This window comes from Balaenoptera musculus, chromosome 7, assembly GCF_009873245.2.
Source record: "Balaenoptera musculus isolate JJ_BM4_2016_0621 chromosome 7, mBalMus1.pri.v3, whole genome shotgun sequence".
Taxonomy (NCBI): Eukaryota; Metazoa; Chordata; class Mammalia; order Artiodactyla; family Balaenopteridae; genus Balaenoptera; species Balaenoptera musculus.
In genome coordinates, this window is record NC_045791.1 from 97,438,734 (window position 1) to 97,582,912 (window position 144,179).

The following is a 144,179-nucleotide window of genomic DNA, read 5'->3' on the forward strand; positions in this document are numbered from 1 at the left end:
TAGGTTGCTGAAGGGCTGGGAAGTTGACTGAAAATGCAATAGCTTACCACAGCAGTCCCACTTCTGGAAATCCATCCTGCAGAAGCAAAAGTGCCAACATGGAAAGAGATACAAATAGAGAGAGAGACAGGGACAGAGATAGAGATATATAAATAAATTTACCCCAGCATATTTACTAGCAGAAAAAATCTGAATGTTGGTCCTTCCATCAGAAAACGGTGTAATGAATTAAGACAGATCCACCCTCTGCAGCATTATGTAGCAACACAAAAAAAATAAAGCACAGTAATGTGCAAAAAGCAAAATAAAAACAACTCCATATGTGCAAATATAGGTTTATGTATTTGTATAAGCATAAAGAATAAGCGGAGAGATACTGTTAATTTGGGGAGTTGGAGGGAGATACACAGATTCTTAACTTTTTATATATGTGCCTCATTCTAGTTTGGTTATAAAAAGTATAGAATTTTATATACATATACTAATAAAGGATCATAAGGAGAAAAAATACATGGGTTTTGCCCCGCATCCATTTTCTCTGGATCCTTTGCCCTAGAATCTGATTTTTTGAACCAACCTTTAGGCCTCTGAAAATGACAAAGAAAATGGGGAGAGGGTGTCTGAGTAGGTAAAGGAAACTGAAGTTGCAGAATATCTGGATGATCAATGTTTCAGCATGAATAAATATAAAGTGCAAAGGTCCTGAGGTAATGGGTGCTTGGAGTGCTAAGAAACAGCAAGGAAGCCAGTGTGGTTAGGGCTGAATAAACAAGAGGATTACAACAAAGGAAGCTGTAAAGCGATCCAGGAGCCAGATTATAAAATAGGTTTGCAATTTTTTTTTTGCTGCAACTCAAAGTAAGAAAAACACTTTTGCATCACAAACCAGCACATGCTTGCATACATGTACACACACAGAGACAGACAGATCACAAACCACAGTTGAAAAACATTGATTGAATTTTATTCTAGGTGTGAGAAAACATCACTAGAAGATCTGATCTACATTTAAAATAATCACTGTGGTTGCTGCATGGAAAACAGACTTGGGTGGGGTGGTAAGAGTGGAAACAAAGATCACATTTGGAGAGTACTGAGGTAGTGGTCTAGGTATTGAGAGAGAGCAATGACTACATTAAATTGTTAGCAACAGAAATATTAAGAGGTGAGTGGATGTGAGATATATTTTTAAAGCTACTACAATGTGCTGATAATTTGGATGTGCAGCATGAAAGAAAAAGAAGAGTCAAAATGACTCCCAATTTGGGGGCAGGATCAACTGGGTGATCTTACTGGGTGCAACTGGGTGCAACTTACTGAGATGAGGAGCAGCATGATTGAATCAGACTGTGACAGAAGGGGAATGAGGAGTTCTACTTGGGATACGTTAAGTTTGAAGTGAGAAGGACCATGTGGTTTGCTTTGGCTAATGAAATATGAGCAGAAGTGAAGTGTGTCAGTCTGTTGAATATGTAAACTTGGGTGGCATCACAACCTAGACGGCTAGCTAGTAAACAAAACGAAACAAAAGGAAGACTTTGAGGGCTGGATTTTTCAAACTGTTAATCCTGACCATGAAATTAATGTAGGGATCAAGACCAGAATTATTTTCATGAACTGGAATAAAATGAAATTAATAGAATAGGACAGGACAGGATAAAACAAGATAGAGCTGAATCGAACCACATAGGATAGGATAGGTTAGGCTAGAATAGATCAAAAGACACCACATGTACACTTGGCAAAAAACTGTAGCTATTGTGATGAGCAGTGTAAAAGAGACAGATTGTAAGAAAAATGTAATGAATGCTTGTATCAGAAAACAGTGTTTTATCTTTTGCTCACCTGCATCTCATTTAACTTGCCAGTAGGTAATGATTTACCATAACAGGATAGTTAACATTGTACCTATTTTCAGTTAGGGCATAGGAAGTCAATAGAGAAAATCCTGAGGTCATAACCTAATGCTAGACCTTCCCTCACTGACCCTTTTCCGCCTTGTTCTCTTTCTTTATAGCAGTTTATAAATTATATGAGATACATAATATTAAAAGGACTGAAGGGACCTGTCACGACCACCCCTTCCATGGTTATTTTTTTGTGTACTCAAGGATCTTGATGATGGTGTCATTTTGCGTGTTAATGTCCAAACCTCTATTTGTACTTGTGTGTCTTGGAAATTTAAAGTCTTAAAATTAATAAATCGCAGTTTCCTTTCTGTTCTTAAAAATTCAGGTTTTATACGATAGAATAGAGAAAAAAATGAGAGAATCTCCATGGCATCTACACTTTTGAGTGCTTACTAACTGTTACCTACTATTATAGTAAGATTCAGTACGAATAATCCCTTAAATTCAAGTTCAATGACTTGTAACACTCACCCACAAATTTTTATTGAAAGGCCATTAGGTTACAGGAAAATTACCCCATTTATTTCTCATGACAGTGCCGTAAGGGATGCGTTAATATCTCCATTTCATAGCTGAGAAAACCAAGACTTATGAGGCTTGATGAGTTGCCTATTCAGCTAATCAGTGGGATTTAGGATTACAAACCAGATCTTTCCGAAGCCAAGCCAGGTTGGTTCTTATTACACTACACCACAGCAGCTTCATCGAAGTGTGCTGTTGGCATTGCTGTCAAAGGAGGAGATTGGAAACACCCTACCATCAAAAAGGAAGTGGTTAAGTAAAGTATGGTACATACAGCAATGGCCACTAATGCAGGAGAGCTATATGATATATAGAGAAAGGTTTTTTAAAATATATTATGTAGAAATAATCCAACAACCAAGAATAAAAGACAGAATAGTGTTTATTGAATATTCTTATTTGCGTACCAAAAAAGGGATGTATGCATACATCCATATACACACCACATATATTTTCATGTGAAGAGAAAACTTGGAGCATGATATACCAGAGCCTGTTAGTAGTGGAGAGGCTGGAGAGAAGGATTGGGAATCTAGGGTAAGAAACGGAATTACTTTTCATCATTTACCAAGTGTGCTATTAACCCACATAGTCATCACAAGAGCTCTAGTTAGAATAATTCTAGATCTCTTTCTAAGCACAAGGTGGGAATGCATATCCTCCACCTTTTTTGAGGTTAAGCTGTGTGGCTTGCTTTGGTCAATAAAATGTGAGCAGATATAAAATATGTCTCATCTGGGCAGAAGTTTTAAGAGCCAATGTTCAACTCATCTATTCCCTTCTCCTGTCCCAGCCTTGCTGAAAGCATGTGCAAAGATAAAATCTCCGTCAGCCAGGGTTCCTGAGTGACCACGATGAGCAGAGCTCATTGGACATGTAGAGAAAGTTAGAAATAAATCTTCATTGTCTTAAGCCACTAAGATTTGAGGCTGTTTGTTATGGCAGTGTTGCCCAGCTTATCCTGGCTGACACAATATCAAAAGAAATGCTGATGTAAAGAAAAACATAAACCTAGTAATTACAATAGAACTTCTTAGTATTTTTAGATGTTTAAGAGGAAAAAAAAAGATGTGTTTTAAAATATAAGTCAGTTCATTCATTAAATTAGGCAAATATTTATTGAGGACCAAATATATCCCAAGCTATTATAGGCACAGGAGAAGTACCATTAAGTAGGACAGACAAGATCCCTTCTGTCACAATTAACACAAATAAGTGAGCAAGAAAATATCAGGTAACGATGTGCCCTCTGATGAAAATAAACTGCATAATGTTATTGAGAGGGAACGGTTGACTAGTTTGAGAGGTCTGAGAGGCCTCTGGGAAGAAATCACTTCAGCTGATGGTTGCCATTGTGATGATAGTTCTAAAACCACAAGGAAGTTTTCTTTTAAACTTCTTTGTAGTCTCCAGATTTTCTCTATATTTCATTTCAAATCAGAATAACACCATAAAATAAATAAATAACAGTGAATAAAAGGATGGGGTGATAGAGCCCTCAGTTAGAAAACCCAGGAAGTCCAGCCTTCCTTGGGAAAGTGAAGGACCATATTCAGTTACACCTGCAGATGGAACTGATAGAGTCCTAAGTGGATGCAGAAGCCAATGTTGGCACCTCTCTAAGTGGAGGAGGCCACCAATTGAAAATTTATCCCATAAAACATCAATCAAGATAGCAGTAAAAGGGATGAAATGTGTACACACGTAAAAACAATTGAAAACATATTTGCCTAATTATATAGACAAAGATATCAAGATGAGTGCTGAAAGGGGATGAAAACCTAGGAGATGCAGAATCGCTGCTCTGATGGTACCCAACTCCAGGGCTAGTAACATGGCCTCAGGGACAAATGCTACCAATTACAAAAACATTAAAGAGTTAATAAAGCCTGTGAAGTGTTTCCAAAGAAAGGAGGATCTGAAAGAAGGAAGCCACAATTCCGCTTTTGTCAGCAATTACTCTTTCATATTTTTGTATCAAGCTAACTTTATTAAATCATTCTGCAAAGGTCAAGTGGGATGTGTCTTTCCTGAACTATTTTCATATTTCATGACACAGACTGAGTAACTGGATAATATACACTGTATTTCCAAAGACTGAAAGACATTTATGCCCAAGTGCTGATTTCCTGTGGTGTGATATTGGTCACTTAGACAATGGGGTTTTATATGATGCTGTGTGTGTGTAGTAACTCAGCGAATTCCTTTTTTGTGCATGAAAATCTTCCAGTTACCAGCTGTCAGAAATACAATTTAACTGCTTATCATTAGAATAATGAATTAATTCCAATTCATCTCTTCAGCAATAGGGCATCATATCCTCAGGTTGCCACTTCTTCTGAAATGAAATAAATTACTTGCAAGGCATAAAATCCATTTAGCTGCTAGGATAAAAATTTATGAAATACCAAAGTTACCTTCCTCAAGATGTCTTCTTTTCCCTAGTATTGGGGAAAAGCTTGAGGCTCTGAAACGCTGATCAGCCCAAAAGAGGACCCCAATATTTAAATCTTTACAATCATTTTGAAAGTGACAATGAAACAACAGTGCACTATATTTATATAGTACCTTTTGTCCAAAATTTTTTAAACTTTTCAAAAATACCTTGTCTATCTTTCAGCACTGCTAACAAGTAGACATTGTCTGCTGTGTTATCCTCAGTGCAAAGAGGCTAAGAAAACCAAAATATTACCCGTGGTTATGTTCGGGTTGTGTCTCTTTAGATGAGTTTTTGTTTGTTTTAATCTTTCTAGTTTTCTATGGTTTCTAATTTTTCTTTAATGGACCTTTAGTATTTTTACAATGAAAACAGAATTTTTAATGTTGTGAAGTAAATACTAACAGACATCACTACCCTTATAATAGACCCCATAGGGCAAGGATTAACATCTTTTCTCTGTCTTACTTTCACCAACCCATTGGCCTCTATGCAGCACACACGTCTTCATTAAGAAGTAGAGTATCAGGGCTTCCCTGGTGGCGCAGTGGTTAAGAATCCACCTGCCAATGCAGGGGACACAGCTTCGAGCCCTGGTCCGGGAAGATCCCACATGCCGCGCAGCAACTAACCCATTACATGCGCCACAGCTACTGAGCCTGTGCTCTAGAGCCCACAAGCCACAGCTACTGAGCCCGTGCACCACAACTACTGAAGCCTGCGCGCCTAGAGCCTGTGATCCACAACAAAAGAAGCCACTGCAATGAGAAGCCCGCGCACCGCAACGAAGAGTAGCCCCCACTCGCGGCAACTAGACAAAGCCAGCGCGCGACAATGAAGACCCAACACAGCCAAAAATAAAAAAATAAATTCTTTTTAATTTCAAAAAAAAATAAAAGAAGTAGAGTATCAGGTCCTTTATCTACTCCCAGTGGGGAGGGAAAGAAAAATTAATGTTTCCTGAAGTTCACAATAGACACCAAACCTGTGTTAAGACACATAAAATTAACTCAGTTAATCTCACCACTCTATGAATTATTACTCACTTAATTTTGAAAATGGCAGCTCAGAGAAACTACTGCCTGGAGAGCATAAGTAAATAATCATAGGCGATTGAATGAGGATCCAAATCCACATCTGAGTGATTCCACAGCCATCCTCTTTCCAGGACGACACACGCAGGTCAAGTCTCATCATGTTACTGCCCAGGATTTCCAGTCCTGTCTCCCTCCAACACAACCTTCATGGAGGAAGGTTGACTTTCTGCTTGAAAGTCCTCAGTCACTTCTCCTTGCATAGAGAGTCAAGTCCAAGCTCCTTACTGTGGCCTACAGGGGACCGGGCATGACCCAGCCCAGACCAGCCTCATCTTATGCCATAGTCCGCCTCTGCAAACCAGATGCAAGGACCTAATTTCAGTACCTCAAACAAGCAAAGCTCTTTCTCAAATCCAGGCCATCACACATTCTATTCCCTCTGTTTAGAAAACTTCTCTGTTCACTTTCCAAGACCCATTTTTTCTCATTCCCTGCCAGACCTTCCCTAAAGACTCAGTCTAGGTAGGTCCCATTAATCTCTCTTTGCATCTCATTCTGTTCCTTCCCAACATTCAGCACTATTTCTAATTATACGTTTGCTTCTTTACTCATGTAGATCTATCTTCCCTACATGAGCTTCCAAAGTCAGGAACCAAGTCTATTCGTTGAACAAAACATCAAAGACACTAAAACAATTTCTGGCTAGCAGAAGATTCTCAAAAAGGTGTTTACCAAATAAATGAATAAAAGGGTTAGAACTCAGTTCTCAATGACCCCCAGTTCACATTCTAATTGTTAGCAAAATATTGAGTATTTGCCTCACTCTCATCTTCAAGAGTGTGCTGGAACACAGTTTTGCCTTCCCTCCCCATCTACACCCTGGATTTCACTGGTTTCAACTGATCCGAGTACGTGACTGCAACAAAACTGAACAAAGTTGGGGCTCTTTCAGCAAAGAAGACATATAGGAATCACCATTTAGGTAGTCAAACACTAGACCACCTCCTGCCCTGGACCATGAGGTTAAAAGCCCCCGGACTTGTGCCTGCAAAAATCTACTCACACTTTCTCCCCCTACAAATACACATTTCTATAAAATCCAAACCAAAAAGAACTAGAAATGGTCCTCTCCAAAAAGTTCCTGATATCCCCAGTAACTGCTCCCCCAGTGCCGTCACACACTGTTAGGAATCAGTCTCGCAGTGAGACATTCCTCTGTGTGTCAGCACAGGGGGTGGGGTGTTGGAGACCACTGCCTCAGACTGACCCTCACTGTACCTCCTTTGCATCTTAGAAACATACCTGTTTCCATGACAAAAGTTGCCTTGATAAATAAGCCATCATCAGTAAGGATTCTTTGGAGCAGGGGTCAGGTTATTATTTTGTTTGTGACTTCAGTCCCATTATTTTGGGAACTCTCCGTGGTAAGAGAGAATCATTTAAAAACTATGACTATATATGGCAAAGAAAAAAAGAAACTATGAATACATCTGCTCAATAAATTATATTCACATAAAGCAGCTATTTTTTGACTTCTCCATTCATGGTCATTAGAAATAATTCCTCCATTATTTCAGTAACTGGGATAGGTTAATGTGCCAGTTTAAAAGCCCAGGAGCACGTTTTACAGTCTGCATATTATGACCAATGTGATTAAATAATAATATTAATAGCTAAAATTTGTTGATTGCCCACCTTTAGCCAGGCATATGCAAGATAACATTTAACCCTCAATAGAGTCCAATAAGGAAACCATCACCATTTTTCTTTCTTTACAGTATTTCAAATTAGTTTAGAGAAATTAGATGACTTATCAGGTAGCACAAATTTTTAAACTGCCCATGGAGAATTTAAAACCTAGGTCTAGAGTCCTTAAAATCTATAGCATTAGGCTACACTGCCTTCAGAAAATTACTTTCAGAGCAATACGTCATTCTTAAGGATGTGACGATGCAAAGGCATGGGAAGAGGGTTGTCTCAGAAGAATGTCCCCTACACTTTGTAACCCTGTCAAGTCCAGGAGACTGGGGTCCATTTTCAACGTCTCTCTGGAATCCCTAGGAAGAGATGATGTCCTCTCTTCTCTGGTGTGCAGTGAATCCCACCTCGGTTCTTGTTCCCGGCACCAAACAGCAGCTCTCCAAAATGATCTTTCCAACCATGTATGTCAGGTTGTGTTTCTCCCTCCTTTAAAACCTGAGTCTAGCAGCCTCATAGGTACTTAGGAGGAAACTCTTACAATGGCCTTCAAGGCCCTGCAAGACTCAGCCCCTTCCATCCTCTCCAGTAGCCTTTCCACCATTCACACCTAGCTGGCGATGCTGCAAATCCCCCCAAAAGAATCAATCCAGTCTCCAGCCCACTCAATCCCTTTGCGTGAGCCACGAAGCACAGCTAAAAGAGGTCATCCTGCCCTCTCCTGGGTGCTCAAGGCTGCTTCACATCCTCTCCGTGTCCCAAGACAGATCCCTCACTGCTCCAGTGAGGCCATTTTAAATGCTGGTCTCCTCCCATTGCGCTCAGCTTCAGAGAAAACAGAGGCAGCAGAGGTGAACTCCTGCAACTTCGTGGCCTCCTCACCCACCTGCCAATATGTCTATGTTCTTCCTTACTTCCCTTGCTTAAGTAGAAAATGTTTTAAAAGCTGCTCATTTTCCTGGATAAAGCCAGTCCCTCCAAATACATGCTTCATCTTATTCCCTTCCAACTACAATTCACACACCCTTCAGGTTGAGATCCTTCTTCAGAAGAGCACGTTAGGACAGTCTGAGTCGCTCTTCACTCATTTATTTATTCAACAGGCAGGCACTGAGTACTCATTTTGGGTCACACATGGGACTAGATACTTGGGTTACAATGGTCAGCAATACCAAAGAGTAGGTCTATGAAAAAGGCAGAACTAACTTATATCACCGGCATTTGGCAACAACCCTAAATCGAGTTCTTTATTCCTATCGTCTCATGTATCATCTAATACTGATTCCAGATCCATGCGTGCTTGTCCAGGGCTGAGGCTCGTCTCTAGATCTCTTTGCATAAATACTGCCACTTGTCACTCGTTCTGCTTCTTGATGTTTGACACCAGCTCTCCTTACCCATAAATGATGACACACCAAAACATCATTTACTCAGAATGGTTGAGGCCCTAGTCTTCATCCCCCAAATAGATTTCCTTCTACAGAGATCTCGGTTCTGCTTCCATGTGGCAATTATGTAGTTTGAGGAGGGATTCTTCCATGGCATGTCCACACAGAGGGCATTAACTAATCCATCCCTCGCCCATTTAAGTCTCTTTCTAAACTCACAACCATAAGCCAGTGACCTGGTCCGTTACACTGGTTCCATATGCCAATGCTAATGAAGATCCCTCCTAACATGGAATGGTCCCCCAAGTATCCAAGTGTGTGTGAAAATGCATTTCCAAACTGGGCTAGTTAAAATCCTAAATCAATAGGTTTGTTTCCATCACAGATGTAAAATATACCTATTTCTAGGAAAATTGCTGTCAAGGTATGACTCAGCAGCTGACATTCGTACATCCACTCTTTAATAATTTTAAGCTCTAATTTTCAGTTTTTACGTTTAACATTTTCAAATTAAATTCTATAAGTACACGAACAAAAGGGAAGCCCTTCACACACAATCAGGTTTGAACTCAGTTGAATGCCAAGAGTTCAAAGTCCTGAGGGCTGCCTGTTCCAGGGGATAAGAGTAGGGACCCCTACTAGGGTTAGGACTGGGGAAGTCAGATCCCCACTCCCCTGGAGATGGATTAGATACCCAAAAGAAAGTCAGGGGGAAAAACGACCTACAGAGAGTTTCAACATAAGAAATATGAGCAGAGCAACAGATCTCAGAGACAGGTAGAAATAAGAGAAGGGTATAAGGAAGTATATCAAAAAGAGGTATGAGCCACACATGGCAAGTTCTGAGATCAGGAGGGGAGGGAAAGTGATATGTAATATCAGTTTCTATTGAGTAATCCCACATCCTGGTAGCATTTCTCTCATGTGTTGAGAGTGAATGACTTTTCTTTTAAATGCCTGTTTTCAACTTGAGTTTGGCATGAGGACAGTTTGACATAATGAAGTGAGTACCGCAGGCAGGATTTGCAGAGGTAAAGTAATGAGTTCCACCATCAGGCTGAACAGAAGTCAAAGCCTGCTTCTGCTATTTCTGACAGGGTGTGACCTTGCCCAAACTAATGAACAATTCTGGACCTCAGTCTGTTTATCTGTAAATTGGGGCTAATAATGTCCAGCTCACAGGATTTTGTGAAGATTAAGCAAGATAACAAGAGTAAAAATTCAGTTAAGGATTACCTTCCTTTCCTCTTCTTATTTTTGGAATAGATAATTGTCAGAAAAGGGGCAACATATTTGACTAGAAGGATGAGTGTATTGCTAAAAAGACCTTAAGGCATTTAAAGAATTTGGACATTTTTATCTACTGCACTTCGAGTCCTTGGAGTTTTTAAAAGATGAGCTCAGGTGCTTTAGATCAGCGCTGAACAATAGAACTTTCCATGATGGTGGGAATGTTCTTTATCACTGCCCAATATGGTAGCTTCTGGCCACATGTGACCCTTGCACACTGGGGATGTGGCTAGTGCAACTAGGATCTGGCTTTTAAATTTTATTTACTTTCAATAACTTATTTAAGTAGCCATACATGACTAGTTGCTACAAATTAGACGGAACTCCTTTATTATAAGGTTCTCCCATACCAGTCTGGGAAAGCAGAGAGAGTTTAAGTTCATAGGCTCTGAAATTGGACCTCCTGGGTTCAAATCCCAGCTCTGCCGCTGGGTGATCTCACGTAAAAGAAGTATGCTAATGACATCACCTGCCTCATATAAGATGTTGGGAGGAATAAACAAGGTAATACAAGTAAGACCATCAAAGAGTATCATGATCATTTCCCCAATAAAGTGTCCTCATGCTTTACTGTAGCCATGTATTTGCTTCTCTGTCTTACCCACTACATTATAATCACCGCTGTAACACCAGGGCCAAGCACCATGCCTGGCACATTTAGACTCTCATTAAATAAGTGTTGAAGGAACAGAGGGAGGGAAAAGAAGAGGAAAGGGAGGAGAGAGGATGGAAGAAAAAGAGGAAGGGAGAGGCAGAAGAAGAATGAATAAAATAGGCAGTAATGCCTTTTCATGAAGTGTAAAGAAAGCTTCTAAAACAAAATAAATAACAAAATATGAGAGCTTTCAATAAAAACCTCAGTGGATATGACTGTTTGCGCTGAAGATGGAATTAAGTACTCTGAGGGAAAACACGCTTCCAAGTGACAATGAAGAGAGCTGATAGCTCTGAGAGAACCAGGGAGAGAGGAAGGTGGGCTTGAGGGGCTTTTCTAGATTCCACATCTATGAAAACAAAAACTTCAATCCTTAAATGTATGTTCAACCAAGCTTCTTCATGAGAACACAAGTGTGGGTTGTGTAACCTTATTCATCCATGTGATAGTCTAATCTAAAAAGCCAATAAAAATTAATTTTAAAAATATGTATATACAGTTGTGAGGCAAATTTTGTTATATTAATGAGTTATGCAGATGAACAAGGTGAACATGAGGTTGATTTGGTCATTGGAACATCCTGATAATTGGTGGATGAATTTTGAGATTGCCTTTCCTTCTTATTCCAGAATAACTTTTTGTGATAATGATAAAGTATATACCAATATTTGATGTAGAATTATTTCTAGGTAAAGAAATAAAAGAAATTTAATATTTAAAAAAATAAGTTAAAAAATAAAAGGCATCAGATTAGAAGTGAAGTATATATGCTTTGTTGGTTCCCCATTTCCAAGTTTTTATTAATACTGCATTCACCAGTTCCCCCCAAAAAGCAGTGTTGGGCAAGTTTTCATAACTGTTTATTCATTATAAATAGTAAATATTTACTGCACTTTTTACAGGAAAGACATTTTTACAACACATTGTTGTTGGCTGAGGCTGCAACACGAAGATAGCGCTTCTCTTGATCCATCACCCCCTAAGACCAACGTAGGAACTAAACTCAGTACTATGTCTAGTCTCACTAACTCACTACGTCATAGTTCTTAACTCTAAAAGGAATGTATTTGTGCCTACCTCGTTCATGGTTCCAAGAATAGAAAGAAATAAATAACACTGCATTCCCCCTTCCTGTTCCTCTTAACATCTCAAAAAACAAATTTATTGACATTCTAAAATGTCACCACACAAACGTATGTAAACCTCAGTTCCTATCATCTTTCAATTTCAGGTATTATTGTATAATTTAAAAGTACATGACAGCCACATGGACATTTCTGGTGTTGCCCTGCCTTTCATAGAAAAGAGAAGAATGTAAACGAAGTCATTTTAAAAGCATTATTCTCAAACATGGTCTCTAATCAAAAGGAGCAAGCCGGGTATTGGTTGTCCAGCAAATGGCAAACATCACTGCATTCTACCACAATGAATCATGGGCTGCGAAAATAAAGCACCTGCAAAAATATAGTTCTGATTCTGTTTCTATGGCCCTGGCCATTGCCAAAGCATCCATGAGGTACACAGTATTGCACACTGATAAGCAGCTGTGGGAATGCACATCACTTCTCCACCATGCCCTCCCCCCGCCCAGGTTGGCTTCCAAATGAAACTAAATTGGGCAAATGTCACACACCTCTCCCACACTGAGAAAGAAAACAAGCTTTTCTTCTGATTCCCCCATATCCTGTTAGCAAGACGTGTCCATCCAGGACATGTACTGACAACTGAGTTACAGATGAGGATAAGATAACAAATAATTTATTTGGGAGGTCCTTTACATCTAGTCTAACTTCCTAAAAATGGTGGCATTTATTTTTATATCCATTTCCAGTGTGTAAAAGCCAAGGATTCCTCCGTTCCCGCTTCATGGAGTGAGCAGTTTTAAGGTTGTAGAAGTGTCAGCATTGGACATCAAACTTGTTATACTTTATTCTCCGACTATATTTTCAGAACATTCTGCTTGCCCAAACCAGTCAAGATAAATCACACACACACACACACACACACAAATGGAATGTTTTAGCTCCTTCATCATCAGCACTAGAGAGCTGGGCTATTTGACATGTAGCCATGTTAAATCATTGCCTTAAAATGTTGCATTTGTCTTTTATTGTTCCGGATCTTCCTTTTCTCCACTGCTTTTGTCCAACACGTTCAAAAGAATTTGAAACCAACTACTGGAGAAAGAAAATCAATCATTCTTCTTTGTCTCCTGTCGAGACTGCCCCCCAAGAGGGTGATTTATTTTTTCTGAGAAGATTCTTCACGTCTAGGCTGTGGAGACCGGAAACAGGGCCAGTTTAAGCTCCAAGTGGACAGTTCACTTATGCGATATCTGGCTTGAGATAATGAAAGGCACCTGTAAGGAAACACATGCAGCTTTTCAGGTCAGGCTGGGACAATTCACAGCAAGGGGCAAAATCAGCTACAGGCTGACAATGTCATATTTAATACCGAGGTATCAAAGGATCGAGACGAATATTTTTATTCCTAAGACAAGTTTGACAGAACTCTGTGTCCTTGGGATTATACCCCATATGATCCTTGAGCTGACCTCATTAAGAACATGTGTTTCTAATGCCAGAGGTTATTTCATTTTGGCCAACCCTTGTGTTTTACCTAGTGGCAATCAGCTTTCACGTCTCAGCAATTAATAACCGCAAGATGTTGTTGACATTGGTTAAGAAAATAATTATACTGGGAAGCCCTTGCTGAAACAACCAGCTGGCTTTGCCACAAAATTGATACCAGGATGGAAGGCTTAATCATGCTGGCAGCTCCGCTTTCTCAAGGAAGAGTTAAAGTGTTTCACCCTTCCAGGAGTAATTACTCCCTAGAAAGTCCAAGGCTTACTTTGTCCATACTGCCCATATTGGTAGCCTGTGACAGGGTCCATACTGTAGCCCGTGGTGCTATAGGTGGGTGGGCAATAAGACTGCGAGGTTGGCAGACTGTCCAAGCTCTTCATATGGTCTAGTCTCTGACTGCAGCTGGCCGACACCGTCGTGGTAGGTTCCAGGCCCCCAGTGAGAGGCGAGAGCGCATAGTCAGTCTGGGGCTGATGGGGTACCCCACCGTGGTTGGTCAGGAGTCCCATTACCTAAAATAAACAGGCAGATTAGGAAGAAGTGAGAATGCAGGGAGGACCAGACCCTAGCCTGTAGCTGAAAGGATAACTGCAAAAGGCCAAGTTTTATTTCTTTGGAAATCTACTGTTAAAGAGCTGTCCCGAAGACGGTGACCTCCATTCAAAGTGGCAGAGATATTACATCATGCCCAGTGATAACATCTGACTGCAGTTTCAGAAAGAAGGAGAGGGCGGAAAGGGGAAGGAGGGTGGGGGAAGAAGGGAAGAGAAAAAGAAGAAAGGAGAGAGGGTGGGAGAGAGAGGACACCGTGCCCCTAGTGATAAAATCATACTGGAAATTCAAAGAAGGAGGGACACAGGGACAGAAGGTTGGAAGGAGGAAGAAATTATATCTGTTCATATTGAATAATGTTTAACCATGTATTACAACTGGGAGTTTCACATGTCATTTTAAACAGGCATTTGCTTATTTTTTTTTTAAGTTGAATCCAAATCAAATTCTTTTTGTGTATTTTGAGATCTCTGTGTCTTTTTTCATAGAGTTCCCTCTCACAAAAACTCCACTCCCCATCTTGGCCATCCTTCAGTAATTAGAAATTAGTACATCCTCCCTGATATTCCCTTGCGTTTTCCTCATCCCTCTTACTGTGTAATTAGTACTTGGTCACCTACTTTGAATTATGAGAGCTCTGAGGGGAGTAATCTACCGATTTTCATATCATCAGCACCTAACAGAGTGCTGGCACATATTAGGTACTGAATGAATGAATGAATGAATGGTAAATGATTCTCCAAATAACTGCCCCCATTACCTAAGCCTTTCATTTCTTCTCTAAACTAACATTTTCATAAGAAGTGTTAAAAAAAAAAGCCTGAAATGCAAACATGTTATAAAAAGTCTGCTCGGTTTTTTAAATAACGCTGGAGAGCAAGCGAACTTTTAAAAAAACAAAACTGTGATAACAGAACAACTTTCTGATTAGCACGGTGACAAGTTTCACAAACACAGGCTCGCTGACCCTTACAACACCTTGTGATGGAAGCAAGTAGATAATTAATTTTGCAGCTGGAAAACTGCCACCCAAGAGAGGAAGTGATTTTTCTCAACTTCATACAAGTCAGCGGCAAGACTCAAAAAGCAATCGCAGAAGAAATCGACTGCTGAGTGAAGAGCTTCCAGAAAATATCACCTGCTTACAAAGTATTTCAATGCGGGGACCCACCACTGCACAATATTTCCATCCTAGTTCTGTTGTATTTTAAGACGTTTGAAGCATATGGAGATTAAAGTGTACAAATAAGAGCAAGATGAGAGGGCAGTAATGAAACTCAACCCTGATTGTAGGTCTTGGGTTATCCACCAAGGTAATTCAGGCCACAGAATCCTGGATGGAGGGGTACCAGCAAGGCAGGAGGGAGGGATGAATCTCACATTCCAGAAAGCTTCCTAAATTAGATTCCAAAACCAGTGAGGCCACAATCCCCTTTGGGAAGGGTTTGCATAATCCTCATAGCTAAACAAAATCTTCTTGAAATAAAGCTTTAAACTGATCCATCTTCAATTAGCCCCAAAAGACCCAAAAAAAAAAGAAAAAGAGAAAACAAAAGAAAATCTGTTCACCACCTTCTATGGATTACCCTTTCTTCCTCCATTTCAACAAGCCATGATTCTCCTCACCATCCCACCCCGGCAAGTCTCTATTCTTCATTTCCTTGTCTCCCCTTCACTTGAGTTCTTCTATGCGTGAGCAGATGGGAAGGTGGGCTGGTGTGGGGAAAGCAACACAGTTTTACCCAAATTTTTAAAGACATTCCAAGGGATCAAAATTTTGAGCTTGAGATTTTTCAAAATCTCTAAAAATTACTTATATTCCAAAAAAACAAAAAATCGTATGTTTCAGAGCATAGTTTTGTTTTATTGGGGATTAGGGGAAAGTGAGAGTCACAGAGTAAAGTAAGAATAGGAGTCACAGCTAAAGGAGGATGAAAAGTCACCAGAACATGGGGCTCTCATGCACTGCTGATTACAGTAAGTTAATTACTTCATTTTCTCATTTAAAAAACCTGAACATAGCCCCAAATGCATTTATTTCCTGAATGTTCTTCCATCTATATAATTTTTTTCTTTTTTGCCTTTCTTTGAGTTCACATAGATGATTTTGCAGTATATACTTGGAAAATTCATAAATGTCAATTGATATACTAATTTATTAAATATTTTCTTTCAGCCCAAATTACGAACGTCTATTAGAAAAGAAGTCTTTAAAGTAGAGGTTGCTCAGGGCCAAACACACTCCTTTCCAATCAGGAGTACCTCTCTGTGTACTGGTCTAATGGGCAAGAATGGACAAGGAAAATTAAAATATTAAAAATGTGATATTTTTAATGAAAGGGGGATTATGGCACAGGGCACAAATATTTTACTGTGTAAATAATCTGTGCTAAGTTTTTTTAAAAAGCACTTAGAAAAAGCAACTTTGTAACTGTATAAATTCAAAGAAAAATATCCAGTGGTACTGGATAAAAAGGAAATATATTCTTAACAGTGTCCTTCATGAAGATACTTACTTGAAATTCTGTTAATGGTATACCTCTTTAAGGAAGAAATGGAATACTCTATACACAGTCACAGTTGAAGAGTAATAGAAGAATTTTATTCAAAACATGCACACTCTCCCATGAGCTATATGTACATTTTTGTGATAAACTTTTTTTAATCCTCTGCCATATATTTCCTGTTTGCATAACTTTGAAGGCTGCAATAATTCTGTCCATGGGAGGAAAAAAACATGAAGATCCTGAAAGAGAAGAAATGAGTCCTTCCTATAAGCAAAATTCAGCTTATGATGTTCACGTAGCAACTTTTTGCAGTTGTTGAATTAGAAAATACCTTAGGACAGGAAGACCTTGAAATATATTTGTTGGAGGATGGAGAACATACAGTACCATCTGCCAAGGCTATATTCTAGGGCAAGAGAAAGATAGCTCCTTAAAGGTGCCAGGGCACAGTGTCCTAAAGACATCCCAGCTCATGATCCAATCAGGAGGGATGGCTGCTGTGTGAATGGAATAAGAGGGATGCTTGATGGATCTTCCTTTCACTATTATGGCTGTCACACACCGGAAGCTAGTGACAGCTCCTGCTTTAGCAACTGCCCTTAGCTCAGCAGTCCAACACTTGTGGAAGCTAATGTGAGGAAATGAAGAGGACCAGAGACCCGTTATCTTGCTTAGAGACAGATATTCTCCCACGAGTTTTTCTTTCCACTGTGATGGTCACACATTGTAATCATGACTTCTTTCTCAAGAATTGGATGAGGATGGGAAAAGAGGCACTAATACTTCCCTACATTTGCTCTGAAATGGAAATTAATGAATAATGACAACTAACGCAACTTATTTCAATATTTCACACTGAGAAAACTTGAGAAATGTACATCGTTGTAACGGCTTCTTATTTAAAAATTAAAAAGGAAATATGTGTTGGAAAAGAAAAATAACTGTATCAATACAAAATGCATTACTTTCCCCTAACATAATTTAAAACCTCAAATCTCTATGGAAGGGTCCCATTACATTTTTATGTACATTTCTTTAAAAGCAATTTTGCTATTTAATGTGGTTCAAGGGAAGCTATGGAAATTTCTTTCTGCTGCACAAAGTTGGTAAACAGACTTCTTAGAACTCCCCCAATGTGGTCATGGAATGTCTTCCAGTCATATTTTCTTTTTAAGAATATTGTCAGGATCTCTTTCATATAAGCTTTTCCTACAGCAATTTGTAATTCAAAGCCTAAAATAAAATCTCCATTGGTTGCAAAGTGGGGGATTTTTCCTCATAAGCCATTAATAAGCTATTTCTATTACAGGGCTGGCATTTTTGCCTGATTTTATTTTATTTTTTAATTTGAGGTAGGAGAAACACAATTGCCTGGTTTTCACAAACAATTTCACAGGAAAAGAAATAGACTCAGGGCTAATCAGTTCTGTCTACTGAACATCAATCACATTCTTATTAAATGTCAGATGAGTCCAGGAACTGCAATGAACAGGAAAAGTTTTCCTTTTATAAAGATCTCTGTTCTGTCTCCTTGGGAAGGGAGGTGGGAGGAGGATTTTTTTTTTTTTTTTTTTTTTTTAACTTTTAGTTGAGTACAACTCTTAGGTGAGGCATCTGGAAAAAAATCTATTAAGCATATCAGTAAATTGTTACCTCCAAAACATTTCCCAGACACCGTTTCTAAATTGTTCTATGGATAACCTTTAAAAACAAATTCACGCCTTAGAATCGTGAAGTGGGACTTCTGCTGGTTCCTCAGTCATTCCCTTTATTAGAGACTTTGTTGAAGATCTTTTTAAGCTCATTCTCAAGTTTCAGAATTCCAAATAAGTTGTTTATATCTTGATTGGAAGATTATATGGTTCAGGAAAAACTAACTCTTTACAATTGCTTCATGCCATATTTCTCTTGAATTAATTTTCCTATTGTAAGATTAAATATAAAAGATAAAACACTATGAGTCAAGTTAAGATTTACATTTAAAACAATGTGTCTGGAAAATATCCGTCTTGGCTTAAGTGTTATGATTTTGCCATCAATTGAAAGTGCTCAGAGCTTATCAGAAATCTAAAATGATTTAGCAAATTATGGTGTACGTCTAGGTGCTTCTTTTTTTCCTTAGCAGGAACCCTGGTTCATGTCTTTATTTCCTTTTTTGCTCTTAAGTAATCAGATGCTTTTCTGATTTAACATTTAATAATACACATTTAGTTGCATTTTAGAAAACCATCGTGAATTACAGCTTTGTATGACATAAAGGGGTTTTTTTATAGCTTCTACACTTTTCTCAAAAGTCTAATGATTATAAACTTTTAAAATTTGGATATAATTTATTTCCACAACCAAACAAAAAATTCAAATGTTTATGCAAGTGTTTTTTTCCGATACGGGTACTACTGGAGTTATGTTATGCTTAGATATCAGTGACTGTATCTTTGAGGCTGTAACTAACCCTAAACTTGAACAGCAGAGATTTTCCTGAAAATGTTGTCTTCAGATTCAAACGCCTTAGGAATTATCCTGCAGTTGATTAGCATCTAAATAATTAGATTTTTTGGCCCTGTCTGTTTGAAAGCTGTAAGAGGGAAGTTGCCTGAAGGCAGAAGTTTCTAGCAAGGTAAGGATGGTGACCTTCTCACCCACCCAGAGTTACGGGAAGGGCATGGCTGACCTTTACCTAACCAGATAGAAAACCAGTGCATGTAAAATGTCCAGCTAAATACACACTTATTTTTCATTTTAATCCTTAGCTAACATTTTAAAGTAGCTACGTTTCACACATGATGAAAAAGTATGCGTGTCAGACAAGTGTGGTTCATATGGTGCATATATTTCCAAGTTTTATTTGTAAAGAGCACAGTGAGTACCTTCTCAGTTAAACTCTAAGTGTTATATGTGCTTTAGTCTCCAGCTCTGTGACAAGTTACAGAATGACTTTTACTTTATTGATTCTTTAGAATACCTATTTCTCAATAGACCTAAGCTGTCAAATGGATAGCAATATTCTTTAGAGACTGATGACTAAAATATCAATCTAGGCAAAAAAATTAGCATAGAAATGGCTTGCAAGAGACATATATACATATACACATACATACAGAGTTTACTTCTAGACAATGGTGAACAGTCATATCGTGTCCATCTATTATCAGTAAAATAAAGCCCATTAAGAAAAAGCTCATTCCACCTAAATGAAAAAGCATGGTTAATACAGTTGGTATTTGACTATGTTAGACCCACCATGGGCTGTAATAAAATTCTCATATGTTTTAATTCATTTACGCATGCCTGCATTTAATATGCTTTGTGACCATGTCTACAATTAATATGATTTATGAGAAAAGAACATGTGTGATATTGGGGGGGTAGAGTGTAGCATATATATTTTTTTCTTCTATGAATGAAAAATATAGCAAAACGGCTCAGGGAAAATTGTTGGCTGTTAGCATATTAAGATGGACTGACAGAGCCCTGAGTAAACTTGGGGGAGTTAATGATATCCTCTTATCTGACCCTGACACATTTGCAGCATGTAATTTACAGAAGCTCTGTCCAGGGAATCTTGACAAATGCTCCTAACGATGTCAGGGCAATGTTCCATTCTAATGTAAAACAGATGTGGGTCAGATACCCTCATTCATCACTTAACACAGAGAGTCTCAAACTCTTTCTGAGAGGAATGACATTACCTGCTGTTAACTCTTCTCATTTCAGGAAACAACAGCAGCCCTCTAAAGAGTAACCACTCAAACCTATCACCATTTCAAAAACATGACTGTAGAAAATTAAGCATATATCTTGGTTTAATTTCATGACTACTTCTGGACACGTTTGCTAAATATTAATTGACCTCTTGAGACCTAGGATTCCAAATATAGAAAGGGAAAAGCTCTACGCTTGGGCATCCCACAGTACTTCAGTGAGATGGTGTTTAAAACTTTATCTCTAATTGCCCATAAGCTAAGCCTGCGTTCAAGAAAATTCAGGGCTGATTCACCCTAATAACCATTCGTAAATGCACACCTTGCTGAATCTTAACTGCCCAGTTCTGTCTGAGATTCACGCAGAACTTTACAATAACCTAGGTGTCCACGTTACCTTTTAGAAAGAAGGACCTCCACACTGCCCCTCTGAAGCACAGGGGTGCTGGGCTACACTGTATCTTCATTCCCCCAAAACTTCCCCTTCCACCCAATACTACAACTGTGTGGAGGGCAGACGTTCCAGGCTACTGAGGGAGAAAAAAATTTGCTCGGCTCAACACTGGAATTTCTTCTTTCTTCCAGATCATGTGTGACGCAGGCAAATATTTCTGTGGCTGCCCAAAGTCCGTGTCATAAGACTCCATCTACTAAACGCCTGAAGATTACAGAAGAGCAACTTCCCTACACTTCTCTTCACGTGAAGGAAGATAAGTCCTCAGGACAGAGAAAAGAGCCCCAACTGAAAAGATCAAGTGACACTGATTTAACGAGTAGATATCAGGAAAATTGTTTCTATTAACTATGGGAAAGCAGTGCACAGCCTTGCAAAAGTCTGAGAATGAACTTACCCTTCAGGAAGTGCTTTCTGCCCTGTTTCACAGGTTTTGTGTTAAGGCAGAATAAGCCTTAAGATGCATGGAAATTTGTAACAACTCTATACATATGGGACAACATCTGAGAATACAGCCTTCTAAGAACCAGAAGCTACTATTCCAGTAAGCTAAAGTCCTACCTACTTTAATTCCCCCACCTTCCCGACTCCAGGGACACTGGACCAATAAAGATGTTGCAGTGCTTTTCCACGTGAAAACTTACTTGTGTTCTTGATCATAAATTGGGCAGTGGCTATGTCTCCTATTCCCAGGCAACTTGAAGTAGCTGGCAACATCCAGGGCCCACACTGAGGCCATGTACATAGTTCTTTGACCTACAGAAATTAAATCTGCTCCTACAGATCTTGACAAAATAGAGTCTTTGTAATTTAGTGATAAAAGGAATACTCCCCAATCAATTAAATCAAAATTACTTAGATTGCCCCTTACTTTCTAAAACCTTGCTATTGCACCTGTTGTTTTAGCTACCTTTCTCTTTTGCTGGTGAGAGAGAAGTATAGCGTTCATCAGATTCTCCTGCCTTTGAGGTATCTAGTATCATCAAAGCTAGACTCTAGATTTTTTAAAAATGAGTTCATGTCAATATTATATTTCAAGGGACTTCCCTCGTGGTACACTGATTAAGAATCCGCCTGCCAATGCAGGGGACATGGGTTCCAGCCCTAGTCCGGGAAGATCCCACATGCCGCGGAGCAACTAAGCCCATGCGCCACAACTACTGAAGCCTGTGCACCACACTACTGAAGCCTGTGCGCCTAGAGGCCATGCTCTGCAACAAGAGAAGCCACTGGAGTGAGAAGCCCGCGCACAGCAACGAAGAGTAGCCCCCGCTCACCACAACTAGAGAAAGCCTGCATGCAGCAACGAAGACCCAATGCAGCCAAAAATAAATAAATAAATAAATAAATAAATAAATAAATAAATTTTTAAAAATTACATTTCAATAAATCAAAACAAGAATAGGAAACAATAGGACAACCCTGTCCCCTCCCTACTCTTAGCCCCATGGAATGAAGGACAGTTGCCTCTTCTTTTCATTGTAGTGGGTTCTCATGTTATCGTGATCTGAATTACTCAAACAAAACCAATTTTTGTACATTGTATTTCTGGGGAGCATATTATCCCGGGAGCATTACAATGACTGCATTCTGAATGGACACCAATATGTGTCCTTAGGTCTTTAAAATGTCTGAGTAGAATACCTTAAAATATTCCAGTGCACCAAGAAACTGCTTTTCCTTTGATGGTATTCAGCTTCCACATTTGCCTTATTCATCAGGGACAAAGAAAAGTATGCTTTTTTGTCAGGGGCCTGCATGATATTTTTCAGCAAACAACAATGAGAGCTCTGTCGCAACAAGCAGTTTTATCACTTCATCAAAATGTATTTAGTCCTTTTAAGTGCTGTGCTTCTCAGCGTAGCTCTATAGGGTGATTCTTTTTCAATATCTCCCAAGTTTAACAGGAGGATGAAACAGAAGCTGAGATAGTTTAAGCAACTTGCCTGAAGACACACAGCTAGTGAGTGGCTGTTAAGTGCTGGAATCTAGTGCTTTTGACTTTGGGGTTCCTGCTTAGATCAATGAGTTACACCCACACGGCCGTCAGTTCACTAAACAGGAATTCTCTCTGTTTTTACTCCCTTTTTCTCCCTATCTAAACATTAATAAGCAGTTTATAGCTTCTTCTTTAAAATTACGCTTTTTCCTGCTAAGGTCGCTTGCAGAGGGTGACAGTGTATTGAAGCAGGAGATAACATCAGACATTAAATTGAAGAAACATTCACTAGTGAAAAAAAATTAAAGAACAATTCTAGAAATGGACAAATCATGAGCTGGGTCTCTACCCATTTTTTTCATTCAGCACTTCCTAGGAAATGTTCCTCAAAACTTGGTAGTCTGATACTCAACAAAAGGGATCCACAGTTAAATTAGAGAACACTGAGTTAAACAAACATGTTTCTATGCTGCAAGACTTGTCAGAGCCTTTAGTAGGCTAATGTGCACTGGGACTCTGAAAGATAAAGGGATATAATTTGAAATATTTACCAAATTGTTGACTCAAAATCCTTTTTCCCCAAACCACTATTCCAAAGAGCCCACTTTGGGGAACAAGCCTTTATTATGAGACACTGTTTGGTTTCTGGGTGTTCAAAGATGATTATGACCTAGTATCATGCCTCTAGAAGCTCATGGTCCAAAGGGGGATCGATATGTTATAATACAGTGTGATATGAATTTTAACAAGGTATAAACACACTAATGTGGCATCAACAGAGACTAAAACAAGAAATTCTGCCTACAAGTGTCATAGAAGGGTTCATACTGAACTAGAAACTTTCCCTTGGAATCTTATATATAGAGGGTCAGCTCTTTAGAGGGTTTTGACACTTGATCTTAGCCAAAAGGCCGAGAAGTGATATAGAGGGTTTTTTTAATCGGCAGCTGTTTAATTAGATTTTGTAAGGCAAGCTGCCCAAAATGAGACATCAGTATTTCGTGGAGGGGGAAAAGATGGTTATTTCTTCAAATAATGCCTGCATCCTTCATTAGTTCAGTGCTGAGGGCAGTCTGCCCAGTCATCTCACAGCTCAGAAATATTCCCTGCAAGGTAGAAACACAACCCTTTGAGTCTACAAAATGCACTATCTCACAGGGTCTCCCAATTTACCATCCTTTCCATTGATCAGTGGAGACAACGCGATCACTAATCTGAGAAACTCCAGTTTACTGAACTCTAGCTAAATGTCAAGAGGAATTTTTAAATATTACACTATACAGTGAAAAATATACACCTCTGATGAAACCCAGACTGTTTTGCAGAGACAGATTCTTTAAAAAAAAAAAAAAAAAAAAAATAGTATACAACTAATAACTGAATCCGGTCTTCTGTGTCTGCAGTACAAAGCACACATTCAGCCTCTAATTGAATAAATATGCAAGTATTGAGATTTCTATAGATATTGCCATTTTGCAAATGCAGTAATAAATTAAAAGCTTTACATTGCATTCCAACCACATATAAAGGGTTGATTCAGACCCTTGGCCTCACACTAGAATTCAGCACGGCTTTCCTATGTTTTACTGACGAAAAAGAAAAACTTTTTACTCCAGTAGCTTAGTTATAGACCAAGCAATCACACTCAATTTTTTTCTCTTCAGTGGCTAAAGGAATTCAAATGGGCCTAAAAACCTTGGGGTTGTTACAGTTTTCGTCCAATGTACAAGAGAAAGTAGCTGATGGAATTTCTACTTAAATCAATTTAATTCACACAAAAAATTTAATTCAGCAAGAAAGGTTTTCTGGTGGCTCATTTCAGTGACATGATGTAAGAGTCAGTCACTGGTGGTTACTGCTCCCTCCCTTTCTTTAAAAAAGAGATTCTGGCCAAGTACTTGTTTCTCTCACAATTCTCCAACGAACTCAAGAGGCTGTGGCTAGAGCTGACATAAACCAGGGCTCTCCTCATACTGTTTAAGGGTAGCAACCACAGCCTTCGGAGAAAAACCAAAGGCACCAGGTCAATTACAGCCCGCGCTACCACCGAGCAGAATAACTTGAAAACCTAATATGGCGGAATGGAAACATGCAAATGGCCAGTGGTTACTCTGGTGTAGCTGAAATGGGCTTATTTATGATCATAAACATCCTTGAGCCTTCATAAACATGCAAAAGGCTTCTGCAGCCCTGGTTTTGAGCTCATGAATTGCTTTAGAAATGAAACAGAAAGAGGCTGAAGCTTCGGAGAGGCTGCCACTTTTGTACGGAATGTCTCTCTGTCCAAGCTTTGTTTGACGCCCAATCAATCTCTTTAATCAAAAGCACTCCTTTTTCTTCCACAGATGAATTTCTGGAAATTGTAAAAAGGCAGTGCCTTTGTTTGGAAATGAGTTGGTGGCAGGCCACCTGTTTGTCTGGTTCTTCACGATGATAAAGGTAGGTTGAGGGCACGGGATCTGCAACCTGTGTGTGAAATGGACAAAACAAATGGCCTGGCATCAGGTAGCTTCTGGATGTGTGCCCAAACTGTCCAGAAAAATAGCTCTCCTGAAACAGGAACTGGCCCTGCCATCAGGGTAAATCTTACTGCTTTTACATGTATCAACAGTACTAAAGAAGACCAAGGAATTGCTATACCACAGTGAAAAGGATATTCTCTCTATACGAAACAGAAAAGTACCCATCACAACCATTCTTAATGACTATACCCCATTCGCATAACAAACTGATGTGTAGTAAACCGCACACCTTCGATGGACACAGATCCTCCATCTTGCCTTGCAGAGAAGGAATTTGAGATAATTGTGAACACTGTGGTCCAGGAAATGACAAGCAAAATCAAAAGCAGTCTTGAGTTCTGTGTACACATATTAATGCTTAAATGCTTCTCCCTAGTAAGTTTCAGGAGTAACAAATGTTTGTCAAAAGAAGCTGTGCTGAGCAATTGAAATCTGATTTGAAATGGAACCACGACAGTCTAATACATATATGCATGAAATGGAGAAGCTGCCTAATAAGCGTAGCTGACACCAAATATGCAATTTACATACATTACACACTGATAATCTCAATTTTAATATTACTCTTTAAAAGTAACTGGATGGGTGGTGGAGTTAAAAATTTTCTTTTATAAAATGTGAATAAGAACAAAAGTTTATCCTGACGTCTTCCACCATTAACCACAATCTCCTTAGTGTAAAGATATATCTGCTCTTTCTTGGGTCTCTTTCAGAGGCAGTATCTCATCCCCACAAAGCTGTGATGATTCAACCAGACTTAACAGATGAATGGTCGATAAACTTGATGAGATCTGCAGACCTACTCTTTGTTCCTGAGGTGCTGAGTGGTGAGCAAACATTCAAGCATGTTTAAGCCTGGTACACAAATCTTTATGAGAATTTTTTCTTTCCTCAGTAGATTATCCATGAAATAGGACAGGTGTACTGGTTATTCAATTACATCTTACACAAGACCTGGCCAAAATTTGAAATGAGGCCTCTGAGCATAGATCTTACTGTGGAGATTTATTAATAACAGTTAAAAGTTGTCTATAACAAAACTTTTTTTTGTAATTTAAGCCTATTTTCTTATTTTATCATTGGTTTCACTCATAAACCAGAAACGAAAATCTGCCCATCTGTTCTAAACATAAAATGTGTTCATAATAATCCAGATTTATACCAAATGTATTTTTAAGTATTGCTGAATTGAGAGAGTACTCAAAATTTATAGCCTCTGAGGTTACAAAGAGGACTTCCTCTTTTTAAGGAGGAAAATGCTTAAAATGAACGTAGGAAAGGCTCAGAAAGCTTCTTGGATATCAAATGGCTCCGTAGGAAAAAAAAATGTCAATGATATAAGAGTAAATGAATCAAAACCATATGGATCAAATTTTCCCTAAAATACACAGTTTGAAAAATTAAGGAGGAAAAGTGCTTGGCAAAATGTGTTTTAGGTTTTACCAAACCCAAAACATTCGAAGAATCATTTGCAATGGTTGATGAACCCTAAATGCAGCCAAGTTGGCCCATTTTTGTATACTACATAACAATAAAAAAAAGCTTCCTAGATAACTTCCTAGTGTAACCCACTGATACTGTATTTCACTCAAGAAATCATTAGAAGCTGTCACCAGAAACCGTGGCGTTTGTAGGAGTAGGGGGGTGTTGAAATGATACAAGTTTGTTCATTTAATTGGCCTTGTTTTGGGGGTTTGGCTCTGCGTGTTTTGGAGGTGGGGGGAGCAGTGAGGGTAATGTTTCTTGCAAAGGAAAGTTAATTAGAAGAACATGGGCCAAACGTTAATTAGTCTCACGTCTTGAGCATATGGTAGTATTTCCTTGGCACTCCGTATTCCAAGTCGGCATTCCTTTTTTTCTCCTGCACATGCAGGAAGGTGCTGGGAACACACCAGCTGGGTTTGGAGGGGAAATACGTGGTCTCTGTTTCCCTGTGCTCTTTCTGTGGTGTTCCCACACCAAGAAAACACAACTTTTCAAAAGAGGGTGCTACTGCAGGGTAGAGGGAGTTGAATGGTTTTCTTCTCAGATGGTGTTTTGTCATTCATTATAAAAGCCTCATCTCCTGAAAGGGTTATATAGTTCAAATGATCCTAGAAATTCAGAGACAGTAGAAAATTACAAGGGAATTAGCCTATTCCCAACCCACCCATCCCTGAGAATCTCAAGTTCCCTGACAAATCCAGCTTTTGAGGGAGTGTGAAGTCCAGCCCTCCATCTGTGAAGGCTTTTGACGGTTCCTGCAGGAAAATCGAGTTGAATATCAGTGCCGGAGCCCATGGAAAACTTTCTACAACATTATGCTTCTTCAGCAAGTGAAATGTGTAATTTGGTTTATTAAAGAACTAGTAATAACTGCAAGAGAGGTAGACTTGGCTTTTAACTCTGCCAGTGACTCTAATTGTGTTGCACTGGCCTCAGCTTTTCCATAAATAAAATGGGAATATTCCCCAGATACAGTTATGGATTCCCTCAGAACAAGATACACTTTTCCAACGATTCAGTAACACACAGACCCTTTCAGCAACTTGAGGAAGGATACAGCCAAAGCTTCTAAAAGTTTTCATCAGGATTCTGAGATTTAGAATGTCATAGAGGCCTGTCAGTCTACTACTACTACTCTAATCCCACCAGCTGGACAGTGTAACCTTTTCCTGATTCACTGCTTCACACCCATCCCTCCCAAAGCTGAGAATTTCTCTGGGAAAAGCACTGAGGGAATCTAAGAAACACCATTTGACTAATGGCTCTGATTCCAAGCATTTTATTTTATTTTTTTAGGCCGCAGGTCATGAGAGATCTTAGTTTCCCAAACCCGCGGCCCAGGCAGTGAAGCACAGAGTCTTACCCACTGGACCACCAAGGAAGTCCCTGTTTCCAAGCTTTAAAAGAATCTTTGCTCAAGGGAGCAGATATGTTAGAGACCCCAAAGGAAAATCAACTACATCCCTCACACAAACAGAGAAACAATTTGCTTATCATAACGGTGTCTATTAATTCTTTGACAAGAAACTAGAAAGCCGATTTTACAACAGTTCACATACATTCTAACTCATGATTTCCAAGTCTGAATGGCAAACAATATATCAATTTCAATGACACTAAGAAAAAAATCAAATAAAATGCACAAATAAAATAGCATCCGCTAAAGAGATTTACAATGAATTGATCATAATGACTCAAAAAACTTTAGCTCCAATTCAATTTAAATTAATAGATAGGTAAAGACCTATGATGAAGGGTAAAGGCAGGGGATAGGTAAGATGCAAAGTTACATATTATATAACATAGAACATGCATACTATCTCAATTATATATATGTGTGTGTGTGTGTGTGTGTGTGTGTGTGTATATGTATATATATATATTTTTTTTTTTAAGCATAAGACCCAAAAAGAGCTGAAAGGCAATATGCAAAAATATTAACAGTGGCTCCCCAGGGGAATTTTTTTCCTACTCTAGAGATACCTTTTTAAAATTTTTTCCGTTTCCTACAGTAACCGTGAAGTACCTTTTATTATTGGGGGAAGTTAAAAGATTGATAAGAAAAATGTGTAAAGCAAAAAAGCATGTAAAGAGTGCATTAGCAAAAAGAGTGTTAATTAACCCAAATCCAAAGTTTAGAAAACTAGTTTCTATAAAATGATTTTAAAATATGAATAAGACCCCCGGCTCTATTTTTTATGAAACCTGTCTCCTCTTCACCCAGCTGAGTGCTATCATGAATGAGATTCGAGAGTAGGAGCTGGGAATCCTCTGTCCAGTCCCAGCTCTCTCACTATGAGCGCTGTGACCACAAGCTCTGTGAGCCTCAGTTGATTTGTCTGAATATTAGATGTCCAGATAGAGACAGAGGAAGTGGAAAAGTTGGAGGAGAAGAGGAGAAATGGCAGTCGCAGGATTAGTTCCATTTTTAATATTACATGATCCAGTATATTAATAAGCACTTCTCTATAGCAAGCAAAAAGACTAAGCCATGACCACCCTTTCTTTACTCTCTTCTTTAGTTAACAGGTAAACCAGCTGTTAGACTCTTTTCTTCAAATTTTCTTTACAATATTTTTAATAAAGCCAAAGGATCAAAAACAGGGTAGTGCACACCTCCCCACCTTGCTTAAATAGAGGCATTCCTGAGAAATGGTAAATCTTAAAGGCTATAGAAATCTGAGTTTTAATTCCCAATTCTCCTAATGTTCCCATTCCATCTTTTTGTAAATATGTCTGGCAAGATATTGATTCACTCAGCCTTTTTTTCTCCAACTTTGCCTAAGGAAATAAGGAGGAGCTTCATATTATTCGTTTCTTTTCTAACTCACTGGAGATGCTACAAGAACTCACACAACATGGGTTCCTAGTGGTGGGCTGAGGAGGAAATATATGGTAGAAACGCAAAAGGTCCTGGATATTTGCAATTTAATAAGTGAGGAGTTAACATAATGTGTAAGAGCATAGTAAAGAAATACAGGAGAAGTTGCCTGTGGAATTTTCCATGGCTTGATATTGGAATGATTCCCACCCTACCGCCAACTCTGGAATCATAGCCAGGCTTCTTGAAATCAAGGATTAACAGTTTCAAGGTCAAGTGCTAGTACCTCCACTTATATAACACAGTAGAATACACTTATACTTCTTATAACATACAAGTGCAGACATCTATAATACAAGAAACTAGGAGCTTCACTTAGAGAATACAGGTTCGTGTCATTATTTTTATTATGCTCGAACACTGAGAAATGCCAAAAGAATCCTGGGTCTCACCTTACAGAAGTGGTTCGAGCTGAAGTTTACTTTTATGCAAACTTTCAACTAAATCATGTTCATAAAAAGCTCTTCTATGGCCCCAAATGACTTATAAAACTGCAGAGATAACTACTTCTGATGTTACTTCTAAACTGTGGAAGAAGCTTCTATGCTATAGATCCAGACATTTAAAGCTGAATCTATTAATATAAATCCATGATTTTCATGCAAAATCACATTCACAGATGCCAGCACTTGGAAACTAAATGTATTAAAGTCCTGTAGGAAGCACGTCCATTGTTTTCATGTTGTTATTTTTCAGCTGAGGCTTAACGCCACCTCTTATTTTTTATCCCAGGATGTGCTATAGGAATCTATGAAACTTAATTACATTCACTGTTACAAAAAAGGATTTATGAACTTTTGCCTTTAGGCAGAAATGTTTATTTCATTGCCTTTGCTATTCATTCTTTTCAACTCCAACGGCTTTGAACTTTTCAGCTGCTCAGAGTTATCAACGTTGTGCAGAGCCCAGGAACTCCACTCCCAAGACGCAAACCACAAGTTGAAGAAAACGAAGAAGGCGAAGATATATGAGTCGTTATTTTGGCCACCCTTTGTGCCATTAAAATCTCATTTTCTGCCTATTAGAATGCCCTCTTGGTGTTTAGGCAGCAGTGATAGTCAGTGATTAGTGTGTAATTGAGTATAATTGTCTTTTCACTTTTCATTTGTGTCATTCTGAGCTTCTCTCTGTTTTTCTAACCACCAAGAGGAAAAAAGGGGGTTAAGAAAAGATAAAGCTGTTAAAACTCTCACTCTCAGCCCTGAAGAGATTCTCGATGGCAATTATAGATTGCAACCCCTTCGTGACATTTCTCCAAATTCAGCCGGCAGATCTCCTCACCACCTGGGCCAAGTGCTCTCTAATAAAATCAAGTGATCTGTATTTAAACAACTGCTAATAATGTCAACCTCAGACAGATGCCACATGTAGGAAATTTAACCAACCCTCTGACATGCAATTATCAAGGCAATTTATTAATATAATCTCTCAAGAAAAGCTCAGAGTCCAATGCAAATTAGAAAAACAATTACAACATTCAAATATCTATATATTCCCAACGAGCGGTAATTCTCCTAATTTGTGCGTTTCTAACTCATTTATCCTAGAGTTCTGTAGTCATCAGCTGGGTCTCTCTCCACACAACTTGTTAACCTCCTCTCCGAATATTGTATAAAAGCTTTGGTGTTTTCTTATTAAGTGTTCTTGCTCACAACCCTATCAGCTGACCAAATATCATTAAAAAAAAAAAAAATGTGTGTGAACCTCTTACCCAAAACCCAGAACAAGGAGTGGAGAAGATGAATGCCTTGACAACTAAGTATAACATAAAATCTCCGTGATTACATTAAAAGTCACTTGGATTTTAAGTCTAAGCTACAACTTTTGATACAGCCCGTAGGAAGGGTGGAGAGAAAGGAAACTAGAAAACTGAAATCATGTGGCTTGTATAAAGAATACATTATGGTTTAAATTTGGCAATTCATTATATGACTGCCTCGGGGGATTGACTATTTGGTTCTGGTATACAGCAAATCGTCTGTCTGGAAACACGGGACTGACCTGAGGTGAAAGGCCATTGCCAATGGCGGGGTTCATGGGGTTGGAGGGCCCGGATGGAGGCACAAAGCTGTCTGTATAGCTGGAAAATCCATGCCTGGTGCTGGAGAGGCAGTAGGCAGAGCTGCTGTCCGGGGTGGAAGGAATAGTGCTTTGGTGTACAGTGCTTGGAGGAAGCGGCTGAGGTCTGTGGACCGTGCTGCTGGGATCCGACACGGCTGCAAGGAAGAAGTTCATCAGCCATGAATCTCCGCTGGAGGCCAGCAGAGAAAGTTCAGTACAAAAGTTCACAGTCACCAAGCCATCAGCACTATATCCTGGTCAGCCACATGTAAATTTCAAACTGCCCTTCTTGACACGCAGGTCTAGAGCCACTCATAACAAATACACCCACATCTCTGCACATATGTGCAAGGACATAATTTATCTACATACTTTCAACGCACACTCACCCAGAACAGAAATTCAGAAATCACATCAACAGTGCGAACAAAGCTGTTTTGTTAGTGAATGTTATTAATCAACGTGAGGATTAACCCATGTAAGAATTGCAAGTCTCAAGTTTCTTATCAAATATACTTCCAAAGCACCTGAACATTAGTGTGACAGTATAGTTTCGAATGCCTGCAATGCTATCTTTCATAATGCAAACTAATTTAGTTTTATCATTTATCCCATTCACCTCTATGCACTAAGACAGAGGGACTTTTTAATCAAAGCTTACCTTCCCTCTATTCCTACTGCAGTTAGGAGCCATCACAGAACTTCAGTTAATTGCAGACTGGAGTATAAATGTAAAGTTTTAACAAATGAAAAGCAAATTGCATGCTTGTGTAGGGATGCTGTTTTGTTTTGTTTTAAAATACTGAAACAGTATTATATTACAACACAGTTTATCTAGAGAGATTCAGACAGGTCACAGAACAAGCTATGTTTCTGAAATGTGACAGGTATCAATACTTTCAGGACAACCTGATGTAATGAACATACAAACAGCCACAAGGACACCGGCAGAAGATTTCACTGCATAAATTAAGCAGCAAGGAACAAGATTGGGAGTTGCATCTCAACCCCCGACTCCATTCCTCCATACCTTGTGGAATAGCTGTGGGCTGGTAAGAGGTCTCGGACAGCTGGTATGTTGGCAGAGTCGGCATGGCCGTGGGAGGGAATCCCCCCGGAATGAGATGGTTGAAAGCCATCAGTTGATTGGCCCCAGCCTGCTTCCTCCATCTTGCACGGCGGTTGCTAAACCAGACCTATGGATTTAATTTAAAATTTGAGGATTTCACTGATGAAATAATAGTACAGTCTTAATGAATTTTTCATGCTAAAACAGATTAAAGGCCCCTTACTGACAGGGCAAATAGACACAAGAGCCCTCCACCTTCTGGGTTGTATTGTCAGGGAAGAAAGGAGAATTAGATGTCAGGGGTCAGTAGAGGGCCTTCCATGGTCCTGCAGAGCCCCCACGAGCCTGGGGGTGACCATGGGGAGGGATGGCTAAGCAGGGATGGGAACCACGGGAACTCCCTGCCATCACCATAAGCACCCTCCCACCTTCATGTACCGCAGCATAATGGAGAGGATCCAGGAGTCTGTTTGGCCCCCACGTGACATGTGTCCTAATTTGGTCTTACCTATCACACTAACCCTTGTTTTTTATAGTCATATCAATGTGTTTGTATTTCTATGGACATTATGTGCACAATTCCTGGAAAGTCATATAAATTAACCAGAAGGATAAATGGAGCTATTTTACCATCCCTTCCAAAGTGTGAGACATTGTGCTGATCTTCATGGAAATAGATGCTGAAGAGGTAAGTATTTCAAGAAAGGAAAGCATTTTATCTATGAAGCTCTTTTAAATAGTGGGTTTATTTATTATTTCTTTCAACAGCAGCTATAAGCACCTATCTTTTTAACAGAGGGCTAAAGGGGTGGATAAGATAGGATCCCTGCACTCAAGTAGCTTACTGTCTCCTCCTCTAGGAACTCACAGAGTAATCAAGGTCACCAAAATAACTGCTCACAGGAGGTAGAAACTCCGTGTTTGAAAATGCAGAGAAATCAGGAGAAGTTTAGAGTGGAGACGAAGTTTCAACTCCTTTTAAAGCTTGGATATGATTTCGAAAAGTGGTCACGCCAGTTGGAAGAGATACAAGAGACCAGCATGTCTAAGAAAAGTTGAGACTTGATTTCCTTATAGAACAAAGTTAACAATTATACAACTTAAATGTAAATTTCAAGTCACAAAATTTTTAAAAGAGTGGAGAGAGGAATGTCTCCCTTCTGCAGCAAGAAAGCCCAGTTTAACAGATACTTTGCCAAGGCATCTGCTTAAACTTTTGCCAGTCACCCAAGCATTTGTCTGGAAAAGAGTTTGGTCATCTCTTACCATGATGCAAGACAGTTGTAAGGAAAGCTGTTTGAACTTCCTCAGAACACTAACATTTAATACTCCTTAAGTTTCCAACAGGAAAAGAAGGGAAGTCAATATTTTCCCATGTTGATACATAATTGAATTAGAGTTTTACTTAACTTAATAAATTGCCACCTGGGATAATAGAACCATTGACAGCACTCAATTTCAGGTCTGCATCAATTGTGTTTTCTCACTGCAAGCCTAAGCATCTGTTACCAGGGCTCCCAAAGGCATCAGGGTAAGAAAACTGTTTTCAGGGAAGTGCTTGGAACAAGCTGGTTAGCCTGAGGAGGCTGGGGGTAAGAAATTAGGGTTGTTTTCATACCTGAATGCACTGTACTATACCACGCACTGTGTCATATTTTATAGTATAAAACCTCCAGATTAATGAGGCACACCTGGCTCAGGTGATTTTTTTTTTTTTTTTTTTCCTCCCCACACTTATCTAGACCAACCCATGTGCAGTGCATCTTCAGCTTTATGTACTAGGCTGGAAGGAGAGTTGAATTTCCAAAAGTTCTGATTTGACTTCACTCATTCAGACCTACTGTCTTCAAATCTACTGGTGAGATGCCTTATGAAGAACTCAGAAGCTTGCACTTCTGACATTATCAGAGCATGTTGCCAATCTCTCTGTGGCAACTTCCTGCTGTAACTTTTAGATAAGTAAACCAAATTTGATTTATCCACTGGGTGGGCTCTTCCGGGTTACTCCATCAGTCTTAACCTACTTTTGACTTACATTCATGCTAACTCCTCCATAACCCAATTCTTTAAATCAAAAATGTCTTTGCTCAGGTAATAAATTAGAAGAAACATCATAACTACAAATCCCTTCAAAACATTAAATCCAAAAGGCTAGGGGTATAAAGTTTTGGGGGTTTATTTCCATTTTTCCAAAATAATACAAGTAAATATTGATGACATAGAATAAACCTACCAGGAGTTGGATAAAGATTCTTATAGTTTACAATACAGTATATATTATAACTACAATATAAGATGAAGAGAAATAGTTGGGAAGCAAATCTTTACTGAAAAACAAACCTTCAACAGGAGGTTTAAGAGTTTCCTAAAGGAAGGAATTTAAATGTTGTTTAAATTTAGGCTAAATAAATGCAGAGGGCTAATCCTGAGGGAAGCAGGGCTTACTGAAGACGGAGCTACCTGTCTCTGGCTATTTAACAAGATTTTTCTATCATCTTGCCCCTGCCAGCCTCTGCATCTCCTAGAACCAGCTGAAACTGCCAAAAGAAGCACTAAAGGAAAAATATACTGAAGTTGCAAAATGGGAAATGGCCCTTGCCTTCTTTATGCTTTGAAACTCATAAACATCTATTTTTAATAGAAAAAAAAATGCCCTTGAAATCACCTTCATTTTAAGTACCCAAACTGGCTAAGCACAGTGATCCTGGGGTACTGTTATTAGCCCATCTTTGACTGAAAGACATTCCCTTGGCCCTCAGAAGTCCTACCCAACTCTTCCAATATTGTCTCTCTACTTCCTAACAGACAATCAAGGAATAATCTACTGAATGGCATGTGGAAGTGCAGAATACTGAATAAGTTCATCTAAAATGGGTGGAAGGCATCTATGATTCAGTTGTTACTATCACGAGAAACTCTGTTTTGAAAAGAGTAGCAATTGCAACAGAGACAAACTGGCCTTTGATGTTCTGGAGGGGAATATGAGTGTTCCACCAATGTCTTAGCCAGAAGGGCAGAAAGAACAAGTTTTACCAAGCTATCTACCTATTAAATGTCATTCTACGATCTCTAATTCAATGTGATTTCACTCTCCCCACGCAGCATTACCTGGCCTTCCACATCACACTTAGCATGGTAAGAAAGTGGGGCAGGAGACATACATTGGTGAATAACTACTACCAGGCATGGTTAATTGCTTACAATTGCCTGTATAATATCACACTACATCAGAACCTTCCCTCGCACCAAGGTTTTACTTCATTTGATGAACTGCAGCCTGGTTGATTTTCACCTGCTCCCTGGATCTTTCCCTACTTGTACGTCTCTCTTCAGAGCCCTTCTACAAAGTCATATTCACGCTTTTGGAAATGATATTTAGATCCATTCTGGAGTAATATAATATCCAATGATTTTTTTGAAGCAAAATTTAAAATACAACGTCATGATAACTAGGGAAAAAGGGTAATGAATCACAAAGGAATAGGTTTTTATAAATTTTTCTCTTCACGAGTAAAATAAGTACCAATTTGTTCTCAACAATGCAAGTTGTAAAAAAACTTAATATTTTAAGAAATACGGTAATACTTTTCATTCACATGGGAGCAGTGCAGACCAGGCAATAGTTGAATCCCACCTTTCCCCATCCCTCACTACCTCTGTGATCTTGAACAATTTGCATAACACCTGTGGGTCTCTGTTTTCTCATCTGCTAAATGGGAGAAATAAAAAACTCCTTCACAAGATTAAATGAGACAATATAATCAGTTAAATGAGACAATACAATCAAAGCTTGCAAAATACCTAAGAGATACTGTGTTCAGTAAATGTTAGTTATTAAATACAAACGTCACACTGAGAAATCCAAGAATTAGAGACTTGCTTTCTTTTCTAAGCTCTCTGGTCTACGGCCAAAGCCTTTTGTGCCCCTGAGCAAACAGGAAAGTATCCAAATAACACCTCAAATAATTGAAAGCCAGTTTGGCTTGAATGGAGACTTAGGTCCAAATTGCTTCCAAGGTTCATGGATTAGTGTTAATTGTCCCATGGTGTAAGCCTAATTTTGCCCATCAATAAATTACTGGTTCACATTTTTGGTGTGGTCCTCAAAGGCAATCTAACCTACATTGTTCCAGATGGGTTATTTCAAATGCCATTTAAAACATGGGAAGAGAATGTAATCATTAATCCTTAGAAAGAGAATTCACAACAAGATTATAAAATGTTTCATTAATACTAGAGCTGATACTAAAGTGCCAATTACAGTACTTTCCAAGTAGGTAAATTCAGGACAAGCTGCTTATTCCCTGGACCTTCTCACTCACTCCACTGCCTCTCTCCCATATCACACCCGCCCAGCCCTCTTACCATTGCTGCTACCCGGCCTTGACCGCTGTACGGAGAGCAGGTTGGGGAAAGGATGAGCTAGACTGATGAGGAGAAATGCCATGCTCCTGTGAATGTCAGAGGATCACGACACACATGAAAGCGTGCTTAACTGCATCTTTATACATCCCAAGAGCAAACTCCTGCAGAGAATTGTAGGATGACCACATTTTTGCTTCATTATGGAGTTCAGAGCCAATATTCCGTACCTATCTTAACTTTTAAACTATATAGATGTTACATGGCTTTGAACCACCACTGGGTTTCCCTGAGGATCACAAATTACTGATGCTATAAGGGTCCTGAGAGATCGTGCATCCTAGGGGTTTTTAATTAAAGGAAAGAACGGGGTGGGGGGGGATTTCCCTGGCAGTCCAGTGGTTAGGACTCCACGGTCTCACTGCTGAGGGCCTGGGTTCAATCCCTAGTCGGGGAACTAAAATCCCATAAGCTGAGTGGTATAGCCAAAAAAAAAAAGAAAGAAAGAAAGAACAGGGGGTGGTGATTTTTGGGAATATGATGAGAGCTAGGGGCCCTCTCCCTATTTAACACTTGTGTACACACACACACACACACACAGGCAAAGGCACAACATTTGCGCACAAATCTCAAGTTTCCCAGATCTCCTGAAGTCCATCCATGATTATCCTGGTCATCCATGGACCCAGACTAAGATCATCTGATCTAAACCCCATATTTTCAAATTTATATTTAAATTTTTAAAAACCTGAAGTCCAGCAGGATTACAGCAAAATTGTGACTTGCTCAACAAAACACTTTTGGCAAAGCTGAGACCAAAACCCACATCTTCTGACTCCTAGTTAAATGCTTTTCCACAAGCAGCTTCCTTTCCTGTCTTCCATTACCTGGGTGGTAAGAGAACGATACTTGCCTACTTCTTGGAGTTTCAGGTGGAATATTTACTAAAACTTTTACACGTCACAAATGTCTGCAAGTCATCCTTCCTTACAAAACTTTAGTGCTTGCCATTATTTGCATAATTACAGCTACCCAGGAGGTGAATTAGGCAAATTAGTCTTTGCTGTACAATAATTCTTAGATTGTATACTCAGATTTGGCTCTGATAAATATAACATAGCTACCGTCTAAACAAAGTTTTATGGAATACTGACATAGGTCTAATTTATTAAAGCTTTAGTCTCATTTTTATCCAGAAGGGTTTAGAAGTGTCTTTTTCCCCCCCTCTGGGAGGAAAAAAAAAAGGAATGTAGACACATTTGGGGTTTTTTTGGGGGGTGGGGGGGGCTTGGTGCTGGGTTTTCCCAGGTGCCCCAAATTAAAATAACTCACACTCTCTGGCTATCACTCAAACTGAGTTGACTTTGCTACTGCTTTCCCAGATCCTTCTAAAAACTAAAGGATTTTGTTCTGGCATTTTAATCAGTGATTAACTACTCCCTTCTTTTTCCTGCTGGGTTAAGTAAAAGATCCATATGCCGGGTGTTGTAGGGAATTTGTTAGGCTGTAGATCATAGCTGTGGTGCAAGACGTGATGTGTCTCAAGGGAACTAATGAAGCCATAAGGAATGTAAAGAGTCACCGGGTTAAAGCCACATTAGGACAGCTGTTAGGTTAATGAGGGCCCCGCTTTGGAGAGGAGGTCACTGTATAGAAAAATATGAACCACTCTTTATTGGTTTGATCCCATGTCCTCTGGAAGTTAATGGGCCATTCTTATTCTCCTCTGACATTCACTGAGCCAGATGCGAGTGCTGGGCACTGTACAAGCTGCATGCGGTTGAGATTAACTCTGTCCCCCCATCCTTGCCTTTGGCAAAAGCAACAACAAACGAGGTAGAGCAACACAGGACACTCTTTTCAATTTTCCATCACTCTCTTTGTTTGATTTCTTTACAGCCAATGTTTATTTTTTGACTCTGAGTTCAGAACTGATCTTCAATCTATCTTAAGGACAGACCCAGTATGTGGGCTTGGCCAGCCAGAGAGGTTAAGGACCAGATCCTGCAATAGAGTGGGCACTCAATAAAGGTTTGCCAGAAGAATGGAAGAATGGATGGACCGCACTTTACATTTAAACCAGGTGATCACAGAACTATAATAAAAGCAAATAGATTTGATATATGTACTATTTATAGCATTATTATATATAATACATACACTGTTTATATCACTATAAAATAACGTGATATTTATATATACATATATAAATATCATCATGATTTGTGGTTAGTGGTGGTCATTTCTGGGAAGCAGCACTATATCCCAATGTAATAGGTAGAGGGATTGAATAGCTCCAGCTGTAAAACATTTGTGTTGCAAACCCCGGTGCATCTGTGACTCTTCCCTACACTCCCCTTTGCACCCACCTCCAGCTCACACAACCAGTTGCCTACATTCCACCTTTCAAGGCAGTTCTCTCCTTTCCATTCCCACTGCCACTGACCTACTTCAGAAACCACTCAAAAGTTTGCTGTTGTCTATGTACCACCCCTAAATGCCACAGAGTGCCTGGTACATAACAAGGATTCCTGAAATGATGAGTGAATAACATGAATTGACACACTTCTGTATGTTATAACTGATATAATCATACTCTCCCCATAATGATAACCAAAGTTAAGAATGAACATTTTCATAAGTACCAAAAAATAAACACTAAGAATACAAAGAGAGCAAATAGATTTTCAATCAATCATATTCCTTCCTGCCACCCTAACACTCCCTACCCTTAACCAAATTGAACTATTCACTGTGTTCTCAACATGACTAGAGTGAAAAATGAAAGGTCATCTGATATGCAACTCATGTGCTTCCGACTCTCTGTGCTTTTGCTCATTACTCTGTATTACTAAAATACTCTCCCAAACTCCCTGTCCAATGAATATCTATCTAAACTCAAAAGGCCATCTGAACCCTCCCTTCTTCATGAGCCCCTCTTGTTTACTCCAGTAAGATCTCACCCTTTCCTCTTCTCGACTCTCACTGCACTTCAGCTCTAACGCACTTATCATCTCGGCTTTGTTTTTAAATTATTTATGCGTTTACTTTATTACCCATTAAACACTAGTTCCTTGAGAAATTGGTCTTAATTCATCTTAGTGTTCCTTGACTTTCCTAGCATTGTGATGATCAGAAAGAAATTCAAGTTGAAGAAAACAATCCCTCTGACTTGGCTCTGCAGGCTACAAGAGACTATTCCAAAATAGTCTGTGATAGGAGAGGCAGTTACATGCTTATGGGAAAGTGTCGATCAATCTGGAGACCACATCAACTGCCTAGTTCGCTGCTGAGTCCCCAGCCTCACTCTAACTATGAACGTCAAGTATCTGGCAATAACATGACATTTCCAGATAAGGTAACTTCACTCCTGGGGCAGTAAGGGGTTCCAGGATACCCTGAGGCATTTGTAATCTTTCCCACCATGCTTTACTACCTTGAGAAGAAAGTTCATTATTCATAATGAAACATTATTCTATCACTCAATAGAAACATATTACACCAAAGTAGCCTTTCCAGAGGGTTCAGAACACTTCTGAGTTGAAAGGATAATTTAAAATGTTCTTTAAATAATATAGTTACTTGAAATGCTTCTAGACTTAAAGGAAGGGATTTTACCTTATATAACTTTGCACATCTTCATAATTGAAAGGCATAATTTAATTCCTTCATAGGGAGGAAGTGTATGGAATCCAATTACCTCGATCACTTACTAGCTACATGACTTTGGGTAGCTACTTAAATAGTCTGAGTCTCAGTTTCCTCATCTATAAATTGGGGATATTAATAGCACCAACCTAGGGTTTTAATGGTGAGTAAATGAATTAATTCTTATAAAGCATTTAGAACAGTGCCTGGCACAGAGTAACCACTCAAAATTTTGCTTTTATCTATGTACCACCCCCAAAGTCTATACAGTGCTTGGTACATAACAAGGATTCCTGAAATGATGAATAAATAATGTGAATTGACACCCTTCTCTGTGATGTATCTGATATAATTACATTCTCCTCGTAATGACAACCAAAGTCTAAAATAAGAACGTATACTTTCATAAATACAAAAAAAAAGACTAAGAATACAAAGAAAGCTAATTAAATGGACCACAGTTTTAAGTCTATACATATAAAATACTTGTATCAAATAATGTGATAGAAAAGAAGCCAAATATAGCCATCACATCAATAAATTTAATTGGACTTATCAACCTATTAACAGGAAAAGGAAAACTTTCTGACTGGTTAGCAAAGTAATATGTTGCTGTATACCACAGACATACCTTGGGGGCGATGGCGGGGCAGGGGGCGAGGGGGGTGTTGGCAGGAGGTGCTTGGACCAAGCACATGCAATAAAACGGAAAAGGAGGTCATGATGTCGTTATCACGACAAGGCGAAATATGAAGGAAAGAAATGAGAGAGAAAGGAAGAACTTTATAATGTGAGAGGCTGCCATTCACAATGAAGGACCATTCCTGATATATTTACTTTCTTGGTCTGAAATATGCTTTAGAGGAGAAGACACTCTTGTTTCCTGTGTGGGTTTAAGCAGGACAGGGATGTTCGGACATCAGTACCTGTACTCGGGCCTCGGTGAGCTTTGCCCTCTGGGCCAGTTCCTCCCTAGTGTAAATATCAGGATAGTGAGTTCTCTCAAAAGCCCGTTCCAGTTCTTCAAGCTGCTCTGCTGTGAAGGTGGTCCGGCTCCTGCGCTGTTTCCTCTTGAGCGGTAAATCTGGTTCAGAGTCGATGTCCGAGCCTTCATCTGATTGGGGTGCCGAGGCTAAAAGCACAGGAGAAAAAAAGTGATCAAATGTGAATCGAAAAACAAGTCTGGGGAGTTCACGGGTGGCCGAGTGGTGAGGACTCAGCACTGTCACTGCCATGGCCTGGGTTCGACACCTGGTCAAGGAACTGAGATCCCGCAAGCTTCTTGGAGCAGCCAAAATATGGGAAAAAAAAAAAAAAAACCGGTCTGACCAAGCTATAATGATTCAAATCCTAGTCTAAAGTACATTCCCAATGTCCTCCCACTGACACAAAGCCCCTCCTTGCGGTATTACATTATTAAATGGTATTTAATCTCTTCCCCTATCCCATCTCCAAGGCCCCCAGGCAGAAATAATTGCTCTCTGCATCTGTCATTCTAAGCCCATTATGAGCTCTTAGAAAGCAGAGACAGACCTTACTCCATTTTTCTGGCCCATGTCCTTAGCCTTTAATGGGTACTCCGTTCTTGTCTAATAAATGAATCACATTTAATTTGGTTCCTGATCAATCTTCACCAGCTTTTAGACCAGGAAAAAATTTGTTAAAAAGTGATTTTTTTAAAATTAATATTCCAAAACTGACTTCGTATCTAAAAAGGCAATAATCGTAAACTAGTGCAGGATTCCTATAAATTTGTAGACTGTACCGCTCCTATAAGAAGCACTGTGTTAAATTTACTATCTCATTGCCAGATATTAGGAAATGCTTTAAGGAGAGTTTAGATATTGTTAATGCAAATCTCAAGAACAGACTCAGGAAGAAGCAGGCATAGTCTACTAAACTGTTTCTAAACAGAAGTTCAGAGTCTGGGTCTGATAGGCAGTGGCTTAGGACCGCTGCCTAGTTTGAGGAGCGCAATGCAAAATAAAAATGCAGGACCCCCGTGTTCACAAGTTATCACGAATTTCAAGATGGCAACTACAGAGCATAAAACTAAGCACAGGGCCTTCTGCACATGGGGCCCTGAGCGACTGCATAGGCCACACGTCCCTGAAACCAGCCTTGCTACAGGCCCCCTCCTCACCAAAGCTTGAATTTGCCTGTATGAGCACGCATCAAGGAAGGAGATCTTCCCCTTTTAGTATGCAGGTGTCCAAGAAACAGGAGGAGGAGCTGGGAAATTAAGTAGAAATTTGCATTAATGATGCAATTTGGTGTCTGTGAGTTGTGACAGTAGAGAGCACCTGTTGGCCAATAGCAGGTTCTTCAGCTTGAGGATGCACCCAGACATAGGGCTGTCGGTAGGAGAGCAGCCCCCTCCCAGAGGCCTGGACCCCAGGACAGTGGCAGAGGTTGTCAGAGGGCTACCAGGCCACAGACTCTGAGTGTAGCGTGGGAGCCAGAGCAGCCTTGCCCCTGAACACATGCAAATGCTCTCAAAACTTCCCAAATAACTGGAGGATCCTCTGGGGAAGAGGCTGAGGTGTGCTGTCAGCAAATGAGGAGAAAAAGCCAGAAAACTGTAGGTGACTAATGTCAATGTCAAGGTAACTCATCTGCACCCTCAGGCTGGTAGAACCTGGGGAAATGCAGGAAGTGCTAGAAGCAATGCTAAAATGCAGTATCTCCTATACTACTAATTCTCTTTTCTCTTAAGCTCAAACTTAATTCTGCCCTATAGAAATTTAAAATTTCATTTTACTTCAGTATAAATTATAAGCTGCCCCAAAAGGTACACATCCAAAATAACCCACAAATATAATTTTAAGTTTTCTAATATTTTAGTACTTCTACATTTTATTCACATTCAAATACTGTGACATTAAGAGAGTGAATTAATAATATATATGACAAATCAAAGAAAACCAATACTGGTACATAAAAGCAAAAGGGAATTATAATATGTAATGCTCTACTGTATGTTAGCCATTATGCTTGGTTTTTCAATTATGTTATCTAATTTAATGTAAAATGGTCTAATTTAATATAAATCTTACTTTAGGAAATTTTAGTATTAACTGAAAGAAAAAAAAATAGACTTTAAGTATGCGAATATTTTACAGGAGTATTAACATGCTAAGAAATATGTCATTCATTGCATTATAAACTTCAAAAGCAGCCAATACAACTTACATGTGTATACCTTTAATAAACGTGAACCAAATTAAAAGAACAATAATTTGTGCCTAATTGTAGGGCAGTGGTTCTCAAACCTCTGGAGCATCAGAATCACTGGAAAAACCTGTTAAAAACCAGATGACTGTCCCCTCTTCTGATTCCATACGTCTGGGGTGGGCTCTGAGAATTCGCATTTTTAACATTCCCTGGTGATGGACGCTGATTTTACTGATCCTGGGCAGACACTTTGAGAACCCTCTCTACAGAATATTTCAGATTAATTATTCGCTTCCCCCTCAAAATTCCCAAGTATATAAAATATTTTCTGCCACAATTTATCCAAAAAATTGCTCCCACCTGTATTTTTTTCAGTTATAAATGATATACTCCCCAAGAAACAGATTACTCATTCCCCTAAGAAGAAAATAAATTTTTATAAAATGTTTTCCTTCCATGCTTCCAGTTTCTGTTGCCCTGACTTTTCTGTCCAAAGTGAATTCAGGTGAAAAGCTCAACAGCATTTAAGAACTGACCAAAATCTCTCCTCTGCCTGTGAGAACCTTAAATCTTTGCTTGCTTGCACTTTCTCTTACTATGATCCCATTAGGATAATAGTATGTGGAAATTTTCATGTTTCCTTTGGGAGTCTCTGGGGCTAGTAAATCCTCCCAAGTAAATATGATGTGCCATGCACTGTCAGGTCAATTAATCAAAATCATCACTGGTTTCTGGAGAAAAAGGGCTGCTTAGATGTACAAGTACCAACCAGAGTTAATTCTGAGGGTCAAGACCACTGTTTCATCTTAACAATTAACATCCCCCAGAATAGAAGCTCTATGAGCTCAAGACCCTTCCTTTGCCTTGTTCATTGCTAGAATTACTGCTGGAACATAATAGGTGCTCAATAAATACATGCTGAATGAATAGAAGTACAGGAGAAAAATTAAGTTTTGAACCAAAACTCACTTCTCTGCCACCATTTTACATCTTTAAAATGGAAATTCTGCTCTTATGAGTCACCCAACTACCATTTATAGATGAGCTTTGGGGCTGGGGTTGTGAATCTTTGAAAATTACTTGGAAATTCTTGCAAGTACTTGCATGCCTGAATTTTTCTAGGGAATAATTGCCAATTTTTTCAAAGAGGATTGTGATTTTTAAAAAAAGATGAAGAACCACCAACAACCAGTGATAAACAAGACTCAGAATATCTGAGTTCAATAGCACAGCCTTTACCACCGAAAATAAATTTTTCTTTAACAAGCTAGCAAATTACTACTTTTACTTCTAGACTGTTTTTATTCAAAAGCAATCCAAAGGTTCCATCTAACTAGGAAAAACTCCAAATAGCATCATTTCAAAGACACTGAGGAAACGATTTGCCTGATTTTTCTGCTAGAAAATTATCTGAACCAACTGATCATTTTTGACACGATGAAGCTGCAACCTTACAAGTCAATTCTAACTTTTCCCCATCTGTAAACTCCAAAAGGATGTGGGCTTTAAAAAATGTTCAGTCAGCAACCCTAGATTAATCTACCAGCTCGGAAATACTAGCTCTTTCTAAAGATGGAAACACTACCATTTCTTATACTACTCAATAGAATTAAAATTTGGGGGTTTTTAAAAAAAATTTATTTTATTTTTGGCTGCGTTGGGTCTTCATTGCCGCGGGCAGGCTTTCTCTAGTTGCGGTGAGCGGGGCTACTCTTCGTTGCAGTGCACGTGCTTCTCATTATGGTGGCTTCTCTTGTTGCGGGGCACGTGCTCTAGGCAGGCGGGCTTCAGTAGCTGTGGCTCACGGGCTCTAGCGCGCAGGCTCAGTAGTTGTGGTGCACGGGCTTAGTTGCTCCGTGGCACGTGGGATCTTCCTGGACCAGGGCTCGAACCCATGTCCCCTGCATTGGCAGGCGGATTCTTAACCACTGCACCACCAGGGAAGCCCTAAAATGTATTATTTACACAGAACATAGTTCACAATAATGTCCTAAATTTGAATCATTGAGATTTTACCAAAAACAAGTCTAAAACTTAAATCCCATTTTAATAGCACAAATTAAATCAATCCATTGAAGTTCTATTTTACATATTTAACTTTACCCAAGATACTGGAACAAATTCGATACTAGATACCAAGTATCTAATCTTGTTAAATATTTCAGCAAAGTAAAAACAAGGCTTTTCTTTCAGACAGCTTGACAGAAAGAAATTATATTTTTTTCCTGTGAATAATATTTAAGCTATGACTTGAAAACTACAAGAAGTGTTAGCAAGACAGTTATCTCAATGTTAATAAATTGCCAGGATATAGCAACTAGATTAAATACAATTTCTTCAGTCTATTTATACTGTCTGGCCTTAATATTAAAGGGAGACTTTCATACATTTAAGTTGCTCAGTCACATTCTACACCTGCCTTCACAAAGTTTGCTTTACTGTTCTTTAGAGATATTGTCCCCTAATGTGAAATTCCAGAATAGTTCTCATAAGAAAATCCATATCAATACATAATACATGGTCCTTTAAGTGGAGATTTTATTGTTTTAATTGCATAAAAATTCTCAGATTTTATCCCAATCCATGTTCTTATCAGAATTTGAAAGTTTTGACTCTATTACCAAAACCCCTTCACAATCCATTCACTGACTTATACAATTGTTTAACTCAATGTCACCAATGAACCTGGAGCAAACCTTACCAAGAGGTGGAGAATTTCTCTCCTTTCCTTACATAACTACACAAAAACCCGTGAAGTAAATACTCACCCCATTGTACAGAAAAAGGAAAGATTCAGAGAGGTTATTCAGGTCACACAACTGGGAAAGTGGGATTTGACCCAGGTTTACGGGACTTCAGAGAACTCTCTCTCATCTAGCCTGGAGTGTTCTAAATAGGTCTTGAGTTTCTTTATCACACACACACACATACACACACACACACACACAGTCCTTTTGAAGAGGAATACCGGAAACACACCAAAACAGGAATCCCAGTGTAAATCATTTAGCTGATTGCCACTACTATTCTTATTTGTCCCAAATTTTCAAAACTTCTTAGAACCAAATGAAATTGACAGAAATACAACAGTTTAATCAATATTATACACCAAATCAATTTCCCAGTTGAATTTAATTCAACAAATATTTAGTGAATTCTTTATATATTCAAAGTATAGTTGTTTAACAACAATAAAGCACTAAGAAATGGATCAATTTTCCAAGATATTGAACAAATTTAAGAAATTAAAGCAGTCAGTCTGACTATGTGCCGTCTCCATTAATAATCATCACAGACCCTTAGTTCTGAGATCCAGGGTCAATAGGGAAAATACTATTGTTCACAAGCAGTTGAACTGATCACTCTGTTTATATCTTTATTAAAGTCTTCTTTTTTGATAGTAAAGGCACCTTAGTGAAAGGATATCAAGAGCTGTAAAGTAACCTCAAATTCTTTTTAGGCAAAAGTGCAGGAATAAAAACTTGAAATCTGTTGGGATATTCACAAGTTATGCAGCAGAAACCTCAGCGTGATCACTGGGAAAATGTCACCTCTCACCCAGGTGCCTGAGTGTTTCAACTCTGTGCTTTATTCTTAATTTTAAAAGAGTTCATTTCTTCGTTTTCTATGTTAAGCTAATTCTAGGTCTTAGGAGCAAAATTTTTAGTTATCCCAATCATCTCACATTAACTCCCCAAATCAACCTTGGGAAAATGGACATTTTCTGCTTAAAGAAAAAAAAAAGATCAAGCATAGGCAACAATCATACCCCATAGGATTACAAATTCTTCCTTCGGAAACAAATCAAACTGGGAGGAGAAGGCAGAAGTATTACCACCAGCGGACCAACCATGAAGTTTAATTAAAGAAGGAATTACAGAATTAGAGAGTATGTCTTTGTCCGTTAACCCCTTGTGACCTCTTCTATAGCCTCAGGAAATATTTCATCCTAGTTAATGCTATTATACATGAGATCTTACCTCAATTTTATAGGGATTTAGTCACGTGGAATTCTATAATTATTGGTTTTCAGACCAGTATAATTCAGAGATGGGAGACAGGCAAAAAATGGAGAACCAAAATCATTCACAAGCACGCATTTGGCACACTGTCTTTCTTCTCAGCAAGACTTTTCATTTGAATAATTAAAGAATCAAAACATGACAACCATTTAAACTCTATGTTTTCCCCAGATATAACACAATGCAATTTACAGACACGGGAGGAGGTGGGGGGAATCTCTCTCTGTAGGTTTCGAGGCTGAACTTCCTTGGTCATCTGTCATTTATTCTAAGACAGCCTCAGACCAAATCAGATGGTCGTCCCATCTGTACTAACCTTTCCGAGCTAAACCTGTCAGCGTCGGCACTCAAAGCTATGTTTCACCGATGAAAGAACAAGATAAAAATAAAAATCGTGCCTAAGAGCCCCACGAGGTGGTTTCACCCTGTGTCAGACAGCATGAGGGTATTTCAGAAGTATATCCCATGAGGTCTTTAACGGGTCAACTTGAAGTTGGATGTACTTACTTGGCTAATTGTAGAATGCCTCCTGTGTTTGTGAGTTTTACCATTCAACACGAAGGGGACAATGGGACAACTAACTGTTTTCTGATCTGAAATAGCCCTTTTACACTGAGAGAGATGTGAATGACCTCTCTCGTGTTTACTCGGGTGAAAACCAGGAAGAGTCTGATATTCCCTCACAGACCCAGAGTAAATGACAAATGACATTTTCCCTTTGTGATCTTTGGGATTTTTGTTGACTTATTTGGAGGCTTTTGTTGGATCCCAAGAAATGGCCTGTGGCCGAGGCCTATTCTACCGATTTCCACGCTCCATCTGTGGAATCCATCAATGGAGCGTTTACCCTCATTCAGGGCTCTGACACCTGCCTGGCAGGGAGAGCAGACACAAAGAAAGCCAGAGTGGATGAGAAAGGGGAGGTTGGGTGTTTTTTTTTTTCCAGAGGAGGGAGGAGGGGGAGGTTGAAATGGAAGCACAGTAGGGGTTAATCCAAGCCAGTTGAGAGACTTCAGCACCTGGAAGCTTCTCTGCCACATTAATTCACAAGCTAAGAAGTAATCGGCAACATTATTTTTTTAATGTTTTTAAATTGTATATACGTCAAGAGAAGGAAAAAAAGAAGAGACCCCCGCTGAAAGGAACAAACCAAAGATTTACAACAAAATCCTAAAGTAGATCTAGGAAGCGTGTGTGACCTAACGAACTCTCACGCTATCTAATGAACTTTCCAGAATTCCTAACTCAGAACTAGGATTTGAGTAATTGTGACCATGTTCGTTGATAAACTAGGAGAGAGAGTTTATAACCTGATCAGTGACCTCTTGGGGGGGTGGGGTCAGGGGGTCTTGTTTTGCTTTTATTGCCTCTACAACTTCTCCCCCAATTTGCCAGCCCAAAAATCTTTAGCAAGTGCAAAAAAAAAAAAAGCAGGACAGTGTATGGCAAGGATATTCTGGGCTCGCTCTCGGAAAGGTTTTTTTAAGAACTCTAAATCTAATTAAGACCCTCCAGCCATTCACCTACTCTTGTTCCCGCCCAGCAGTCCCCATTTGGGGGCTGCAGAAACGTAACGCCGGTCCCCTCCCCTCCGACCCAAGCCCTTCCCTCGGAAGCCGCCTTCTCTCAGCACGGGGTCATTAGAAGGAAAATAAGCTCCTGCCAGGTTGGTGCTAATCAAAATAGCGCAAATAAACCCTGACACTCAACAACTCCCTGAGTCCCTGCTGCCCTGGGAGGAGAGTACAGATTGGTTATGAATATGGCCGGCCGCGGGGGCAGTCCAGGAGGGCCACGTGTGCTCCAGGGCCCGAGAGTGACTTGAAATGCACAACATGGACCATTGGGTGTTTATTTAAGATAAGGGCTGACAAGCAGAGGCTGGCTGAACGGCCAAGCTGCCTCCGAGGCACTGAGCTGCATGGCCCTAAAGATCCCGGATCCTGAGGTTCCAATAACATTGAATTTCAGGTGCGTGTTGGATCTCTATCCACATTACACTGAGGAAATGTAATCCGGTGGAGTTCTCTCCTAACAGCCACTACCTGACCATTAGTCACTTAAAAGGCCTCCTTTGTAACAACACAGCTAGAAAGAAAGGCTATTTCTCCTTCATTTATTGCAGCCCCGCTAGTGATTATTTTTAGTAGCTGTATTCGTTGATGTGTTTAAGTAAAAACATGTTTGTGCCCTTTCTTTTCCCCGACACAAGCAACATGTTGCTTAAAGGAGCCACAAAATCCCAACCAAACTATTGTTTCAGCACCTCCTTCCAAAGGCATAAAGTGAAGAAGGAATCATTACTACTTTTGGGGACCCTGACAGTGACCCAAATTAATCCAGTGGCTTCTTAAACCCTTTATTTTGAGATTTACGTGTGTGTAACAAGAATCCCTTTAACGAAATGAATCTCTCTCATCAAGCAAAGATGAAGTCACACTTCCCTACCTGACCCCTGCAAATGATTTCTACTGGCAAATATTTGTTTTAAATGGCTTTTTGAAACTTCGTGGTAACCACCACCAGCGAATTTCAAAGAGAAAAAGAGAGGAAAGCCCCAAGAAAATGTGTTGCTATTCAATTAGGAAAACTGATTAGTTAACTAATTAGTCAGCTAACAGCTTTCTAAGAATAGTCTCCCCTGATAAGAACTTTCCTCCCTCAAGAGCTTAAAAGTCAGTCATAATTAAAATTAAGAGCCAGAGCTCTCTCTGTGCTAAAGTCTCCGTGTCTCTAAAAGCAGTAAGCTAGGTTTTGGTTTACTGGGATTGGATTGCAGGGAGCAAAGAAAGGTAATTTGCACACTGAAGGGGAACAGGAAAACAGTAGTTCTTGTGAAAGGAAAAGGGCCAAGTGACTTTTATTTACAATTGCCAAGAGAGAGGCCATTATTGACCATATGTGCCACAATTGCCCTCTTATCACGGGCTGGCCATCATGTCCTTTGGGAGCTGTTAATGAACTGGGTAATTGAGCTGCTGACATGTGTTACCAAAACAAAACAATAGGAAGAAGAGACAAATGAACATTTTATTTGCCAATCAGAGTAGGTTCAGCTTTTCAGGGAGCTGCAGCTAAGTAACTGACTGAATACATAAAACAGTGCATTGAAAGCAAGCAGATGCAGACACAATAATAGTTAACTGACAGCTTATGGCCCATCTGTGCTTAACATTTTGTTAGAGAAATTACTTGACTTGCTAAAGAGACAAGTCATACATCTGCCCCAAGTGCTGCATTATAAGAGATAAATCATTAGCTAAACTGTTTCATGACAATGAAAATGACAATGCTTATTAACAGTTATGCTGGGATACTTTGTCAGCACAGCTTGACACAGTTATTACTTACTAAAAGTGTGACAACTCATAGATATTCAATGGAATTGAGTTAGGAAAGAAAATCAGGACGCAGCAAACAATTTGAAAGAACAATAGGCATTTTTAATCTCTCAGGATTAAATATGCATTTCTAAGATGTTATGAATGAAAAAAATAAATCCATGAAATAGAACATAAGATCATGTTCCATATAGTAATTATATATCTTTCTTCCATTTACACCTTATTTACGCACAACTGTAGAATATTAGAAATGCTCTCGTTCTGGGCTGCTTACCATTAATATCACCAATGATATCAGATTAAGAAATAATTGTGGCTAGCCATTTCACTTTCCCAAACATACCTTCTTTTCCTCCTTCGGGAAAATATTTCTCTAATAGGGAAAGAAAAACCATGTTGCAAAACACCCGCTTTATGAGGAGATTTAGCTTATGTTTTAGTTACTGCGTCTGAATTGATACCATATTTTTTGGTCCAAGTGTTGTTCATCCACTGCCATGTAGAACAACTTAATTCTGAAATCATTTTTATGTAAACTGGTTAACTAGAGGCAGAACATGGATCTCTCAAAGCCCTTCTTGTGATAGTTCCTTCAACGTTCTGGCAAAATCACCTCCATAATAGTAATAATGATATAAGAAAAGCTGCTATTCACTGATTTACTGACAGCTTACTATAGCCAACCACTGCTTCCAGCGTTCTTTATGTGCATTTTCTTTCATCGTTACCAAAACCCTATTGGAGTACTGTCATCCCCATTTTACAGATGAGAAAAAAATGAGGTCTCAAGAGTAATGTAACCTACCTGATCAATAAGAACTAAGAGAGGCTACCCAAATATAAGATCAATGATTAACATTGTTATTTGAGGAACAGGTCCGTTACACCATTGATGTGGGTTGAAAAAAAAATGGCCAGGATCGTCACATTTTTCTTCCAAGTCACAGTCAACCCTATAAATCTGTTGTGAAAACATGACCATAAAAGGTGAGTGATATTTTCCATGGTGGTTGGTGTATGTGAAATTATGTTACATACAGTTACTAAGAAAGAATTCTGGCTATGAAACCCAAACCTTAACTATATTTACAGAGCTTTAAATAAGACACAATTGACAAAGAACCACCCTGCCTTTATTTTCCACTATCGAATATTTTTGCTATTGTGTGCATCGGTCATTTAAAAGTCAACAAATAAACTAAGGCTGAATATATAAAAGAGGTGACCAGTTACACAGAGAGCCTTTCAGCGGGTAGAAAACAAAAGAATGCTTTTGCCACCCTTATGAAGACAAGATAACCCAAGACATACAAAACCTAAACAACTAAACTTTGTCAGGATTAGCATGACTTGGAGATGTTTGGAAAGCAGAAGAAAGGCAGATTAAGGAAGAAAGTTAAATACTACACTTTTTGTGCCAGAAACCAACCAAAGGAGTTAAGAAGATAAATGACTAAGAGACCTGAAATACCAAAGCAAAACATTTACAGAATTTCAGAATCAAAGGAAGCAACTTTTGGCCAGTCCCTTCATTTTGCAGTTGAAGCTCAGAAAGAGCAAGTAGGGTTGCCCCAAATCACACATCTTTCAGTAGACATTTACTGAGTGCCTAAGATTTGGCTGATATTGTCCTTGGCACCAGGCATGCAAATATGAATAATGTATGGAGCTTAAACTCAGAAAGTAAAACTCAAATCACCTAACTCCCACTCCAGTGCTCTTTCCAGTGAATCAAAGTAAAGTATCAGTATATACGGAAGATAATCCAGCCATGCCCAGCAGCAACAGGAAGATTAAGTGGTCTCTCAAGGCTGAAAAACCTAGATACATTATTTACTAAATAACAGAGCCATAGATTCTGTGAGCCTGTGATCTTTAATACAGAGATCAAATTAATACATAAATGCTTTAACTGACACCTCCCATATGGTATTTCAAGATTGTTTCTTTGCTTTTCGTTTTCTATTGGGTTCCAAGAGGAAGAAAAGAGGCAGTACAGGAAGCTTGTTTGGAAAATCCAAATCTTATCTGGGTCAATTATTGCTTGTTGGAAGATAGAAAGAGGTAATAACTGAACATAAATGAAAGAGGAAACTTTTCCTGGAGGCAAAAGAGAAGGCTGAGCTTAATTCTCCCTGGCAAACGCATTAGTAGCAACATCAAGGTCATCATCAGAAATCACTCATGGAACTACTGTGCAAGTAGTACGTTGCTAGAGGCTGGGAGGAAAGGGATAATGAAGAAGAGAGTGGGATTTCTCTCCTTCATCCTGCAAAGGTATGATGCTCAGACTTGGAAGGTTGGCTTCCAAATTAGCGTCATATCCCACCAGAGGACCCCAGGAGGAACTGGCAAACCAGTGGAGATGACTAAGCAGATAATGTAAATGATATATCACTGACCTTAGTTAGATAGGGATGGCTGATTTTTGAAATTTTGTTTTCTTCTCTTTGCATCTAAGCAACAGTCACCGTTGAATTCAGAAGAGATGATACCAAAGGTTTGGGCAAACAAAGCAGTAAGCCATGGTAGAAGACCCCCGGCTCTAGAGACAAGCCAATCTACTTCAAATGCCCACCTGGCCACTTCCTCTCTGATTTGGGGCAAGCTGCTTAATGCTCTGACTCAGTTCTTTCAATAGTAAAATATGGTTTAAAACACATGCTTCAAAGACTGGTTTTAAGGAAAGAAGAGTTTGTGAAACACAGAACAGCTCCTGATGTACAATATATCCTCCGAAAATGTAGCCCTCTGCATCCCTTCACCTTCATATTATCCAACCCCACCGGACATTTAAAAAAAAATACCATGATAAAAATGCTCTCTAAGTTCTAAGACTCAGAGAGAAAAACAATCACCAAAACCTTGAAGATGTATGTAGAATTTCCGGATTTTGTGAAATAAGAATATCATCCTATCTCCCATCTGCTTCCTCTTCTGAAGATCCTGCCCATAATCAGCCAGTATATACATATCCACTTAAAAAGGATATTCAGTTCTTGCTCCATTTCCAATTCCCTTAAAAATCTAAAACGTAGCCCAGGATACTCTACTCCTCCTGGCCCAGGACACGTGTCTGTGCTGTGGGATCAATGATTAAGGTAGCTATGAAAGTAAATAAATTCTGTGCTCCCAAATACCTCAAGGCTTAAACAAGAAGGCTGAGCTTAACAAAAATCAGGCAAACAGCCTAAAAGAAATTAAGTATACTTGACCTCTCCTTTATGCCAACATTCATTTCGATTTCCATGGGGAAGAACTTTGAGTATGTTTGCTTGGAGGCAAATTCTCATCTTCAATTTTGTCTACTGATATGAATCTATATAGGCAAAATGAAGTATAGTTTTGACCAATTCACTATCTTCTTATTTTGATTAGTGGCCACAACCAATGTGAATAGGTCAGGTACCCAACTCCAGAAAACAAAAAAAAAAAAATCAAGAACTCCTTCAAAAGCAGGCTTCTATGTGAATTGTTGGGCAATTGCCTTTCCTCTCCACATTAGCTTTCCAGGAACTATCTTGCAGAGCTGGAAGGAAATGAATAAGGAAGTTTTAGGTAGGAGAGAGTAAGGGAGGGGAAGAGAGAAGAGAAAAGAACAGAAGAGAAGAGGGTCAACTTTCCTTCCTCATGAAGAAGAGTAATAACACAATAAGTGATTTCAGAGTTAGTGGGTTGACCCCAGGCACTCCTTTCTCCAAAAGGCTCTGATGACAAGTCTTGTTGAGTTAGGAATGCCTGCTCGGACAGAATGGGGAGGGCAGAGGGTAAGGGTCTGAAAATGTGTCCTGATCTTTGGCAGCTTTGAATAAATTAAGGACCCTCCTGGATGCTGACCAAATGTAGTCCTACTCATCCTTCCCACCCACACCAGCCAGTAATTTTAACTGGAAATCACCCCATCAATATGTAAGGATAATGCCAGCATTTAAAGACTATGTTGCCAATTTAGTTCAAACTGAAGCCCTACTCTTCATCACCCAATTGTAAGTTTATTCCTAAGAAGAGTTTCTTGGACAAAATACATTTCTTATTTTGTTGTGGATTTTTGACTTTACATTATAAAAGTAAATTACATTGTAAAATAAAATATGAGCAGTGTCTAAAATTAGAGATTAGGTTGTATAAATGGATGGGTGGACGGATGCATAGATGGATGGATGGATGTATAGATGGATCAAGAGAGAGATATACATTGGCCAATCTCCTTTACGGTATTTCTTTCCATTCTTTTGTTCCATGTATATTATTAACGAAATATAAGTTTTTAATAAAAACCCTCTCTTGATTAGCTACACAATTAAAAAGTAAATAAAATTCTTTCCTCCAGCAAGTATTCAAATGAAATTGTTGTTTTAGAATAACAACAAAATTGTTTGGTTGGTAGTATTGTTGATATGTGAAAATTTCACTTGAGTTCTGCGATTATGTAGGGTGCTTCCAACTTGCTCATCGACACTTGTAGATACATTTGAATGTACAAATATAAGCATTTGCCCATATGAGGACCAAGATAAATGACGTGTATTCACATTGCATTCACATGTGAATGCAGTTATACAATTCATTCAAACAAGCACTGAAGCCACTGTCATACATCTCTCTCTCCACTCTCACAGTAAATAAGCCACAGTTTTAAGAAAGCTTGTCAAAGGCCTGAGTCATCAGAGGTGGCTGTCCTTACTGACCATTCCTCCCAAATCTTCATCCCCATTTCCAACCATGATGCAATTAAGTAAGAGGGCGCCCTTAAAACGCTTTCTTCTTCCTGGTAGAAGAAGCCAGAGCAGGATCAGTGTGTGAATGTCTGAGCATAAGATGGGCATAAAGAGAGACAGTGGCTAGAGAAGAAAACCAACAGAAGAAAACCAACTGAAACAGGAAGATGACGTTCCAGGTAACTAACAATGTAAATTGCAGGGGAAAAATTAGGAATATTGTTTAAAATATTTTTTCCACTATTTCCTAGAGGTGTTCATGTTTTGTATTAAATGCGCTGCTTAGCACAGAATTTAAAAGCTGGAAATCACTTTAAAAATCATCACGATTTACCTTACAGATAAAAAAATAATAACTGAGTTTCAAATGAATGAAATGGTACCTCTATCATCATCTGGCTTGTTAGTGACAGAGTTAAATCTCAAACCTAGGTCTTCAAATTCTAAATTCTGGTTCTTTTCTCTGTATCACACTATCAACTCATAATTTTCTGTGGATCTGTGGGTGAAGCGACTTCTAGTTTCTGATCAACTATGGTAGGTAGAAAACTTCTCCCAGATGCACTGAATCCAAAAATTAATGAAATGAGATGAAGCACTTTGGGCTCAAATTGGGCTCAGATGGAAAAAAATATCTAGCATCTCAACCATTATATGTACATTTAACCATTATATGATTCTGTTTTTTTCTGATTATTAAAGTTCTTTACCTCATTAAATCTTTGTAACAATTCTGTGAGTTAGAAATTAGTATCCTTGTTTTTCAAATGAAGTTGATACTCAGTGTTTAAAAGGACTTGCCCAAAGTCTCAGCAAGCCAATAAGGTTCCAGAATTAAGGAGATAATCACCAATCTTCACTCTAAAATGCAGAAGAATGATTTCTAGATCATCTATTTCTTAGTATCATTCACAAATTTCTTTGCTCAAGTAACATGTCTATTCAAATACCAAGCACTAATAACCAATTTTTACAAGAAATAATGACTAATATATTCCTGAATAAATCAGCTTCAAAATGTAGAAAACTATTAATTAACATGAAGTTGAACATGTACACGAATATCTACAAAGAGTTCACCGAGTGGAGTTTAAAGTTTTCATTGGACTGAAACAAATCTACTTCCCAGAATCCCTTGTGCTTACCAAAATGGACCAAGGATTGGTCATATCTTGACTTTTCCACCTTAACTCACTGTCTGTTCTACCACCTTTCTGCCCATCTTTACACAATGTCAGGTCTCAAAACCCAGTTCCACAAAACCTTCCCTGAACCTCCCAATCCTAAATACCCCTCCTTTCTCTGTACTGCAGGAGCACCTCATCTTTTCCATTCCATCGACACTGTTCCTTCCTAATTGAACTATTGACTAAACTTTCAGGTCAACTCTTTTGCAACCACACATTTCTCTGACCATTTCCTCAAATGTGTATAAATTTAGTTGTATGTCCCAGTGGTGCTTTTTCATTTAAAGGGTCAAACAGTCAGAGGTCAGCAAACCAACTAGTAAGTTTATACAGACAAATCTAACGAATGCAAACACCGCCTTACTAAGAGCAGGCTTGAGGGAACTTGGTTCTTTGCTTGCCAGTTGAGTAGTTGTGCAAGCGAAAAATTAGAGGCCATTTGAAGAGAAACGGCTTTGTGTGTCAAAGTTCAATGGTTATTTAGACTGCCCTGATGCTGAGGAATTCACAAAAGAAGAGAAATTGACAGATGGTATCATGGCTTTATCACAAAATAAGGAAAGAATAATTAAGAGGAGCATGGAGACCATTCTATCTCAATTTTTCACAGAATTCCAGTTAATTTTGGAGGCATCCAAAGGCCAGAAATAAAGAGACTCTTTCTTGGCTTCAGTGGTTACCAGTGAGAGAAAGTATATGAAAGTGTTTTGTAAACTGTAACATTCATGTAACATGTGTAGTTTTATCTTCATCATTACCACCATATCATCATTACTATTGTAATAGATAACGCAGCACCAAACTTTATTAGCCAATATTAAATTAAAGAGGCATTATATTAAGCCTTTCACTTTCTACAGAAAATAAAAAATATGAGTGTATGAGGTTCTTTTCTGATAGCTTACGATATTTGCCCTTCTTTTTCTCAAATATCCTGATTTTTTTTTTTTTTTAATACAGGAAGACAACAGCAATGTCATTCCTGTCTCAGCTTCATGCCCCTTTCCCTGAGAAAAATCTTTCCTTTCACAATGTCTTCTTCAGTCTTAGGCCTTAGGGAAAATTTACTCTCAAATCCCAGAATTCTACATATCTCCCAACAAAGGTGTTTTTCTTTTCCCCTTCCAAAAAGGTTTAAGTAAGTCCCAGCCTGCAAATACAGAGCCAGAAACAGATCCAGGCTTTGTGGGGTCTGAAGCTTTTACAATTTGGAGGGACAGAGTTCTTTAAAAATAACCCACAAAACTAACTTATTTTTGCCTATTTTACAAAATCACATGACCATGTGACACATTTTGAGGGCCCCTTGCAAGGATCTGGAAGGACTCCTTGCCAGTAAGGGCTCTGAGGTCAGCTTCACTGTAAATCCACTTTTGCTCATGAACCTCTGGTAAAAGCAGAGAGTCCCTAAGTGCAGTGCACAAGAGAAGGACACTTTTTCTACATCCACACTTCTTGCCATGAACATAGTGTAAACATCCCTAAACAACAGCAATGAAGCCCAGTTTACCCCCCCCCCGCAAAGAGCAGGGACAGACAAGTCAATCAATACTCATGACTGTAAACTTCTTTCATGGGGCCATGGGGTTTCTTCCTCAGTTCCAGTGAAATCAGCCTTCAGGGGTAGCCACTTCATCAGCCTGTGAGCAAAGCCCATTCTATATAACAGAGTCATACGGTCATGGATAATACAGAGAACCTCATGATAAGTAGAGAAAGCCATTTTGCTTTGTTTTCAAACCTTAAAGAAATGTCTTGGGAATCTGGAGCATGTCCTGGGTAGGGATCTCATGAGGCTGGTGATACCCTCATGAAATCACCACCATGAGTGTGGTTCTTCCATGTGCCTATTCCTGACGCTCATTGGCCTCAAAAGGAATGCAATTCAAATGACTTGTGAATTAGTATTTAAATATTTTTTCTGCAATGAATATGTGTTACTTTTATAGTAATGGAAATAGTTCCAGTATTGAGAGGTAACCCAAAAACACTTGGGTATTTTTATGAGAATTTGCAAACAATCTTGAGTCAATTCAATATTTTAACCAGCCCGTGAAATCTTTTGGTACCTAAAAGATGACACTACTAGCACCCTCTTAAACTTGAAAAAACTCAGAAAAATAATCATAAACACAACTAAAAATTCTATGCATGTTAATTAATATTGTCACATCTTGCATGGGAAATGTTGGCACCACAGAAACTGGAAAAAATTATTATGAAAAGGAAGAGGGAGGACTTCCCTGCTGGTTCAGTGGTTAAGACTCCGCGCTTCCACTGTAGGGGGTGTGGGTTTGATCCCTGGTCAGGGAACTAAGATCCCACGTGCTGCACGGTGCGGTCCAAAAATAGAAAAAATTTAAAAATTTTTTAAAAAAAGAAAGAGGTACTTGCACCAGATTTAGACCAGATATAATACCCTAGAAATTGAAGTGGAAGAAATGGGGCAATTACAAAGTTACAAGGAAAAAAACTGGTTGGCTGTTTCAGGCACAAGTGCCTTATAATTTCACTTAAATATTACCTTGCATTTCTCCTTTAATTGCATCTGAAGATATGGCTTCATTCTCACCTGAGGTTTCTGAATTCTGAATATGTTATAGGACCTCACACAGTTTTACCCCAAATAACTCATTCAAGACTAAATTTCTTTACATTTCTTCACTTTAGATCAAGCACTAATTTTCACTGACCTCAGTAGTTCTAATACATTACCATCTGAGAAAGATTTCTTAAAGATGAAATTTTGCCAAGACTCCACAAAATTGAAAATGCACTTTGCATTTAAAGGACCATCTATCCCATCACTTCAGTTGTCTACTAGAAGTGCTCCACTTTGAGGGTATAACCAGTCTTGGATGAATGAGGAAGGACTGCCGACACCCCATCAAATGCTTTGCAACAGAACCAGATGTTGCCAACAGAACTCTAATAATGGGAATCTCCACAAACGTAGATGTGGCAATAGGAGATAAAATAATACTTCCAAATTGGAGATGTAATGGTCTATAGCAGGGGTCAGCCAAACACGACCTACATGTCTTTGCATGCCCTGTGATTGAAGGATGGTTTTTACATTCTTAAAGAGTTGAAAAAAATTAAAAGAAGAAAAACATCAATGCATGAAAACTAAATGAAATATCAGTGTCCATAAATAAAGTTTATTGGAACATAGCCATGCCTATTCATTTATGTATGGCCACATGCTACAAGGAAGTAGTTGTGACAGAGACCAGTGGTCCACAAAACCAAAAATATTCACTATACAGTCCTTTATAGAAAAAGGTCTATACAATAGTACCTGGTCTATACAATAACCAACATCTTATGGGTACTTATTACGCACCAGGTACCATGTCAAACATTTTTACTTGCTTTTGTTCATCTAATCTGCAAATTATCACTATTCCCCATTTTATGGGTGAAAAAACTGAGGCACAGAAAGAGTTACTTAACTAGTATGAAGTGGAAGTAGATTTGATATAATAACTTTCTCAGGTAGATGCTTGTGTCTATGAATTCTGTGCCAAATTTCAGCCTCACATTCCCTGTCACCCCCAAAGCCCACCACCACAAGCATCACCCAGGGGTAGGCAAAATATAAAACACAAACTCTCATTTTTCCCTAGCATGATGCAAGTCCCAATCCCTCTGCAGTATGCATGGAGGGATGCCTTTTCCTACCTCCAGGGATGAATGAAGCCAGAGTTGTGGGGGATTTTTTCCCATGAGGACCCACGTCCCTGTAATGTTACTCAGTTTTACAGAGCAAGTGCCAAACTTAATTCATGAATTAATCACACCCAAGAACCAAAGTTATTACTCAGTTCACAAGCAGATAGAGAACCAGGAAACTCTTTTAATTGATCAACTTTCCCAGATGGTTTGAAGTCTTGTACCTATGGTTACTTTAGCTTAATGTTGACCTTGGCTTTGACTTCAGACTATTGGATTGTCTTAGATCTCCACATGAACTCAGTGACCTCTGACACAAGACACTAGCTACACCCACAGAAATGCTAGAACCATAGTTGTCACCTGACTCCCCACTCCTATGCCCCGATGCCCCATACACAACTTGCATCCTTTTTATCTAAGTGGCCACCACCAGGGCAGCAAATTTACCTATTTGGTAAACAAGGAAGCTAGAGGCAGCCCAAAAAAAAAAAAAAAAAAGAACTGGTGTTTTACTCCCAGGACCCTATTCTCAACCCAGCCCTTCAGCTGGGCAAACAGTTGCCTAAATTGTATCACCCTCAGATTCACCATCTGTTAAGGGGTAATAAAAATCCATAGGTGATTGTAAGGAACAGATTTACAGGAACATGAATGGACTTTGAAAAATGCAGAGAACTGCAGAAAGGTAAAATAAAAGTAAGTTATAGTTTTGAAGGATAAAATATGTATCCTCATTTGACATTAGTATGCTAACTTTCTCAAACACTGAAGACATTCTAGGGTGTGATTCAGAATCCAAAACTTCATGCTAGCCAAGACCCTATTTGTACGAGTAACCCTAGATGATGCACCACCAGAAATAGCAATAAAACAAGTTGTCAAAGATATAACCAGAGTCCAGATAACAGGACATAACCTACACCATACATATGTTTAGACATACGTTTTCTTTTCTAGGAAAAAAAAAGGGATCAAAGTTTTTAATAACCTCATCACAAAATTTTTCTCTAATTCCTCATTTATTTATTCACCAAATGTTTATTTAGTGCCTACTCTACATCCAGGTCTGTGCAAAGCAGTACACGCAAAAGGGTGAACAGAACAGAGCTCACAGTTTAGCAAATATCAAATTAAAAAAACATCTGACATCCAGTCTCCAGGAAATGCCAGTTGCAAAGGTTTTTTTTCTTAATGCATAGTTTCACTTTAAGTTTTCAGACATATTAGATGGTTTACCAGATAATAGTTGGACTTCTAATCCCATTTTGTGTTCAGTGGATATATTATTTGCCTGCGGGGCGGGTAGTGGGGAGAAGCTGTCACAGTCTTTTCTCACTTTACATGTCGTCAGTCTTTTCTCACCTTACATTTAGATTGTCTTTGTTGTACTGAAATATGTTTGTCTGTTCTGACATGCTTCCTCCTGCCATAAGCATTGTCCAATGCTTCAAACATATATGGTTGCTCTGAAGGTCTGAAAGTCAGGGTCTCTTAGATATCCAGAAAAACCTTTGGAAATCTGGGTTTCCCAGAGTCTCTGAGTATTATTTTATCACAAAGGCATCTCCGAGACCCATCGCAGGGTCTGCCCCTAAACTGATGTCTCCATCAAGGCCATGATTATTTAGGATGCAAGAAAGTATCGTCGGGCTTCCCTGGTGGCGCAGTGGTTGAGAGTCTGCCTGCCAACGCAGGGGACACGGGTTCGAGCCCTGGTCTGGGAAGATCCCACATGCCGCGGAGCAACCAGGCCCGTGAGCCACAACTACTGAGCCTGCGTGTCTGGAGCCTGTGCTCCGCAGCACGAGAGGCCGCGACAGTGAGAGGCCCACGCACCGCGATGAAGAGTGGCCCCCACTTGCCGCAACTGGAGAAAGCCCTCGCACAGAAACGAACAGCCAAAAATAAATAATTAATTAATTAATTAATTAATTAAAAAAAAAAAAGAAAGTATCATCGCTGTCTGAGACCACTTGGAGATCTCTGAGATTTTTTTTCATATTATTTTCATATCACTTTACAGTGTAAGCATGTCAAACATCTCAGTTAATATCAACATGCATTTATCATAAACCCTCATGTACTTAAGATTTACTATGAAACTTTCTATTCTCATCTCAGTCAGTTGGACGAGTTGCAACTCGTCCAACTGAAGAGTTAGAGATTTTGTTTTGTTCAGTAGCCAAACTCATTTACAGATTTCATTGGGGAAAGAGGGAATGTGTAGTCTTCAAAAACATGAGTCATGGGATCTGATTTTAATAATGAAAATGAGTGAGGCAGTCCCACTCTTGAGGTTTTGTGATAGGAAATGTCTGCCCTGTCTAAATATGGTCACAGTCTCAAGGAGATGGGGGGAGGAGTATCAGGGCCTCCTAGCTGGAGAGTCCTCGTTAGGTGGTGAAGTTAGCACCACTACTACATGGGGATATCATGCAAATCATCTACCAGCATCCACATCAGAATCACCTGAGGTGTTTGTTAAAAATGATGATTGCTGAGCTCCACTCCAGATCTGCAGAATCGAAATCACTTGAAGATGATCCCAGAAATATTCTCTAATGCAAGAAGCCCAGAAATTGTAGTAATAGCTACACTTACCTAGCACTTACCATATCAGTCAAAGTTCTGAGAATCTTTTGTATACTAATTCAGGTTCTCTATGTATGACTCTTAGGTTCTGTGAAGTTGGACCACTGGGCTAGATTTCGGAGTAAGATGCACGTGGAGTCAAATCCTAGATCTGCCATTTTTCCAGCAGTGTGGCTGCCGGCAGGGTATTAAACCTCCCCCAACCCCAGGGAACTCATGTGTAAAACAGGGGTAATAATTCCTATTTTGCATGGCGTTGTGATGATGGCATTTCTTATACACATAAAGTACCCAACAGAAGCGCTAGAACTCTCCGCCGAGAGCTGACGCAGGGCGCACTAGCTTCCAGGGGGCGCTCAAGGGCCCTTAAGGGAAGGTCCACCCTTGAGCACTAATGACAAACCCGGTCGCATTCTTTACTCGCAGTTGTGAGATCCTCCCTTGAGAGTGAGCAGCTCCTTCCCTGTGGCTTGTGGCGGACCCTGTCCTTGGAAGGCTCAGAGCCCCTGGACTCTTTTCTTTCTTCCGGGATCGGTAGTGTGCGGTCATCAATCACATTCCAGGGGGGCAAACAGAGTGGAGACAGAGCTCTTAAGCGTTTTCAGAGTTTCCACGAAGGACTTTCTCTGCTCACAGAAAACCATTCTTTCCCTCCGACCAGCCCCGAGGACTGTGCCCACCATCGCCTGGAAGATGCCTTGATCCGAGCAGGACCTCCTCTCGTCCGCTAATACCATCCCTCCCTCTCAGAGCCCCCTGCGGTCCCTCCTTGATCCCTCGGGCTCACACCGAGGCAGGCACTTCCTGATCTTTCCCTCCCCCTCTCCACTCCCACCGAGACAATCCCCCAGGTACAAAGACCCCCTAACCTCCTCCAGGCCCTCAGCCCGGGAGACTCGGAAACTGCGCTTTGATTTCTCTACTGCAAGGAATCAGCTTTTCTTTACTAGTAGCCTGGAAGCCTCATTTTCTCATGAATACAAAATTAAATACTGTATGTAACGGCGATGTTTAAACTAATCATCTTTTAAATTTCCTTTTCCAAAAATTCAGAAAGTGAACACCAATACGGTATCCTTAATGTTAGGCTTCAACTACGCAACTTGTTTCAGGGAACCGTAACCTGACTCCATCTCGGAAAGCAGGCGTTGAATTTGATGGACTGGTTCTCCTCTCCGTTTTGAAATTGTACGCTGTCCCTAGACCGACTCTACCTCTAAAGGTACAGTAAACTTCAGCTCAGCCTGCGTCAGGGAAGTGGACCCTGCAATTGTGAGACAGTTTTGCTTAATAAGGCAAATTGGAGACAGTAAATATAACTATTAATAGTTATGCTGTAGAGCCTGCCGGTAAAATCAGGAAAATATTCACAGAATGGGCACACACAGACACACCATGCCATAGGCTCTTTTTTGGTGAGGAAAAACTACTAAATGGGGGAAAAAAAAACCAAACTGTCTACATTTTGCTTCAATGTCTCCACGTGCCGTCCCTTAATAAGGACACAAAAAATATTTGCTGACTCAAGGGCTCAGCACTTTTAGGCCTTCAGATAATATCTAATTCCTCACACTCTTTGCCTGACTATTGAAGTTATGACGTCATGGTAATTCAAGGTGTATATTGTTTTCCTTTGCTTTTAACTTATACAGCTAAACAGCCGATTAATAATAGACTTTTATGTTTTAAGCATTAGCAATATGCTACGACAATTATTTTTCCGCAGATACCAGAAAAATGAAAACCAGCATAGCTTGTGAATATTTTTAAATTATTATTGGAGGTTTTATCACCCTAATTATAGAGACTTCTCAACGACTTCCCCTGGGAAACTGCCTATTTTCCAGACATTGTTTCAAAAACATCCTTCCATTTGTGTAGAAAAAATAATCATATTAACTACCTGTCTCGGTTCATCTTTTTGAATGCTGATCAGAATGCCTGCAGTCACTGGTCCAAACGCCCTCCCGCAATATTTTCCTAAAACAAACAACGAGGGATGCTGAAAAGTGGAGGGCCGTTTGCATCTGAGAGCAGCGCAGACTTCGGGGCCTGCTGGGGCTTTTGTGTCCACGGGGTCTCCCCGCGTCGCCCGACCGCCGCTGCTGACCGCGTCCCCGTCCGGTCCTGGCTCGGAGTCCCCGCACCACCACCACGGCCGGCCGGGCAACGTCCAGGCGGGGGACAGAAGGGGCTTTGTAACGGTATGGACGGCAAACCCTTCTGGGAAAAAGGGAAGAAAAAAAGAACCGCTTCAAGGAAGAGGAATATTCGGGAGACAACCTTCCATCCTAAAACCAACGTGATTTTCTGGAGTGCTCTCAAGAACATTTCTATTTCATGCTGAATCAAATTAGGACTAATTCATATCACACCATCCAATTTGCGGGGGGACGGGAGGCCGGTTGGCGGGCGGGCAAGGGGAGAGCTGTAGTGGTGAAAAGAACAGTATATTTATCTGCCCCTTACTTTGAACTTAGAAAAGGCGTCTGTGTATCTAAGCTTCAATTATTTCATCTGCAAAGTGGGAATAATAATATATAATATAATAATAATATATACCTCACAGCATTGTTTTAAGGATTAAATTATATACTGTATGTGAGGCTTTATTATTATTATCATTATTTCCTATTAATTATAAGTGAGAACAATTTTCTGATTTCATTATTAAATAATATTTAATAAACCTAATAGGGTAATTTTTTTTAAAAACTGAATACCTTGCCACAAATTTATTTAAATACAAAGCTTATATTCAGAACCTGAATGATGACCCTCCCCCCACCCTTTTCATTGACCTAGAGATAAACTTTGACCTGTTGTTTGATAATCACACTTTTTCTGAAGATGCCTTGTTCCTTTTAGGCACAACAGCTTGACCCCAGAATCTGGAAACTGACATGCATCAATATACCTCTTTCCTCCCTCTTTCACTTGCCAGCAAGAACCTTTAACCTTTGGACTTGATTCCTAACCCTTGCATATTGTTTGCAATTAGAGAATATTTGGGGCAGATGGAGGGTTCTTTTTAATCTGAGTTTTATTGGATGCTGACTATATCTTTCTAAAATGTGGATCTGAAATTTAGTTCTTAAAAAAAAAGAGAGAGAGAGAGAGGAATTCTTATTGGTAATGCTGAGATTGCTTTTCCTCTGAGTCTTATTCTCTTGGGTCACATCTGGGATTGACTGCATGGCACTGATTTTATACACACTATAAAAATCTCAAACCCTGAGGCATACTGTGAAGTGAGCCGCTAAAATGGCCTTGACCAGGGAACTAGAATACGAAAACTTCTTCCTGCAGATTTCCACCTCTGTGGCTTCCTTTTAAAAAAAAAAATCATCATCATCATCTTAAAATTTAAATTTTCCTAAAGCAAATTTATTTTATCTTTTACCTCATCTACAGCTGCTGAGATCTACCTTCCAAGAGTGGTTTGTTGGGAGAGTTAAAACCTACCCTTACTGCTCTTAAATGAACATGCACACGTGTGCACACACACACTGAAGCAACCGAACACAATGTATCCAACAGAACATCACTGCTGAATAAGCCCACTCCCCACTTCCTGATACATTCTGAAATGGAAATTCCTAATTCCTGGAATCATATTACATTAAAGGCAGGAATCACATTGCTTCTGCCTGTTTTATATCTAGATCAAAAGGTAAGACCAAAAGATTGTACAAAGCAAATAAGCACTTTGCAGGTACTCTATGATATATCAAATATAAAGACCAGGCATAGCATTATACCAATCAACATCTATTAAGAATATCAAAATACAAGGGTTTATATAACTACTAGTCCAAACAGAGAAATTACTCTGGGAAATAACACTGATTGTGTTTAGAGAAAGAAAAATGCAAATGCCTATGTTTTTTGAAATATTTCAAAGCCAGAGCTGGTGCTACAGAATTCAGCATTTTTGTCTTTTCTTTTCTTTTTGTTTTAATGGAAAAAATCAAAAAATATCAAATAACTTTTGCCATAGAATCCGAAATTCAGGACTCTGGAGTCATCCTTTACCTTTTTTCACAGATATATGGTAGGAATTTATTTTATCTAAAAGTAAAATGCTCTCAGGAGAATGCGGTTCTCACGCTGATTCTGCTATTTACTACCAGCTCAGGGACCTTGGATCAGCCACTTAACTTCTCTGAGGCTTGCTTTCATCTCTGAGGTGAGGAAAGCCATGCCAATCTGCAGCACATCACAACATGAAGTAGCAAATAAAAACTACATATAAAAGAACCACGGAAAAATAAAGCATTATAATTGTCATTTACTGAATTGTGTTAGTTTTACTGGACTATATTTCCATCTGTTCTTTAACTAAGAAATCAAAGAACTTACTTTCATTTACATGTGGCTATGTTTCAACACCATAAGGTCTTGGTGGAGGAATGAAAAAAGTATTTCTGAAAACACAAAATTTTAAAAATGATGCTCTCCTTGTAACCATAGAAGAATTACCTAGAGCCACCTAGACTCTGTATAATTAAAATAAATTCAAGTAGCCACAACCATTCAGCATCACATCCTTCAATGCAGTGCAGTCTCAATGCAAAATTCCTAAAATTACTTAACTGACAAACTTTAACCTTGGATATTCATCTCAATATACAGTTTTTAAGGAGTAACCTGAGATAAGCAGACTTTATCTAACCCAAAGTTTCCAAAATTTAGATCAACAAACTGAACTATTCTGGCAGACGTGGTATGCACATAACAAGGTGCCAAGAGGTCCAAGATGACCGATTTTAACAGCATCCTTCAAAAAACCAAGAGTTTCATAGGCAACCTCTGCCAAATTTGAGATTTACTTGTTGCGCACTTAATTATAGTTTAAGCTCATTTTCATAATGTTCACATTGACTTTGTAAGTGTTAAATGTTCATTCTATTCTAAATGTTAGAAAATGGGTAGGAAAAACATGCTAAATACCTGGCATACATGTCAATTTGTATAAAACATTAGAACATGGCAGTCAAAGTTCATTGGAACTTTGCAATGAAATTCTAGGCTCAGAGGAGAAGGTACCAAGAAGAGTGTAACATCTTTCTAAGTATCCCCTTCTGAAGCAGAGCAGGGGATGAATTTCTTTCTTCCCTCAAAGCAGAAAAAGAAAGCAAAACTTCCTACTTTCTATTTTCCTCCCTGAGTTACTGATGTTCTAGTTTTTAATTCATGGGACAGAACATTGGTCTGGAAACCCTATAATACTGCACATTTGCAAATGTTTCTGAAAGGACCCAAAGGCCTAAATCTGTATAAATTAAATAAATGATACCTGTTTTTCATGAACATACATTAAATGTTTTATGTATGCCTTCCTTGGTCTCTGAGACTGATTTTGAGTGTTGCGTGACCAATTCAGAAAGCAGGTTAAACGTGTGTGGTGATTCAAAATTTATCTCTGGTGTAGACATGACTTTGCTCAATCTCTCTGAAGTATAGCCAACCATTTCACTAAAACTGAGCACTTATATAGAGGAAGAATTTGTAATAGAATGACATCCCCAATTTGGTAGATGATTTCATTAATTTTGCATGTCATAGAAATAGATTCATTTTATTATCACTCTCTGATTTCCAAAACTCTTCAAAACCAAAACAAAACATCTTTCAGAAAATAAACTCTTCCCAGCAGGAATTTTTGTAGATATAGGCTGATTCTAAAATGTATGTGGTGAACCATTAGAATAGCCAAAAACAATTTTGAAAAAGAAGTTCGGAGGAATCACATTACTGGATTTTAAGAATTACCACAAAACTATGGTGATGAAGATGTGGTATTGGCAAAGGAATTGGCTTATAAATCAATGGAACAGAATAGGGAGTTCAGAAACAGACCCACACAAACACCACCAGTTGATTTTGACAAAAGTGCAAATGTGATTCAACAGAGAAAGGATAACCTTTTCAACAAATGGTGTTGAAACAATTGGACACCCATACACAAAAATAAATAAACCTTGCCCTAAACGTAAAACCAGGTACAAAAATTAACTGAAAACGGACCACAGACCTAAATGTAAAATCTATCTTTTATAGGAGAAAATCCTCATGACTGGGGCTATGCACAAAGTTCTTAGACATGATACTAAAAAGCACAACCATAAAATAAAAAAATCAATAAATTGGACTTCATTGAAATCAAAATCTTTTGTTCTGCAAGAGACACTGTTAGAAGAATGAAAAGACAAGCTAATGATTGAGAGCAAATATTTGCAAATCACATATTTGACAAAGGAGTTGAATCCAGAACATAAAAAGAACTCTCAAAGTTCAACAATAAGAAAACAATATAAATAATTTTAAAATGAGCAAAACAACTGAACAGATATTTCACCCAAGAGGATATATGGATGATAAATAAACACATAAAAAGATGTTCAATATCATTAATCATTAGGGAAATGTGAATTAAACCATGATTAGATATCTCTACACATCTATTAAGAATAGGAAAAAATTTAAAATACTGACAATATCAAGGCTAGCACCAATGCAGAGCAACCAGAACCCTCATCCACTGCTGGTGGAGTGCAGAATGGTACAGCCATTATGGAAAATAGTTTGGCAGTTTCTTATAAAGTTAAACATACATTTAACATATGACCTAGCCATCCCACTCCCAGGCATTTACTCTAGAGAAATGAAATTTTGTGTTCGAACAAAAATTTTACACAAATGTCTATGCCAGCTCTATTCATAACGAACAGAAACTAGATATCACCTAAATGTTCCTCAGCAGGTGAATGAATATACAAACTGTAGCACATCCATTCGATAGAATAGTATTCGTCAATATGGCTTGAAGTGATACACGCACCCCAATGTTCACTGCAGCGCTGTTTATGATAGCCAACACACGGAAGCAACCTAAATGTCCATTGACAGATGAACGTATAAAGAAGATGTGGTACATCTATACAGTGGAATATTACTCAGCCATAAAAAAAGAATGAAATAATGCCATTTGCAGCAACATGGATGAACCTGGAGATTATCACACTAAGTGAAGTAAGCCACACAGAGAAAGACAAATACCATATGATATTGCTTATACACAGAATCTTAAAAAAATGACACAAATGAACTTATTTATAAAACATAAACAGACTCACAGATGAACTTATAGTTACCAGGGGAGAAGGTGAGGGGAGGGATAGATTGGGAATTTGGGATTGACGTGTACACACTACTATATTTAAAATAGATAACCAACAAGGACCCACTGTATAGCACAGGGAACTGTGCTCGGTATTCTGTAATAACCTAAACGGGAAAAGAATTTGAAAAAAATAGATACAGGCATAGGTATAACTGAATCACTTTGCTGTACACCTGAAACTAACACATTGTTAATCAACTATGCTCCAATATAAAATTAAAATTAAAATAAATAAATACATCCATTTTTTTAAAAGGAATGAAATATTGACACATTCAATGGCTTGGACGAATCTCAGAGTAACTATACGGAGTAAATGAAGCCAGTCTCAAAGAGTTACATACCGTATGATTCAATTTATACGATATTCTTAAGAGAACAAAACTGGAGAACATATCAGTGGTTGCCAGGAGCTGGGAGTGGTAGGAGGGTGTCAGCTCAAAGGGACAGCATGAAGAGATTTGGGGAGTGATGGAACTATACTGTATCCTGATTGTGATGGTCATTACATGAATCCATCCATGTGTTAAAATTTCAAAAAAGAACAAATATATGTACACACATGTTCATAGCAGCACTATTCGTGATAGCCAAAAGGTGGAAACAGCCCAAAGGTCCACCAGTGGATGAACAGATAAACAAACGGTGGGTATACAATGGAGTATTATCCAGTCATAAAAAGGAATGAAGTTCTGATACATGTTACAACGCGAATGAACCTCTAAAACGTTATGCTAAGTGACAGAGACAAACAGAAAAGGTCACATATTGTATGATTCTATTTATATGAAATAACCAGAATATTTAAATCTATAGAGACAGAACACAGATTGGTGGTTGCTTAATGGGTACAGGGTTTCCTTTCAGGGTAATGAAATAGTTCTAAATACCTTAGAACTAGGTAGAGTTGGTGGTTGCATTACATTGAGAATGTACTAAATGCCACTGAATTGTTCACTTTAAAGTGGTTCGTATGAACTTCACCTCAATACAAAAAACAAAAATTAAGTCTATTTTACTATATGATAATTTCAAGATACAAATTTAAGTCACAAAACGAAGGAATCTAGAAAAAAATAGTAAGAGTCTGTAACTCCATGCTCAGATCACCTCCTTGAACACAGCATACAGGAAGAGTTAGAGTTAGGTTGTTACATTCCCAAGAGCTTCCCACTTCCGTGTATCAGGCTCTGTTCTTCCCCAAAATGCTCCCGCAAAATGGTCACTCATAGTGGGAGAACTTCTTGTCCCATTTTTTAAAAATGCTCCTCAAAGTGCTGACTCATAGTGGGAGAATTTTTGTCCCATTTAAAAAAAAGAACTCAAGTGTATGGAATCCAATTTCTTTTCAAACAACACTTACTTAATAACAAATATTAAAGAGACCTATTTTGACATGGATGGAGGCTTGAAAGGATTACGCTGAGTGAAATAAGTGAGATAGAGAAAGCAAATATTGTATGATCTCCCTTATATGTGGAATCTAAAAAAGCCAAACTCATACAAACAGAGACCCAAATGGTAGTTACCAGGAGCTGTGGGGTGGGGGGGGGCGGTAAGGGGAGATCTTGGCTAAAGGGTACAAACTTCCATTTATAAGAAAAATAAGTTCTGGAGATCTAATGTATAGCACAGTGATTATAGTTAATAATACTGTATTATATACTTGAAAGTTGCTAAGAGAGTAGATCTTCAATGTTCTCACCACAGAAAAAGAAATATTCATTATGTGATGTGATGCAGGTGTTAGCTAACGCTTTGGTGGTAATCATTTTGCAATATACAAGTGTATCAAATCAACACATTGAACACCTTAAATTCACATCATGTTATATGTGAATTATATCTCAGTAAAGCTGGGGGCGGGGGAAAGCAGCCTACCTAGCCTTTTGAAAATATGGTTATGTTGTAGAGTATATCGCTTGTTCATTTATAACAGAAGAAAGATGAAAAGGGAGTGCTTATTTTTCCTTTTAAGACTGAGGTGACAGGACCCCTGGTTGTCCTCAGCTGCTTGCCAATCCCCACATACAACATGTGTTTGATTGCTCCGTGCCTTTGCTGCCCATGCTGTTCCCTCTACCTGTAACACCTTTCCTCACGTCCTTCTCGTGCTAATCAACTCCTGGTCATCCTCTAACGCTTAGCTCTGAGATCTTCTCCTCCAGGAAGCACCTCTGAACCTGGAGATGGCCAGACAAATTTCCCTGCATTCTTTCGGTGCCCTGGACTTTAAAAGCACTTCGACATCTTAGATTGGCATGATCTGCTCATGCGACTGTCTTCCCTTCCAGGCTATACGCTCGTGGAGAGGCGAGGGGCATCTTATTAATCATTATTCTCTCCAGTAACTTAGCATATAGTAGGCATTTGATGAGTGTAGCTGATTTGTTGGTTGTTGTATGTTTCTCACAAAATAGTCTGAATTGGTCTCTGAGCAAGTGCTGGTCTCTCCTTATTCATACAGGATCTGTCACCCTTGTTTTAAAATGAATTATAATTCCCTACGTTGTATAATTTCCCAGTTGTTCTAAGTTAGCCTCCTGTGGATTCTTAATACTTGGAGCAAGATTTTTCCTCCAACCCTCTCAGGATACTGGCAATTACAACGCTAAGCAAACCAGATTTCAAACAATACCAGCATAGGACGGTGGTTTTGACTTCTCTAGTTCATGCACATAGAATCTGAAGGAACAGATAGAATTCTCAGTTAATGCCTATGAATGAATCGAACTCTTAACTAACCAATCAGTAAAGCAACCATCTCCTACCTGACACCAGAACCTGGCTCACCAGTGTCTGGAGAGGGCATCTCTCCAAGGGTTTTAAAGCACAGCCAACCCAGTAGTGTGGCAGCAGCCAGTAGCTGGTCCAGGTTTGGGGGGACCTTCTTAAGAAGAATATAAATTTACAATTACAAAAGCCAGGTACAAAGTGAATATTTGTTTAGAATGGGGGAAAAAGTACACTAAGTTACTGGAGCTACCTTTTGTGTTTCTCTCTCAAGGCAATTTAGTAGGAATTCGTACACGGAAACACATCCTGATTTCCTCTCCCCACCCAGAACACTCTACAGCACCCAGCAAACTCCCAAGGGTTCACGCATGCAAAAGTCCTAAAGTTGAAGCTTTATCACCTTCCTGGGAAATCCACCTCTGAGCCCCGCCCCGCAAATAAGATTAACAAAGACAATACTTGATGTTTATTGAGGGGCACTTGTGCCCCTGTGTATTCTCTCATATAATTTTTATCACAATTTTATAAGGCAAATACTATTATTGGCCCCATTTCATAGACCTACTAGCTGCAGAGTTGCCTGGCACAGTCCCTGAAAACAGACCCCCTTCTCAATACTTTCTTAATGTCACTTGCCTTCCCAGAAGCTACAAGCCAGTTACATAGTGTGGCAGTTACAAGTGCATGTTCTGGAATCCAACAAACCTGGATTCCAAGCCCAGTTCTGCCTTTACAAGCTGTGTTACTTCTGTGTCCTTAGATAGAAAATAGGAAGTACATTATATTGTTGCTTTGTTGTAATCTGTCTGGCCCTTGAAGGACTGATTGTTGATCCAAGGATACATTCTGATTTGGGGGAATCACGAAAACCACAAGATCCCAAAGATCATACAGATTCCAGGAATTCTTTGTGTACCTCTAAGAAGCAGCTGAAGGGATGATAGAATGGGGTCCTTTGCATTGTAAACCTATGAAAGGATATGGCATTGAAGCTGAATATAGCAGGAGCTACAAGTGTAATAACTGTAACACTGCTCTAGATTCAGCCATTTGGATTCAAATTCTCCAAGGTACAGGCAGAGCAAATGATAAAATGTATCTTGACTTCAGAACCAGTCTCACCTAAAGATTGCACACGATTCTGAGTTCAGGAAGGGGGGCAAAGTTAACACTGGAGACAAAAGGGAACCCAAATGGTTCTTCCCCTCCACTGTTCCACAGCCTTCATTTCTGGCAACAAAAATCAGGGGTTTGTGTGGGGAAAAGGAGGCTAAAAAGGTAAAAGTTGGTGGAAATTTGCAAATCACCCAGGATTAGGAAAAACACAAAGAATAATGAAAATGTTCCCAGTCTTTCTTTCGACTTCGAGCTGATTTTGATCTGAAAGTTATGTCAATGTTTCAGTATTCTAAGACCACGGTCATTTCCTAATATTTCCAGATACTATGATTTTTAGTCATCCTGAAAAAGAACATAAAAATGAGCTCTGTAATTTTAAAACTAAAATAAAACAAGTTTTCAAAATTAGTCTGAAAAAAAGTCCTCTTTCTAAAAGTGGAAAAGTTTCCCTAGTTATTACTGATGAAAATGTCCTAGATTATTCTATTTCTATTCCCTGAGTTTCCCCTTATTTGACAATTAACTATTTAACTACGTTTCTATTATTATTTAGGGTATTTTGTGGTACTTTTCTCCCAGGACACCTAAGGAAATTTGTAAATTTCACTGAATTCCAGTTTCTTAAGCAGCTACTACTCTCCACTAACTTTGTTTCCAAGTGGAAATGCCTCCTAGTCCCTCAAACATTGTTCTGTCATATGTAGCATTAAACAGGACAGGAGAGAATTTATGCGTTGGCTCTACTAAATAGCTGAAGCGATTTATCTGTTCAAAAATTAACCATATAATTTGTTTTCCTAGCTTTGTATACAATTCACCCTGGGTGACCCTCAAATCAGGTTTGTTTTTTTTTTTTTAAAGAAGGAAGTTTTCAAGTGCCAGTGCATGATTGGTGTGTTAAAATGCAGAGCAACTGAGTAATTAGTTCAATAATGGACTTTTTACAAAGGCAAAAACTTTTAAATTAATAGATACGTTCTGGAACAGTATGTCCAAAAGCTGCATAACAGATCCTTCACATCTATTACTGTCCCTCCAAACAAAACCCATTATGCACAAACCCAACATCAAACAACGATCTGCAACAGCCCACGTTGCAAATGATCTCTATAGAGTCCTCAGGGGCCCTTTAAAAGGCGGCCACGTTTTGCAATTCAGAGACAAGTTCGACCTATCTGCAGACATTCCAACGGGTGCTTGGGATTTCCTCCTCTCTTACCCATACGCCCCTGAGAGAGTTAGAAATCTTTTTAAAATCAGTTTGCTCAGCGTTCAAAGAAGCGTGCGGTTGACGCTGTTCCTTTGTTTTTTATAATGACCGATAAAAGTGGAATCCAAAAATATCCGTCCTACGCGCAAGAATAAAAACCCATCCTGCCTCCAATCAGTCCTTCCTCCTTCCCTCGCTGTTGAGGATTTTCTGGCCACCTCCCCGTAACGGTGTGTCAACAGTCAGGCACGATGGGGAAAGCTAGGATCCGAGTGCCGGCTTCATTCGGTTTCCACGGAGGCAGCAGGGACTCTTAGCCCAATCCGTCATATTATTTGAGCACAGCTTTTGCAGGTTAATTTTTTTTTTTTTTTTTTTTCCTGAAAAAGAACTTTCTTGGATGGCTAAACGTGTTTGTCTTTAAGGGTTGTTAAAGGAGAAATTACGCATATTCCAGCCAGCTCCAGATGAAACGTGTTAAGTGATTCTCCAGCATGCTAATGTCTGAAAATGCTGTATTTGTGCCATATTTGGTCCTTTTACCAGGAACAGCAACTTCAATCAGCCTCCGCCCCCATCCAGCTCCCTCCCACCCCTTCCTACTCCTTTATGTATATATGTTGCATAATTATGGAGCAGTGAGTATTTATCACCTTTTTCTGGGCAGTAAGCAGAAAGAAATACAATACCATTACTTCCAGTTACTGCCTTTCCCAAGATAATTAGGTAACACAGTGGAGAGAGCTTCGCAAGCCTAATGCTGTTCAAGTTAAGTGATTGACATGGCTCTGTCTGGCTGGCTCTATTAACTGTTTCATTTTGTTGCTATTTGCAGTTTGCTTGGCTAATACTCCGAACAAATACAGACTGTTTCTTTAGCCCTTTTTTTCTCTTTGACCTTCTCCTGCCCATTTTCTTTGACTCACTTCAAACTGTCTTGAAAAGGCCTGTTGAATACACACAGTCCATCAGAGGCCCAGGTTCATCCCTACCCTTGCCCTGAATGCCTTACTTCAAAGATGGGCCGCATTCTTTAATTGCCCTTTGAATTAATATCAAAGGGTCACAATGCGAGTGCCAAAAGAGAAAGGGGCTTTAATGAAGCAAAGAGCTACCATTCATTTGCAGATAAGCACGTTTTTATGCCTGAACGGTCACCACGGCTACAGGCTTCGGGAAGAGGGGGTCGTCCCGGAGAGGACTTTTCCTTAAGTAGTGATTAGTTCAAACAAACAAGAGTAAACAAATAAAAGAAAAAGTCTACAGACAGCGACAAGGTACAATAAATAATAAGACGAAAATCGGGAGCTCTACATCCCCATCCCCACATACTTCCCTTTAAAAAAAAGCAAAGAAAGAAAAGCTGCACCTAATTAGCAAATTCATTCACCATTTTTAATCCCATATTTCAACACTGAAATTCCAAGGATGGGGTTCAGCAACATGCCTGAGATGAAGTATTTTCAGTCTGAAATTTTGTACCGTGGGTAACACAGAGGGACAATATTATGACTTTAAAATGCAGGAAAGAAATGGAACTTTCAAAATAAATGTCCCAGTGCTCAGGACATAATTACTTTTGATATGAACACTTGTGCTTAAATTATTGTCTTCACTAACTCTTTCAGCACAGAGAATGTCGTTTGAATCTAAAAATAGTAAAACATGTCCGTGTATCTTTTTATTCACCAAAGCCACGTTTTCCATTTCTCCCAGAGAAATCACCATTTAGTGCCCAATGTCTTCGTGGTAGCTGCAAGTATAGAATGATACACTAACGGCACCAGAGGTCATTGTAAGGTAAAATACAGCTCAAATCATAAATGATTGCAGAGTGAAACAGTAAGCCACGCTTCCCCTCTGCATCATTCTCCTTTCCGAGAGGTTGGTGATTAGGGAAGGATTTCAGTCCTGGTGAATTATCATCTTAGCTAAAGCTCAGACAACATTCCCGGTGCACAGCTACAAAGTAGATGGTTGGCTTCTGGTAGACATAATATTTGGACCAGCGCCTGGACATTTCTCTTCAGTGGATGCCTTGGTAAACAGAGTTTATGTTACTCTCAGTGACGTAACAAGGAAAGTCCTTGTTCAAATGTTTCAATCAGTCGCCAAAAGTGACTTGCCAGTTTTGAATTCGTGCACAAAAAAATTGCCACTGCTGTGTTAAAAGAAAGAGGGAAAGAAAGCGTTCTCCCTTATCTTTGAAGAAATCAAAAGCATCTTCTCTTCACTGGCCTTATTTTCCATGAGCTTGTCCATCTGGTTCAGAGTTGCCAAAACAGAGTGAGAAAAGGGCAGCAAATAAATGTCAGAGAGGCAGCCAATCTGCATAAATCTCCAACTCCTTCCAGAGAAACTCCTTCCTGGCCTGCTGGGCCTTCCAATTTTGTGACATGAGCCAACAGGCATTGGAACAATGTGGAATTCAAAAGACTTATTTTGCACAAATCCAAACCCTTAAAAGCAGTTTCTCCCATACCACTTTTCCACTAGATGTGCACCAGTGTGCTGCTCTGCAATAAAGCAATGTTATTCCAGCAACCAAGTCCCATGTGTCCTGGATACAGAATTATTTCAGGGTATTCTGGACTGACCGCAGGAAGACGCCCTTAATTCTTGTTAAACTGTACTCTAGGAAAGCATTAAGGCAAATCAGCTACCAAATCTTATTTCACTGAGTACAAAAGCAATGGGCAGATTATAAGTAAATAATACTTTATACTTGTTCAGAACTTCAGATGTGTTCAGGGCCACTAACGCATCACAACAATCCTTTGAGATAGTGGAGCATGTTATTGTCACCCCCGCTTTGGAGGAATCCAGCTCAGAACGGCTAGTGAGTTTCCCTTCATCACACAGCTAGCTAGACATTGAACTGGGACCAAAAGCAAAATCTTTTAACCAAAAAACCCTTCATAAGTCCACAGTTACATCTGGTGCAGAGCTAGATCAGCAGTCCAGTGTGCTGTGGGGTTGGTTTTGTTTTTTGGGGTTTTTTTAACCAAAATACTCAAGTGAAATAAACTTCAAGATGCCGCAGATCCAGCTTAATGAGCCACAAGAAAATTGTTCGGACCATATATATTTCAATGCTTCCCCAGGATGCTACAGTCATATAAATACAACCATTGATAAGCTCCATTCAAACATAGCAATCGTGTTGGTACTGATGCTGATGATAATGGTACTGCTGATGATTAACAATTATATCTTGCATTTCTCTAGGGCGTCACTCTTCTCAGAGTGTTTTTCATAGCCACTAACTGATGGAATTAAATGATTCCTTCAGATGAGAAAAATTTTTTTGCACTTTAATTTCAAGTGCCAAGAAATACAGCAATGTAAGTCTCTAATATGCCTTGATGCCGGGTGAAGTAAAGCAATGTGAATTTTAAAAATCTAAACAGCTAGTCACTGAAGCTACCCAAGTAATAGGTTTCTTATTGCCTGTGTAACTCTCAATGAAACTAAGGGGCACTTGATACCCAAGTAAAATTTGTATTCCCAAGGGACACATCTTTCATGATAGGATTCTCTTTTCTAGACACCTTCTCACTTGCAGCTTCTGAAATTCAGGTCCATGTGAAAAACCCCTATCTGAAACTTACTTTGCAAGCTGAAAAAATGCAACAGGAAAGGTATTGCAACTTTACAAATAGCTGTTTTATTAAGGGGCTTTCTAGACTTAAAAGAAAGCTTTGTCCAGATGCTGGCTAAATCTCTCTCCTGAAGGTTTTCACTTTCTCTGTGTCACCAAGTCATAACGAACAACGCAGCCGGCGTTGCATGCAACCCTTCAAGCAGATAACATTGACCTGGGATCTGATGATTATTTAGTTTAGGAAACAGTGCCTAGTAGCCTCCACTGTTTATCCCCGTTAGGAATCGAAAGCACACTTGCAAGGATCTCTCACCTTCCATGAAGAAAAAAGCAGAACAAGCCGTCCTGAAATTTGTAGACTTACAAAAGCGGTATTAGCTTGACTTCTTTAAAAATGTCAGTCTACCTCTTCTGTTCTTGCTGCCACTTCTCCCAAGAACCAGCACGGTGCCCAAGCACGGCGTAAGTGTTATGTCAACTAAAGAGGCTTAAAGGGGAAGAAAATGTGATCTAAACAAACCTCCCTGAGCAGACATCCTGCTGTAGGCTTCAATGGGAAACATTTGTTATGAAGTAATAAGAATTTGCATAATTTTGGGGAAGACTTTGTTTTCAAAGTAGTTCTATTTTTCACCTGCTTAGCCCTTTGCCGTGTATGGCTTTGGTTAAGTTTTGTTGATGGAGGCTCATGTTTAACCAACTGTTTTTAATTTACAAATTAAACTTGTCAGAAGTCGAAATCCTTCCCTTGGAACTCTTCCAATATGTCAAGAATTAATTCTAATGAAAACGGCATTGCCTAAATGCAGGATGGCCAGTCACTTATTTTATTTACACAAAGTCCCTCTCAGTTTCTTTGATAAAAGCAGCTAAATCTTTTTCCTCTTTCATGTTTTGTCAGCACTTGATTCCTTTTGTCCCTTGGCTATTTGCCTAGCTGTGGACAATAAGGCAGGAAGAATAGAAGCAGATTGTTGGAATGGCCCTCAATAAACCTAATTATGACATGTTGACTGCCCTCACCATGACACAGTCGAGGGACCCAGGCTTATTCAATTACCCTTGCCAGGTTTCTCTTTCAGACCTAAAGTTATCCTTTGACTGTTTGTATTTCTGAACAGTATTCATGTTCATTGTGAAAGAAAATCCCCTGGACTTTGAGGGGTTTTTAAGTTGATGCTGTTATTGTAGCTAATTTTTATTAACTGAATGATAACATGATAAAGAAATAGACTTTTGTTATGTAATAAGAACAAATCAGTGTGTGCTTAAAAGTTACACCTCTCTTTCCTTTCTCTTCCAGCCAGCCTGGCAGGACATGTAACCTGAATTAATAAACAAAATAATTTCTTCAACCTGCATGTCCCTTTCAACATGATACTGAGTCTAGCTCCACAGAACGGGACTGTTGCTTCGATATGATTCTTCTTAACTTAAAAAATAATAATCACGTGATTGGGGGTATTATGGAGTTTTTTGGTTTTTTTTTTTAACCACCAAGAAGGTTCCTTGCCCTATTAACACCAGAGAACATAAGTTCATTGGTACCTTTACGCCAACAGCTATTTCTTCAGCTGTTTGAGATAGACAGGATGCACAGTATTTAATTAAATCCCTGGCTGTTGGTTGGAGGAGCCCTTTCCTCCTCCAACAGATTGTTCAGAGATCACGCCAGTGGTTCCTGCAAAGCCAGTGTATAAAAGCTGTGTGTCAAGTGAACAAAAGAGTGGAAAAACGAATGAATGCCAAAAATCAGTACTGATCCATCCTAGCTTTTAAATCAACTAGGTCTGATAGAATTAACATTCAATTGTATTTAAAACTGAAGGAAGCCTAGCAGGAAAGATTGTTTTGTAAGTTGCAGCATCTCTGGGTAATTTCTTTTTCCTTCTTTTTTTTTTTTTTTTTTTTTCTGTTGAGAAACTCATTGTTCCCTTTAGGTAATTTGACAGCTCTTGGGACTATAATAGAATAAAAATTCAACCACAGTATAACAAAGTAGGTGCTGTAATTTCTTGAATTTGTTCCTCAGTTCACTTCCTTCATTAGAAAATTCCCATCATTCTAATAAAAGCAAGTCTAAATTGTAATGTGCTCTGCAAGTGAATTTGGAGTTTGGTGGGGTTTGGTTTGGTTTGGTTTCCAGGGAAATTACCTTTGTAATCTTAATGTGAGAAATAGACGTCACAAAGGACTTATGAAATAAAATATACAGAATCCTTAGCGTTTGAAGAATGGTTGGAATAAGTACTCTCTAGAACGTGTTCTGCTCTGCTGGTCCCTCTCCTGGCAAATAGCAACAGTTTCAATTTCTCCAGATTCTAAAGGGATATTTTTAATCTCAAACATCCAAACTGAATTGTACAACAAAGTCTTTAAGTATTATTAATATAAATACTTTTAGTGGAATGTATATTTACTTTATATTATAGAATGTCATTCTACAGCTTAGTTTTAGCATTTGTTGATTTCATTTTCTTTAAATTGTATAAATTTACTTTAACGTTGATTTTTAAAAACAATTACAAAATTGTTTTGTAATTGAACAATTACAAAAATAATCATAATGGTACTCTACCTATAAATAAAAAAACACTTCTCTTAATAGTAGCATGGAAAACAGTAAATGTCTTACCACTAGAAAGTTAGTGTCCTTCCAAAGTGTTCAAATTACTTTAATCAGCAAATGTAACCTCATGAATAAAGTTTTAAAAAGTCTACTTTTGCTACTTTATAGTGGAAACGTTATTAAAATATCCAAGATGTCTCACTATTTTAACCTGAAGCATATGTATTTTTGCATTCTCTAAAATATTTTAATGTTTTTATATAGTTAAACAGAATAACAACTCTTCTTCAAATCTCAACTAGCACTTCCCTAAGAAAACATGAAAAAAAAATAAGTAAAGGAAATCAAATACTCAGATCGACTACTGCTCACCACCCCAAACTTGGCAAAGCATTATAAATGCCTGCCATTTTAAAAGTTATACGGTTATCTTGCTATTCAAACTATATTAAACAAATGAATGCCATAACTCTCACAAATTCGACTTCTTCATACCTGTTGGAACCCAATTCATGTGGAGTATAAGTCAGACGTCTGCTTATGGATACAGAAAGGGGAGTCAATAACTTAAATTGTTTTGATTTGTATGGAGTTACTCAACAAAAATTCTAATGTTGACCAAAAGTAGCTGAGATCAGATTTCTTCTTTAATCTATAGGTCAAGTAGTGACTTTCTCTCTTATCAAATAAAAATTTTAATTTGCGATTCAAAGTTCAAAATTGCAATACATTTGATCTGAGTACAGGATAATCACTAAAAAATATAGAAACAAACTCTTTCATATGGTAAACAGTAGTATACTTATTCTTCTGAATGTATAAAGGGGTATAGTTTCTCTTCCTGATGTTCTCATTTTATAATGTTCTGCTTCTATTTTTAAAGATTGGTAGATATTTTTTAGCAGTATTTGCTTACAAAATCTGTTTGTTTAAGATAAAGAAAACTACAACAAAATTTAAGCCACAGATATCAGATACATAAGAAAAATTATGCATGCATATATTAGATTGGATATTTTATATGCTCTAAAAATTCCTCAAACAAAAAATGACTTTTCACAATACATTTTACATTGTTAATTTTATCATTTAGTCTTTGTAATTAAGGACTGTAGCATTTGAACCATTCTCTATTCTCAAAATATATATTAAAAACTTGATATATAGTAGATGCTGATTTCTGAAATAATTTTCCGCCACAAAAATAAATAAGCAAGGGGAAAAATTTATTAAAATCTTCCCTTGTTAGGCTACAACATCTTGCTTTGAATTGTTTTCAATGTAACTAAAAATATTTCTTACATTCTCCTCAAGTTTCTAAAATGCTTCATAGCAAAGTCCTTGAAAAAACAATAAAAGTTTTCAGATTTGAAATTATCTCCCATTTAATCTACACGTTTTCTCATAAACTCTGTTTCGAGTGGAAATTTTTGATTGATTCAAATATGATTTTTTTTTATTTTTAAGTGTATATTGCATGTATTTTAACTCAGAGGCAAAAAAAAAAAGCAAATCTTGTTTATCCAATTGAGTTTCTGAGAACTACTAGTGAGGGAGCTAATTTAAGTTTAAGATATGACAGCAGAATCCGATTAAGTGAATGCACCATTGTCTGATTCTCTCTCCTCAAGCCCAGACAGTTCCTAGCTTTGACTTCATCGGTTGCCAGAAATCTCGTGTATTCCTCTCTGGGCACAGGAAAAAATGTCTAGGCACAGATGATTTGAAAGAAGGAATGTTACCGTCCTGCTTAAGCAACTCTAACTTAAGGAGAAGTTCTCTAACCAATACCCCGAGGCCTTTCCAGCCTCATCTGGAAGCCACAGCTATGACAGGAGGTACAAAAAAGCATGCATTTCCCTGTGTGGATGGGGAAAAGCCAGGGTGTCTACCTGTTCAATGGCGCAGCAAGTCCCCACCCTCACTATTCCGGCACCTAAGGGCATCCTTCCCCCCAGAGATAAGACAAGTAGGAGTTGCTCACCTTCTAAGACATCGAGGGGCCACCAGGGGCCTCTCCATTCTTGCTCTGATTCCCCAACTGCCTGGAGGCCCCACTGTTTCCTCAAACAGCTGCCTGGGGCTTCCCAATCTCTACCAAGAGCTGGACATGGCCACAGCTGCCACAACCTGCCAGAGCTGGGAGAGACTGTTGCCTTCACCTGGCCAACGCTTCCATTTTTCAAAGGAAGAGAATGAGGTCCGGAGAGGGAAAGCAACCTGGTCACAATGACAGTTTCAGAGACTTACAAGAAACACCTAAAAATTGCCTAATACAAACTTTACAGCTCAAGGGACCAAGGCCCCCCAGAATTAGGGTCTTACCCACCTGCCCGTAACCAGTGAGAGGATGGAGGTTCCTCAGCTTCCTGTGAGGAGTTGGTCCATGATCCCTCTAAGGGGCTCCTTGCAAGGACTGAGCATGCCGTGGAGCCTAAGGGCCACATGGGTAAATTCTCAGCAGCTCTGGATTGCCAGATCCACACTTCAGCTCCATAAGTAAACAAGGTAAGGCATAAGAAATGAGGAGGTATCCTAGGAACTCTAGAGCCCAAGATACAAGTGGAGGGTAACTGAGTATCAGTATTATTATTATTTTATTATTATTATTATTATCTTTATGCTCTCACACACAGCTGTGCCAGGCCCATACTCCATGCACAGGGAGCCCATGTGTCTTAGCCTCTACCTTTCCCACCTTAAACTGAATGAGGACAAGGGTAGATGCATTTTTGTGGGACCTGAAGCTTTTATCATTTAGGGGTCCCCTGGAAGGGATACACACAGGTGAGGGGCCCTGGAACTGAAGGTTCCTCAGCTCTATGGTAAACCCACCTCTGCCCAGGACTCCTCTTTCATCCTCCACTCGAGAGGGCCTGGGGGAGATGTGGGCTGTTTCTAGATGCTTGTATCTAGTGTCATTACCTAAGACTTACAAAACATCAATCAAGTCTAAATGCCAACTATGGGGTCTCAGCAGGAATCCAAGATCATCAGAGTCCACAAACACAGCGGGCTGTTTCTGAACCCCATATATCACAGGTGGAATAAATGCCAGCTGTTCCTCTGGGACCCTCGTGGCTTACATCCTCCAAAGCAATGTGTTTCTGAGGCTCTCCAGGACCCCAGCACTGAGAGTCCAGGAGCCGCTGGCCTTCCAGAAGACTCCTGGAAGTGCTTCAGAGCACTTTCCAGAAGCTCTCCTAGCCAGTAGATCCATCATGGATGCCCCTTGGGCCCTACTCCTTCTGAAGAGGAGAACCTCACTTCTTCTGACTTCTGACAATGGTCCACCACTAGAAGCATGACTATTCAGACCAGATATCTGCTCCTTAGAAGGTTTTAGGCTCAGAGGCAAGATGGGCCCCAAAGTGCCCTCCCTGTCTATGGCTCTAAGCCAGAACAGACGCTGTATGTCCTTCCTCTGGCCCTGCTTTTTGCCAAGAATCCCAAAGGACACAAGCCAAGTCCCTTCCCTGGCATCCAGGAAGTGTGGAAAATCCACCTGCAGGAGAAATGCTCTTGGTCCCCACCTGCCTCTGCCTCCCCCCAGATAGCTCAATGGGGTACCACGCCCTGGAAGGCCGTGCTCACCCACAAAGAGCTTCCTCATAGCAGAGCTAGTCCTGCCCATTCACAGTGAAGTTGGGATTTGCTGGAGTGTGATTTGAGCGGCAACAGAAACCTATACCTTGCCCCAACCAAAAAGCTTTCCTACATGGGTACCTGGAATTCTGCCGTTGGGGAGTCATTCCTCCATGCCAGGCAATCTGCTCCCAGGGGCCTTTTGGAAACTGCATCCTTAGGAAGGGCAATTGGTTGAGTCAATGTGAATGAGGTAGAGCTCGGTGGAAGCAATGGTATGTGTGTGTGGAGTTGGAGTGCACAAGGGGAGGGTAAGCCAGGTAGAAGCAGGACAGGGGTCGGGTAGACAGGAAAGAAGAGGGAACGGCAGCTGAGACTGCCCTCTTTTCACCCAAGGTCAGCCCATAGAGTCCTTTGTGAAAAGAAAGTGAGAGAAACATTTCCACAGGGTTTGGGAACGGAAGACTGGGGGCAGGGAGATTATCAAACATCCCTGTACAAAACCCAAACTTGTTCCGGTAACATCATTTCCTATAAACTACAGTCTGAGTGACCGTCTCCTAAAGTTTTCCCAAAAGGATTTTCCAAGTACCAGAAATGTCAATGTGAAAGATAGTCATTGTCTTTCCTAATGAATTTAATTTGAGCTTTCAATTTTAAAAATAAATAAGTAAAAAGGATTCATTTCAGGGGAAAAATCATTACTTTAAACAAGTAACATTAAATTATAGTAATTCAATAAAACGATGAAAGTTCGCCAGCCAGCAAAGATTCAGACCAAATTCGGCTCTCTATGTCATTTGTATTTTGTAGTAAGGAAAGTGTTCCTCTCCTTATCTGCCCCAGGTATGTGCTAGTACTCCACAGGGAACGCAAGCCTGTATAGTGACCGTTGGTTTCAATTTGTCTAAAAAGGACAAACCACATGACACAAAGCTGTGCCAGGGAATGAGTACTTGACCTACACAAGATCTGTTTGTCTCCACACCCACTTCTTGAGCCTCTGATGAAAACGAGATGAGGTGGCCTTCCCAGCCCCCAACTGGCTTTGTACTCAGGATGCCCAGAGAAACCCCAGCTGCCACTTTCCACAGGCAGGAAGAAGACAGACAGAAGTTGAGGGCCAAAAAGTTCACTGACAAAAGCCCGGAAGCTAATTCAAAATAAGCCAGGCCTTGAGTTTCCACCCTGGCCTTTTACCTGGAGCTGATTCCCTGCAGAATGGGGGACATTCCACTACCCAGGCACCCCTCTTGCCCCTGCACTCTTAAGCCAGGCTCTTTGCAGTTTCTGACCTGATGCTAAATTCCCAGTGCTCCGTTTGCCTTCTTCTTTCAGACAAAAATTCAGCAGTATTCAGAGCTTGGCAGAGCCAGTGACCACAAGCAGACATTGGCTTCTGGTAAGAAGCTATAGAAGTTGCCTTTCTACTGCCCTCTGATAAATGAGTGTTGCGTGCATGCAAGCCCCGGATGTGTCCCATCTGCGTAAAAGTCAAGCAAATCTACCACCTGGAAAGTTTCCACCCTGGACAGCTTCCCAAATCATATTCTGCCCTGGCATATTGCAGGTTCCCTGGATGCACTGGGAGGAGACCCAGTTTATTCGCTCGACCTCCTGCAGTGGACTCCCAGCCCCCTTTAGAAATGGGCTGAGAGGATTTTATGTCTTAAAATTTTCCAGGGCTTCCCTGGTGGCGCAGCGGTTAAGAATCCGCCTGCCAATGCAGGGGACACGGGTTCGAGCCCTGGTCCGGGAAGACCCCACATGCCACCGAGCAACTATGCCCGTGTGCCACAACTACTGAGCCTGGGGTCTAGAGTCCGTGAGCCACAACTACTGAGCCCACGTGCCACAACTACTGAAGCCCGTGTGCCTAGAGCCCATGCTCCGCAACAAGAGAATCCACCGCAATGAGAAGCCCGCACACCCCAACGAAGAGTGGCTCCCACTCGCCACAACTAGAGAAAACCCGCGTGCAGCAACGAAGACCCAACACAGCCCAAAATAAATAAATAAATAAATTTATTTTAAAAAATTTTCCAAAATATAACCAATAATTCCAGACACTGAGATCCCATTCACTTGGGAATCATGCAACGGAAAGTTGAAGTGTTTCCCCAGATGAATTCATGGGTCTCTTTTTATTTTAAAAAGTTACAAATCTAAAACTCAGAAGAGAAGGGGCAGCTCTCCCACCGGGACCCCTGCTCCCTGATGTTGAGCCAGTTCCCCAGAGAATGCCTCAGCCTGCTACCTCCTTCACCTGTGTGATGAGAACACTGTGAGGGTGTGCTGAGAATCTAAAGAGTGGTTATTCTGCTGATGTGGATCTGAACACCACTGATTTTATGCGGTCTAAATTTCTGTTGAGAACCTCCCAGCAACCTGACAAACAAATCACAACTTTCCTCGTTGGGATTAATCCTCCCAAGACCCTCCTTCCTACATGGAGAGCTGCATACTTCTGCAGGTAGTAATCAGATGTCACAAATTATGGGCCTGATTCAATCCAAATTATGCACAGAGCCAGGAGAGGGGGGAAAAAAAAGCTGCTTTTGATTCTTCTCAGCTCTTTGCAGATGCTCTAAATGCCAGGCCTGTTTACATCCCCAACTGACTCCTCTGGAGTTCCATAAGGCAGTCAGAGGGGAAACAGAAAGAGAACCAGGGTTCCCAGCTGGCTGTTTCTATCGAAGCACAAACAAAAGTTCTAGCATTAGGAAAACACACCTTCCTGCCTCGTGTCTGGCTGAATAGTGCTACATGCTGTGGGGCTGGCTGCAGGAACAGTCAAGAGAGAAGACTTGTTTTTGTTTTTCTGTTATTTTGAAAAAAACCGAATCAAGATTTTGATTTTCAAAAATAAATCCTTAGCCCCTAACTTGTTCTCCTGTTTCCAAAAGGCCCAGTCCTGAGAAGGAATGACTTGAAATATTGACTTTAAAATATGTATTGGTGTTCATATCTCCAGTTTTCTCAGGGGGCTTTGGAGAGTGTTGTTTTCTCATACAGTTGGAGCCCAGTTCTTTCTGGTTCATCCTGCAGACTTGAACTTCCAGCTTAGGTAAGCCAGGTACTCAGCAGCACCAACAACTGAATTCCTGAGCATCGGATTTAAGGGAAAATGGGCTGAAATGATTTGAGGGAGGCAAGGTATGTGCACAAACAGAAAAAGTCTTCTGTGCCTAGAAGGGAATGGATACATACCCCTTAAAAGTTCATAAAACTAAAAACGAACCTTTACCAAACTCAAGAAACCCCTAGAGAATCAGGCCAGCACTTTTCAAAAATTAGAAATACAAGACCATGTTTTATTAGACATAATCTGCTCTCTTACTAGTTCAAACCTAATCTGGTAACCCTGAAAGACAATTTCTCTTTTGTAACTAAACAATCAGAATAAGTTAAGTTGTCTCTGAATTGTTCTAAAAACTATCCATGATTTTTCCAGCGCAGAAAGAAAAATAAGAATGCTTAACATAAGTGTACCATTTTTGATGGCGGCGAAGTGAAATAAACAGTAGATAAGAAAAAGAGAATAAAAAGGGGAACCAGTAAGTCAAAGCAAAAAGCTTTCCTTGGATTTAGAGAATGTTACATTTGGAGAAATACCAAAATATTGGAGGAATTTCCTAAGCAGAAATTTCAAAACCTGTGCTCCTACCTACGTACAGTGGTAGAAGGAAGTGTCTCTTTTTTCTTGTACAAGTGGCCACAGGCAAACACGCACACACTCCATGTTTAGTGAGCATTCCTTCACCATTTGTTCTCAATGCAGAACCCAAATTCCACCAAAGCTATCAAAATCACAAATGCCGTTCCCTTTGTCTCTACCACAGAGGAATTATTTTACAAATAAAGTCACACATGTGCCAAATGGTGCTGTTGGATTGGAAACACTCTAAATGCTGTTAAATAAATCATCACTTGTCAATAGGATGGAATACTATGCAGCTATACAAACAGGCTGAGGAGACCCTCAGCCTCTGATGAGGAGTGATTGCAGAGATATAGTCTAAGGTGGAAAAAAAAAAAAAAAAAAGCGAAGCGCAGAACAGTTTCTACAGTGGGCTACCACTTGTGCAAACAAAAGAGGTGAGAATATTTGTAAGAGAGAAATACAATTGCTTGTTTATGCAGACTCTCTAGAAAGACAGCCAAGATACTGAGGGTCCTGAGTGGGAAGAAGACTTGTCACTGTACGCCCTTTTCTATATTTCGAATTGTGTACAGAGTGTAGGTTTTACCTGGTCAAAAATAAATATGGTTTAAAAATACAATCTGACAACGCATGTATTTTTCACTTGAGTGGATGGACGAGAGGGCAATCCTCGGAATAAAAGAACGCTTTCCTTTTTTAGGCTGAGAGTTGGCCCCCATAATCCAGGAGTCCCCTTGCCTCTAAAAGCCTTCAGGGGGCTAGCACAGTCCAGAAGGAAGGCCCAGGGCTCACCAGCGAATTTTTATCAATTCACTGGGGGTCGACCGGCCAAGGAGCCGGGCTGCCCGCTGAGACGCCTAAGCCGTGACAGCTGCGTAAACTGGCGGTGCCCCAGCCTGACCTATTTCAGAGACAGGTCAACCCAGTGCATGCAGGGATAAGAAAACAACCTTCCTTCTCTCCAGTGGCTGCACTGGCAAGCTGCTCCAGCAGGAGAACCACAGGGCCGGAGCTCTCCAGCCCCCCGCAAGTCTTACAAGCCAGGCTACTTTCTTTTTACCCTCGCATTGCACCCTACTCATACAGAAGTCCCAAGCTTTGGGGGCTGGATAGAGAGGGAAACTGAATAGAGAGGTCATTGAAATGTATCCTCCAGCTTAACAAACGCTATTTTGGAAAGTTTCCTTAATATTTCTGAACTCCAATTTTAAAGGAGAGGGATTAAGAAGAATCATGCAGAAAGAAAGAAGAATGCACACAATCTCACGTGCGGAGCCATAAAGACATTTAAGAACAAGGAAGCAGGCTGAAGAAGGGACGCAATGAGAAATTATACAAACACGATTCCACATAATGAAGGACTGCACCAGGATTTCAGGAATAAAAACGTGTGTGTGAGATGCATTTTCAAAAAGCAACTTATTTGTCAGTCCAGTGGAGGAAAAAAACTTGTGCAAATACACAAACAAAACAAAGTTTGATTTGGAAGAGTTTTAAACAGCCAAGTTAGTCTAAGAGAGAAAAGTAAACTACAGAACAGGAGAAAAAGTAATTAAGAAATATCTTTTGACATCTCAGCAAATGGTTTTCAAATTTTATTATTTTTCAAACTGTTAAATCAATATAGTCTATTACATTAAAGAGTTTCTTATAAACTCAATTTTTTGGACTCAGTGAAAGTGAATTTTTTGGTGAGTGTGTGTGTGCTTGTGTGCACGTATGCGTGTTGGTCTTCATCGTCGCTCCTAAGCCTGAATTAAGCTTTTATTTGCCCTTGGGCAGAGCCCATCTGCCAGTAGGCTAGTCACTTTCTGCATGTTCAGAGGGCTTTTTTCCCCACAAGATTTTGAGTTTTCCTGTGAGATAAGTGTAACTTGCACATAACTTGTATCTTCTCATTTTATTCTCATATCACCCTGGGAAATTGGTATAATGTGCCCCCATCTTACCAGACATCAGAACTCAAGGGGTTCACACCCAAAATGTGTTAGTCTCAATTTTAGAGCAAAATCAGTGATGCAAGACAGACTACTTTTACCTTGGGTGCTATGCTCTTATAAGGCAAGCAAAGACATGAAAAAGGACTTTGGGGTGTGTTTAAGTCAGACAAGAAACATTCATTTGTATTTGTGAACCTCAGTCAGGAAACCAGCCAAGTGGGGATTCAGAAAGAAGGAACCTGTTGCTTTTCTTATAATAAAATGAATTGGACCAATTAATTTTCTTTAGTTCAGGTTAAGCTCAACCATGGTAATTGGGAGACACACACACACACACACACACACACACACACACACACCCATACCCTGTGGCCAAGATTTTCTTAATCATGATATTATGTTTGAATACTGGAAGAATTTTAAAATATCTGTTTGAAGATAGACTCTATGAGTCTATAATTGTTTAAAAACAAGATTTTTTTCAAAAAGAAGATAGACCCTATAAAGGAAACAAAAATGATGTTAATACCCCCAGACAATGCCAAAGTAAGTTAATGCCTATATTAGGGTTTGCCAAAAAAAAAAAAAAAAAGATAAAAGATGAGGGGTATGGTGGCTGTGCTCTTAGTTTATCTGTGTACCTATAAAAATCACAAGCCTACAAATGTAGGCTTTCTGTTAAAAATGTAAATTTGTATGTGACCATACAAGCATTGACTATGAAAGTATACAAAAACCAATTCCATGTTGCAAGATAAAATGCACACAGCCATTAAGTTTCCTTTCTTAGCTATTCTACCCTAACTTACTTATTGTTTGCATGTAATGACATAAAGCCAAGTACATTTAATTCTGTAGTTGTTTCCAGAAATATGCCTACCATCTGATTATAAAATTTTTTAAAATTTACATTTAAGCCTCCTTAAAACTATACTATTTGAATTCTCAATATGATCCTGGAAATTTTTAATGCTGAAAAATCAGTGGTATTTCCTCTCCCTCAATCCTATGTTAGTCAGCCAAGAAGAGTCTCCCATCCTTGTCACAAAGCATTTTGATCAGCTATTTTAAAATAGAATCCAATGGAATCAGATCCAGAATGAGTGGGAAATTGCTCCTAGAATCAAGAGTTTATATTAATATGCTATTGTAGATACAGTAAAGCTGGGGCTAAGTTAGGGGCTAAGGGGCTAAAAGTACATAAGAATCAAATCACTAAATGGGTTTAAGGAGACAAATATACGGCTAGTTTGCTATTGCCGGTCATGAGTTCTAGTTTGTTTTACTGGGGAAGATTCATTTCCCAATCACTGCAGTAAGAAGGAGGACATAAAAACTCAGACTACTTACTTTGATTGAGTTGCTTCACCACAAAGAGAAGGGGTTCTTTGTTGTTTTGGGTTTTTTCAACTTAAAATCCTGCAGCTAAAATTTAAATGCTACAAACTTTGTTATATGCAATGTGCAAGGTAAAACTCTTTCTCAGGATTTTTTTTTTCCAGGAGAAATGTGCACCAAATCAAATTCGAAATGTTACACCATTGTTCTTTATTAAAATGCAACTACTTCTTTAAAGAAAAGTGGCCATTTCCATGGCAGAAATTATCTGTTAGTCTCTTCTCAGTTTTTATCAGGAAGGAAGGAAAACAGACATTGAAGATATGAACTTATAAGGCCTTTTATTGCTCAAGTGTCTTCAACAACTATTTTCCATGGTTTTCATAGCTCCCTTTGACAATGGTGAAGCTTCTAACTCATCTCTCTTAAATAAATGTTTTATAATGTTAATGGCCATTTTGATAACTGCTCATTTTCCAGTTACAAACTGGAAAGTACATATATTCTGTTCCTTTGAGACCATCACAGAAATGTGGGGGAAGCTTTCTAAAAGGAGAGACGTCCCGATTCCAGCAAAAGTTCAACACTGTCGGAGCTCAGCGTTTGGCCCAACACTGCAAGATAGAGCTGAAAGCTGAGCTGTGCCACTCTCTACCCGAGACTGGCATGAACGGGGCGAGAAAACCTTTCCCAACAGAGCAGAGGATGGTCCTCTGTTCCCACTTTGGTGTGCATCTTCCAAGAGAATGGCAACTTCTGAAATTCCCTTTCACTTTCTCTGATCACAATTCCCCACTAAGGCAGCTAGTGCTTTTTTTTTTTAACAATAATATCAAATGTTTATTTTTTCCAGGCTTATTGAGATATAACTGACATAGCCCGTCATTGAGTCAGTAATTCTGCCTTGGTACTGACATCAGGCCCTACTCAGAGTATGACTCTGCTGTCCCCCTGGCAGTATATGAATACATAGCCTGATATCCAAGGGGGGAAAGTCACATTAACTCCACATGTAAATGAAACATGAAATATACATATACATGGAAAATGCAGCAAAGAACTCTCTAGCACTGCATCTGGACCCAGGACAAGGTAGTCATAATAGATCTGCACTGACTCATACTTCCAGCTTAATCTGTTTCAGGCAGTTGTCTCACACTGCAATGATTGGGACTATTGCAAAGGACATTTGAGCACAGATAGATTATTAATTAATTGGGAGATTATAATACAAAATGTTAGAAAATACCCACTAATCATTCTGACTCTGTATGTCAAGATTCATCTTGTTCAAGAGTGAATAAGAGTAAAATAAAATAAATGAAATAAAAATAAAACCCTAAGCACGGTTATTTAGTAGTGAAATGAACACAGAGAAAGGGATTCAGAAAATCCCGCACACAGGCAGATCTATGATGCTCAGTTGAATATTCAAAACTGAATCTGGCATAAATTTCACAACCTCAGTTAGAGTGACTCGGAATTTGCAAATTAAGCACAGAGATGGTATTTCCAAAAGAGCCTTTGCATGCATTTTAGCTCTCATAATAAAAGAAAAATCTATCCAAATATATTGAACTCTTAAACAAAACAAAACAAAACAAAGCCTAACAGTTCATCGAAAAATCAACAGCCAAAAAAGTCATAAAATTATTCAAGGAAATATTTTTCCTAGCATTCAACAGCAGTGCTGAATATGAATTGGGAAGCTGTGCTGTTACTTCAAATTCCGATGACTCTAGAAAGTGTAACCTACAGGAGAAATAAATCTTTTTGTGTGTGTGCGCAACTGGGTATAGTTTACTGCCAACATAACTCATAGTGACCGACTTATAAATAAACTCTAACAATACACAAACTATACACACAAACAAACACGTATCTGCTCCTACATTGTAGGAGGTTTAAAAATATGCATGGGATTCATGTAACCATCCATAAACACAAAAATTGTGAAAACATATGTAGAGAAATGCAGTCAATCTAATTCCCAGTTTCCTGTGTATTTAATTGTTCTCCAGCTAGTTTTACACAAAACTCTGACATCTTGCCTTTACGTCATTCCAGCTTGGCAGGTAACTTCAGTAAAACTTCCATATTTAGAAATTTAGTGACATTCAGGATCTTAGTTTCCATGCCTCTCGTCACCTCCCCCCAAACGAGAAGTTATTTGATGATAAATTCACCATCTTAGCCTAAGTTCTAAACAAGAAATCACCATAGGATAATTAAAAACACCCCATGAATCTCTTCTCTGCAAACCTAGGACACGTAACTGGTTTTGGTTCCTATTTCTTAAAGAGAATTCAGTCAATCCTCCTTAGAGGTTTCAGAGGAAAAGGAGGATTTTCCAAGACAGATAAGTTGAAATGATCCTGCTTTGATCTCAGTGGTTAAGAATCCCTCACAATGGAAGATGGCCACTGAGAGGCCGGGATCCCGGCCTTTTAATGCGTAACAATGGTATCAACAAACAGCTACTTAATCAATATTTGGCCAGAGCTGCTGAAAACTTCCTTTTCAGATTTTAATTCCTAGTTGTAAAACAACCCCAGAGCAGCCAGTGAGATAAGGCATTAAACTGACTGCTTAATTGCCTTTTACTGTCTTGTTAGTTATATATGTACATTCTTAATGGTTCTTTAATCTTTATTTACCCACATAAATAAGTTACCTGCCATAGGACTCCACCGAACTGAACCAACCTTCTCTGCCCCAGCCCTGGCCAAACTCTCTCACCGTTTATTGCTGTTGTTGAGGCTTTTAATATTCATTGGCTATTTATTTACGTACAATGTGAGCATTTAACCTCATAGTTAGGAAGGAATTTTTTTTCCCTTAAAAATATATGTATTCATGAATGTTGAACCTGAGTTCGGTGGCAACGCTTGTATTCACCTGATTAATTTCCGCATAGTCCACTCCCTGAACCGAGGCGCACTTGCTGGTTCCACCTCACCGCGCCGATGAGTTTTACTGCACAGCCCTGGGGACTCTTAAATGACCCTTCAGTAATTATTACCCACGTGAAGCCCCTACGTCCCCGCTCCGGTGCTATCAACAAGCAAATCAAACTTCAAAATCAACATACAATTTCAAGCATTGGTTAGAAAATCTGCATGTTTTCAATAAGGCTAGAAAGTGAGCCTACAGCAGTCAACCAAACAAAACAAACCCTCAAAAAATAAAACTACGATCCGAACTCGGGTGTTTCCTTTCAAATCGGTCCAACAGGAAAATCGTTACCGTTATCTCCTTGAAAAGAACACAGCGAGGTGTTTTAATTTAATTCAAGTTTTGATATTTCCAATACATTTTTAAACGGGTGATATTTCCTTGTTGAGTATTGTAAGGGCTTCAGAAAACATGAAATTTACCCCAAAGACCTGAGACGACATTGGGGTCAAATTCGTGATTCTGACAAATGGACTCGGAGAGTGGGCCGTCCACTTTAATAAAGGTTCCGATGCCACAAACCTAAGATCTTATAGCCCGTGATTTTAATCTGTGGGAAAGTTCCTCCCTTCCCCTCCCCCGCCTGTTCCCCGCACAGCCCCCCCCGCCGCCCTTTGCCTCGCGCCAAAATGTCCTTCCCTGCTAACTTCAAGGCTGGGGGGGTCCGGGGGGGCGGGTGAGGGAAGAAACGGCCTTCCGCTCCCCTCGATGTCAGTAGCACTCCCGTTAATGATAAAATGTTCTTTTCATGATTCCACTGGAAGTGAAATAGTTGCAGGACTTTTAAAACTTGTACATTTTTAATTGCTTTATCTTATGTCCCAATGAAAAGCTGATGTCGTCCTCGTTAATTTTAGAAAAGCTCCTAAGTTTACAAACTCAAGCAAAACTTTTGTCACCTTTACTTTCTCAAATTAAAAAAAGAAAAAAAGCACTGTTTTTCATAAACGTCAAATTGAAAGGGAGCGTTAAAAAAAAGGAGGGTAAGCTCCACCCTACCTATGCTTGGGGTCTCTTGGCTCAATCTTTGAAATTGTTGCAAACCTCCCACGCTCACTGGTGATTCTTAAAAGGGGTAAAGTCCTATGAAAGTGTATCTCCAGCCCCAATCAAAACATCAATTTGGCAATCTGGCCTCTCTCCCCCTGCACTCCCGAGCTGCCACTTCAAAGCCGCAGCAACAAGTCAGTAATTGTAACTTTGCATCTAAATATTTAAGCGAGAGTCTTGCAGTCGCGTGTCCATTTACAGTCCTCATCTGTGCTCTAATTCCATTACGGCACAAAGCAAAAATGTTTCCCAAAACTCACAAACAGGAAAAGCGTCACCCTGCTGCTGCTGCCGCTGGAGAAGGAGGAGGAGGAGGAGGAGGAGGAGTTGATGAAGGAGCAGTTTCTATTGATTAGTCACTGCTTTTGTGTTAAGGGCTTTCTTTAAAATAAGAAAAAAATGGGGGGAGGTTGCAGAAATTTCACTAATGTGAGCCTCAGGCAAGGAAGGGGGAAAAAAGAGGAGAAGAAGAGGGCGGGGGAGGCGGGCTGTGTCTAGATGAAAGTGAGAAGGACATAAAGGAGGCAATTGAGTCGGCTGCAGCCCGGCGAGCTAAGCTTCGAGCCGGCCGGAGCGCAGGGGAGGGGGCGGCGCGGCGCTTTGGCGCAGGGCGCAGGAGTGGGGGCCGGCCCATTGTGGCGGCGCCCGCGGCCCAGCTCCGCAGCGCCGGGGGAGGAACAGAGACGCCTATTGAGTGGCCGCAGCGCGGGCTGTGCCCACAGCCCCAGTTGCCGCGACCGGGGCTAGGTTCTTACCGCTGCGCCTGCTCGGCTCTTGGGGAGGGGAAGGGTGTGTGGGGAGGGGGGTGGGGGGGAGATGAGAAGGGTGCTGGGGGGGTGTTCCTGGCTGCCCTACCCTCTCCTTCTATCCTGGCAAAAGAGCTGGAAGCAAAGATCCAGGAGGGGCGCACAGCGTCTGTTGCGCGCCTAGGGCGCACGGGCCTGAGCGCCCCGCGTCGATCCGAAGCGCTGCTCTTGCATTGGGCGAGGGACAGGGCAAAGTTGGGAAGGTGAAAGAGGCCATCCAGAAGAAAGGACAAGACCCTGGAGAGAAAAACGAGGGCCGTTCTGACCTCTTTCAGAGTACCTCTCTCCCTGTGTCCCAGTCTCTAACAAGTAGAGAGAGGTACTCGGGAAAGCCAGTCTCAGAAACATCCGGCAGGCCGGAAAGGAAGCTGGAACCTCCAGAGAGAGCGCGCCGCCCTGATCATGACACCCAAACGTCCCTCCTCAGCCAGGCTCCTCCTGCCCCGCCTGGGAGCTCAGAGCCCTTTATCAACATTCAGTCTATTTTCCAAGCGGGGCAGCCTGGGACTTTTGCGGCCCAAAGGATAGAGGGAATTTTGGGGGTTTTTTTTGAGGTTTTGAAACGTCCCTTCAAACTACACTCCACTCTGTCCTTTCTCTGGGCCCCTCTTGTCCTCCAGGGCTCATCTGGAAAGGGAGCTAGAGGCACTGAAGAGACTGACGCTGCATCTTCCCTGACAACCCCAAATTAAATTAGACTTCAGCCTCCGAGTTGTGTGTACGTGTGTGTTTTCAACGGTTCAGCCCCCTCTGGGGAGAATACTCTGATTTTAAAACTGGTAGCAATTGCCCTTGAATGGCAGCGGGCCCAGCTAGATGGCCCAAAAGACTAGAAACATTTTGTAGGTGAAATGGCCACTTTTTCCACGCTGGAAAGTCCATAAAACTTCCTGGCGCAGCAGCTATTGGGGCTCATTGAATAATTCATCCCTCATTGCAAGCCCATAATGTCTATTCTCAGCCCTTTGTGGGGCTGTTTTCTCTTCTTTTCTCCTTGAATTATAAAAAGGTTGCCTTCCTTTGTTCACATCAAGCTGCTGCGAGCCAGAGCTTTGTCTGGGCCGAGCTAAAGTGTGAGTTTCAATGGACTCTCCAGGCTTTGTCTCCCAAGTTCATCTCCAAGTGTAGATTGTGTAGAGAAGGCCTTCTTTGTAAAAGCTGGAAAAGTTGTACAAATGTTTGACCAGCTCATTTGGGGCGTTTTGTCTCCTGGGCCTCGGTTGCCGGTGCTGCGAGGAAGCTGTCGAGCTGCAGAGCGGGCGCCTCCAGCAACAAGTAGCAAAGCCTTGCCACCCTTCACCCCCCCTTCCCAAGCCTCTCCTACCCTCTGGGCTCATTGCCCCGCTGCCTGCAGGGGCCCGTTAGGTTTGGGGTTGGCTGGTTTCTTGCCTTCTTCCCTCCCCAGCACCTCCGTGATGCATCTAGACCTAGAATAAAAGCTGGGGTCTGTTCTCAGAGACCAGGGCAGAAACGTACCCCTCCAAAAGGAAGGGCTTAAACTGAGTCCATGTGAGGCCCCTGCTTTAGAAGGAGGGAAGCAACAGCACATGTATCTCCCCTGCCCAACCTGCTGTGGTTTTGGTGTCTTTGCTTGATTGCCTGTGTGTGCCAGGGCATCTAGGCACCTGTTTATCGCTGAAATCTGTGGTTCGGATTTACAACATTGAAATCTGGGTCCCTTCGAGGTTGTGTACAGAGTTTGCATTGATTTGTAAAGCTGCCGCTCCGGAGGGCCAGCGGTCCGCCCCGGACTTGAGCAATGAAGGTAAAAGAAGCGACCACTTTCACGACCCACAGTCCTACCCTGGATGCCACCGGCTGACGGCCCAGACCCAGCTGGTCGAAGTGGGTGATCGCTCCAAGCCCACCTGGAGAGCCGCCTGCCCTTCTAGGGCAACTCAAAAGTCAACTCAGCCCAACGAAGTCCCGGCCCCGGGCGAGGGAAGGCCACGCCTGGGGGAGGGGGGCACCTGGCAACTCCCGGCCCTTTGTGCTTTGGAAGAGGTGCAACCACCCCCAAGGCCAAAAGTGCTGAGACGCAAAACGGCTGAGACTCTCCTGCTGCCATGAACCCTTCCAGGTTCAACTCCCACAGGGTTGACTTTCTTTTGTGGGAGTGGGCGTACCTTTAGAGTCTGAAGACAACCCGCAGGCTGCACTTATGACTCTGCGGGGGAGATTCCCTCTTGAGGCTGACAGATCGCAGCCAACAAGAAGACAATGGTCCGCACCCCTGGGCGGAGAAAGGGTGCCGGCACTGCGAGCCCAAGAACCCAGACCCCCTCGGTTTGTAACCCAGAGCTTAGGCTTGTTTTACTTCCCAGACACGCACAGCTCAAACCCTACCGCATTTGAAAACCAATTTAAAACAAACAAAAAAACAGCCAACTTACAGATGTACCTTTATAAGGCAGTCAATGTGGTGCAACCTTGGGACCCCACTGCCTTAAAGAGTTTTGAGCCTCTCTCTCTCTCTTGTCCTCGTTCCCGTCCCTCTCCCTCTCTCCCTCTCCGCGCCCCCCTCCTCTGATGTGGAAACCCCTTTGGAGACCCGGGCCTTTCCTAAGGGCGGAAAAAGTTCCTTTAACCTCCGGAGGCTCACGGACTGCCCCCAGCCTCACAACCGCTCAGAGACGCCCAGTCCGGTACCCCATTGGGCAGGAGGGTGGCCCCGCACCCAGACCGCACTTTGCAGTTTGCCTTCCGTGGGGCTGCGAGTGGTGTGGAGGAAAGGTTTAAAAATAGAAAGGAAAAAAGAAGAAAAGATTTTTGTGTTCACTGTAAGTGCGTCTCTGGTCTTTCACTTGAACGCTCTTACCCGGGTGCAGGGGATATGAGCGAGAAGGGACCTTGACACGAGCGGGGCTGCGCCGCCCTCAGGACCCCAGCGTCAGAGCGCGGAGTTCGGGGAGGCGCAGGCCCCCCAAGGCGCCGCCCAGCGCGCCGCCGCTTACCTCGTTCGCTCAGGATGCCGTCGATGCTGTGTTTCGCCTTCTTCTCACTCTCCTCTGCCTCCTTCCTCTCCAGGTCGGCCTCCTCCTCCTCGCCTTTCCCGAATTTACTCCTCAGGATGCGACTGATGGAACTCACTGGGGGCGGAAGGAGGAAGGGGGGCGCTTACGACTGAGACCTCCAGGGCCGCGCTGCAAGGGGCCCCCCGGCCCCCAGTCGGGGTACGGGTGGGGGGGCCTAGAAGGCCTACCCTGCACAGCTTGCTTCCGTCTCCTCCAGCGTCTTTGGGGAATCCTCGTCCTTCTACACCCTGCCTCACCCTCCCACTCATACCCCCCATCCCATAATCGGCCTCTAGAAACAGCGAGCCGGGAGCCTGGAAAGCTCGCACCTCCAGGTTAGGGCCGGGAACCGCGGTCTCGGTCCGCTCTCCCCAGTAGGAAGTTTCCCTCCTAGACTCCACAGACGGGTCTCTAGATCTCCAATCTAAGAGATTTCTCCCGCCAGCCACACTGCACCGCCTCAACCTGAAGGCATTGCGCCCCGCGGTTCGCGGTAAGGCAGGAAGAACCAGAGCGGACCCGTCCCCTGCAATTCAACTTTTTTCTTTTTTTTTTTTTTTCTTTGAGGCCATAAAGGGTTTAAATTTCAACTGCAGAATCGTTTCCTATTGTAAAAGTCAAAAGAAAATGCACTCTCCCCCATTTATTTTTTCCAGATTCCAGTCTGGTAAACAAATCCATGCTCCGAAATATCTCGTTCTCGCAGGGGGGAAAAGGGAGTTTCCTTTTAATTAAAAACAAACCCGCGCGCCCTCGCCCTCGCCTGCGCTCGCCCCTCTTCTCCCTCCGCCTCCCCCTGGCCGCCGGGGGCGCCGGATGGGCCCTGGGACTCGGGAAAAAATCCCGGCCGTTGCCGAAGCCTCCCCTCCTTGGCGCGCACGGTGAAGTCTCGGTTGGCGCGGCCCCATCTCCCTTCGGTTAGGATTACCAAAACATTTGTTTCTCTTTAAAAGGGAACATCAATATTAATAAACGCTTGGCCTCCGCCTCGCGTTTCCTGCCCTGCCTCTTCGACAGAAATCCTCTTTGGGGAGCCCTCAGCGGCGGGCTCTCAACCCCAGGACAAGCAGCTCACCACTCCCTCCATAAAACGCCAAAAACGTCTAGCTCGTAAATATTTCAGAGCCCTGGGAGGGGCCGTCTTCCGATCGCCCATATCGATCATTGGGGTGATTATGGTTCAGATGGCCCGCCCGGGTAATAGCGACTGACGCCTCGCCCCAGGAAGACGTTAATGAGCCTGGTACCTGAGGGTACGGTGTTTCGATCACAGACCGCGTCCTTGAGTAATTTGTCTCGAATTTCCCAGCTGAACATGCCCGGGTTCTCTCTTTTGTATTCCTCAATTTTCTTCTCCACGTCAGGCGTTGTCACCTGCTTTAAGAGAACAGGCAGGCAGGCGTTGGTACCCAGTCCTCTGGGCCAGATGTGGCGGCCGCACCGCCTCGGGCCTGGAGGGACGCTCCTTCGTGCGCCCCCTGGGAAGGTCCCTCTGCTTAGCAAAAGGACCCCTGCTCTCTGAGGCAGTGTACTTTAGAAAGGGGCAGAGAGGAAACCATCCCACCCGGAAGCAGCCTGGGTACTCTTCTCCCCAGATCAGTCCCTCAGTCGGCTTAAAATAAGAAGAGGTATGACATATTGGAAGGGGTGTACTTTCAGATCCATGGAAATAAAGAAAGGCAGCCCCTTACACTGAATCAACACGAAAACGAAACTAAAAAAGGAATGCTTGAAAGAGGAGCAGAAAAATCAAGTTAGACCTGCAACTTGGGCCTTTCCAAAGGAGCACAAGATTTTAGCTAAGGTGAAGACCAAAATGAAATGCAAAAGGTGAGTGTCCAGATTTTTTAAAAATCAGAGAGGATAGCAAATATGGATAATTTTAGAGACTGGCTCTTTTCTTCCCAATAAAAAGCGTTTCCAGAGATTCTTAGAGAGGTTGCAAGGGGGGCTGGCATGGCAGGAGGAGAGGCGGTTGTCTGGAAGTCTTCAGTTTACCAGAACCCTCCTTTTGGTTTTGCCCTGTGGCAACTAGAAAATTATATTGGATTTTCCCCACATCCAGAAGAAAAGGCAGACCGTATACAATCCCCTCCCACTCAGCCACAGCCAGTGTGATTCTCTTTCCTTTTTTAAGGAGAACCAAAATAATTTGACGATAGCACCCAACTACCTTTTAAAAGCCAAGTCATTGGCTCATTGCAAAGAATACAAATCACCCTGGCTTTTGACTCCTTGAAGACAATTTGGACTGGAGGCGACTGGGGATGGGAGTTGGGAGAGAAACCATTAAAAATCAAAAGTGGTTCCTTGGATTAGTTTTGGAAAAGGCAGTGCAGTGGCTGGGAGCTGGGATGATACTTGGGGAAGAAACCAGCAACAGGTGGGCACATACAGTTTGCACACTTTGGGTGTTTGCCTATTAAAATAATTTGATGGGGATTCCAGGACTCTGAGGCATAAAAAACAAATGCTTTATCACCTTTGCAAAAAGGATGGAGTTTTTCCTTAGCATTTATCAAGGAGCTCCAGCTGAGACAGCACTCTAGCCACTTCCCTTCAACCCCCAATACACACACACACACACACACACCTTCTCAGATTTGGATAAACTCCTCAGAAAGCCCCAGATGTCAGTCCTTGCCCCCTGCCCATTCTTCCCTAACTCGGGACACTGCAGGCAGGAGGCCTCCAGGGCCAGGCCCACGCGCTCACCTTGGGCTTGCTGCCACCGATGGCGCCGGGGCGGATGGAGCCCGTCTCCTGATATCTGCACAGGATCTTAGAGACGCAGCCGTGGGACACACGCAGCTGACGGGAGATGACACAGGGCCGGATGCCGTGGTGGGCCATCTCCACGATCTTGTGACGGATGTGGTTGGGTAGCGGCCTGCCGTTGATAAATACACCGCCGAGCTGGTTGACCCGGCCCTGGCCGAGGGGGGTGGACACTGAGAGCACAAGGCGAAGAGAGAGACGCACAGAACGTCATTTCGGGAGAGCAGAGAGCAGCCCAAAAGATGAACCCACCTAATTTCTCACTCCTCTGGCCAATCGCCACGTTACAGCCTCAACACTGAAACTGCTCCATTCAGGCTCCCAGCCGCAGACCCTGTTTCAACTACACTTGTTCAAATTATTAAGCAATTCAGGGGCACATAATCTTTTGTGAAGGGAACAACCAGGGCAAAATAACTCGCTCCAGTGAAACTGTCTTCCCTTTGGGCCCAGGAAAGGGGACAACTTGTGGGGGGAGACTCTGAGGCTGGAACAGCCTCCTGGCAGAAAGATGTTCACCCAGGCCTTCTCGAAGTCGCACTAAACTCTGTCTAATTGGGGCAGCTTTCTTTCTAAGGGACTTGGAGGAGCTGACAGCCCTTCGGGTTTCTGGCTAAGAGGGCCGCAGGCAAAGGTCAAAGAGGGTCCTGAAAGCAAGCCGCAGGTGTCAGTGCGTGTCACCTGTTACACCTCGGGACAGAGACGACAGTCGGGTCTGCTCGCAGGTCCCCTCGCCTCCGCTGGTGCCCTGGATATCACATCCTACTCTGCACTGAGGGCCAAGGCTAGGCGCCACCCTGCCAGCATCCCGGCTCGGGCGCCTCAACCTCGCAAATTGCCTAGAAAGTTTCGGGCTTGCAAATCCTCTTGCCTCCCTGGGATTCCAGAACCTTCAGGCTAACTGAAAGGCAGTTCCCCAAACGGGTTGTGGAAACTTCGAGATGCCGCTGGAGATGAATGGAACTCTAATTAATGAATCAATTAATACTAAATTTTCCAAACACCACCACAACTTTGTAGCGGCAAGAAAATCCTTCCAGAATTAACAAAAGTTTAGCAAACATGGGAGCAACCGGGACAGTTCTGAGATGCCTTCGGGTGGACAAAATGCTGAGAAGTTGCTTTCTGGTACTCAGAAGCCGCTGATCCTTTCCCCACCACGGCATTTCCAAAACAACAGAGCAAAGCGGAACGGCCCAGGAACAGGCCTGACGGCCAAGCTCCGCGGAGTTGAGGAGAGAAGGGCGCTTCGTTTGCCCAGAGAAAATCGAGTCGGGATCTCGCCCGACTGTTCCCTCCTGGGGCGGGGGTACCCCGGGAATGGGCTCCTGGACGCGCCAAAGGAGCTTGTGGAGACCCGGGGCTGAGTGGAGCAGCCCCGCCGCGGCCCCGGGGTCTGGGCGGCGCTGAGGCCCTTTCTTACCTTCCAGCGGGAACCCGCTGCGCGGGTAGTTCTGCCCCGGGCCCGGCCGCATCATCCTGGGCACAGCTCCGGCCAGTGTGGTCATCTTGGGGACAGCGCCGCTTGGAAATTATATCCAGGTGAAGGCAAAATAGAAAGACGAGAGAGGCGCTGGTGACCCTCGGCAACTCCCCCGAGCGTGGAGAGCCCCTCCCCAAAAAGACTGGAGAGAGAGGAGGGACACGGGGAGGGGGCTGCTCGCTCCTAGTCCAAAGAGAGGCTCGAGGTGGAACCGGGGAAAGGGGCGGGCAGGGAGGCCCCGGAGTCCAGGATCCCGAGCCCAGGGCGGAAAAGTTTGGTGCGAAGCTGGGCGAGCGGCGCCGCGGCTGGGAGCGCTGGGGAGGGGGCTCGGAGCGCCGCGACGAGCCGGGGTGGGGGGGGCCGGGGGCGGGTGCGCGGCCGGCCTGAGTCTCCTCCCGTCGTGACACCGAGTGCGGGGATCCGGGCTCGGGAGCATTTATTAGTTCTTTCACCCAAAGCTTGGTCAGGAGCCCTGAGCTGCGATTGGCCGACGGGGAGACCGTCCCGGGTGGCGGAGACACGCGCTGATTGGGCGACAGCGGCCACTTTCTCTTCCCATCCCTGGCGGCGCCGAAGCCTCGGCAGGCCCGGAGAGGAACCTGCGCTGCGCCTCTTCCCCGGGGAAGACAAGGGTACACCCACGGAAACAGGGAGAGCCAGTCCGAGGGAGATGGCAGCTGCTGAGACTGGAGAGGGGTCCGCATCTGTCTGTCTGTCATTCTATGTGTGTCTCTCTCCTTGACTTTCTATTTCTCCGTCTCCTTATCTCTCGGTGTGTATCTCTGTGTGTCTTTCTCTGTCTGTGACTCTTCCTCTCATTCCATCTCTCTGTGTGTCTCTATGTCTCTGTTATTCTACCTGCGGCTCTGCCTCGCGCCCATTTTTCTTGGCTTACTTGCCAATGAAGGGGGTGCAATTACAATAAGAAGGCATTGGAGCCCCCAGACATCTGTAGTCTTCCTTCCTCTGGTCCATGCCCCTTGGCATAGGCTTATTATGAGGGTCTTCCCTATGGGGTTCCTCCCAGGAAGAGTCCAGAGTGTGCTGATAAGTTCTTTTGTCTTCACAGTCTGGGGGCAGGGATAGTGTGAAGCTTAGGTAGTGGCCGGAGGCCCCACTACTGGTTAGTTGAAGGCTGGGGAAGGGAGGAGAAAGAAAAAGGTCTCCTCTTCTTGATTAAAAAAACCCTCTCTAGGAAGCCCCAGCTCTAAATCTGGAGGTATAGATTCTCCAATGCTTTGGCAGAGATGCATCTATATGTTAAAGTTTTGCCCGGCTGCAGCATTTGTTCTCAGGAATTTATTATGGTATTCAGACTAAACTGCTGGAAAAATAAAAGGAGCAAAGTCTTGGCTAGGAGCTGAAGTGTCCCCAGCAGGATATGACGCCAGGAGTGTTGTAAAGACTGTCTGTCCTTAGAGAAGGTGCTATTGTGCATAGCCTTTTATTTATAACTTGGTAAGTGCCAGCGAACTCGCCTCCTTTACACCCCCGAGTGCCAGCCCCGCGCTCTGCACTGCGCTTTATTCGCTCGAGTCTATTCAAGGACTGTCACTCCGGGCCTGCGAGGTATTCAGGGCCTTAATCAATCAAAAGGATGAGAATCAGGCAGGTTTCTCCCTTTGAAATAAAGGAAACAATGACTTCTGGGCTTCAAGTTCCCCCTTTTCCTTTTACGATTTTTGAATTTTTCCTGCACTGGAGTTCTCCACCCTCTCTCTCCTTCCCCTTTCCCTTAACTCACTTGACAGTTTTTACATGAACTCGGGCCCCCAAACCCAACTCCCCACCCCCTAATTAAGGCAAACTAAGAAGGCAAGATGGAGGGGGGAGTATAGCTGCTCAACCGTCTGCGAGTTGGCTCTTCAAAACTCCACTGGCAAGTGGGAAAAGCAGGCAGCTTTCGGCTCTGCCCAAAGTCAAAAGGTTTGGTTGACCCTCTGAGCAAGGGGAGACCAGCCTCTGGAGACACCAGAAAAAGTCTGGACATTCCCTCACCCACCCAAGTGCGGAGGGCCCCACGTGCATTCATAGTACACAGGAGGGACGCTGCTTAGAATGCAGCCCTGTTCAACCTGGTTTTACATAAAATGATTCAATTTGTCAAGGGGACAACTTTCTCAGGTCCTTTTTGCACACTTGGGGGCCACAAAAGCCTGTGTCCTGTTTCCTAAGCTACTTCTCGAGCTAGACTGTTTCCAAGTTTTCTGTCTCCAAAGCTTGAGTGGAGCAGCCAGAGCACGTTCTAGGGTCACCCGTCCTTGGAGGAGGGAGATCCCCAAGTGTGCTTCAAGAGGGCAAAGGCAGACTCAACTCACAGTTAAAAGGAACCCTGGGACCCGCGGCAACGAGGGGTTAAAGAACGTCCAGGACTGAGTCTCATTGGTTTTGGAGCCGAGGGCTACGTCTTCAAGCCCTCCCGGTGGACCCGGTGCTCTCCTGCGGGGCGTGCTCTCTCTCGAGAGCCCTCAGATCCGTGGAGGGATGCGCTTGCCGCAGACTCGCTCTCCCGGGTTTCGTGTCCTCCCAATTGTAGAGCCGGGAGGACCTTTGAATGGAGGTGCTGCAGGTTGAAACAGATTTCTTTCGAGGGCCCATAGGTGCCCGTCCAGTAGGCACATCCATAAACCGACCACCACTTGCTTTAAAAATGTACAAATGGAGACGGCGCGGGGGGGGGGGTGGCGGGGAGGGGGGGCTGGCGGCCTGCAGCCCAGGAGTCTCTTTGCTGGCCTCTCCCCTGCCAGACCGCTCTGAGGTATATATGTAGCCAGAAGATTAACTCGGCTCTTCCTCACCCTGGCAGCAGCCAGAGGACCCTGGAGACCCAGAGACGGCTGGGAGGGCATCCTCAGGCTCCTGGCAGCTGGGCCGGTGGGGCTGCAGGGTCACTTCCGAATTCCCCAGAGTCCAAATTCCCTGAGGTTGGTATCCCCGAGGTCTGACTTGGGAGGGCCAGGACAGCGATGTTGGCTGAGACTCCCTGGCCGGTGGTGCCCACTCACAGTCAGGCCAGACCAGGCGGGGCAGGGAGGGGGAGGCGGGGTGACCAGTAGGTCACAGGAGGGTGGGGTGGTTCCCAGTTTCCCAGACTGGTTTCTAAAGAAAGCACCCGATTCTACACGCCAGCCACTCCTTCCCTATCTCGGAAGCTTGGGCCTCCCCTTACTTCTTTCCAAAGTCTCTCTGGAAGCCGAAGCTACACCCACACCTGACTCCCCAGAGCAGGAAGGGGGTCTCCACCAGGGCACCTCCCCTGCCGGGAACCTGTGGGCCACCGAGTCCCCATTCCACTCACGGGCAAAGGAGTAACCCTGCAGTGGGGTTTGGAAGGCGGGCGCCTGGCCCTGCAGCCCTGAGCCCAGGTTTGGGAGGCAATTTCATTTCCTCAGACTGACAAATTACCCAGAAAGCAGCCAGGAGAGTCTCTAGCACAGTTCTGTGAAGGAACTGTGGTGTCCACCCGCACACGCACGTGCAAAATGAAACTGGAGCCCTGAGGACAATAGTAGGATAATTCGACCCCAAAAGGAAAATAACTTGCAGCTGCTTCCTCTGCCCCCAGTTTCAGAGGCACTTCAGGTGAAATAGATAGCGGCTGCCCCTCCAAGCCTGTGGGGAGAATGGCCGGTTCACTAGAAGGCTCTCCCTCCCCGCCAGCTTGGATGCGTTGATCCACAGTCCAGTCAGGTTGAGTGGAATCTGCTTTGGGCCAAGTGACACCCTTCAGCCCACAGCCCCGCACTTGTGGACCCCAGGCCACAAGCGTTTCATGGCCCACGGACTTCTTGGGCCTCCGAGAGGAGAGAGACCACTTCATTCTAGCCGGACACAGGCCTTAGGAAGAAATTATGAGCTGTGTAAAATAATGTCCCTGAACTGGAGGGGGTGGTGCCTGCCACCCACACCTTTTTTGCCTTATCTGGAGGGTGTAGCCTCGCGGGGACGCATCCCAGGGTCGCAGGCATCACTCAGGATGCAGTCCGAGGTTTGAGCAAACGCGACGGGAAACCCTCAATTCCACAGAAAGGCTTTCCCGCATTCACCGGGAGGAAATCAAAACGCCAGATCCTGACCACACGCTTCTTGGCCGGATACCAGATTGGTGATTGCTCGGGTAAAACCCGTGGCCCATCGCAGCGCCTGGCTTAGCGACCGTGATCAGGCCCCCAGCTGTTGTTTGTCAAAAGCTTTGGCGCCGCTATTCTCCCCCAGTGGAAAATTAGTCGGGATGGGGTCGGATTTAGGGACTGGATGGGGATCTGCGCATCGCACTGAAATGTGGTGTGGGCCAGCCGCAGTGGTTTTGTCCCTGCGGTGCCCCTGTAGCTAGGGAAGCGGCCCCAGAACGTGTGAGCGGGTTCTCAATAAAGAACATATGGTTTGTGAGAAAAGAAGGAAGAAGGAAAAAGAGGAAAGGAAAAAGAAGGGAGAGGAAGAAGTGAGGTGTAAAAAAATATTTTTTGAAAGGCAGTGAGGGAGGGAGAGAATGAATCTCACAGCAGCTTGTCTCCTACAGATGTTCATTTCGTTCTGCAAAAATTATTTTTATGCAAATAAGGAAGGCAAGATGCTAGAGTCTGGGAGAGGGGGGAGAGGTGTCTCATAAAAAATAGAATATATACCCTCTAACCTTCAAAAAGTGTTTTGCCCAACTCGGAAAGGGTGTGTGTGTGTGTGTGTGTGTGTGTGTGTGTGTGTGTGTGTGTGTTGAAGTTTACAAGAGAAATTCGGTAACTGCTCTGCTGGTGTGTGTATGAGATGCCAGCACACAGGGCCGCGTTTGAAGGGATCCTGAGGTGGGAGAGGGGAGGTAAAGATTTAGGGGTCTTGGAAAGGGGGTACTGGCTGGCACTGGGGGCAGTCTGGGCCTTGAGGAGGAGAGGCGGTGCACAGGCCAGATCTGAAGTGGGGTGGGAGCAGAGCTGGGGACGTGGACGTGAGGGCTGGGGGAAGCGGGAGGTCTTCTGGGTTTCCTTGACGTCTGGAGCAGAACGAAGAGCAAATGACCACGCCAGGAACTCCTGCCCCACGGTGCCTGGGGGCGCTTCTGGACACGAAGTGCCCGTACTGTGTGTTCCGCTGGTGTGGGGCGGGAGAGACGTGGAGGGGGCGGAAGGGGAAGGAGTGAAGGGGGTGGACTGACAGGCCTTTCGCTCTGATCAGGCCAGGTCTCTCTCGGACTCCGCCGCGGCCCCGGTGACTGAGCCAGCGCCATGAGCCGCCATCGCCTCTCGGCCTGAACCCCTTCAACCCCCGAAGCAAGTTTCTCTGCCAGGTGGATTTTAGAGGGAGGAATGGGAGGCGGGTGACACAGGAGCAAGAAAGATCTGGGAGGCTGTTCAAACCCAGGGTATCTAGCTGAGCCACACTGAGGTCCCGGGAGCCTAAGGCAGCAGAGCTGTGAGTGAGTCCCTGACCTGCGGTTCCCAGGTTTTAAAAGCGGGTCGGCAGCAGGGACTGCCCACCCAACTCGGAGGAGTAAACGCAACAAGTGCAGGGAGCTGGAAGAGACCAGGTTTCCGTGAGCGGAGTCGGGGCGCGATTTGGCTAAAGCCTGAGGAGGGCTGGCAGGGACGGAAGAAGAAGATTAGGAAGTGTTGTGCGCAGTCTGCCTCCCGGCCACGCCCACCCACTTCGGGGCGGCCCCTGGGAGCTCACCTGGTACGGGGGAGAGGAGGGGTCCCTTGCCCTGGGATACGTCATTTCCTGACGCCCTCCACCCTTTCAAAGGTGGAGGGGAGGAAGAAGAGAGAAGGAGAAGAAGGAGGAAGAGGAGGAGGAAAGGAGGAGGGAGAAAGAAAGGAAGGAAGGAAGGAAAGAAAGAAAGGAAAGAAGAAAAGAGGTCACCACAACCAAAATAGGCTGCCTCAGCCCTTCCAGTCTCTAGATAGGACTTACGCTAGGATCCTTCCTAGTTCTTAAACTTTTTCTCCATCTCCCTTCCCCCAGGAAAACACCTATTTCCTCATCTAAACAAAGTTTCTCTTTTGGGGGATGAACCTTTAACCTTGGGTTTGGGGACGAGGAGTGGAAGAAAACTTTTGATTTAGAAGTTTAGAGTAAGGAGAATCCCAAGGGAAAACCCTGAAAAGATGAAAACTGACCACCTCGAACTCAAAGTTATGGGAAGGAGCGGCCAGGAGAAGTCTGAGCTGGAGCGAGCGTTGGACAGAAGTGCAGACCCGGCCCTAACCGGCTGCCCAGGGCCCTGTTACAGAAAGCTGTCCCGGGTCCCCTCGGTGGTCCCACGTGCAGGTCACCCTCGTGGCCTTTCTTTTTTTCCCCCCCAGAAGACCCTGAGAGAGGCATCCTGGTCCCCAGACCCCCAACGCCCAGCCCCGGCCAAGAGTTAAGACAAGTAGCCCCGAGAGGAATGAGCTTCAGAAAGCCTTTCTTCTTCTTTTCATTTCTAAACGAAATCTAATACTATCTGGCCGCAAAAATATATGTCACTGGACCAGAGACTGAAAGATTAACATTTGGATATGTAGGAAATGTAATCTGCATGGCTAATTGATTCCCAGTGTATCAGTTTAAAGGATAAAGATCAATATCTACATGATGGATATTGTATTAATAGGGGCATAAATAAAGGCCGAAGAGTCGTTACCAAAACCTTTGAAGCCGCTTCCCGGCTCCTGGGCCCTCCACGCTGCCGGCCACTCGCGGCGTCCCCCACCCGCCCGCCCCCAGCCCCTGCTGGGTGGGAAGCACTCGGTCCCCACACCCGGAGGAAATGTTTCCGGCTGAAGCGGCAGTGTTTTAATGCAGCGAAGCTCAAGAGAGAGACGGCCTTTTTTTCCTAGGCTGTAGCAGGTGGACAGTAAGGCGGGAGAGAGGGTGGTATTTTAGCAAAACGCACCGCTAAGATGCTTAGAAACAGACACAGAAGACCCACACGAGGACACACACAGTCACACACGTTCACACACGTGTTCACACATGCACAGGCACACAGAAATCCACGCACAGGCATACATGGCCACAAAGACACACAAACATCCATCCCGAGATGGGTTCACACACAGACACACTCGCACACACGCACATGCCCACGCGGGGGTGGCTTCCCAGCCTTTCCTGCGCGCCTTTGGCCTTAGGGATGCGGAGCTAGCCTCTTTTCTTCCCGCAGGCCCCTCCCTGAGAGCACAGACGGGAGCCCCGGCCGAGCCCAGGGATCAGTGATCCCTGCTCCTGGAAGCCCCCTCTGGACGGGAGGGGGAGCGGTAAGGAGGTGCAGCGGGGAGCGAGCCGGGAGGAGCGAGAGACGGGAGTGCCCGCCAGGTCCCCCAGCGTCCTTTGAGGAAAGGGAGGGCCACCCGAGCTAGAGTGATGGCAGACTGGGGGAGGGGGTGTTGAGTCCCAGGGAGTAGGTCCCGGAGACAGCGAGGCGAGGGGAACAGGATGGGGGACACCTCGATCCGGAACGAGAACACCTCAGTCCGGTGGTGGCCTGGGTCCCAGCGGCCGCCTCCACAGTGCAAAGCCCGCACCGCCGAGCGAATTTTCCAAATGCAAATAAATCACCCTTCGCGTCCTCCTCTCCATTCATTAAGAGGGACGTTTCGACAAAACGGGCGTAATCTTTATTAATTACGCAGCCCTCAGTGCGCGGGGCGCATCAATCAGGCCCAAAGCGAAAGTACAGCGGGCGCCTAATCCCTTCCCGGAGCGCCTTTGGGGAAGGAGCCGAGAAGCCAGCGGTGTCCGCATCGTGTCCACCTTTCCCGGCTGGCGCCGCAGTGGCGGCCGGGGGAGACGGGGCTCTCCGGGCCACGCCAGGCCTCTCCCCGAGCCCAGAGCCTGCTGCGCGCCCGCCCGACGGTTCCCGGAGCCCCGACAGAGCCCCGTGCCCCCCACGCAGGTCCCTCCCGCATCTGGGCACTCGCTCGTTTACTCACACAGCAACTCACAAGCAGACTCGTTCGAACACACCCCGCGGCCAGTTTCTTCGGCCCCCTGCTCCCCACCCAGCGCCCCACCCTCCTCTTCCCTCGGAGGCTCGCAGAATGAGCCGGACAAAACTCGATTCTGCGGAGCCCGAATGAGACAGGGGTGGAGAGAAGAAAACCCAGTCCTGTCGCCCCGAGGACGCCCCTGAGAGCTGCCCTGGGGGGCGGGGCGGGGAGGACCTTAGAAGCTGTCCAGGAGGCCAAACCCTCCCAGGCGCTGGAGGGTGCAAGAGGACGCCTGCACTGGGCAGGAGAGCGTGGGAGGGGTGGGGCTCTAGTTCTTGGCAGAGAAACCCAGGAAAGCTCCAAGCTTCCAGGTCCCGTGTGGGAAAGCTGGCTGGAGATGGGGCCGCCAAATTCAGCTTCCTCCCAGGCAGCCCCACTGCACTCTGTCCGCTGAGGGCAGGGACCCTTGAGCTCACTCCGGAAAGCGTCCTGCGGTAGGGTGTCTGTGAGACCACCCCTCTCAACCTGGCCAGCATTATTCCCTCGGCCTGAGCTCCTTCTCACCCTCCCCCCACCCCTCCTACGCCATCCTAGCAGGTCCCGTCCTCTCTGCACCTTGAACCTGGAACATCGGAGCTGAGATGCTTCCGCTGGAGCCCCATAAAGAGATTCTGCCGGATTTTAAAAAAAGGGGGGGGGCAATTCAGGGCACAAACCTAATAGGGTAATTATTTCCGAGGCCATAGCGGAAGAGGTGGGTGCTACGCAAGCCCTCTTCGTGGCCTCTCTGAGATCGGACAGCGAGGATCCGGCCCCGAAGGACGTAGGGGGCGCTCCTAGGTGCCCCTCTTGGTTTTGCAACCTCCAGCCTGGCGTCGGAGGTTGGGCCTTCAGCCTACTGTACCCTAAAGGACTGGTCTGCCCGCCCTTGCCTCCTTCCGCGTCCTTGGCGGGCGGGCTTTTCGTAGCCTTCCCAGGAGGCGGAAGGTCTCAACGCGCAATCTGAGCTTCTCTCATGAGCGCGGTGCCAGGAGCAGCCTGCTTTGGCGCACGCCCTGGGGACCCGATGGCCTGAGGAGAAGCGGCACCTGCTGCCCTGCTTTGGGCCGCGCTGGCGGAGCCCAGAGGTGAGCGAGGCGGTGGCCGGCTAGCACCACCCTCCTGGCTTTAGCAGCGCCTGGAGCGTCGCCCTCTTTCCTGAGGCTTCCTCCGTGCGGGGGCTGGGCATACTCCGTGTCCGACACTCTCTCAATCATTCATTCCCCCTCCGAAAATTTTCGCTAAATGTTCAGGCTCCTTTACTCACTGGTCATCTCCAGGGCTCCATGGCCTGAGACACTTGCAAGCCTGGCCTTTGAAGCCTTTCCCTGGGGCAGTTTTGATTACCTTACTCTCCCCCTGCCTCCCCACCACCCTCCCCCCACCCCCAATGGTCGGCCTGTCTTCTGGCTGTGTTCCCAGAGCCGTCTCAGAGCTTCGCATTTATTCCACATATACTTCTTGAGCGTCTACTACGTGCTTTTCCGAGGGCTGGGGCTACCCTTGTGATGAAAACAAACCACAGTCCTCATCCTGGCAGAGCCGATGTGCCAGAAAATAACCTAAGAGAATATAAATGTAACTTGTCAAGAGATTGACTGTAAGAATGCAGCTCAGCTCTGGCGAAGCTCAAAGGACTTAGGGGGAGAAGGGGTGTTCAACCTTGGAGTGGGGTGGAGTGGGGCGGGGGCATTGCTATTTCAGCGGAAAAGGCCTGGGCAGGTTCAGAAGAGGTAGATTCCTGCAGAGAAGGGAGGTAGGAAGGAGTGATTGCTGAAGGAAGGAAAAGGGTGAAGGGAGAAAGTGAAAAAACCGTGTAGATAGAAAACACCTTAAGGAGTTACTACTGCCAGTGGGTGGAGCATCCTGAAGTCCTGGCGTACTCGGGGCCCGGGCCTGGGCAGCCAAACCTGCAGAGGTGCTCTGCCTGGAAAGAGGCAGCTGTTGAGTCCTCTTGGGGCTTGAAGTCTCTCCAGATGTTTCCCACTGTCCTCTTTCTGAAGACACATCATTCAGGCTACTCAGGGGGTGACAGGGGACTGAATCTTCTCAGCAACAGACGGAGGCTTCCTTGAAGCCATCCCTCACCCCACCTCTGGGAGTAAGGCAGACGTCACCGTTGAGGGTCAGGAGATTGAGATTTCCCTGTCGCCTCCCTTCCCACGTCTGTGGCTAAAAAATCCAGCAGGAGCTTGCGAGTCTTCCTCTCAGTGCCCATTGTCTGAAAATTGCATTACTATTTGAAAGAAAATGAAGGCCCAACTTCTTGGTATCCAGACCCCCCAGTCACAGGGACCTGTCATTCCCATTCCCCAAACCGGAGAAAAGTCCTTCCAGGCAGGAGAAAAGTTGGGCAGACTAGAAATGCCCTGCTCCACAGGGTGGGGCTAACGTGCGTGTCCCTCCTGAATGATTCCCAGCAGCTGCCACCACTCTGAGGGGAAGGGGAAAGGAAGGACTCCTCCAGAAGATCCCTAGACCCTAGTGAAGCAGTCATCCTTCCCCAGCTGATGGCCTTGTGAGGTAAACGCGAAAGATACCAGCAGGACCATTCAGAAGAGAATGTCTTCACAAGGCTTCACACGTTATTAATAGGAAGGCTTTGAAAACACCTTTCCCTGTGAAAGTCTGGGATCAAGGGAACCAGCAGATAAAGTAGAGACAACAGCATGCAGCCCTGCAGTGGGGGCTTGAAAGGAGGCCATGGCTTTCTCAGAATGGTAGCAGAAATACTACTCAGCAAAAGGGAGCAGTTCTTACTTGTCAGAAAACTACTGATAAAGTCTCACTAGATTTTGGAGCTACTTAGTAAGGGAGAAAAAGAGAAACAGTGTGTACCTGCAGCAGAGGTAAGAAGGCCCACGTGGAAAGGGAATCCCTGTAGCACCTCAGACCTATGTTTTCTTTTTAACAACTTTTTTTTTATGCATGATTTTCATAGTCTTTTACTTAAGCACTTTTTATTAATTAACTAATTTATTTATTTTTGCCTGTGTTGGGTCTTCGTTTCTGTGCGAGGGCTTTCTCTAGTTGTGGCAAGCGGGTGCCACTCTTCATCGCGGTGCGCGGGCCTCTCACTATCGCGGCCTCTCTTGTTGCGGAGCACAGGCTCCAGACGCGCAGGCTCAGTAGTTGTGGCTCACGGGCCTAGTTGCTCCGCGGCATGTGGGATCTTCCCAGATGAGGGCTCGAACCCGTGTCCCCTGCATTAGCAGGCAGATTCTCAACCACTGCGCCACCAGGGAAGCCCAGACCTATGTTTTCTATCTCCAAAGCAGGCTGAGGAGGTTCTCAGAAAGCCCAGGCTGTCCTGTTACAATGAGATCATAAGAGTCATCCCTGTAATAGAAACAATAATCAAAGGTCCCTCAAAACAAGGTCACATTTCCAAGTAGGGGAGGAGGCAATGCACTCTCCTCCTCTGATTGGTGAGGAAGCCCCAGTTTCAAAAAGGAGCAAATGCTGTGGTTTCATTTGGGCAGGATGACCCAGGAAGGCAGGAGCTAGATCCTGGAGCATTGTGAACTCTGTGGAGAGATTGGCAAGTCACTCCAGGAGGGAGAAATCAAAGAAGATTCCTGAGCTCAAAAAGCAGGAAAGTACCCTAAAAACAGAAGTTTTCAGAGACAGACAAAAGAAAAGAAAATGAAAAGTCCTGGAAGGAAAGAGGATTGCTTGAAGACTGAAAAGGGGAGGGGGAGAGAGAATAACAAAATACTGAAGAAACATTATGACTAAGATATTGCTGATTTTAAAAATCCTAATTGATGTTAGTCAAGGTGGGTTCATTGTAGACAACAAGGAATGACTGTTTCTAATTTGAAGGACACATTTGCACTGGGAAAAGTGGTCTGAATCTCCAATTTCACTGTTCCAGAATATGTGGTCATGGGGGAGATACTTGTATACTAAGGGCTACCAGGATACAGAGAGTTGACTTAAGAATAAGTCATTTAGTTTGCTCCCAAGGTTTTAGAATTCATTTATGTTAAAAACAAGAAATAGAGATAGGACTTTGCCCACTCACACATTACAGAAGTGCAGGGTGATGGGAGAAAGGATGGATAAAATCAACACTTGGAACAAACGCTTTTAAGGTACCAGTTATCAAAGTACCAGGGTAGGGAGGTCAGGCTTTTCTGGTGCCACCAAACTCTCCCCACCACTACAGGCTGCTAAGCCATCTCTTCATCACCCGTCCCAGGCTCCCTCCCAGGAATCAGACCACACTTTCCAGGAGACTTCTCAGAACATGCCTGGTGTCCTGGAGTTGGCAGCATGAGTGCTCAGAAAGCCTGGCACTCCTTGGTCTAGAGGCTTGGGTTCCCCATATTGGGAGAACTGGGGAAATTGTGCGGCAACAATAGCACTTAATCATACTGGCACATTATCATTGTATAATTATATAATAGTAATAAAACATTATATAAGAGTAATAGCATATATGTATCGAGCACTTCATAGGTACTGGCATTATCCTCAGCCATTTACGAAGATTAATTTACTTACTGCTTAAAAAAACCTAGATTGTATCCAATTAAAATGAGAAAAAAGAAAGGACCAGAGACATTACTTAACTTGCTCTAGGTCACACAGCTAGGAAGCAACAAAACTAAGATTTAAACCCCCGACAATGTGGTGTTGCCACTCCTGTTCAGTTAGAAAGCCCTACAGGTTTCTAACGCTGGCATCGAACCCCAAAGGGATGGAATCTGGGAGCTGGTTAAATACTTTACCTCTCATTGTCTGCCCTGTTCTGGTTGTAAATAAATTTCAACAAAAGTTACCTTTAATGCCTCTGGGAGGCACTGATCTATCTTATCTCGATTGAAAATAATTTGGAAATTTACTCCCTTTCAGTTCCCTTTTTAAAACCTTCCAATGAAACAATCCCACTTTAAAATTTTTGCTTATTTTAAACAACCCGTTTTCTTACTCCCAGAGTTTATTAGCCTATATTTCCATGCGGAGAAGAACCTGAGACACTTAGCACCATCCAGCCGCCCCTAATTCGGGCCGGACAAGTGGCAGGCAGCTGGTGAGTATTGGCAGAAAGAATCCAAATCTTCCTGCTCCCTGCGGATCAGCGCTATATTTGGAACGTGGCGTGGGCCGGGCTTCTTGAACTCCTCCTAGGCCCCTAGCCGTGTGGCGAGCCTCTCCGTCTTGTGGACCGCCTCGTGGTGGTGGAAGGTCTGGGGTAGGATGCCAGCGCCGCCCCCGCGGGGAACTGCGAGGAATTTCCAAGAGGAAACCCGAAGATGCCTAAGGTATTTCCAAGCCCCCAACCCTTCGCGTCCACGTCCCGCTGACCCGCCCCCCGGACAATGGGAAGGTTTGTCAGGACACCTTTTGCGTCTTTGAAAGCCGTGGGGACAATGCGGAAGGCGGCGGGAGGCGGGAGCGGGTTTCGGAGCCCCGCGGGGCTAGGATTCGGGGGAGAAGCCGGGCTGCGGACCAAAAAGCAGCAGAGAAATGACGGACAGACAAGCGACTCCGCGCCCCGCAGCCACCGCACTCGGTGTCTCTTTCTTCTTAACCTACATATTTGGGGCTTCTCTGCTCTTTTTAAGAATAGATGCGGGAAATTCCCTGGCGGTCCAGTGGTTAGGACTCCGCGCTTTCACTGCGGGGATGGGTTGAGTCCCCGGTGGGGGAACTAAGATCCCGCAAGCCCCGCAGCGGGGACAAGAGGAAGGGAGGGAGGGAGGGAGTGGAAGGAAGGAAAGAAGGAAGGGAGGGAGGGAGGAAGGAAGATAGATGCGAACCGAGAGCTATGGGGCGGGCGCTGGGGGGGGCGGTGGACATCCAAAGATGGTAAGGACACGACTGGATCATAGACCTTCAGACCCTGAAATCGGGACGTCACAGAAGCCAGAGAGTTAGGGCTGAAGACCAGTTTCCATACAAAGACAAAACAAATAAACAAGCTAAGCAGCGATGTCGAGTGGCTGGGTTTGCAAGGTGCCGTGCCAGCTGGTTCCCCCGCGCGCGACGAATGGGCTGGTGACAGCGTCTTTGTGTCTTCGACTTCTCGCCGGCCTGCCCTTCGGGATCGCAAGCTTGGGGGTTACTGGGCTGGGGTTTGGGGTCGGCGGCTGCGAAAGGGACACGCTTACGTCGTTGTCGTTGGCCCAGTTGTGCGGGGACTAGCCTGTCGCCCCGGGCGGCCTCGAGTTCCCTCCAGCCCAGGAGGCTGCGCGGGGGGCGAGCACAGGCCAGCCGCAGGATGCGGATTCCACCCCGCCCGCCCAGGAGCCTCCCCGGGGACCTGCCGCGCTGGCTGCCCTCGGCGGTCCCCGCGCCCGCACTTCTCCCCGGATAGTCCTTGCGCTCAGCTCCGAGCCACCTCGGGCGTCCGCGTTCAAACGCAGAGAAATCGAGGTAATCCCCCTCCTCCCACCGCCCGCTGGCCGCTGGGTCTCAGCGCAAATCCCTTTACACCTGGATCCAAGAGTGTGGAATTAATTTGCACGCTGAACGGCTACTCGGAAGGGTCTTTGGAAAGAATGTAATAACTCTCCTAGCAAATATCTTGAAACACTACTCTCTGCTCTGGATCTGCTCGCACGTCCACACCTGTTGGTGACCAGCAGCTTCCCCTTCAGCTGTCACGGGCGATGACACCCACAGCTGTCAACTGGCGAGGTTTTGTTAATTTAACCTCTAGACTTTCCTGGTTATCCACATAATCCACCCTCAAATCCCCACGTTGTCGCTGAATTTTGACTTGGAAAGCACACCCCTATTTTGAGGGACCGAGGGGAGCCCACGGAAAAGCCCTGTAAGGTGCGGAGGCGCAGCCGTCATCCCCGCCACATTAGGAAAGATCACGAGCGCGCGCAATTAGGAGGCAAATATTTACCTAACTTTCCTGGGAATACAAAGTCAACAGTGTGAGTGTGTGCGTGTGTGTGTGTGTGGAGAGTCGGAGGGAACAGTCAGAGCAACAAATAGTTATCCAAATTATGGCCATTTCCAAAATCCAAGCATTAGTCCACAATCCCATTTTCTAAGAAACCTGGCGGCGTTTAGTTCATTAAAGTGGGATTGGGGAGAACGTCGCATTTCAATAAAAAACGCTGTGAAGTAGAATGGCTTTCAAATCTTGCTGCTCAGTACAATCACCTGGGGCGCCTTTTAAAAACTACTGCTGCGCCTCCCCTCCCCACCCCCACCCCTACTCGCAGACCAATTAAATAAATGTCTCCGGGGGCGGGACGGGTGCTTCCGCGTTTTGTTTTGTTTTGTTTTGTTTTGTTTTTTCTTAAGCGCTCCAGGTAATTCTAAACTGCAGCCAGAGTTGAGAACCTCTGCTAAGGCTCCAATCAGGAAATAAGTTTGCTGTGTGTGAATTTAATAGGAAATTGACTCTAGGGACAAATCTTTTCCTTGCAGAGTTCAGTCCCAAATTTTCTTCCAAGCAAAAACTGTCTGCTTGACAACTTGAAGTTAATCCTTCCCCTCCCCACCTCACCCACCGCCCCCGCCCCAAGCTGCAAGTCAGGTGCAATTGCTCTTCACCTCCCAAGTTTGACTAGAAACTATTTTTAAATGCACACACAGTAGACATATAAATCTTATCAAAGTATCATTTCCATATGATAGAGAGTACTGTCATTGTGGTAAGAGATAGCTGAGCCACTCAATTATTACCATGGTTCTTGAAATAATAACTGCTGAAATAAAAGTGTTCTCTTCCTGCAGCGATTAAACACTTTCTCTCCCGTTTATTTCGGAATGTGTGTTTGTAATACTAGGGGTTAGGAGAACTTTTTTGCACATCTTCTCTACCTTCTTTCTTCCTACTTCAGCACTACCCCCTCTTCCACCCCATGGAGATGTGGTATTTCTAAGCCAAAGATAATCCAATTTTACATGCAAAGACAATTTTTTCTAAAGGAAGTGTGCACATTCTTCCTGAGCTCCTAGGAATATTCTTGGAAGTTGAACACTCTTACTTCCCTGAATGTATTTTATAACCAAGCATGATGGGGAATTTATCACAGAAGCAAACTTGCCTCTCTTTGGCATGTTTTAGTTTTGTGTAAGGGAAGGGAAGCTGCGAGTTTGATCAATGGATAGAAACAATGCTAATGGTATGTATTACAAAGCTTTTCTTAAATGCACAATGAAAAGAGATCTAGCAAAAGATAGATAAAATCTCTCTCATAATTTCTTCATTCACATAACTTGGAACCAAGATCCGGCTGCAGTCATTTCTAGTACTCATTTCATAAATATTTACTGTAGTAAATACTTGATATTCCACAAACTTATGCTATAACATATACAATAAAAATGTATTGTTTCAAACGAAGAAATATGCTATTTACCTTTAACAGGGATGCAGTTCAATGCCCATGGCATGAAGGTAATCATCTTTGTATCATAACAGAAATTTAAAATACAAATATTAGCTAATGGGAATTAAATGATTAAAGAGGATGAGTTGGATCACAGATTAATACGGGGTTACTCAGCTACTGAGATGATAAATTTAGCAAGTCTCTGAAGGATAATTTATTTAAAGTGGCAAAGATTGAAGAATTAGTAAAACGGGGAGTAACACATAATGAGAAATTTAATAGATCTTGCTCTCAATGTTGTGGGGAAATTTCACTGCATTGTAAGCTTATCCCAACTACGTAGGTGCTGCTAGCTTTGGAGGGGATGGGGCAGACGTGCTTATAAAGAAGGTAGCCAAAAGGATTCATACCTTGAAATCTTACAATGCAGAAAATGATCGGAAATGGAGGCCAAATGTCTTTTAGTCTCTCCACTGTCTCCTTTCACTGACTATATTGCAGTTAGAGTTTTGCTGTAATTGAACTGATTTTTCTCATAACTCAAGGTGCTTTTTGGTATATTTTTTCACCTTTCAAAATTCCTTATGAAGTCGGGGGAAAGCAATTGTTTACCTAAGTCCCCCAGGGTCTCAGGAGTTATTGAGGGGAAGTGTGAGAAAAGGGAGCCAAGTCACTTAACATTCAGACCAGGGTTTCCCATTAAGCCAAGTCAACAGACTAGTTATCTGCCACTTAGCATATGCCAAAAACTGGCTAAGGCTTTGTGGATAGAGTGGGTGACCAGACAAGGTTTCTGCCCTTGTTTTTACATTCTGGTTGCAGGAGATTGAGATAAAGCATATAACAAATAAATAAGACCATTGCAGATAGTAGTGTTAAGAAGAAAATAAAACGTCAATAGATATTCTCTTGGGGATAGAGTGGTGAGGACAAACCTCTCTGAGGAGGTGATATTAGACCCTCGCAAACCTGAATGAAAACAAAACTAAAGATCCACATAGGGCTTGTTTCCAAAGCATTTTCACCCATATACCCTCCTATGTATACAGATCCTTATGCCAACCCCAGAAGGAAAGCAGGGCTGATTCTTTTTGTTCCCGTTTTGCAGATGAGGAATCTGAGGCTCAAAGAGGTTAAATAACTTGCCAAGGTCCTTCCAAGAAAGGAGAGAGCCATTATTCAGACTCATATCTGCTGGGTAAAATGACTGGTCTTTAGAACCCAAACCAAGGCTCTTTATGGATGTGGACACAGTTCACCAAATCACATTACATTTAGAGGCCAAGTATTTAATCTGTCACCGACAAGATGAGTTTCTTTCACTTGAAATTTAGATTTTATAAAAGCCTCAAGATAATTCTAACCAGCCGTCTCAGAACCTAAGCAGAATCTGGGCCATGGAAACCACGAGTTCTTGAGCAGGTATTCAGGCCAGACAAGGTCGGGCTTTTTGCAGTGATTTTACTAGTAGTTCATACTCATGAGCTGGAGATGTGCCCAGGGTTGAGTCACGCTCTTGCGAGAAGATGAGAATTTCCATGAGAAGAGAGAAAAGTACTCCACTGTCACAGGAGCCCTCCAGACAACTCCCTGGTCTTTTAAACAATTTCTGCTAAATTCATGCTCTGTCTAAGATGCTGGTATACCAGGACTTTCCCTGTGATGCAGGAACGGTGAAATCACATCTGCAAAATGGGGGAACAGCTGAATGCCAGAAAACCACTAGAAATTGGAAAAATGTTTTCCATCGCCTCATCCTGCCACTCAATTCCTGATAAAGAAGTCAGAAATTAGCAATAAAACCAAGTTAGCCAAGAAAAAATAATCTCTCCATGTTCTGGTACTGAGCTACTAATTATATATATTTGATTTTAAACTATTCAAATTTCTCATTACAAGAGATTTACATCTGCAACCTATGAAAGAAGCAAAATGTGGCTTGTGTTGTGACTCAGGCAATTCAAAGATCTCTTTCTCATTTATGAGGAATAATTCAGTTTATGTCATTGTTGTACCTTCCTCTGTGGAACATAAACAAACTCTGTAAGAAGCAAGCTGGTCCCCAGGTAACTTTAGACAAACTTCTAGGTTGCCAATTTAAGGGAATGAAATAACAAACACATGTGTGTGTCCACATGTACACAGGGTTACATCCACAAAGCCAAGTTCTGTTACTAGCATGTACATTCTAGTAACTACACATATATATGTGTAATTGCACTTGTACAACTAAACAGTTGTGAATACTAGCAGAATCTCGGCACTGGAGGTAAACAAAGGATAAAAGATTAAAATGAATACAGAAATAAAAATAACACGTTATTTGTTGGAGGTAAAAGTAAATTAAAACCAATCTCTGAAATGTGACTCTTAGTATTAGGAAACTGAAAACATTTTGCAGAAACTGAGAACAAAATCTGACAACAGAGTTTAGTTTTAGGGGAATGTTATACTACTAGTGGATAAAATACAACAGATCTCACTTGGCCTTCAGGAATTCCGTTAAACCCTAGAAGTAATTCCATGAAATGCCTTTGCAGTGTACTCCCACATGTGAGTTATTTCTCTCTCAGCCCTATTCAAAATGTGAAATTATTGGTAGAATTTGGATGAGGATGTGTATTTCAGAAAAAGAAGTGCCACCAAAATAACTCAGAGCAATTTCCCCATGAAATAAGTTTCATGAAAACAGGTTTTTTCTATAAATGCTTCTTGTTTTTATTGACAGTGCAGACACAAAACATACCATATTGCACTTCCTAAACTGCAGCCATACCACTTATCAATGGCCCATAAATTACTTCACTCTATGATAGATACAAATGCTCCATTCAAGTTCAGTTAATAGTGTCAGGATATCATGCAGACAGCTTGCATAAATACATGAGGAATAATAGCATACCCTCAGTAGCTTCTGTGATTTTTAGGCATGAAAACTTTGTCTTATTCCAAATTTCAAAAGATGGAATAAAGAATGTTTTCATATAAAATACATTTGGAACAATTCAGGTTTTATTTTTCTTTAAAAAACATCCAATCCACCTGCAACATACACTCCCAATTCATCTTTTTAGTTACAAAATCGGATAGGTACGTATTCTTTTTCATCTAATGTGATCAGATGTGAACATTTCAGTGATTTCTAATAATATCAAACAGCTGAATTCAAAATAATATTTTTCTGATAAGTATAATATATATTTGTAATCAAAGGAAGAAAGACCTGTCAGTTGATTTGTCAGTTTCGTTTTTTGAGCAGTATTTTCTATTTGATCAGATAATTGAAAGTCAGTTGTTTCACAGTATAAAATCTTGAATCAATTACCAACACGCCTTTACTGCCTCCCCGACTTTTGAAATGTATTTGGACTAGAGGTACGGGAGAAATATTACTGCTTATCAAACAACTTTTCCAGAAATCTTAATGCACAAAATTTCCAGATTTATATATTCTAAGATAAATTATTTTAAAAATGAAATTAAGAAAAATGGCAGGGGGCGCCTACAGTTTCTTTTCCGCGTGAATAGCTTTCAATATCTTCCAGGTGGGGGCAACAGTAAGTCAGTTTTGAGAAGAGACGAGAGAACGGGCTCGTTAAGCTCCCTGAGCCCAGTTACAGAAGATGAAATGACTTCCTGGTAGCAACACCGTGAATAAAACAATCACAAGTCTCCAGGAGATGGAACTTCTGGACTCTGTCGGGCCGCTAGGAGATGGATCCACCGCCCTGTGCGCGCCACCCCTACTCTGCTCCGGAGACTCCAGCGGCACATGTGAGCGCGCACGCGCGCTGAGCACCTGCCCAATCGCGCACTGATGCGGACTGTTGGTCGGTGCAGCCTCCCAACTCACGCCAGCGCCGTGCCCCCGGGGGTTGAACGTCGCTCTCTGCGCTCTGGCTCACTCACTCTCCAGGGCCTCCAGGAAGCAGGGAAACCTTTCACGTTTACATCTCATTCATGCTTCCTCTGGACAATTCAGGTCCATTCACAACTGCTGCAGACGTGAGCACGCACCTATACCCTTAAAGAAACTCTCAAGTCACAGCAGCCAGAAAACCAGCTTCCAGGCGGGGCAGCGGGCATCCCACTCCTCCTTCCTCTTATTTTTGCAAATCCTCGGACCCCAGGGAGGGATGGCTGTGCACTCTGGCGAGGATGAGGGTGGTGCATGAAGCGGAAGTTGACCTTGCACAGTCCAGGGAGATGGGACTGCCACCGGCATCCCCGCCTCCTCGGTTTCCCTCTCTGGCCCAGCGCGGAAGCGTGGGCCTGAAAGGCCAGAGACGCGGAAAACCGAAGCTCTGCCGTGACCGGGCGGTGAGGGGGTGAGCGGCCGGGGGCCGCCCTCCGCAGAGGGCGGAGAACCTCGAGCGCACCGGGCCCGAGGCCCCCTCCTCTCGGACCGCGCTGGAGGTACGGGAGGGAGGCCAGGCGTGCGGCCCCACTACGTGTCGCTCCTCCGTGCGCCGCCCGCCTCCGCCGCCGCCCGCGCCCTCGGGCCGCCGCCGCCGCCCGCAGCCGAGCCCGTGGCCGCGCCCTCGGGCCGGTACTTGAGCCAGCAGATAACCCAAGTGACGACGACCGAGAAGAGCGCCAGGATGCTGGCCACCGACAGGCAGATGGGCCCCACGGGCGAAGGCAAAGGCAAACCGGCTGCCGGGGCCGCACCAGGGGACGTCCCACCCCCCGGGGGGGGCCCGCGCCGCCGTAGTGGTTGACGAAGATGAGGCCGGTGAAGAGCAGCACCACCATGGAGAGGAAGGAGAAGACGACGCACACGCAGCCGGCGGTGAGCGCGGCGCGCTTGCAGTTCTGGCAGCTCTCGTAGGCGCCCGGGGCGCGCAGGCCGGCGCTGGCGCTTGGTCCTCGGGCCGCGTCCTCGGCGGACGCCGGCGGCGGCGGCGGCGGGGCCGGGGCGGGCGATGGGGCCGCGGCGGGCGCTGGGCAGCGCGCGGGCAGCGGCGGGAGGCGGTCCTGGGGCAGCGGGTCTTGCACGGCGCGTAGGGCCAGCGGGAAGGCCTCGGCGAGCTTGGTGTTGTTGGGAAGGCCGTACACGCGGCTGTCGGGCAGCGGCGTGCGGTGGCGGCACACGGGGCAAGCGATGGCGCTGGGCGGCCCGTGCCAGGGCGGCGGGCGCAGCGGGCGCTCGGGCGCGGCGGTGGCGGCGGCGGCGGCGCGGAGCTGCAGCCGGCTCAGGCACTCCTGGCAGAAGGTGTGCAGGCACGCCAGCAGCTTGGGCGCGCGCCGGTCTGCGTCGAAGTAGTTGTAGCAGATTTTGCACTCGTAGTCCTCAAGCGGAGGGAGGCCGGGGACCGTCACCGATGCACTCCTGGCTCCCACGTCCCGGCCGTCCCGGGCTCCCGCCGCGGCGTCCCCGGCCACTGTCGAGCTCCGGGGGCTCCTGGTTGGGCTCCGCTCGCCGCCGCCGCCGCTATGGCTCGCGGGCGCTGCCATGGCGTGACCCGCCCCTCATTGGGGGTAAGGTGAGGCGCCTTCCTCCCCCTGCGCCGCCGTCTCGGCTCTTGGCACGGAGGAGGCGCTTCTGCCTCCCCCCTCTGGCCGCTGTTGCCTGGCGGGGGAGGCACCGCTGGCTGGGCCGGGCGGGGGCGCAGCGGCGACCGCCTTCCCCCCACTCCCCCAAGGAGGCGCGGGCGTCGTGGTCCCTCCCAGTCCCCGGGATCCTCTCTGCCGTCCCCCTTGGGCCTCTCAAGGCGACTTCCCAGGCTGCTTTGGATGTCGGTTTTTGTTGGACTTGGAATTGGGAGTTGAAGGAGGGTGGGGTGTGCGATGCGGGAACGGAATTTGGGGTGCGGCTGCTTAAGGACTCGGTGCAACACCCCACCCCATACACACGTTCAGGGTGGTGGTAGGAAACTTGGTCCTGCTTTTTCCTTCTCCCTCTCCCTCCCCCCCACCCCCCCACCCCCCCACCCCCCCCCAATCCTTGTTATTCCGTGTTTATCCTCCTTGGGCTGGGGCTGAGTCCCTGGCAAAGCCTTCTCTCCCCCCACCCGCAGGAGCTCACCGGTGATGTCACGCGGGACCCGCGCAGGGAGGGGAAGCAGCAGCCTTAGCAGTGGCGGCAGCAGCGGTTCTTGTCCTTTGTGAAAATCGTGATCTCATTGCTCCGGCCAAGGGCGAAAGCCACTCACCACCAAGCCATTTACACTTTCCGCTTTTATTAGCAAAGCCCAGGCAGCCCTGCCGCGTTCTTCTCGGGGTGGAAGCCGAGGGATGGCATTTTCCTTTCACCATCTAGAGGAAATTTTCGAGCTGAACAGTGTGTTTCCCACCACCCCACCCCCCCCCCGAAATATTGCTTCCTGAGATTGAAGGAGGCATGAAAACGCAAACTCATAGCCAGATCTTGCTGATTTCCTGACGCTGACTGTAGGGGATGGTGGTAGCTGTCAGTACTTCGTGGGTGCGCATGCGGTTCCAGAGCCAGAGAGGGGAAATGTTATTGTCAAAGAGGTTCACAGCATTTCAGTCCAGCTTAAATCTAGTCCCTGGCATCACTCACCCCCTTGGTCTACTTAAACTTTTAATACACAAATGTAGAGAGCTGGAAGCTCCATGAGTAACATGAGACAGATCTTCTTGATTTTATTAAAACCAAGAGAAGCCCATCTGAGCAGGTTAGCAAGAAGTAGCACTTGTTGAAGGAACACTCAGTAGGGTACAGGAGTGGTGGGTTTGGGGACTATCTGAGAGGTGATGTTTAGATATTCCTAGTAAGAAAGTTCTGTTCCCCTGTTTCTCCAGGTTGGTCCTCACCCTATGAAGAGAGAGCCTCCCCAGCCCCAAAAAGGAAGAGAAAGAGGATGGCTCTCTGGGTTCCCATGAAGTGGGAATGTTCCCACTTTCTATCTGGATTCTCTGCAGAAGACAGCAAGATAACCCAGGGGATATTTGTGGAAGGGGTGAATGAATGGGAATCAAGCTGAAGGCAGAGAAAGAAGGAAAGAAAGATACCAATAAACCACCAATGTACAGACCAGAGGAGGAATTGTCATAAACAGCTATTAGGTTTCTATGACATTGGAAAGTAAATGTACTTTTTACTGTATGTGATTGATGTCTTAAGTTTGAGAGACCTTAGGTGAAGCTCATTAAAAACCACGAGCTTTCCATTTCCTTGTTTCACATTTTATAAGTGTGGTTTAGGGTGATACTTTTTTTGAAAAAGTATATCATTTTGTGACGGAGACTGTGACGAGCAGAGGGCGGGGTGATGGGACGTCAGAAGAAGGTCCTAGTCTGGCCTTGGAATATCACAAAGTTTCACAAACCAAACTAACCTGGAGGGAGTTAAGTTCCTGTCCTCTTCCTGTCCTCCCTTCTCTTTCCCCCCTTTAGCTGTTTGATTGTGAAGAGCCTGGAACTGCATTTTAGGCAAAATTTTAAACTGGCTCTTCTACTTGAAGTCCTGAGTAACTCTGTGCTGAGAAGAGAGATAATGCTGATATAGGAAAAAATTTTAAGCAGGGCATGGAGAGGAGAGAAGTTCAGAGACAGGAAGGTCCAGTGTGCATTTATGTCCTTGTCCATCCCACGCACCCAGTTCCTAGGACACGTGCAACCTCCATGCCAGAGAGGACTGAAAGTGTTTGCATGTGGTGTGCGTTTGGGCAAAACATTTAAGATTTTGGAATTCCACTCTAGTATGCATTCTCACCATTGAATGGAAGAATTGAGAGATGGAGCACTGGGCCACACCAGGGTTTCTCAAAACCTCAGCCCTGTTGACCTTTTGAGCTGGAGAATTCTTTGCTGGAGGTGCTGTCATGTGCATTGTCAGATGTTTTGCAACATCCCTTGCTTGCCTCCACGAACTTGATGTTAGTAGCAACCCTCCCTAGCAACGACAGCCAAAAATGTCCCCTCGGGACACAGTCACCCCTGGTTGAGGATCTACACCAAAGTCACTGGTTTGGCTAACGTGAAACCAACAGCAGAAATATCTCCCAACTCTTAACGGCACAAAGTGAGCATTACCATTCAAAGTAATTATTTAGTAGTTATGGGCATTTCTTCCATGGCTCACGGTCGCTTAGATACCATGGACCCTTTGAGAGGTCCAGGTTTGGTTTCTGTTGATAATACAATATGTTCTGTTGATGGGGTCATAAACAATTGCCAGAATTTGGTTAACAATGCTGGAATTTACTCTGTGTCTGGCTAGTACGTTAGCCAGCATCTCCAATTATTTTATATCCTAGGACCAGTCCCTCACTTTTAGGACTCACAGGGTGTCACGTGGAGTTTCCATCAGTGGAAGGAGGGGCCGTTCTTGAAGAGTGTGAGTTTGCGTGACGCAGGCCACAGGCATCGACCTCAACAGACTGTAAGGCCCGGTGCTCATAGTGTTGCCCTTAGCAGTGTGTAGTGAAGTTTGGTCATTCAAGTAGGAATTAGGTTTCCACTGTGGTGAAGGGTCTGTTGAAAGAGATCTTAAGTCAGTAACAAGGAACTCAATATTTACGTTAGGATTTGAATTGGCTTTGCAAGAATCCTGCTCATGCCTTGAATATATTAGACACTCAATATTTGCTGAATTGTTTTCTTTTTGAGGACCTGAGTAAATGGGAGACAGCAGAGGTTTCAGGTAGTCTCTTGTATACCTTCCCTCCATCTACCATCTAAATAAAACGAATGTTTAAGTTTTGGGGACAGCTGTTTCACAAAGGACTTAGTGGGGAACAGATGTTCACAGAGAGTGGGGATTGACTGCCCTGAGCCTGAGTTCGAGATCTGCTCCTTACCCTCTCTGTAGCATTGGATTGCTAGTTAGCTTCTCTGTGCCTCAGTTTCCCAAACTGTAAAATGGGGATAAGAATAGTTACCTCGTAAGTCTGTTGTGAAGAGTGAACGTGCTATACATATAACACACACAGAAGAGTCCCCAGCCCCTGTTAACACTCATTACTGTTTATGTTAGGATTTTCTATTTCTGATCTCAATAATCCTCTCTAACGCCCTGTGAGAGAGGCCCAGAGGGTTCTTGTAACCAGCCCAAGGTGACACAGCTGATAGTGACAGAGTGGTCAAACTCTTCCATTATTTCAAAGATAGAGATACAGGTAGCATCTCCCCAGAAAGGCCAGGAGGAGGCCTGACCTCTGAATCTCACCACACATTATTGATCTGTCAGCTGTAATAAAGCTCTGTATAAAATATGAGGATAAAGTGAAATCTCATTGGTAATGTTGAAAGAATAGATGTATAGACAGATAATGCCACTTAGAAGCAGGTAGTAAATGAGTCAATCAAACAGCTGACATTTTCAAATAGAAGCTGGGTTGATTCAATCTGACATTTATTGAGGTCCTATTCTGGAAAGCATTATTGCTGTGTGATAAGGTAACCTGGCCTCCAGAAACCAAGAATTTAATAGAGGATATTAATCATGTGTGCAAAACTGGGAGGCAGAAGGAAGCAAGTCTGTGGTCCAGGGATAAGGCTCTGGTGGGAATAAAGAGGAGAGACAAGTTATTTCTGCCGTGGAACGTGGGAAGTTTGCACAGATTCACAGACAGTGAACTGGGGATTTAGGAAGATGAAGACAGAAAGACGTTCAAGGCAGCAGCAGGGAAAGCAGGTGTGTGGAGGACGTGGTAAGTAGCCTGCTTCAGCAGTGACTTGCCATCCAGGAAAGCTCAGAACCGTGGTAGCAGGGCTGGGCTTAATTCTGTAGACAACTGGACGCTCCACGTCAGGGCCGTGGCAGGAGGGCCTGTGGGAGTGCTGGGTTGGCTGGGATTGGAATTGTCCTCATCAAGAGAAAGCATGGCAATTAAGAGGTTACTTTAGGAGCTGGATCTCACTGCTATATACCACAAAGATAAAACTTTTAAAAGAATTAATGCAATAGAACTACCATATGACCCAGGAATTCCACTCCTGGGTATATATCCAAAAAAACAAAAACACTATTTCAAAAAGGTGCTTGTACCCCAATGTTCATAGCAGCATTATTCACAATTGCCAAGCTATGGGAGCAACCTAAGTGTTCATCAACAGGTGAATGGAGAAAGAAGTTGTGAGATATATATATATATATATATGATGGAATACTACTCAGCCATAAAAAAGAATGAAAATTTGCCATTTGCAACAACATGGATGGACTTGGAGGGTATTATTCTAAGTGAAATTAGTTAGAGAAAGACAAATACTGTATGATATCACTTATACTATGTGGAATCTAAAAAATACAACAAACGAATGAATATAACAAAAAAGAAACAGACTCACGGATATAGAAAACAAACTAGTGGTTACCAATGGGGAGAAGGCAGAGGAGAGGGGCAAGGTAGGGGTAGGGAATTAAGAGGTACAAACTATTACGTATAAAATAAGCTACAAGGATATATTGTATAACATGGGGAATATAGCCACTCTTTTACAATAAAACTGTAAATATTATAAAAGGTGTATAAACTTTAAAAATTGTGAATCACTATTGAACATCTGTGACTTATAATACTGTACATCAAATATACTTCAGTAAAATAAATAAAGAGCAAATGAAAAAAGAATGTGCTCTGTTTATGGCAATAAGTTCTGGCTCCTCATGTAGAGGCAGTGCGGTCTAATGGTTAACAACAAGTAGTCTGCTACCACACTGCCTGTGCCACTTACTAGCTGTGCAGTACCTGGACAAGTTGCTTAACTTTTCTGTTGCCTCAGTTTTCTCCTGGTTAACAACAAGTAGTCTGCTGCCACACTGCCTGTGCCACTTACTAGCTGTGCAGTACCTGGACAAGTTGCTTAACTTTTCTGTTGCCTCAGTTTTCTCCTCTGTAAAATGGGAGAGTAGTATCTACTTCATAGTGTTGTTGTGGAGTTAAAATGAGTTGATAGATGTTACGCTTCCAACAGCGCTTAGTGCATGGTAAGTACCATAAAAATGTCAAAAAAGAAGCTACCCAAACAGGCCTAAATTGCAGTGATTCAAAAGATGCTTATTCTAGGGAGATTATTATTTCTTTACTGGTAAATAAAAATAATTCAGAACAAAAACTATCTTGACCAGATGATCAAAGTTAACATCAACAGTGATAACTCTAGTTGATCACACATACCCTTGATATGATGTGTTGAGAATGACACTTTCTGTGATATTCCTCTCAAAAACCCATAGCCATCTAATCATGGGATAAAACACAAGGCAAATCCCAATAGAAGGACATTCTACAAAATAGCTAACAAGTACCCCTCAAAACTGTCAAGATCATCAAAAAGAGGGAAAGTCTGAGAAACTGTCACAGCCTAAGTAGATAGGATGACTAAATGTGATATGACATCCTGGAGGGGAGACTGGAACCAAAAAAGAGACATTAGGTAAAGACTGAGGAAATCTGAATAAGGCATGGACTTGAGTGAATAATCATGTATCAATGTTGGTTCATAAGTTACGATAAATGTGGCATATTAATGAAAGATGTTATTAATAGGCAGAACAGGGTGGAGTAGATGGGAATTCTCTGTGACATCTTTGCAATTTTTCTGTAAATCTAAAACTCTTCTAGAATTAAAAGTTTATTTTTTTTTAATAGGGTCAGTTTACGGGGATTTGCAATCACAAGCCACTAAAATTCCCTGGGATTAAGACATATCTGCTCTGGGCTTCCCTGGTGGCTCAGTGGTTAAGAATCCCCCTGCCAATGCAGGGGACACGGGTTCGAGCCCTGGCCCGGGAATATCCCACATGCCGCAGAGCAACTAAGCCGGTGCACCACAACTACTGAGCCTGTGCTCTAGAGCCCGTGAGCCACAACTACTGAAGCCCGCGCACCTAGAGCCCGTGCTCCACAACAAGAGAAGCCACCGCGATGAGAAGCGTGCGCACCGCAACGAAGAGTAGCCCCCGCTCGCCGCAACTAGAGAAAGCCCGTGTGCAGCAACGAAGACCCAATGCAGCCAAAAATAAATAAATAAATAAATAAATTTATTTTTAAAAAAAGACATATCTGCTCACTATACATTTGTATCACTTCAAGTAAAATCCATTAAGCAAAGTTGAAAAAACCTTCCAAAGAGACGTGATTTAGTAGTTATTGCATTAGGGTATTGCATTAATACTTATTACAATGTGCAGATCATGGTGATTTTTAAATGTGTATAGAAATAGTGCAACTACTTTAAAGAAAATTCAGAAAAGAGAATTTTTAAATCTCCTATAACCCAGCACTTCGACACAGCTATTACCATCACTGAATTTATTCTTATTTGCAAATGTTTTTACATAGTTGTAATAGTAATGCGTGTATTTGCTTCACTTTAATTTGATTTATTCATTCAAATTACTATTTATGGTGTCTACCATGTGCCAGACAGTGTTTTTTTGTTTGTTTGTTTTGTTTTTTTTAAAATTATTTATTTATTTATTTATTTATTTTTGGCTGTGTTGGGTCTTCCTTGCTGTGCGAGGGCTTTCTCTAGTTGCGGCGAGTGGGGGCCACTCTTCATCGCGGTGCGCAGGCCTCTCACTATCACGGCCTCTCTTGTTGCGGAGCACAGGCTCCAGACGCGCAGGCTCAGTAATTGTGGCTCACGGGCCCAGTTGCTCTGCGGCATGTGGGATCTTCCCAGACCAGGGCTTGAACCCATGTCCCCTGCATTGGCAGGCAGATTCTCAACCACTGTGCCACCAGGGAAGCCCCCCAGACAGTGTTTTTGAGGTTGGTGATATAAAACAGACAATGACAAAACAAAATGCTTGTCCTCATGGAGCTTATATTCAAGTGTATGTGTATGTGGGTGATATAAAAAAAATTAATGAATATATAATATGATAGTAAGTCTAAAGTCCTACGAAGAAAAATATAGTAGGATAGGAAGACAGGGAGTATCGGGGTGTGGAACGGATGGTTTGCTTTTTAAAATAAGGTGGCCAGGAAGGCCCATCTAATAAAGTAACATGTGAGCAAAGACCTTAAGGAAGTGAGGGACAGAACCATGTGGCTCTTCAAGGAAGAATACCCTAAGTAAAGTGAACAACCTGTGCAAAGGTCCTGAGGTGGGAGCATAGTCGATGTGTTCCAGGAACAGCAAGGAAGCCAATGGCAGAAGCAGGGTGAGCTAGGGGAAACGACAGGAGATGGGGCCACAGAGGGGGTCAGGGCAGGGATGATCATATAGGGGCTTGAAGATCATTTTAATGTTTTTTTAAATTTTTAATTAGAGTAAAATGAGAAGCCATTGAAGTGTTTAGAGCAGAGAGGTACATGATAGATTTAGGTCTGAAAAGAATCACTGTTAGTGCTGTGTGAAGAATAGCTTAGAGGGGACAAGTTTAGAAACGGGAAACCTGGGTAGGTGGCTCCAGTTAACAAACCACAGAGAGAAAGTTGCTTGGATTGGATGAGACTGGTTGGATTCTATATGTGAAGGTGAGGTTGACAGGATTTGCTGGTGTGGGGAGAGAGGGAGAGGAAGCATGTTCCAAGGCTTTTGTCCTGAATCCAAAAACCCCAAGCTTATATTTTTTACTCAATAGCAATCATTAATTTAACAAATATATAATAAGCATTTTCCCATAATTATAATAATTTTTATAACCATGACATCTTTCATTTTCTTGCTCAAATATCACATCAGGGATGCTTATTCTGACCATCTGATCTAAAAAATTTCAATCTCCTCCCCACCTGATGTCCCTCTTATCCTTAATTGGTGGGGTCCAGTGCAAATTGAAAATGTGGGAATCTTGTTTAAAAATTATTAAGAATTTTAAGAAGGTTGCCAGCAGAGCATTAAGACAAGAGGGAGGCCCTGATAAGAACAGGGCCCTGTCACAAGCCCATGAAGCCAGCCCTGCATACGCATGCCATATATTTAATTAACCGATTTATTTACTGTGTATCCCTCCTCATATTCATGTAAGCCTATGGAGGTAGGGATTTTTGTGTTTTCTTCCCTTCCATATCCCCAACACCTAGAATAGTACCTAGCATATAGTAGACACTCAATAAATACTTTTGGATAAATAAATGATTTTTAATGGCTGATTAACTTTTTATCCAACTGCTCTACCATAATTTCCTTAAGCATTCTTCCATCAATGGATATTTGGGTAAAATATTTGGTTACTACAAATCATGTGGCAATTAAAATTTTCATCACATAGCCTTTTCTATATTTTGGATTAATTCCACAAAGCCAGTTCTCAGAATTTTTTTTTTTAATTTATTTATTTACTTTTGGCTGTGTTGGGTCTTCGTTTCTGTGCGAGGGCTTTCTCTAGTTGCGGCTAGCGGGGGCCACTCTTCATCGCGGTGTGCGGACCTCTCACTATCGAGGCCTCTGTTGTTGCAGAGCACAGGCTCCAGACGCGCAGGCTCAGTAGTTGTGGCTCACGGGCCCAGTTGTTCCGCGGCATGTGGGATCTTCCCAGACCAGGGCTCGAACCCGTGTCCTCTGCATTGGCAGGCAGATTCTCAACCACTGCACCACCAGGGAAGCTTCTCTCAGAATTTTTGTAGGCCATTGTCCTCAAAAAATATAATTTACAAAATACTATTAGCTGATGACTTCACATCATATTAAGCATTACTTAGCCTCTGACAATTTGTGTTTTTTATTTAAGAACACATTTTATCACCCAGGAGAGTGCTTTTGGTCTGTTAACTTTCATGTTTATGAAGGAATAAATTTTTTAAAAAAGAAGAATTTTTTTCTCCTCAAGAATGTCATTGTAAGTATTGAAACCATTCCTCTACCTATTGCTTGTTTTAATTTTGTTTCAGTGAGATATCAGTTAAAAAAAGAATAATTAGGTCAATTTTATACTTCATATAATAAATTCATTGCATTTTCTCAAAGGTTTTCTTGTTTCACTGGACTTTTGATGTTTCAATACTTTGTGACTACTTTGTGTTTTGCTGCTTAAACTGTAGTTTATGCAAGAAAATACATGTCTGTTGCTCCTCCCAGGGACTATTAGAAGTTGCGTTTTAAAAATTTCAGCTCTTTGTAAGTGTAATTATTAGAGGTACCACCAAAAGAGAAAAGCCGGAGGCTCCAGTTGTTCATAATCCTGTGTATTTGTCATTACTTATGCGGACCTGTGAAGTGTTTAATGCCCCAGAGCTTATACCAGCTGGCAGATTGACTGGTACTACGGTTGGGTTTTGTGTCAGCTGACAGTCACTAAGGCTGATCAAGTGTCTACATACCAGAGCTAAACAGAATCAAGTCTAAACAAGATGGGAGCTAGGTAAGAAACTCACAGACTCTTGTGTCAACATTTTTTTATATAAGAAATTTGCAAATGGCTTTTATGCTCTTAAATTTGCAGATCTTTGCAGCAGTATTTTGCAATGCCTTTGTTTTTCTACTCCCATTTTATGACGAAGGTGCTAATACAGAACACAAAGGTCCAACTTGCTTACCCAGGGCCATCTGGTAAATTTAGCTAAAGTCAAAAGCTGTGTTCCTTCTGAAGCCTCTAGGGGGAAATGTGTTTCCTTGCCTTTTCCAGCTTCTAGATGCTGCCTGCATTCCTTGGCTTGTGGCCACATCACTCTGAGATCACATCCCCTTTCACTCTGACTCTGACCCTCCTGTCTCCCTTGTAAGGACACTAATCCTGGGATGAGGATGTGAACATCTTTAGGGGCCATTATTCTCTTGACCACACCAGCTCTGCAGCCCCAAAAAGGCTGCTCGCAGTTGGTGACTGGCCCTTAGATTGCAGCTGTCCCAGGCCCCACTTAGCTGCAAGACGGCTGAGAGGCTCCGTATCTCCCAGTCCTTTATGGTCCTCCAGTGGGCTGCAGTACACCAGTTGGGAAACTTTACCATACAATGTAAAATAATGTATAAGCAGATTTCTTGTCACAGGGACTGCCAGCACCTGCATTTATTTTCCTGACAATTTTCTCCTGCAGCCAAAAGTCTCCTTTGCTGCCTGGAGTGCTGAGGAATTCACACACACACACACACACACACACACACACACACACACACATCCCACCACCACCACCCAGGGAGCAGCTCTCCACCACTGAGTAATGGGAGTCGGTGTGTCCCAACTCCCTCTCCCCTCAGGTGAGTTAATTCTGGGACGACATGTGTTCTCTCTTTGCTCTCAGAGTCTCCCCAGCAGAACTTAGCTCCAGACACTCACAGTGATGGTTGGCTTGACGGTGCACCCCTTAGTGGGTGTGTTTCCTTCCCTGCTTCCTGTTCCTACTCCCCTACTGGTGTTTCCTTGGGATCACCTCTTACCTCAGGGTCTGCTTCCGGGGGAACCCAAGTTAAGATGTGGGGATAAGCTTTGAAAGGGAGGGAGAGCAGGAAAAGAATGTTCAGACACATTTGCAAAAGCTTTCCTTGTTGAACCCCTCTTGAAGTACAAACTGGAGGGGGAGGTAATAGGAACTCATAGATATACTTTAGGGGATTCCAGAGCATGAAGGTTTGTGTCTCATTTTCAGAACGTATCCTGGAGAGATTCCAAACCCTAAAGGCCCAGAGAAGGGAGTAACGATGGTGGTAGGGCAGATCGGTGCAGAGAGCCTCTCACAGCTCGTCCCACCACCCAGTTCCTTGCTGCTCCAAAGCGCTCCAGGAGAGCACGTGAAACTTCCAGAGCCCTGAGGGGGGAGCGGAAGTGTCTGAGAGAGTTCAGAGGCAGATCCTGGTGGGGAGGGGGAGGGGCCAGGTGGACCTGAGAGCGGAAGTCCCAGCAGCACAGCATTATGTGCACCAGGGAGCAAGGAAGGATGACAGTCACCTGAGCAGGGGCCAGGAAGGACCCGCTTGCTCCTCCCCACCTCCTGCCTCTGCCGTCCTTGAACCCGGAAGTCATTCTGGGTGAAAGGAAGCGGAAGAGGAAGAGAACCACAATCCCGACATGACTGAGCAGTTACCCCCATAAAAGGTGATTTTTAAAGTGCAAGAGAGGTGACTGAGTTGTTGGCAAAATTAAGTTTGTTCTTCTGCTGTTAATCAAGAAAAATGAGGAGGAGGATGCTTATAAATCGGGAGCATAAAATATTGCACCTACCATTAGAGAAGGTATTTCATTTCCCATTATTTGTTTTAACTGGTCCACCATTCATTCACATGGAGCCATGAATATAGCTCTAGGGAACAATAGGTTCATTGGATAATGTGGAGTAACATACACCTGTTAAATCGAAACCAGTGTATTTTCCAATCTTCACACGTGTGTGTGCAGGTGTGCTCGTGTGCGTGCGTGCAGACGTTCCCCTGAGCCGCTGTGCTTTTATGGCTCTAAGGAAGTGGGAGGGTGAGTACCACCCTGGAAAAGAGATGGACTCATGAGGAGTGCAGGTAAAACTAGCCCTACCTGGGAAGGGTCTGAAGGGAGGAGGGGTACGGAAGAGTAGGGTGTCACACAGGTGTGTTGTGTCCTGGCTTCCTCTGTTCCTTCACCTGCCAAAGAACCTGTGCAGGTGAGGTGGAGCTCCAGAACTTACTAGGCAATATGAAGGAATTATTGTTGATTTTGTTTGTTATAGTAATAGCAGTGGGGTTAGGGAAAATGTTCTTATCTGCTATAAATGTATCCTGAAGTATTATAGGAAAAGAGCGTGATATATTGAATTTGCTTTAATATACTCAAGCAAACATATATAGATAAATAAATACATTTAAAAGTGGGGGAGAGAAGAAATAAGATTGTCACATATATGAAAATTGTCGAAGCTCAATGGTAGGAATTCAGCTGTTTGTTATGCTGCTTTCCTTTGTGATCTTTGAAAATGTTCATTTCAGTTGTTAATCTAGAGACAGACTCCAAATTGGCATCATTCTTATAGAAATAGCACTAATACTGCTTATATTTTTGAAGGTCTCATTAAGCACTTTAGTTTTGAGGGATTGGATAAAATGATCTTGAATGCAGCTCTTTTATTCATTATTTTTTCTTGACTCTTCTTCTTCTCAGACTTCTTTAAAAAATCAAGGAACAGCTAAGGGGGGGGGGGCCGGGAGCCCAGGGGGTTCCTTCGGAAACAGGGAGGAAAAGGCTTTCAGTTTGAGTCCTAGGAGTCCTTCTCTCCTGTCTTTCTCTCCAGGCGCTGCTCAGAAGTCAGAGCCCAGAGTCCTATCCTTATCATTCCAGACGTCTGTGAGTCATTGCTCCAAAACCCAGAATGAGTGGATCAAGTGAGATGAAGAGGAGAGGTAGGAGATTATCAATTAATGCTCTATGGGCAAAATGGGAAAACAGGAGCGTCCTTTGCAGTGGATTTAAAGACCTGCTTCTCCTCCATACATGGTCTGTGAAGCTTTTTGTTACTCAGATCTTTTCAAAGAGATGCAGGTCTTGGAGATGAGTCCTCTCCTCACCTGGGGAAGTCGATGAGGCTAAAATTGCCCCCAGTGGAAGCCACTCAAGAGGTTGTGCCTTCCAAGCAACCCGCTGCAGGCTCACTTCTAAAACAACTTCTTCCCCCTCCTGTCATTTGGCAACCTTTGTATGACAAAGGCAAGGTAAACTGGACGTGCATGCAATGTACTTTTCTCCAAAATGTCTTCGCAGCCTGGGACCCTTTTAATCAAGTCTGTGCGGTTGATAGAGAAAAAAAAATTTTCTCCTCTGACAAGTCTGCCCTTTGATTAGATGTTATAAAAAATACTTAGGTAGAAAATGTGTTAAATAAAAGCTCTTTCTCTTTGAGCTATGAATCTTCTCTTTGAAGAACAAAAGTAAGGTACAGTATTTTTAATAAAAAGAAAAGCAGCTTCTTGGATGCCACAAATAGGAGTAAACGAAACTGCAATCATGTTGCATTTCTTACTATGGTTTGTTCTGACGCTTCTAACACAGCAATGAATCCCAAAACACTAAAGACTGCCTGAATGTTGTGAAATATTAAAGGCATTTGAGTTCCCAACCTAACATCAGGACTGTCTTAACCTCTAGGGAGAATAAAGGCCAAAGATGGTATAAGTCTATACACACAATAACCAACCCTTTGACTGAAAGAAGAGGTATTACAGGTGCCCATGGACTGTGGGGCGTGAGGAGATGGCCCAGCCCCTGAAACTCTTTTGGATACTTTGCAAAGATCTTTGTAATGAAAGGCTTCCCAGAGCTATATGGGCCAAGCAAGTCCTTGATGTGTTTAATCACCAATTGCGAAATTTGAAAGGAATTTCAAATAAGAACATTTCAGACCCATCGTGAAATTCTCACTCTTTAGCTCTCTTGTTTTATAATCTCTTAAGTGTTCTGGCTCCAAGGGGAATTTTTTTAAAGAACTACATTTGGTCAGAACAAAGGTGAACAGAAGTAGTACTAGAAGGTCTAGATGTAAATGACTTCAACTCATCTTTGAGTAGCTCCAGGACAGTCACTGTTTTTATTTATGATAAAAAATACATAATATAAAATTTAGCATCTTAACCATTTTTAAGCGTATAGTTCAGTAGTTTTAAGTATTGTTGTGAAACAGATCACCAGAACTTTTTCATCTTGCAAAACTGAAACTCTATACCCATAAACAACTCTTCCCCACACCCCCACACCCCCCGCCCCTGGTAACCACGAGTTTACTTTTTTTTTTTGAAGTATAGTTGACATACAAAATTATATAAGTTACAGGTGCACAATATAGTGATTCACAATTTTTAAAGGTATACTCCATTAATAGTTATTATGAAACATTGGCTATATTCCCCGTTTGTACAATATATCCTTATAGTTGTTTTTTTTTTTTTAATTAATTTATTAATTTATTTATTTTTGGCTGTGTTGGGTCTTCGTTTCTGTGCGAGGGCTTTCTCTAGTTGCGGCAAGTGGGGGACACTCTTCATCGCCGTGCGTGGGCCTCTCACTATCGCGGTCTCTCTTGCTGGGAGCACAGGCTCCAGACGCGCAGGTTCAGTAGTTGTGGCTCACGGGCCCAGTTGCTCCGCGGCATGTGGGATCTTCCCAGACCAGGGCTCGAACCCGTGTCCCCTGCATTGGCAGGCAGATTCTCAACCACTGCGCCACCAAGGAAGCCCTATTTTTAGTTTTTTAAGAAATCTTCATACTGTTTTCCACATTAACTGCACCAGTTTACATTCCCACCAACAGTGTACAAGGGTTCCCTTCTCTCCACATCCTTGCCAACGTTTCTTATTTGTCTTCTTGTTGATGATAGCCATTCTGACAGGTGTGAGGTGATTTCTCTTTGCAGTTTTGATTTGCATTTCCCTGATGATTAGCAATGTTGAGCATCTTTTCATGTGCCTGTTGACATCTGCATGTCCTCTTTGGAGAAATGTCTATTCAGGTCTTCTGCCCATTTTTAATTGGTTTTTTTTCTTTTTTTTATGTTGAGTTGTATGAGCTGTTTACATATTTTGGATATAAGCCCTTGTTGGTCATATCATTTGCAAATATTTTCTCCCATTCAATAGGTTGCCTTTTTGTTTCATCAATGGTTTCCTTTGCTGTGTAAAAGTTTTTAAATTTAATTAGATCCCATTTGTTTCTTTTCACTTTTATTTTCACTGCTTTAGGAGACAGATCCAAAAGAATATTGCTACGATTTATATCAAAGAGTGTTCTGCCTATGTTTTCTTCTAGGAGTTTTATGGTTTCCAGTCTTTCATTTAGATTTTTAATCCATTTTGAGTTTATTTTTGTATTTGGTGTTAGAGAATGTTCTAATTTCATTCTTTTACATATAGCTATCTGGGTTTTTTTTTTTTTCCAGCACCACTTATTGAAGAGACTGTCTTTTCTCCATTGTATATTCTTGCCTCCTTTGTTATAGATTAATTGACCATAAGTGCATGGGTTTATTTGTGGGCTCTCTCTTTTGTTCCATTAATCTATGTGTCTGTTTGTGTGCCAGTACCATACTGTTTCGATGACTGTAGCTTTGTAATATAGTCTGAAGTCAGAGAGCATGATTCCTCCAGCTCTCTTCTTCTTTCTCAAGGTTGTTTTGTCTATTTGGGGTCTTTTGTGTTTCCATACAAAATTTAAGATTATTTGTTTTAGTTCTATGAAAAACTCCATTGGTATTTTGATAGGGATTGCACTAAATCTGTAGATTGCCTTGGGTAGTATGGCCATTTTAACAATAATTATTTTTCCAATCCAAGAACATGGTATATCTTTCCAGCTGTTTGTGTCATCTTCAGTTTCTTTCATCAGTGTCTTATGGTTTTTCAAATACAGGTCTTTTACCTCCTTAGGTAGGTTTATTCCTAGGTAAGGTATCTTATTATTTTTGATGTGATAGTAAATGGAATTGTGTCCTTAATTTCTCTTTTGATAGTTCATTTTTAGTGTATAGAAATACAACCAATTTCTGTATATTAATTTTGTGTCCTGCAACTTTACTGATCTCATTGATGAGCTCTAGTAGTTTTCCAGTGGTGTCTTTAGGATTTTCTATGTGTAGTAAGTATCATGTCCTCTGCAAACAGTGAAAGTTTTACTTCTTCCTTTCCAATTTGGTTTCCTTTTATTTCTTTTTCTTCTCTAATGGCTGTGGCTAGGACTTCCAACACTATGTTGAATAAAAGTGGTGAGAGTGGGTGTCATTGTCTTGTTCCTGATCTTAGAGGATATGCTTTCAGCTTTTCACCATTGAGTATGATGTTAGCTGTGGGCTTGTTATATATATGGCCTTTATTATGTTGAGGCATGTTCCCTCTATGCCCACTTTCTGGAGAGTTTTTATCATAAATGGATATTGAATATTGTCTAAAGCTTTTTCTGCATCTATTGAGATGATCATATGGTTTTTATTCTTCAGTTTGTTAATATGGTGTATCACATTGATTGATTCACAGATATTGAAAAATCCTTGCATCCCTAGGATAAATTCCACTTAATCATGATGTATGATCCTTTTAATGTATTGTTGGATTTGGTTTGCTAATATTTTGTTGAGGATTTTTGCATCTCTATTCATCTGTGATATTGGGCTGTAATTTTCTTTTTTTGTTATATCTTTGTCTGGTTTGGATATCAGGGTGATGCTGGTGTCACCCTGGAATGAGTAGAATGGGTTCAGAAGCATTCCTTCCTCTGCAATTTTTGGAATAGTTTGAGAAAGATAGGTATTAACTTTTCTCTAAATGTTTGGTAGAATTCACCTGTGAAGCCATCTGGTCCTGGACTTTTGTATGTTGGGAGGGGAGTTTTTAAATTACAGATTCAATTCCATTACTGGTAGTTTGTCTGTTTATATTTTCTATTTAGTCCAGTTTTAGGAGATTATACATTTCTAAGAATTTTTCCACTTCTTCTAGGTTGTCCATATTATTGGCATATAGTTGTTCATGGTAGTTTCTTATGATCTTTTGTATTTCTGTGGTGTTGGCTGTAACTTCTCTGTTTTCATTTCAGATTTTATTGATTTTGGCCCTCTCCTTATTTTTCTTGGTAAGTCTGGCTAAAGGTTTATCAATTTTATTTATTTTTTCAAGGAACCAGCTTTTAGTTTCATTGAGCTTTTCTTTCTTTTTTTTTTTTTTTGTCTCTATTTTATTTGTTTCTGCTCTGATCTTTATGACTTCTTTCCTTCTACTAACTTTGGGTTTTGTTTGTTCCTCTTTCTCTAGTTCCTTCAGGTGTAAGGTTAGGTCACTTATTTGAGACTTTCCTTGTTTCCTGAGGTAAGCTTGTTTCGCTATAAACTTCCCTCTTAGAACTGCTTTTGCTGCATCCCATAGGTTTTGGCTTGTTGTGTTTTCATTTTCATTTGTCTCTAAGTATTTTATTTCCTCTTTGATTTCTTCAGTGATCCATCAGTTGCTTAGTAGCATATTGTTTAGCCTCCACATGTTTGTGTTTTTTGCACATTTTTACCTTGTAGTTGATTTCCAGTCTTACAGCATTGTGGTTGGAAAAGATGCTTGATATGATTTCAATTATCTTAAATTTACTGAGTTTGTTTTGTGTCCTAGCATGTGATCTATCCTGGAGAATATTCCATGTGCTTTTGAAAAGAATGTGTATTCTGTTGCTTTCGGATGGAATGCTCTCTATATATCAGTTAAGTTCACCTGGTCTAATGTGTCATTTAAGGTCAGTGTTTCCTTATTGATTTCTCTGTCTGTATAATCTGTCCATTGATGTAAGTGAGGTGTTAAAATCTCCTGCTATTATGGTGTTACTGTCGATTTCTCCCTTTATGTCCATTAATATTTGTTTTATGTATTTAGGTACTTCTGTGTTGGGTGCATATATATTTATAATTGTTATATCTTCTTCTTGGATTGATCCCTTGATCATTATGTAGTGTCCTTCTTTGTCTCTTGTAACAGTCTTTATTTAAAAGTCTATTTTGTCTAGTATAAGTATCGCTACCCTGGCTTTCTTTTGATTTTCATTTGCAACCACCATTCTATTGTACTTTTTTTTTTTTAATATTTATTTATTTATTTTGCTGCACTGGGTCTTAGTTGCAGCACTCAGGATCTTCATTGTGGTGTGCAGGATCTTTTAGTTATGGCATGCGGGATCTAGTTCCCTGACCA

The 144,179-nt window shown here is 42.4% G+C and overlaps 1 protein-coding gene across 3 annotated transcripts; it reads right to left on the reverse strand.

Annotated features, from left to right (window-relative positions):
• Nucleotides 1-11,781: 11,781 nt before the first annotated feature.
• Nucleotides 11,782-104,764, reverse strand: PAX3 (paired box 3). Of its 3 annotated transcripts, XM_036858107.1 has the most exons (10): nt 104,399-104,483; nt 102,913-103,148; nt 101,445-101,574; nt 100,138-100,272; nt 41,633-41,838; nt 32,658-32,823; nt 31,568-31,782; nt 13,791-14,037; nt 13,266-13,296; nt 11,852-13,111 (listed from the first exon to the last, which is right to left on the reverse strand). In XM_036858107.1, the coding sequence occupies exons 1-10, from the start codon at nt 104,481-104,483 to the stop codon at nt 13,045-13,047; spliced, it is 1,518 nt and encodes a 505-aa protein (XP_036714002.1). In that variant the 3' UTR covers nt 11,852-13,044. The 3 variants fall into 3 exon arrangements, with proteins under 3 accessions (XP_036714003.1, XP_036714002.1, XP_036714004.1); XM_036858108.1 differs by having other exon boundaries at nt 11,782-13,296; nt 104,399-104,764; XM_036858109.1 differs by having other exon boundaries at nt 13,036-13,296; nt 101,445-101,571.
• Nucleotides 104,765-144,179: the final 39,415 nt, after the last annotated feature.

Excerpts from the sequence above, each read along its gene's own strand:
- PAX3 (XM_036858107.1), bottom strand. The coding sequence starts at position 104,483 with ATGACCACACTGGCCGGAGCTGTGCCCAGGATGATGCGGCCGGGCCCG. Across the intron at positions 41,839-100,137 it reads CGGCATCCTGAGCGAACGAG|CCTCGGCACCCCAATCAGAT; the intron begins GTAAGCGGCGGC and ends CTGTGCTTTTAG. Across the intron at positions 32,824-41,632 it reads TCACCGAGGCCCGAGTACAG|GTCTGGTTTAGCAACCGCCG; the intron begins GTACTGATGTCC and ends TTAAATCCATAG.